The sequence below is a fragment of the Arachis ipaensis genome, chromosome B4, assembly GCF_059453495.1.
Source record: "Arachis ipaensis isolate K30076 ecotype BB chromosome B4, ASM5945349v1, whole genome shotgun sequence".
In the NCBI taxonomy this organism is placed as follows: Eukaryota; Viridiplantae; Streptophyta; class Magnoliopsida; order Fabales; family Fabaceae; genus Arachis; species Arachis ipaensis.
In genome coordinates this window covers 141158512-141302690 of record NC_142439.1, presented here as the reverse complement: position 1 = coordinate 141302690, position 144179 = coordinate 141158512, and the positions used below count along the sequence as shown (strand labels likewise).

The 144179-nt window shown below is 31.9% G+C and overlaps 9 protein-coding genes across 15 annotated transcripts; 2 read left to right on the top strand and 7 right to left on the bottom strand.

The window, feature by feature from the left end:
- Positions 1-32351: 32351 nt before the first annotated feature.
- LOC107635282 (inositol hexakisphosphate and diphosphoinositol-pentakisphosphate kinase VIP2) lies at positions 32352-47176 on the bottom strand. Of its 4 annotated transcripts, none has more exons than XM_016338709.3 (30): positions 46709-47176; positions 46554-46613; positions 46227-46273; positions 45307-45390; positions 44880-44943; positions 43919-44072; positions 43347-43417; positions 42963-43067; positions 42756-42848; positions 41876-41950; positions 41349-41434; positions 40641-40847; positions 40456-40555; positions 40296-40366; positions 39731-39809; positions 38956-39114; positions 38781-38823; positions 38423-38505; positions 38188-38250; positions 38013-38087; positions 37194-37319; positions 36804-37045; positions 36160-36204; positions 35392-35458; positions 34989-35060; positions 34172-34425; positions 34042-34099; positions 33417-33584; positions 33163-33237; positions 32352-32759 (listed from the first exon to the last, which is right to left on the bottom strand). In XM_016338709.3, the coding sequence occupies exons 1-30, from the start codon at positions 46808-46810 to the stop codon at positions 32502-32504; spliced, it is 3186 nt and encodes a 1061-aa protein (XP_016194195.1). In that variant the 5' UTR covers positions 46811-47176; the 3' UTR covers positions 32352-32501. The 4 variants fall into 4 exon arrangements, with proteins under 4 accessions (XP_016194195.1, XP_020977643.1, XP_020977644.1 ...); XM_021121984.2 differs by having other exon boundaries at positions 32352-32762; positions 46709-47084; XM_021121985.2 differs by having other exon boundaries at positions 32352-32762; positions 46727-47084.
- Positions 47177-50612: 3436 nt separating this feature from the next.
- On the bottom strand, positions 50613-61425 carry LOC107638126 (uncharacterized). Of its 2 annotated transcripts, XM_088485658.1 has the most exons (4): positions 61108-61425; positions 60812-60991; positions 60146-60219; positions 50613-51070 (listed from the first exon to the last, which is right to left on the bottom strand). In XM_088485658.1, the coding sequence occupies exons 1-3, from the start codon at positions 61423-61425 to the stop codon at positions 60160-60162; spliced, it is 558 nt and encodes a 185-aa protein (XP_088341784.1). In that variant the 3' UTR covers positions 50613-51070; positions 60146-60159. The 2 variants fall into 2 exon arrangements, with proteins under 2 accessions (XP_088341784.1, XP_016196785.1); XM_016341299.3 differs by lacking the exon at positions 50613-51070 and having other exon boundaries at positions 59584-60219.
- Positions 61426-68763: 7338 nt separating this feature from the next.
- Positions 68764-72551, top strand: LOC107635281 (beta-glucuronosyltransferase GlcAT14A). The gene is made up of 4 exons (XM_016338708.3): positions 68764-69493; positions 70056-70131; positions 70224-70339; positions 71975-72551. The coding sequence occupies exons 1-4, from the start codon at positions 68893-68895 to the stop codon at positions 72493-72495; spliced, it is 1314 nt and encodes a 437-aa protein (XP_016194194.1). The 5' UTR covers positions 68764-68892; the 3' UTR covers positions 72496-72551.
- A 2946-nt stretch (positions 72552-75497) lies between these two features.
- LOC107638125 (GDSL esterase/lipase At5g33370-like) lies at positions 75498-79834 on the bottom strand. The gene is made up of 5 exons (XM_016341297.3): positions 79588-79834; positions 78968-79095; positions 78316-78558; positions 76971-77223; positions 75498-75730 (listed from the first exon to the last, which is right to left on the bottom strand). The coding sequence occupies exons 1-5, from the start codon at positions 79832-79834 to the stop codon at positions 75498-75500; spliced, it is 1104 nt and encodes a 367-aa protein (XP_016196783.1).
- A 16507-nt stretch (positions 79835-96341) lies between these two features.
- LOC107637254 (AAA-ATPase ASD, mitochondrial) lies at positions 96342-99194 on the bottom strand. Its single transcript, XM_016340687.3, has 3 exons — positions 98500-99194; positions 97208-97693; positions 96342-96802 (listed from the first exon to the last, which is right to left on the bottom strand). Exons 1-3 carry the CDS (start codon positions 99059-99061, stop codon positions 96342-96344), a joined length of 1509 nt encoding a protein of 502 aa, XP_016196173.1. The 5' UTR covers positions 99062-99194.
- A 573-nt stretch (positions 99195-99767) lies between these two features.
- LOC107635280 (rRNA processing protein-like protein) lies at positions 99768-104344 on the bottom strand. 2 transcript variants are annotated; one of them, XM_016338706.3, is made up of 14 exons: positions 104206-104344; positions 103706-103797; positions 103422-103600; positions 103215-103287; positions 103054-103128; positions 102854-102964; positions 102587-102629; positions 101626-101719; positions 101321-101423; positions 101145-101240; positions 100996-101028; positions 100755-100854; positions 100524-100608; positions 99768-100413 (listed from the first exon to the last, which is right to left on the bottom strand). In XM_016338706.3, exons 2-14 carry the CDS (start codon positions 103787-103789, stop codon positions 100284-100286), a joined length of 1206 nt encoding a protein of 401 aa, XP_016194192.1. In that variant the 5' UTR covers positions 103790-103797; positions 104206-104344; the 3' UTR covers positions 99768-100283. The 2 variants fall into 2 exon arrangements, with proteins under 2 accessions (XP_016194192.1, XP_016194193.1); XM_016338707.3 differs by having other exon boundaries at positions 103706-103801; positions 104206-104323.
- A 9941-nt stretch (positions 104345-114285) lies between these two features.
- On the bottom strand, positions 114286-114972 carry LOC148569472 (uncharacterized). The gene has a single exon (XM_088485073.1). It carries the CDS (start codon positions 114970-114972, stop codon positions 114286-114288), a length of 687 nt encoding a protein of 228 aa, XP_088341199.1.
- A 43-nt stretch (positions 114973-115015) lies between these two features.
- Positions 115016-116539, bottom strand: LOC107637253 (uncharacterized). The gene is made up of 3 exons (XM_016340685.1): positions 116290-116539; positions 115194-116186; positions 115016-115107 (listed from the first exon to the last, which is right to left on the bottom strand). The coding sequence occupies exons 1-3, from the start codon at positions 116537-116539 to the stop codon at positions 115016-115018; spliced, it is 1335 nt and encodes a 444-aa protein (XP_016196171.1).
- Positions 116540-130605: 14066 nt separating this feature from the next.
- On the top strand, positions 130606-134161 carry LOC107638124 (homeobox-leucine zipper protein HAT2). Of its 2 annotated transcripts, none has more exons than XM_016341296.3 (4): positions 130606-131088; positions 131594-131925; positions 132010-132089; positions 133301-134161. In XM_016341296.3, exons 1-4 carry the CDS (start codon positions 130920-130922, stop codon positions 133641-133643), a joined length of 924 nt encoding a protein of 307 aa, XP_016196782.1. In that variant the 5' UTR covers positions 130606-130919; the 3' UTR covers positions 133644-134161. The 2 variants fall into 2 exon arrangements, with proteins under 2 accessions (XP_016196782.1, XP_016196781.1); XM_016341295.3 differs by having other exon boundaries at positions 131591-131925.
- Positions 134162-144179: the final 10018 nt, after the last annotated feature.

Genomic DNA, 144179 nt, shown 5'->3' with positions numbered 1-144179 from the left:
AATAGATAATAAAAGAAAACAGGTTAGTAACTCCTTACTTTTGGTACGATCACGACGTGCTATAAGTTAGGGTGACTATGTGAATAAATATGCTAGATTGTCACTTGAGCGGATCTATTGGACATCAATTGTCCCTTGATTTTGAAGATCATGAGTGAAGAAGAATTTGGGAGGAATATGCTTTGTTCTATCACCTTTGATATATCCGCCTTTAAGTTGAGCAATACATGTTGTATTATCTTCAAACAGGACAGTTGGAGCTTTCTTATGATCAATCAGTCCACATGATGACAGAATATATTGGATCAAACTCCTGAGCCAAAAACATTCGCGACTAGCTTCATGAATCGCTAGTATTTCGGCATGATTAGAGGATGTTGCAACAATCGTCTGTTTCATGGACCTCCATGATATAGCTGTTCCACCATATGTAAACAGGTATCCTGTTTGAGATCTCCCTTTATGTGGATCAGACAAGTAGCCAGCATCTGCATAGCCAACTAGTTGTGACTTGGATCCATAGGGATAAAACAATCCCATATCAACCGTCCCATGAAGATATCGAAAGATTTGTTTGATTCTGTTCCAATGTCTTCTGGTTGGAGAGGAACTATATCTTGCTAATAAATTCACAGCAAATGATATATCGGGTCGTGTATTGTTAGCAAGATACATTAGCGCATATGGTACTTCAGGACCAAGGATATCTTCATTCTCTTCTTTAGGACGGAATTGATCCTTTTCCACATCCAAAGACCTTACGATCATTGGGGTACTCAATGGGTGTGACTTATCCATATAAAATCTCTTCAAGATCTTTTCTGTGTATGTCGTTTGATGAATAAAGATCCCATTTTTTGTATGCTCGATCTACAGGCCGAGAAAAAATTTAGTCTTTCCAAGATCTTTCATCTCAAACTCTTCTTTTAGAGTTTTTATAATTGTTGGAATCTCTTCAGGAGTTCCAATGATATTTAAATCATCAACGTACACAGCAATTATAATGAATTCAGATGCAGATTTCTTTATGAAAATACACGGACAGATATCATCATTCTTGAATCCATTTTTTGCCAGATAATCAATAAGACGATTATACCACATTCGTCCAGATTGCTTTAGACCATATAAAGATCTTTGCAATTTGACTGAGTATAACCCTTGCGAATATTCATTGGATGGTTTAGATATCTTTAGTCCTTCAGGGACTTTCATATAGATATCCCGATCTAATGAGCCATATAAATAGGTTGTTACCACATCCATTTAATGCATATGCAGTTTATGATATGCAGATAAACTGACCAAATAACGCAATGTTATTGCATCTACTACAGGGGAATACGTTTCTTCATAATCTATACCGGGCCTTTGTGAAAAACCTTGTGCCACAAGTCGGGCTTTGTAGCGCACAACTTTATTTTTCTCATTTCGTTTTCTCACAAATACCCATCGGTATCCAACAGGTTTTACATCTTCTGGTGTACGGACTATAGGTCCAAAGACTTCACGTTTTTCAAGTGAGTCTAACTCAACCTTCATGGCTTCTTTCCATTTTGGCCAATCATTCCTTTGTCGACATTCTTCGACTTATCTTGACTCAAGATCCTTACTTTCATGCATGATATTTAATGCCACATTATATGCAAATATTTCATTGACAATTGTCTTATTTCGGTCCCATTTCTCTCCTGTAAAGATATAATTTATCGAGATCTTGTCATTTTCACAATTTTCAGGTACCTGAACGTCTTCTGGCGTTAAAATTATATCAGAATTTTGGACAACTGCAGGTGTCTTTACTATGTCTTTTTCAACAGGAATAGTATTTACCTCTTTTCTCTTTCGAGGATTTTTGTCTTTGGAACCGACAGGCCTGCCACGCTTCTGGTGTGTATTTGCTTCGGTTGCAATTTGTCCAACTAGGACATCAATTCGAATTAGGGCATTTTTCGCTGGTATATACGACTTGGTTATCCTCTTTGTATCGGAAAATGTATCAGGCAATTCATTTTCTATTCTTTGCAAATGTATAATCTTTTGAACTTCTAGTTCACATTACCCTGATCGAGGATCTAAATACATCAAGGATGATGCATTCCAATTAAGTTCCTTTTCAGGAAGCTTATTCTCTCCCCCTAATGTTGGAAATTTTGATTTATCAAAATGACAATCCGCAAACCGGGCTTTAAATACATCTCCAGTTTGTATCTCAAGATACCTCACTATAGAGGGAGAATCATATCCAACATATATTCCCAATTTTCTTTGGGGTCCCATTTTAGTGCTATTAGGTGGTACAATGGGAACATATATCGCACACCCAAATATTCTTATATGGGAAACATTTGGCTGCTAGCCAAAAGCTAATTGCATAGGAGAGAACTGATGGTAACTCGTTGGCCTCAATCGAATAAGTGCTGCTGCATATAAAATAGCATGCCCCCAAATCGAAGTTAGGAGATTTATTCTCATAAGTAAGGGTCTGGCAATTAATTGGAGGCACTTAATAAGTGATTCTTGACGAATGGGCTTTTGCTATTAAAGAAATTAACAAATAAATCCTCGTTGCAAGTATAGTTTCTAAACCAACAAAAATCTTTTCGTACAAAAGTTTTGTTTGTCACTTAAGCAAACCCAATAAAAATAATAACCGAAGTATTTAAACCTCGGGTTGTCTCTCAAGGAATTGCAGGGAGGTGTAGTTATTATTGGTTATGGAAAAAGTATATTTTGGGTTTTTTTTTAAGATAAGAAGCAAGAATAGTAAATGGCAATGGAAACAACTAACTATAAAACTCTTGGCAAGGTATGAGAACTGAAAATCCCATCCTAGTTATCCTTATCAATTGTGATGAGAATTGTTTATTGCTCCTACTTAGTTAACCCTTACTAAATAAAGGAAAGTCAAGTGGACTAATCAATTTAATTCCTGAAGTCCTAGTTAACTCCTATGGAAAGACTAGCTTTAGAGGAATCCAAATCAACCAGCAAATTCCAATTTTCAATCAACAAAGGAGTTTGATAACTCAAGTGTCACCAATTACTCAACCCAAGTCAAGAGGGAAAAAATCCAAATTATTTATATCATAAATAGAAGAAAGCAATCATAAATCTGAAATACCTCAAATTGCATTAAATAAAGAAATCAAATCTAACATGGAGAGTTCATAAACTAAATTGGAAAAATAAACAATTAAAGTAATAGGATAAATAAAAGTAGAAAAGAAACCACATGGTGGATGAATAGGTCCACATATATCACCTTGAATCCTTTCTAGGAATTCAGGTGACTCAAATCCAATCTTTACTGGTGATGGCCTTAAAATTAACTTCCCTTGAGAACATGCAGCACAACAAAATTCACTAGTTTTAAGAATCTTCTGGTTCTTTAGTGAATGTCCATGAGAGTTTTCAATAATTCTCCTCATCATGGTTGTTCCTGGATGACCCAATCTATCATGCCAAGTTATGAATTCATTTGGGCTAGTAAACTTCTGGTTTACAATGGCATGTGATTCAATTGCACTAATTTTGGTATAATACAACCCAGATGAAAGTGAGGGTAATTTTTCTAATATAACTTTCTTATTTAAATCATGAGTTGTGATACATAAATACTCATGATTTCCCTCATTCATTGTCTCAACATGATATCTATTTCAGCGAATATCTTTGAAACTCAACAAGTTCCTCAGGGACTTGGTAGATAATAGTGCATTATTTATTATAAATTTTGTTCCTCCAGGAAACAAAATTATAGCTCTTCCGGAGCCTTCTATCACATTGCCTGAGCCAATAATAGTATTAACATATTCTTCTTTTGGCACAAGATGGGTAAAATATATATCACTTTTAAGAATAGTGTGCGAACTTGTACTATCCGCAAGGCAAATATCTTCAGAATATGTCCTTGCCATTTTTCTTCAAAGACAGATGATAATAATAATAAAATGAGTAGAAGTACATGCACAGTAAAATTATTCACATGAATACTTAACAAACACATACACATATCAAACTATTCCATCATTGATCAAATAGCCAATATTTCCTTCATAATCCTCAAAGAAATTAGATACTTCATAATGAGTGGTGGAATTTTCATAATTTGAAACAAAATTTGTTTTCTTTCCTTTGTCATCCTTTTTCAAGGATGCTTGATAAAGATCAACTCGGTGCCTTGGGGGTACGACAGGTACGTGACTAATGGCCCTTTCCACCACAACGGAAGTATTTATCCTCAATTGATTTACTTTGCCCATTGTTTCTTTCTTTATCCCACTTTTGGTGAGATCCTTTCTTGTGAACATAATTTATTTTCCTTCCATAATTTTTTTTATCAAAATCTTGCCATTTACCTCTTCCGAGGTTATAAGTTGCCGCATTTGCTTCAGGAAATGGGGCAGCGCCAGCTGGACGCGCTTCATGATTTCTCAAAAGTAACTCATTGTTGCGTTCAGCAACAAAAAGGCAAGAAATTAACTCAGAATATTTTTAAATTCTTTTTCTCGATACTGCTGCTGCAGGAGCACATTCGAGGCATGAAAGGTCGATAAAATTTTCTCTAACATATCGGGCTTGAGGAAGTATCACCGTCTTTTTATGATTATACATTTTTCAAGGTCTTTCCACAGATCTGCAGGATCTTTTAATGTGAGATATTCATTTTTCAATTATACGTCAAGATGACGACGAAGGAAAATTATGGCTTTGGCTATATCCTTTTGGGATGTATTATTTTCAGCCTTAATGGTATCTCCAAGATCCATTGAATCAAGATGGATTTTAGCATATAGTATCCATGATAAATAATTATTTCCAGATATATCAAAAGCATTATATTCAAGATGAAAGAGTTTCGACATAATAAAAATTTGTTACCTGAAGTCTTCCTAAAATATCGTTAGAGCTTCGTGCTGATAACGTGTTGTAAAATAAATAACTAATGAAGATATTAATAAATATAAAGTAAATAAGTATAAATAGAAGACTCTAATTTTGATATTCACCAATATAATTATCTCACTATAATAATAGAAACTTATATATTTACTACTCTTATATATTAACAGTGTATGAAAGAGGAAGGAGAAAAGCTTAATATAAAGAGAGGGAGAAGATTTTATTACTGTGTGTATGTTACGTGAGGATTCATCCTCTATTTATACATACAAATATTCAACCATTCAACATTTCATTAACTTTCAATTTGGCTTGAAAAGCTATTCCTTCAGTATAGAAAAAGTTAGCCGTCCAATCTTATAAATGGGCATTCAATTTATTTTTATCACAATACTATTATCCATTCTTTGAGTTAGTTTAGTGTTTAACTTTTCTATTTGATATGCAAGCAACTTCTCAAACGCCTTAAACGCCAACCTTATGTCATCCCTATAGCCTTCACTTTGGCTTAATTAATTTACTCAAGGTTCACTCTAATTCAATACAAACAAGTTCATAATTATCAACCAATCAAGGTCATAAGAATTATTTAAAAGTAGTTAGAATTTTTTTCATTTAATTGTAATTTAAATTTCAATTCAGCATAATTTAAAAATAGGGTCATAGAGTACTTCACATACACCACCTAGGAGGGAGTCTTCGGACTCTCCTTCCACTCTCATCCTCTCTTTCTCTCTTTCATTTCCTTTCTTACACACTTTTGTAAATATTTAGTTATAAATCTCTACTTTTCAACATTAGAAAAAAGAGATCTATTGCAATTTAATGGATTAATTTGTTTTTATTTTTCATCTTCAATTCTTCTATTATTGTTTCTCTAGAAAGATCTTCGTTCTTAATTCCAAAAATTCAAATGTCTTAAAAAGGAATTTGAATCTCACATGAATTCCATGAGAAATTGAAAGAGGATCATGGAATTAGAGATTGAAGATCTTTCTCCCAATTTTTATGAATTTGGGTTTGAAATTGACATGTGACATATAATCAACTCATAACTTTATTCATGAAATTATGTGGTTCTAAATCAGAGACCAATCTTCATCTCTTCTTATGAGCAATTAGATCAAGACATTATCAAGTGATCAAGCTAAGAGAAATTGAATTGCCAAATATTGGAATTCAATTACTTATGATTTGCCAAGAGATCAATGACTACATGATTGAAGAGGAGATGAAAATTATTGATCCTGAAAATGCAACATCTCTTGATCCTAATGTTCTTTTCATTCTTAATTCTAGTTATTTACTTTCTTACACTTTATTTTCTTATACTTTACTTTCTTTCACTTTACTTTCTTATACTTTACTTTTCTTGCAATTTAAATTCCAAATTATTTACATTTCCGTCAATTTACTTTCTTGTCATTTTATTGCTTCATTTACTTCTTGTTCTTTAATTGCTCATCATTTAAAATTGAACCGTCTAACTAGAATAATTAATTAACCATTGTTTGCTTAATGCATTAATTCTCGTGGGATCGACACTCACTCATCATAAATTTTATTACTTGATACGACGCGGTGCACTTATCGGAGTTCTACGGAATATTGTTTTGTAAATTCTGTATCAATGGAGGAATGAGAAAAGCTGAAAAAATACTTGTGTTGTTTTTGTTGTATCCGAAAAGAAGGAATTTTTGGAGAAGGAGGTATTGTTCTTTGTTATGAAGAAATCAAAATAGATAGAAAGAGACATGGCATGGACCTCAGAGATGGCAGAAGAGAGGGAACGATGCGGAGAAAAAGCAAAAAATAAAGAAATCACGTCGGTGGAGCAGAGGAGCAACAGAGAGAGGTGAAAGCAAAGACAAAGAGGAGAACGCCAAAGTCACGCCAAAGTCAGAAAAGAGAGGTATCGTGCAAAGGTGAAAGAAGACTTTGAGGAGTAATGATACACTCTCTCAAAGATGGGAGAGGTTTGATATTTTACCATTGAATAATGTAGTTAAAAATAGTCATATATCATTAATGTTGCAAATTTTCAGTTGAATTAAATAACATATGTAATGGTAGAACTTTTCAAGAAATGAAAACTTGAATGGGAGGAAGACATGTAGCAGAAAAGAGTGGTCATAGAACCGGAAGTTAAGATATTAAATAAGGATATTTGGAGTTTAGTTTTTAGTCTTAGTGTTTAGAGTTTGAGGTTTAGGTTAGTTTTTAGTGGTGAAAATCTAGGGTTCAATTTTTTTAGATTATGATTTAGAATTTAAGATTTAGGACTTAATATTTATATAGTTTATTTATGAATAATGGTCTAAGATTTATATAATAAAATATATAATTATCTTTTAATAATTTTTTAAATAAATTAGTTAAAATTTAACATTGATAATATTGTTGTGATAAGGATAAAAGATGAGGTGGATGACCATCATTAATATGAGCATTTGATTTTAATACTGAATGGCTTAACTTCTCAAGGCAAACCAAATTAATGAGGTTGAAAAATGTAAAGCTTCCTTGCCTATAAATAGAGAAGCAACTAAAGAACACTACTCACAACAATAAACAATTATCTCTCTTTTCGTTGCAATACTTCTTTCTCTTTATATTTTTTTATTTTATATTTGTTACCTCTTCTTTATTTATTTAGTTATTTTATAACAAATATAAACCTTTTTGTTATTATTATCTCATACTATATATAGTTATTTTTAAATTCGTTATCTATATTTAATTTTAAATTATATTCTATATTTTTAATGTCAGTGTTTTTAATATAAAAATGTTTTTATTATCCATATAAATCAATTTTTCATTACCTTGATTTTTATGCTAATTAGTTTTAAATTTTTATATCATCTATGTTTAAAGACAAAATTAAAACCATAATCAAATATCAAATATTTAAAACTTAAACAAATAAAATTCAATAGCTATATTGAAATAGATTAAAATAGATCGAATTTTTTATGTTAATTTCTCTAATAAATATGGCAAGTTAAATATGTGTAGTTTTTGTGTTATATAATTTTTAAAGTACGCAATAATCTTTAGCAAAGAACACTTTAGGGTTCGCCAGTTAAAAACAAAAATTTTGTATAATTATTCTTTTATTGTCTTGTATATTTGTAATTTTTTTAGTTTTATTATACGACTTTTTATGATGATATGTTTGTCATAAGTTATGACTTTAACTTTTAATTATTTCTATGTTTTTGGTTAGCATTTATAGTGATTAGTTTAGTGATAAAAATTTAAGGGTTCATCAGTTGATAACAATGGTTTGTATAATTCTTTTACTACTTTGTACATTTGTAGTATTTTCAACTTCATTTTACGATTTTTTTGTATGTATATGTGATATATTTCTCATAAGTTACAGTTTAATTAACATTTAGGTATTTCTGAATTCTCAGTTATCATTTACAGTGGTTAGCTTAGTATAATAAAAACTTAAAGGATTATCAGTTGAGATAAAAAAAAATTGTTCCATTTCATATAGTAACTTAGGATATAACCATTAATAACTATTCTCTCTATTTATTAATGTATATAATTTAATATATATTTTACTACAAATTGTATACTTCTAGTTTTAGTTCTTTTGTTAAAAAATTATAGATTCTTTGTTAATTTGTAATACTTTTTAATATTATTATTTGGGTAAAGTACTAAATTAGTCCCCTACGTTTGGGCGTAATCTTGTTTTGGTCCTTAAGCTTTAAAATGTCCTATTTGAATCCAAAAATTTTTTATTTAGTTTCAATTTAGTCCCACCGTGAGGTCAAAGATAAATAATTAACTAAATGTCATACATGACAGCAGTATAAGATTAAGGTCGATAATTTAGAGAATAGGTACAAATTCCAGAGACACAAAATCAACCGTAGATGCATCAATACATGTATTTAACATTTATTTTAGTTTTATAGAAAATATTTTATTTTAATTATAAGAAAAATGATAAATAAATATATTGATGCATCTACGGTTGATTTTGTGCCTCTGGAGCTTGTACTTATTCTCTAGATTATCGACCTTGTTCTTATACTACTGTCATGTAGGATATTTTGTTAATTATTTATCTTTGACCTCCGATAGGACTAAATTGAAGCTAAATGAAACTTTTTTTTATTCAAATAGGACACTTTAAACCTTAAGGACCAAAACAGAATTACGTCCAAATGTAAAGGACCAATTTAGTACTTTACCCTTATTATTTTGTAAATTTCTTAAGTTATACCATTTTTAAAAAATTATTCAATAATTTTTTAGATAAATTATTTATTTTGTTAATATGATTTAGCTAATTTTTTAACTATGTCACTAAATCCAACTTTTATAGTGCAACTAATAATTGTATTTTTTTTACAAATATTATATAAAATATTGTTTACGGTATATTAACTTAAGATATAAGTATAAAGCATTTTTTACAAGTAGGATATACAATCAATAATTAAATATACTAAAAGAAGCAAGTTACATTAGTATTTACGGTGGTTAGCTTAGCAATTAAAATTTTAGGGTTCACCCATTAAAAATAGGTTGTATATTTGTAAGTCTTTCGACTTCATTGAATGACTTCTCGCTGTGATATATTTCTCATACCTTATGACTTTAATTTTTAGTTATTTCTGAATTCTTGGTTAGTGTTTACGATAGTTATCTTAGCAATGAAAATTTAAGAATTCATCAATTGAGAGCAAAAATTTATTTTATTCTTTCATTGATTCGTATAGTAACTTAAAATGTAGCCATAAATATGGTAAATTAAATATGTACAAGTAATAAGTCATGATGTAAATCCTTTTAAATTAGTAAATAATTAGTCAATAAATTAAATTTTAATAAAAAAAATTAGAAATGTGAATTTTACATTAAATTAAGATAGAACTCATTAAAACGAAAATTTTGACACTAATTTTAAAGAATTTGGCACAAGATTGAGCCGAACAGACCGAACTAATCGAACCGGCCCAAAATAGGCCCAAGGACCCAAACCAACCCAATCCTTATATGAAGAACCCTGCTTTCCTTTCCCCTTTTCTTCAATTCACGCTGCAACATTGAAGGGGAGGAAGGGAAGGATCCCAAACCCTTATACCAAATTCAAACCACCACAACTTTTCACTCTGAGCGAGCTCCGATCGCCACACTGTTTATGGTCACGCGACTACCGCAATGAGCTCTACGATTCTATCGGAACAATTTCATAGGTAAGCCACTCTATCACCCCAATTGCTCTATCCCTTCCTATTTTTAAAATTCATTAAGGTGGTGTTGAGATTTCTTTGGCTTTGGTACTTTAGATTCAATCTAGCTTGCGGAACTCATTGAGTTTGGTCCGTTTGATCCGTGGGTACGGTAAGGATCCTCAACCCTAGTTAGTTTTTTGAATTTGGATATTGGGTATTGAATTTGTGTATGGATATGTGAAAAATGTGAACTTAGGTGTTTATGCATATATTAGAACTTGATTTTGGACATTTGAGACTTGGTGGAGGATTAGTGTCAATGCTTTGGTAATTTTTGGACTTGTGGAGCTGTGTTGGCTTTGGTGATTTGCCTTGGACAATACGTGAAAATCGGTCAAGGTATGATTTAGGTTTCTCGTATTTAATATATAATGTTCTGTGAAAACTTAGACTAGAAGACCTTGGATTAGGTTTGATGGTTTCAGTGGCTAAGAGAAGGGGGGTTGAATCTTAGCCCCCCTTTTTTGCTTAGTAACACTTGCTGGCCTTTGAGATAACTTTAGGAGACTTTTTGATTTTTGTCTCGTCCCTATCCATGAGACTTTTATTTTTATCTCGTCACTTGGCACGAGACTTTTCTTTTTGTCTCGTCACTTGGCACGAGATATTTTTCAGTTTGAGCTCCTGTGCAATAGAAACAGAATTGGAGTAGAGAAGAGAGAAAATTACACCCAGATATATCCTGGTTCAGCTGCTAAGTGCAGTGCAGCCTACATCCAGTCTCCATCACAACCATGATGGAATTTCACTATAATCTTCTTGATTACAGACTGTAAAGTGCTAACCCAACTTACAAGGGGATTCCCATAGAATCATGAAACACAACATAGATGAACAAAGGAACTCTAAGGACATCTATGGCTTTTTCTTTTAATTTTGCACTCTCTGCCTTTTTCCGCTCTATGGCTTTTTCATAAAAACCTCACAGTTTGCCTTTTCCATGAGACTCAAGACATGACAAAATTAAACAGAAAAATACTAAACAGAATACATTGAAGGAGAAGAAAATCTGTAAGCTTAGGTAGCTCTGAGAATCCTGTGCCTTGCACTCTCACTGCTTACTTCTAACTCCTTGCTCCAAACAGTGGCTATTCTCTCTTTTTATAGAAGAGGGAAGCCTCCACTTTTGAAGCCAAAACCCAAGCCAACTTCTTCTTCTTCAAGAAACAGAATCGGTTCGGCCACATAGAGAGAGAAGAGATAACCATGCAAAACCCAACATGCAATTACCTCTAGTCCTTCCTTGGTCACCATTCTTCATCAATCCGGGATCTCCATCCTTGGCTTGCTCTCCAAGATGGATTTTTGGCCCTTGATGCTTTATAATGATGATGACTTCATCTGCTTCAATCTCTGCCTCTTCCATCACTTCGCCACTCTAGCTACTTCCTGTGGTGGTTGAGCAGAATCAAAGACAAGTCATGCCTCCAAGAATCTCTTCCTTGCTGGCCGAGATCTTCTTCTTCTTTTTGGGTATGAAGAGCTCGAGATTACCTCACCAAATCTACCCATATTTGGTGAAAATCTCAGCCACAACATACTTTTATTTTGTTATGTTTTCTTGCCATCATTGTGATGGTCTTGTAGCTTGCTCTTTCTTCAATTTGGTAGCTAAGTTTTGCTTTCATGGTTTCCTGTGTAATAACCGAAGAAGAGAAGCAAAGATGAAAAAGAGGAGAGAGAAATTTGAACACTAGCTAATAGGTAATGATAAAGTGAAATTAAAGTCTAACTTCCCTTGCATAAGGTAGCGTGTAGAGTTACTGAACCCATCAAATCAATTTCTCTCTCTCACATTTATGTTTCCAATGCTAGCAAATTAAATTTGAAATCCATCCAAAGTAAAGAAATAGGATCCGTGGGAAAGCATGAGGCAAATGATAACATTTGCTTTCCTGATGGATATTGGATCAAGCATTGGTTCTTGTAGCATCAAAATTAATTTGGGCTTGTAGCAATAATAGCTTCAATTTGGCCCAAATAAAACACAACATTGTTTCAGCCACTATGATCACAATTAGATTAATATCAAGGCTGAGTGTTCATAGGCATATTGGGCTTGCACCAGAATTTTATTTTCGGCCCAATATTAAAAACCTGCAACAAAATTATTAATCAATATATATTAAATGAAAATCAAATTAATAATTTTGTAATTAATTATTTTAATAATATTTAGTCATCACAAATATTAATTTAGAGTTTTCCAAACTCATCAATCTCCCCCTTGATGACAAACATTATTAAAATTGAAATGGAAAGAAATTTAAAGATTGAGTAAAGAACACTCCCTTTGAATTTGAATTTCTCCCCCTTTCAAATTGTCACATGGCTCCCCTTAATATATGCCATTTTTACTAAGGGAAGCACTAACCTGTAACAATTTAATCAAGCTTCAAGTAACAATGTTATTTAGCATTTTTTTTATTACATGATGCTAAATGCTTGATTTATGAGCAGATTTGAATGATATACAAAACTCATTTGTTATCAATAATTTGATTGTCTGCTCAAACTTTTTACACATCAATTGAGTACAAAACAATGTTGTTCAAAAATTTTCAGTCAAGATATCAGAGCAAAATTATTATGGTAAGGAAAATATTTTGAAGCACACATGATCTTGAAGCACACATGATCAAAACATGGCAGTTTTTATACTTTACATAGTTTAAAGGAACTGCCAAAAATATCAAGCATATTAACCAGGATGAAACAGAGTATTCAATATAAGCATGCATATTCATCAATTCATCAAGGTTAATTAACAACCTGTCATCCATGTAATCAAAACAAATGCAGTTTCAATATTATATCAAGCATCAAAATATAACAAGGGTGATCATGAATTTTCAACCGAAAATTTCATCCCCTGTTTTTCTTCAACCAAAAATTGCATCCCCTGTTTTTCTTAATTTCAATTTTCAGCTTTTCTCCCCCTTTTGTCATCAAAGGGGCACCTGCAAAAAATATTTAACATAGAAACATAATATGCAAAATATAATCCAGAACATAATCCAAAAGTGTTAACAGAGTATCACATAGGTATACTATTATCAGTCTGCAACCTAACAAAGCAAAGTAACAAATTGAGCCAAAGTGTGCCAATATCAAACAGTAAACAGAAACTTAATCATCAGAGAGATTAAAGTCAGATCCCTCAGCCCCTGCTTCACTACCAGCTTCATCATCAAGGCTCTCTAGCATTAAACCGACCCTTTCTTGGCATTTCTTCCAGGCCGAAACTCATTTTCATATGCAAGTTTGCGAGCAGACTTATGAAATTGAACCATGAGATCAGACATGTTAGAGAATTCTGTGAGAATGTCTCTTAGGGAATCGGTCGCCTTTGAGGATTCTGGCCGGCTCTCAAAGTCATCATCAGAAGCCATTGATTTCTTTCCCTTTTTAGTAGCGTCACCTCCTTTAATCATAGAAACCTTGTTCTCTACATCCTCATTTGTTAAATCTACCTTAAAGTACTCAAAAATGCATATGAGGAACATTCCATAAGGTAAATTAGCCTTTTTTGTACTCTTTACAGACTCCCACATATGTCTAAGCATGAGGTAACTAAATGAAATGGAAGATGATGTAACAAGAGCAAATATTATGAGACAGTCAGATACAGTTACCCTGTTATGAGAACCACTTTGTGGGGTGAGGATGTGGGTTATGATGCGGTGCAGCAGGGAGTTGGTTGGACCCAAAGCCTTGTGAGTAGGAACGGTTCCATCTAGTCAAGACAGATTTTCACAGATTTGATGAAGAACTTGCTTGTATGTAAACCCAACATGTGAGTCCCATTTATCGCTCATGTAAACCTTCGGCCTTTCATCAATGTAACCAAGGGCAGAAGCAATGGTTTCAGTATTCAGAGTGATGTGCACCCTTTTCACGTAGGAGTGAAGGCTACCATCAATATATCTCAGATTAGCATAAAACTGTCTCACCAACCATGGGTAAACCATTTTATGGATAAGGAGCAAGGGTGACCATTTGAGACCATCAAACAGGGGTTGTAGGTTGATTCCTTTGGAGGCCAGAGACTCGAGATTAACCAGATAGGAGGGGCACAGATGCCGCTTTTCCAAAACCTCTTTGTGGAATTCATAGAAAGCACATGTTGAAAATCTTGAAGGATCAAAATGGGAGTGTGGTTTGTGAAATTTATTCTTGAACTCCATTGAACCAAGGTTCGTGGGTTCTCTGGTTTCATGAAGCACGAATCCTTTTTTCTTCTGTGAACTCTTTCCGGATGCATGTGGAGTGGTTCTTTTCGACGAAGATGGAGGGGGTGATGTATGAGATTCCTCTTCTTCTTCTTCCATGCTTGGCTCCTTGGTCTTCTCGCTTTTTCTTCTTCTAGAGGATTTTTGAGCAATAACTTTGCGCCTCATAGTTTCGGATTTCTTGGTGGGGGGTGAAGGGGAAGACGAAGAAGTAGAGTGAATGTGAATGTGTGTATGTGTTTGAGGCGTAGAGGGCTTTTGAGATAGGCGAATTCTCTCACTCTTCCTTGGTGCTGTTTTCTTTTTCATAATGAGGAAGATCAATGGAAATGGAAGTTGGAGAGGGAGAGGTGGCCGAAAGGTGAGGTGAGTGGAGGGAGGTTAGAGGAGCATTAAATGCTTGATTGGAAAGAGAGAGTGGAGGGAGTTATTAGCCATTAAGAGAGCGGTGATTATCCAAAGGGGTTTCAAAAACTGAAAAGGGGTTTCCTTGAATCAAGGGATTAGTTGGAAGGAAAGATTTGATTTGACAACATGCTTCTTCCAACAAGATTTGATAAGACAACAAAGAGATTTTGTGAGTTTATTTTTCAAACAAAAACGGTAAACTAACAAAACTGTCATGGTGGGGTCAAGAAATTTTGATGGGGCCCATGAAAATTGATTGTGGCGTTGCCTCCCCCTTGATTATAGCTCTTCTAACATGCTCATATTTTTATCTCGTCCAAACCTATGAGATAAAACTGAACAGAGTCAAATATTCATAAGTTATCAATAGTGCTTAAATCAAACATTCCCAAATTTTTTCTTAAGTTGCAGAATCTGTCTTCACAGAGGGGTTTTGTAAAAATATCAGCAATTTGGTCTTCAGATTTTACAAATTGAATATCAATAGTACCCTTTTGTACATGCTCTCTAATAAAATGATATTTTATCTCAATGTGCTTGGTTCTTGAGTGCAGAACAGGATTTTTTGAAATGTTTATAGCACTCATATTATCACAAAATAAGGGTATACTATTGATTTTTAATTTGTAATCTTCCAATTGTGTTTTTAACCAAATTAATTGAGAGCAACAAGCAGATGCGGAATGTATTCTGCTTCAGCTGTGGATAAAGCCACTGTGACTTGCTTCTTGCTTGACCACATGTTGAGTGAGCTTCCAAGGAAGCAACACATGCCGGAAGTGCTTCATCTATCCACTCTATTTCCCGCATAATCTGCATCACAAAACCCTACTGCACAAAAATCATCAGATTTAGGATACCATAACCCATAATTACAAGTTCCCTTAATGTATCTAATGATGCGTTTAACAACCGTAAGATGGGATTCTTTCGGGTGAGATTGAAATCTTGAGCATACACCCACACTTTGAACAATATCCGGTCTAGAGGAGGTAAGGTACATGAGTGAACCTATCATTCCTCTATACCTTGTTTCATCCACATCTTGGCCATCATCATCTTTTTCAAGTTTTGTATTAGGATGCATTGGTGTACCCATTGATTTGGAATTTTCTAGGCTAAACTTTTTGATAAGTTCTTTTGCATACTTTCCTTGGTGAATAAAAGTACCACTAGGAGTTTGTTTGATTTGGAGGCCAAGAAAGAAAGTAAGCTCTCCCATTAAACTCATTTCAAACTCACTAGTCATAAGTTTTCCAAACTCTTCACACAATGATACATTGGCCGATCCAAATACAATGTTATCAACATAAACTTGAACAAGGAGTATATCATCATTAGATGCTTTAATAAATAAAGTAGTGTCCGTGGTACCCCTTTGAAATTGGTTTTCCAACAAGAAGGCATTAAGCCTTTCATACCAAGCTCTTGGAGCTTGTCTAAGACCATAAAGAGCTTTCGATAGTTTGAAAACATGATTTGGAAACTCTTTATGTTCAAAACTGGGGGGTTGTGCCACATACGCTTCTCTATCAATAAAGCCATTAAGGAAAGCACATTTAACATCCATTTGAAATATTTTGAAACCCTTATGGGCAGCATAGGCAAGAAGCAACCTAATTGCTTCCATTCTAGCTACCAGAGCAAAAGACTCATCAAAATCTATACCCTCTTCTTGATCATAACCTTGGGCCACTAATCTAGCCTTGTTACGAACAACTTGTCCATCCTCACCAAGTTTATTTTTAAATACCCATTTAGTACCCGTAACTTTCTTACCATCCGGATGGGGTACTAGTGTCCAAACCTCATTCTTGTCGAATTGAGCAAGCTCTTCTTGCATGGCTTTGACCCATGATGGATCTTCAAGGGCTTGTTTGATATTGTTGGGCTCCATTTGTGACAAGAGAGCGAAATTGCTAGGTTCGGTTTGCCTTTTGGTGGAGGAGCTTGTAGTTACACCTTGAGAGGGATCACCAATGATGAAGTCATGAGGTTAACCCCTCATGGACTTCCATTCTCTAGGCTTTCGGACAGGTGTTGAGCTTTGATAAATTTCTGGTGGTCTCACTGTTTCAGTTTCTCGTGCTTGCTCAGGAGACAAAATGGAAATGTCTCCTTCAATCTGACGAGACAAAACCGGGCTGACAGATTCTTCAGTTTGCACAGATTTGGGATTTTTTTTACTTGTTCCAGCCTCTTCACAATCTAAATCATTATCCTTTACAATACTGGGAAATAAGTTAGAATCACAAAAAGTAACATGTATGGATTCCTCTATGGTTCTATGCTCTTTGAGATAAACTCTATAGGCCTTGCTTGTGGTGGAATATCCAACAAACATTCCTTCATAAGATTTTGGATCAAACTTTCCAAGGTTTTCTTTATTATTAAGTACAAAGCATTTGCATCCAAAAACATGAAAGTACTTAAGATTTGGAGGGGTTCATTTCCATAACTCATAAGGGGTTTTCTTTAACCCTTTTCTAATGATTGTCCTATTCAAAATATAACAAGTTGTATTCACAGCTTCAGCCCATAAAAATTTAGGAATCTCATTCTCACAAAGCATAGCCCTAGTCATTTCTTGAAGGCTTCTATTCCTTCTTTCAACCACCCCATTTTGTTGGGGGGTTCTAGGGCATGAAAAGTTATGAGAAATTCCTAAGTCATCACAGAATTTTTCAAAATCTTGGTTTTCAAATTCTCTTCCGTGATCACTTCTTAAATGAGCAATTTTTAAATCCTTTTCATTTTGAATTTTCTTGCAAAGAGTGGAAAAGGCATGGAAAGCATCATTTTTATGAGCAAGGAAAAGTATCCAACCAAATCTAGAGTAATCATCTACCACCACAAGACCATAGTGTTTACCTCCTAAGCTTTGAGTTCTTGTTGGTCCAAAAGATCAATATGTAACATCTCTAATGGCCTTTTGGTTGAGATTCCATCTTTAGGTTTAAAAGAGGATTTTACTTGTTTGCCCAATTGACAAGCATCACAAGTAAGATCCTTATCAAATTTTATATTTGGAATTCCTCTAACCATATTTTTCTTAACTAGCTTAGAAATTTGGTACATGCTTGCATGACCCAACTTTCTATGCCATAGCCATTTTTCAGAATCAAGAGATGTAAAGCATGTCACATTTTGTTCTTTTAGGTCCTCAAGAGTCAATCCATACACATTATTGCATCTTTTAGCTTCAAATAAAATATTCCCAATTTTTTCACAAACAACCAAACATACAAACTTCCTAAAAATAACTTCAAAACCCAAATCACACAGTTGACTAACACTAAGCAAATTATGTTTCAAACCATTTACAAGAAGGACATCATTTATACAAGATGAGAAGTTTTTACCAACTTTTCCAACAGCAACTATTTTTCCTTTTGCATCATCACCAAAAGTGACAAGTCCTCCATCATATTCATCAAGCTTTATGAAGAAGGTTGTCTTTCCGGTCATATGCCTAGAGCATCTGCTATCCATATACCACATATTTTCCTTCCTTTTGGATGCTAGGCACACCTACAAAACAAGCTCAAGTGACCTTAGGTATCCAAATTTTCTTGGATATTTTCACGTTAAACCATCTCTTATGTCCTAAGCCATTATAATCGAAGACAACTTTACAAACTTTATCACCAATCATTCTTTCACCAAAAAAATATTGAATCGGAAAGTGTCCATTTCGATTGCATAGTCTACAAAATCTTGGAGTTGCTGTTTTGTTAAAGTAGGTGGGATCTTGAAATCTTGTATCATTAAAAGATGAAGCAATGTTTTCAAAATGAGCTTTTTCTGCAGATTTATAAAACTCCAACCCAGCTTTATCGTATAGAGGTTTTTGACTAGCCAAGATTTGATTCAGATTTTCAGAACTTTGGGTGAACTTGGCTAAGTCTTCCTTAAGCCTCTTAACCTCTTTAAGCAACTCTTCATTTCTTTTAAAACAGTTTACATATGCAAGAACGGAATGATCACTTTCACAGCTCTTAATTTGGGCTTTTAACTGCTTATTTTCTTCAACAAGATCACAAGCAGTTTCGGCCTCCCTTACTTTTTCTTTAAGAAAACTATTTTCAGCTTTAAGAATGGTGATTTGTTGTTCAAGTTCTTGATTTTCCAGCAGGAAGCATCTTATTTTTTCAGAAAGGTGGTCTATCATAAGATGAAGATCTTCAGTGTTAGGGTTATGAAAGACTACCTGATCAATGTGATCTGCCATGAGGCATGGTTGTGACTTGGTCTCGGTTTCTTCATCATCATCATCAGAGTCATTTTCTAAGTCTTTCCACGAAGCCATCAGTCCCTTCTTCTTTGCTCTTTTTGGCTTCTCCTCCTTCTTTAACTTGGGACAATCAGATTTGAAATGCCCCATTTTCTTGCAGTTGTAACAAGTTACTTTGCTAAGGTCTTTCTTCATTCTCCTTGAGCTGCTGTCTTTGCCTTTGAGCTTCATCATTTTCCTGAATTTTTTGGCAAATAACACAAATTCATGTTCAGAGGAGTTATCACTGGATTCTTCATCCAGAGGGTTAGTCATAGAAGAAAAAGCAATTCCTTTCCTTTTTGAATCTTTTTTCAAATAGGTGTTTTCAAAAGCAAGAAGATTTCCTCTCAAATCATCACAAGTCATGGAGTCTAAGCTACTGCTCTCAGAAATAATTAAAGCTTTTGTTTCCCACTCTTTTATGAGACATCTCAGCACTCTCCTCACAAGCACAGAATCAGGATATGTAATTCCCAGAGCATCTAAGCCAACAATGATGATGTTGAATCGTTCAAACAACTCATCAATAGACTCTCCTTCCTTCATTGCAAACATTTTATACTCTCTGTTCAACATATCTGTCCGAGTCTTTTTTATAATGGTGGTTCCTTCATGAGTGATTTGCAATTTATCCCAGATTTCCTTTGCCGTTGTGTAACGTGATACCCGTCGGTACTCCTCGAAGCTGATAGCACAGTTGAGCAGGTTTACTACCTTGGCATTTAACTCCACCTTCTTCCTATCTTCCTCGGTCCAGCTTGCTTCTGGTTTGAGAGTGACTATTCCTTCAGCACTTGTGTTAGTTGAAAATTGAGGGCCTTCCAAGATGATCTTCCAAAGTCTGTAGTCTACTGCTTGCACAAAGATCTTCATTCTCTCTTTCCAATAGGTATAGTTTTTCCCATTGAAAAGAGGCGGTCTGTTGCTTGACTGTCCTTCTGTAAGATTGTAGGACACCAGATTAGAGCCACTGCTTTCTGCCATTTGGATCTTTTCTCCAAGCTGCAAAGCTTGATCTCTTTGAGACCAAGCTCTGATACCAATTGATGGTTTCAGTGGCTAAGAGAAGGGGGGTTGAATCTTAGCCCCCCTTTTTTGCTTAGTAACACTTGCTGGCCTTTGAGATAACTTCAAGAGACTTTTTGATTTTTGTCTCGTCCCTAGCCACGAGACTTTTATTTTATCTCGTCACTTGGCACGAGACTTTTCTTTTTGTCTCGTCACTTGGCACGAGATATTTTTCAGTTTGAACTCCTGTGCAATAGAAATAGAATTGGAGTAGAGAAGAGAGAAAATTACACCCAGATATATCCTGGTTCAGCTGCTAAGTGCAGTGCAGCCTACATCCAGTCTCCATCACAACCATGATAGAATTTCACTATAATCTTCTTGATTACAGACTGTAAAGTGCTAACCCAACTTACAAGGGGATTCTCACAGAATCATGAAACACAACATAGATGAACAAAGGAACTCTAAGGACATCTATGGCTTTTTCTTTTAATTTTGCACTCTCTGCCTTTTTCCGCTCTATGGCTTTTTTATACAAACCTCACAGTTTGCCTTTTCCATGAGACTCAAGACATGAAAAAATTAAACAGAAAAATACTAAATAGAATACATTGAAGGAGAAGAAAATCTGTAAGCTTAGGTAGCTCTGAGAATCATGTGCCTTGCACTCTCACTGCTTTCTTCTAACTCCTTGCTCCAAACAGTGGTTGTTCTCTCTTTTTATAGAAGAGGGAAGCCTCCACTTTTGAAGCCAAAACCCAAGCCAACTTCTTCTTCTTCAAGAAACAGAATCGGTTCGGCCACATAGAGAGAGAAGAGATAACCATGCAAAACCCAACATGCAATTACCTCTAGTCCTTCCTTTGTAACACCTTAATACTTTTAAACCGAGTTAAGCTTTATTTGGATTATATTTAGTAGCTGATATTCAAAACCTTGCGAAATTTTTCTTTTAAAACAAATATGAAATATTTATATAAAATAATTTATAGATAAAAATATTGAATAATTAGTTTTTATTCGAATAGTTACTAGTTGAAAAATATAAGTGGATTTGAAAATACTAACATGAAAAACCGGTGTGCTAAACTATGAAGGCACAACAATGACAAGCTTTACTCATACCAAATAAAAAGAAAACATAATAGTTACAATTGCAATCAGTCAATAAGGATAAAACAAGACACATAGGAAATCCTAATTCTCTTAATTTGTTTAACTATGGCTAAAACAATCGCATATTCTTTCTTCTTAAGGTAAACGTTTAATGTTTTGTATCTACGTCCTCGATAGCTTGCTCCCACTAGTGCACCTGTCTTTTTCCCTCAACTGTATTGCTTCGTACTGCATCGTTCCTGAAGATGGTACAGAGAGAGGGGTGAGAAACAAAAATTTCTCAGTAGTTTATCTATATGGTGTCATCGTATCCATCCTCAGCCACTCCGAGTTTTAAAATAAAAGCAGTGATAATGCAATGTTGTTCAATTATTATTTCAAAAGTCTTTGTTAGTCGGAGTGGTATGACTTTTAGATGCTTCTCATTTACTTATGTTATGACATGTGTGATGCATACAAAATGCTTATAGCATTAAAACATATAAAGGTAAACTCATAAACCTTGGTATGATGTTCTCATAGGCCATAAAGCCAGACAAAATAAATAATAAATAAGAGAAGAATAGTAACATTGCCATAAATAAGTCAAACAGAGTAAATCTGAATAAAATAAAAATCTTAAACAATATCATGCATCATACAAAAAGGAACTTTGGATAAAAGAAAGATGTTTGAATGCAATAATAAACATAATCATAAATCAAAAAAAGATAAAAGAAGAACAATCATGATCACACTTTTCATTGCACTTTTCATTACTTTTTCTCGTAGCTTTTATGGAAGGTATTGAGCTCAAACCGGTATAAAAGGTGGGAGTCCCCTTCCCTTACCGAAGGTTATCATCCCAAATGTTTTGGCGATCACCTTCCCTTAGCGAAGGATCATCTCGATCGATCACCTTCCCTTACCAAAGGATCATATCGATATCTTGTCTTTGGGGGTCACCTTCCCTTACCGAAGGATCATTCCCTCAGTTCAATTTACAATCAAGGTTATTTAGACATACACAAGAAAAGAGTTATATCAACAAAGATATCTTATTATATAAAATTGATGGGAGTCTCCTTCCCTTACTGAAGGTTCCCAAAATTTTCCCAATCACCTTCCCTTACCGAAGGATCATCTCGATTATCTTGTCTTTAGGGGTCACATTCCTTTACCGAAGGATCATTCCATCGGTTCTTTAATGCACATAAGATTGCTATTATAATGCATAATGCGTATGACGAAAAGAGACATTATATCATGACATATGCAATGCTAACATCCATATAAAAAAATATTTAAGATATGACATATAAAAATTAGCATAAAATCCCCTACCTCGGGTGAAGTTCCGCTAGGTATTCCGATGTAAATAGATATGGTTTGTTAGTGAAGAGAGACTTGTTTTATGGCTAGACTTTGTGTATACTAGAATGTTTTGTATAGAAAAAGGGAATAAAATGAGAAAGGAAGGATCAAATAGCTCTCAGGTATGTGTAGATTATGTTATGAGGCATTTAGGTGAAATCTTCAATCTGGATCGTCATTTTGTGAGCCTATAACTTTTTTTACGTTTTGAATTTGGAATTAGCTATTAGAGAAAAATTTATAGAGAATTGAATTATCTTTAAAACGAATCTTAAACGAAGTCAATCAGATAACAACAGCTTGAGATATTCCCGAAATACTGTTAGTATATTAGGTTGGCTGATAAGAGCGCGATTTTCTACTCTGAACTTGTAACTGATTTATCTACCTAATTTAATTTGAATTTGATTTTATACTAAACTTAAGGAATAGAGCTAGTATTCTTATCTTTTCATATAACTAAATATCATTCAAATCTAATAAATGTAGAATTAATTATGACTATATTTTTAACAAGGTTGTTTATTGTCGGTTAGAGATTTACTACCACTAGTACTCTCATATGTTTAAATTTAAAATTCAAATCTTAAATCATTACCATTTTAATTAATTAATTAGTTATTAAATAATAATTTGATTCAAAAAGTTGGTATGTTACATCCTTGGTCACCATTCTTCATCAATCCGGGCTCTCCATCCTTGGCTTGCTCTCCAAGATGGATTTCTAGCCCTTGATGCTTCATAATGATGATGACTTCATCTGCTTCAATCTCTGCCTCTTCCATCACTTCGCCACTCTAGCTACTTCCTGTGGTGGTTGAGCAGAATCAAAGACAAGTCATACCTCCAAGAATCTCTTCCTTGCTGGCCGAGATCTTCTTCTTTTTTTTGGGTATGAAGAGCTCGAGATTACCTCACCAAATCTACCCATATTTGGTGAAAATCTCAGCCACAGCATACTTTTATTTTGTTATGTTTTCTTGCTATCATTGTGATGGTCTTGTAGCTTGCTCTTTCTTCAATTTGGTAGCTAAGTTTTGCTTTCATGGTTTTCTGTGTAATAACCGAAGAAGAAAAGCAAAGATGAGAAAGAGGAGAGAGAAATTTGAACACTAGCTAATGGATAATGATAAAGTGAAATTAAAGTCCAACTTCCCTTGCATAAGGTAGCGTGTAGAGTTACTGAACCAATCAAATCAATTTCTCTCTCTCACATTTATGTTTCCAATGCTAGCAAATTAAATTTGAAATCCATCCAAAGTAAAGAAATGGGATCCGTGGGAAAGCATGAGGCAAATGATAACATTTGCTTTCCTGATGGATATTGAATCAAGCATTGGTTCTTGTAGCATCAAAATTAATTTGGGCTTGTAGCAATAATAGCTTCAATTTGGCCCAAATAAAACACAACATTGTTTCAGCCACTATGATCACAATTAGATTAATATCAAGGCTGAGTGTTCATAGGCATATTGGGCTTGCACCAGAATTTCATTTTCGGTCCAATATTAAAAACCTGAAACAAAATTATTAATCAATATATATTAAATGAAAATCAAATTAATAATTTTGTAATTAATTATTTTAATAATGTTTAGTCATCACAAATATTAATTTAGAGTTTTTCCAAACTCATCAAGGCTGGAATGATTAAGCATGTTGAATGTATAGTGCTTGTGATAATGATTGTTGATATGAGTTGAATATATGCTGATGACCATAGTTATAGTAGAAATATAATGCTATACGGTGTACTGATAAGTGGTTGACAAGTTGGTGATATTGACCATGTATATATGAATGTTAATAACATTGTTGGTTAAGATGAGACATTTAAGTGTGAATGTGCGTAACATTAAAGTATGATTGATGTGTAGAGATTTTAGTGTTATTTTGGTATGGTATGGTATGTTGTTGTGTTGATGGATATAGATATGGTAAGTTGAATTGAGTTTAGGTTTTAATGAAAATTGAGGTTTTGAGGTTTTATGAAAAAATTAGTTTTTGGCCGAATTTCGACGAGTCATAACTTGGCTTCCGGACCCCCAAATGATTTCAAACTTATTTTATATGAAAATTGGATCCGTGAAGTTTATGTCGTTCAAAGAATGGATGAAAAATATTTTAAAACGAAAAAGTTATGCGCGTCGAAAGTTTGAGGTTTTAAATTGAAATTCTGCAGATTTCAGACTTAGCCAAATTTTTGCCTAAAAAGCCTTGCATGTATATGCATACACCCTTATACCCATTAATTACATTCTGTTTGGTACCTATGTGTACGCGTAGCACCAAAAAAAAAGAGTGTTTCGCGTACGCATACAGGAGCCATACGCATGCGTTCAATTCTGTCTAGCGTACATGCGTACACGGACAAGTGCATGCGTACGTGTCTTGGCCAAAAAGAGGTCAATGCGTACGTATACATGTGTATGCGTACACATACCCCTGTTTTCAGCAAATCATTATTTTGTGTTTTCGAAACCAATTTGACCTCCTAAACCCCTATTTTCATATTGTTAATTCTAAACTTGGTTAGAAAGCTTAGTAACGAGATGGAGTTAGGAAATTAAGGTAACTTGGAGAAGAAGTAAAGGTTAAAAATGGTGAATCATATAAGAATGAGGTGTATGCTTAAATGATTTATGATGTCAAGGCTTGAATGATTAATTTCTACAATTACTCTAAAATGTATGAGGCTTACACATTTAATTTATCTGAGATACGAATTTTTCTGGGTAAAGTGTCGTGGCTTACCACCACATGTTTCAGATTGAGACTCAATACTCTATTGATCCTGCGACGTAAGATATGACCGGACACTTTAAATTTTCGGAAAGGTTGACCCCCATTGAGCAATTTATAATATGAGAAAAAGCTATGCATAGACTCTTGAGGATGCGCGTCGGGGGACAGTCCAAAGGTTTAGCAGCCGGACTTGTCGGGTTGACTTGATAACTGAAAGATGAGACTCATCAGCCGTAGGACAGGCATGCATCATGTACATATTGCTTGAATTACTTGTTTGTGCATTAACTGGGTGTGCCTAAATGTACTTGCTATGTTAGTTGTATAATTGTTATCTGCAGTACTTGCACTCTACTTGTGTTTGTCTTTATCTGCTTGAGTGTCTATGATATGTTATTGGAGATGGAGGAACGGAGGAAAGGCGAAAAGATTTAGAGTTAAGGTTAAGTTTAAGTTAGACTTAGATTTCCTTAGAATACCACCTTTTATGGTTTCTGTTTTATACTTTTAAGCATTTTAATCTGAGTGTCGGCATTTTAGGATTGCCTTTGGCATTTCCAAGACCTTATATATTATGTGCGTGGCATCTTTACCATGCTAAGAACCTCTGGTTCTCACCTCATACTGTGTTCTTGTTTTCCAGATGTAGGTTGAGAGGCACCTCGCTAGGCGTCTAGACTTCTGAAGCGGAGTGGTTTCTAAGTTCCTTTTTGCTGTATAGTTCATAAGTATATATACTTAGCTTTCTCTTCGAATGACTTGTTTATTTTGATTTTCTTAGAGGTTTATGGAGAGTTAGGGTTTTATCTATATATTTTGGGTTTTTGGGATATGTATATATATATGTATATATTCTCTAGCCAGCCTTGGCTTCGCAGGCTGAGTTAGGAGCTAGTTATTCTGTATCCTTGACTCTCTATTCTCACTTTTGTTTATTTATACCTATGATCCTTAGGTTTCTTTGCACGCAAGTAATCCCGTTTTCTGAGCATTGCGCTTTTATTTTCGCGATTTTTGTTTCACCTGTTTTTCAAGGCTCCTATATATATATATATATATATATATAATTGTTTTAGAGACCGTAATACCACATCACCTCTATTTTATGGCTTAAGTGTAAAATTCTGTGTGATAGGGTGTTACACGTGAACTCAATCATTGTCATTTTTTTTTATTCTATACAAATTGAATTGTCAAAATTTTCTATTGAAGCAATTTTCTGTTATTTTTGGATCCTCTTTTTATTTTAATTTAGTGTGAAATTTCTAATGATATAAATTTTTGTTCATTGTGATACGGGAATATGCTGAGTTTCTAGATGATCTGCTATTCATCTTTTATTGTTGAAATAAATTTTTATTTTGTTAAAATGATCCATTGTTCACTTCAAGATTTTCTAGTTCTTTAAAAGTTTTGTTTCATTCATTCATTTTTTTAAAGGAACTCAACTACAAATAGAATGAAAAACATAACCCCAAAAAAAAAAAAAAGAGCAGATTTGAGTGTTTAACTAATCACTATATATAATTTAGAGTTTAAGATTTAGAATTTAGTGTTTAATTTTTTTTTTTTTTGTTTAGGTCTTAGGATTTACAGGTTAGGGTTTATATTTTATGTTTACGGCTTCATGTTTAGATTTTATAGTTTGGAATTTAGAATTAATTTTTATCTACGAGAATTTGAAGTTTTGTTTTCTCGAAGTTAGGATTTAGGATTTAGGATTTAGGACTTATTGTTTATTGTTTATAATTTAGGATTTACGATCTACGAATTTATATAATAAAATATATAATTATCTTTCTATAAGTGTCTAATTTAGCAATTATATTTTTGTGTTTAAATTTAAGATTTAGGGTTAAGTGATTTTTTTATTGTTTATGATTTATAATTTAGGGCGTAAGAATTTTGGTTTATGTTTGATAGTTTCATTGTTATAGTTGAGTTAATTTTTTAGGGTATATGGTTTTGGATTTATTGTGTATTTTATGTGTTTATCTTTTATTACTATAACTTTGTTTTCTCTAATTTTGTTCTTATTAATAAAACTCAACTGGTTTATATTGTTAAAAGTGACATATGTTATCCTTTAATTATTCTTTAATTAATATTTTCAAATTATGTAATAATATTTAGCTTATTTTGAAATATGTAGTTATTTTTTTATTGTATAAAATAATTATTTTTTACATTAAAATTATGATTATATGAAAAATATTATTATTCATCCAAAATATAATTTTTAGCGACTCAGTATTATTTTATAATGTTATTAATATTTGTATTTTATAATTTTTTTAGGCTTATTTAAATTTGGTGTACAAATGTTTAATTCTTCCAATTTTTTTGAGTTAAGGTTTACGGTTTATTGTTTGTATTTTAAGTGTTATATTATTATGCTGTTATTTATAATTTATTAATAATGAATTACTCAATTGATATTTATTTTATATATATATATATATATAAAACAGTTTTTTATATAGTTTAAAACAATTTTTTATATGTATATTCTATTTTGATTTTGTTATTGAATTGATTTACATTGAACTTTTTTAATTTCTTATGAAACACGTGTTTGTCAATTATTTAAAAGCTTAGCTTTTCAGTTATGTTTTTGTTAAGAATATTTTTTTAAACTGATTATCCAAATTAGTTTTCAAAGGTTTTAAAAACGAATATTTTAGTTTTTAGAAAATATTTATACACAAGAATATCTCAATATTTTACTTTGACAGATAAATTAATCTTCAGTTTATTTTTTGACACAGTTACTCAAATCAGTTCCAAAAATTTTAAAAGTAAACATTTTAGTTATTCCTAAATCCTTGATTAGCGTTTACTTTGATTAGCTTAGCGATTGAAATTCAAAGATTTATCATTTGAAAATAAGAATTTGTATCTTTTTTTATTACTTTTTATATAATTTAGGATATAACTTTAAATAATTAGTCTTTTTATTTATTAAGATATATGATTTAATATGCTAATAAGCATTGCTCAAAAATATTTATTATTATATAATTGTACACTTCCAATTTTAATTTTTACGTTTGAAAAGTTATACATAATTTTTATTAATTTATAATATTTTTATTATTTTAATAATTTTGTAGATAAATCATTTGTGTTGTCAATATGATTTAGTTAATTCACTAAATCTAATTTTCATAGTGTAAATATTATTCATTCAATATTCTTTAGAAAAATTATTTATATCACCGAATTCAGTTTTTATGGTACACTTAATATTTATATTTTTTTTACAAACATTATATAAATTAGTGTTTATGGTATATTAATTTAATATATAAGTATATAATGTTAATTTTTTACTATTAGAATATATAAATAATAATTAAATATACTAAGAAATAAGTCTTATTATTATTTATGGTGGTTAGCTTAGCCATATAAATTTTAAAATTCACTCGTTAAGAGCAAGGATTTGTATAATTATTTATTATTTCATATATTTTTAGTTTTTTTAAGCTCATACGATTTCTAATTGTAATATATTTTTCACAAGTAGTTATTACGACTTAGTTTTTAGTTATTCTTAAATTCTTGGTTAGGGTTTATAGTGGTTAGCTCGCTTAGCAATAAAAACTCAAGGATTCACCATTTGAAACCAATAATTTGTATCATTTTTTATTACTTTCTATATAATTTAGGATATAACTATAAATAATTAGTCTTTTATTTATTAGTATATATATTTTTATATACTAGGAAGCATCACTCAAAAATATTTAGTATTACATAGTTGTACAATTTAAATTTTAATTGTTCAGTTTAAAAAGTTATAGATAATTTTATTAATTTATAATATTTTTATTATATTAATAATTTTGTAGATAAATCATTTGTGTTGTTAATATGATTTACTTAATTTTTTTAACTAAATCACTAAATTCAATTTTCATAGTATAAATGTTATTTGTATTTTTTTCAAACATTATATACATTAGTATTTACGGTATATTAACTTAAAATATAAATATAAAATGTTAATTTTTTTTTATCAATAGGGTATCTGGGTATGTAATTAAAAATTAAATATAATAAGAAGCATGTCTTACTAGCAATAGCATTACGTAGCTTAACGATAAAAGTTTTGTATTCATCAATTAAGAATAAAGGTTTGTATAATTCTTTTATTGCTTTGTATACGTATGTTTTTTCAACTTTATTATTTCTCACAAATTACGTCTTTAATTTTTAGTTATTTTGTGATAATTGTTTTTATTTTTTAATTAGCATTGTACTTTTAAATTATTATTATTAGTTGTCAAGCATGAATTTTTTCCCTTATTTATTTAGTTTTATGTTAAAGGATTAAAAATATATTTTCCTATTATTTTATATATTTTTAACTAATCTAACTCTTAGAATATTTAATAGTATTTGAACTTTTTAACTCTTATCATCTGTTTTATATTTTGTTATCATTGAATATAATTGTTCTGGTGGTCAAAATCAATCTTTATTTTGATTTTCTATTAAAGTATTTGTCCCTTAAACTTTATTCTTTTTTTTATGTCATTTCTTAATTTATTCTAAATATCTTAACCAAGTATATATATATATATATATATATAAAATCTTTGTGACGAAATTTTTTTCTTAATAATTAAAATGCATTATTTTCTGTTTATTTTTTGTTTTTTTCATTTTGGATTATGATATCTATAATATTTTAGTTTTCGTTTAAATAAAAACTTGAAAATATTAGCTTTCCAGTTATGCTTTTAAATTTTTTTTTTTAATATTCTGATGGATGGCTTTGTCTAAATACATTTTTTATTACTTAATTTATTAATGTCATTTTTTTTTATTTAAGAATTTTGACTTAATTTCAACCCATTATTTTTTCCATTTTTCTTTAGTTTTGCATTCTTCAGTTTATCATATTAGTCTTTACCTTCCGTCAATAGTTGATAAAAAGTGTGACTATCTCCAACTATTTTACTTTATTTTTTGCAAATGATCAAAATGGTCTTAGCTTTATTTTTTTAAACATTAAATAATATTCATTAAAATAAATTATAGCTTTGAATTAGTATGTGATTTGAATTACAGGATTAAACTAGTATTTCTTAGTCACCAAAAAAAACTAGTATTTCTTAGGCTCTGTTTGGTTAATGAGTGAAAGTAAATAAGATATAAATATAGATACACAAATAGAAGTAGACATAACTATAGACAATTTTTTTTATTTATTTGATAAATAATATACAATACAATACACAAATCACAATTATATTAAAATGTTAATATTATTCTTCTCTTTCACTTCAATTTGTTATTTTTTTTAAGATTAGCGCAGTTCAAGTAACAAAACCTAGATATAGATTATTATTAAAAAAAATTAAAAATAAAAATAAAAGAAAAGAGAAAAATTATGGAAGCAACTTCTACAAAGAAATGATGGTGGTGATGTCTTCTTTTTTAGAGAAAGACTAGATTTGTAAGAAGATGACATGAAAAACACCGTAAATAGCTTAAATACTGGAGGGGGGAGAAGGAGGGAGGAAGAGAGAGTTGTCATGGGAGAGAAGCAAAAGACACCAGTGAAGGAGAAGGGAACAGTTGGAGGAAGAAAGATAGATTTGGAAAATTCACAAAATATTAAATATAAAAATGAATAAAAAATTTGTGTCTAATATAAAAAATTTTTGTCTCAACTTTTCAAAGGAATTTTTTAATAATAAAATAAAAAAAATTATATTTCTCCAAATATAATTTTTGGATTTTAATTTTTAAAATATGATTTTTTTTTTGGCATTTAAGCAACTTTGCCGGACTCGGCGAACTCTATAAAAATTGGTAAGTTCGTCTAACATCTGGCGAACCCTCGGCGAATTTCCTTTATAGAGTTCGCCTAACTCCCGGCAAACTCCCTTTTAAGTTTTTTGAATTCCACATTTTTAATCCATTATCATCATCTCCAAATAGTATATAGATCTACAAACAATATATAGGAGTACACAAAAATACACGGAGAACAAGCATGACTTCTTCAAGAATTTTTTAACAACGACAAACATTGTTATCGTCTCTAAAAATTACACCGGAATAAACCATATTTGACAAAAAAAAAATTTTAATTATAAATTAAAAAAAATAATTATTTTCCAAAAATAATCTATAGTTAACAATTTAACAATCCTTGTTATTTTTGGAAAATAGTTTTTTTTTTAAATTTATAATTAAAAAAATTCTTGTTAAATATGGCTTATTTCGGTGTACCTATGTATTTTTAGAGACAATAACAATGATTGCCATTGTTAAATATGACTTATTTTTTTAATTTATAATTAAAAAAAATTCTTGAAAAAACTGTGCTTATTATCCGTGTATTTTTGTATATTCCTATGTACTGTTTATAGATCTATATACTGTTTGGAGATGATGATAATAGATTAAAAATACAAAATTCAAAAAACTTAAAAAGAGTTTGCCGGAATTAGACGAACTCTATAAAATTTAAAAAGTTCGTCGGGAGGTTAAGTGAACTTGTCAATTTTTATAGTGAACTTGTTTAAATTAAAAAAAAAATCGTATTTTAGAAGTTAAAGTCCAAAAATAATTTTTAAAGAAAGGATTTTTTTAATTTTATTATTGAAAAAAATATCTACTTTCTAAAGAGACACAAAATATACGTCTATTATGTGCAACCGTATATCACCGTGTCCTTTAAAAAATGGCGTGTTTTCAACGTAGATGTGTGCCACCATATTTATATATTAAATAGACAAACTCACTAACCAAACACGATATTATACTGAGGCTTCAAATTGGTGATAATTAAAATAACACTTCATAAAGAAAACAGTAATCGATTTGACATAATCACACATCGTACAATTTTGAAAGACGGTCGTATTCTAGTTTTCCCTCTATACTTGCTTCAGAAGAATTGGGTAAATTATTAGTTAGTGCTTGGATAAATTTGTTCTCCTTACGCTAGTTGCTTCCTATTTTGTCGAGAAGAAAGTAATAGAACCTTGGGTGGAAAAAAGAAAAGGACACCATGCGTGCTTTCTACCAACATTCGTTAAAGGGATGTGATATGCTCCAAAATTTTTTCCAGGCAAGGCAAAGCTTGCTTCGTTTTTTCCAGAAGTTTTATATTTACAAGAAACACAAGGCAGGAAGACCCTAACTTGTAGAAATGGAAGTCTGAATTAACTATTTCCCATTAGTATTGGCATGCTTATGGAAAGGCCAAAGATTTACCAGACGCTCGAGCACACTTTTCGAGAAATAGCCAGAGAATCCGGCAGGTGTTGTTGGCGGAGGAAAGTCTTCTGCAGGCATAGCAAATGGATGAATCATCATTTCCATCTTTTCAAATGTGAGGTATGATCCTATTTCTTGAAGCCTTTCAGGACCCATAATAGGCAGTGTGTGCTCCTGGTGCAACGAAGCAGCCTCACTATCGTTCTTCTGCTGACCATGCATGTAGCATGACACAAATTAGCAAAAGAGGAAAAGAAATTCAACGTTCAAAATCAGCAGCATATTCAATGGTATTCCTCATGAAAAGTTGTTAATAGACCTTATAATATGAACAAATCTAACTACTTCCAACAAGTGAATTAATTGCAAATTCCTACATGTTACTGGCAGCAAGTCAAAAAACAATTATATTTGGTATTTTACTTGATTAAGGAAAATAATTAAACAGTTGACTTCGTCGAAGGTTCAAGCTAATGTAACACTACAATATTCTGAAGCCTAATGGATATTGAGCTGAATTTCAATTTCATACCAAGAAATGCAAAGTGAGTAGAACTAGAACCCCAGTTTGGATTTCTTACGGAAAACTATATAAATTGGATATCATTACCTCCAACGGCGATAAATCAGCACCCCGGCTGAAGGTCAGCTCTATGCGGAACCTTTTTGGATCTTCTAGATCGACCTGCATTTAAAAGTCAAAAGTGGATCAACTACTTTCTTAATTAGACAGACAGGGTTTTCTCCAAGACCACCTTTTTGAACAAATGGAAAAAAGAATAAAGAAACCCGTATGATGTAGAACACTTGGGAACCCTATAACATGCTAAAGATGTTGATTGGGAAATGGCAAAAATAACTGACCTCTGTGTTCTCAAACATTCTCAGCACAATGTAACTCATGTAGTCCAGCTCCTTTGTTTTATATAGGCGGTCTAGAGCATTATGACAAACAAGGCTCTCTTCTTCTTGAAGAGATTCATCCAAATTACAATATCGAAGAACATTCATGAGAGAATGGATATGTGATTCCTGTCAAAAAAGGGGGAGGTGGAAATTATTAAGGATGTGTGTGGTTCAAGCATTACTTTGTTACAAAGATTCCATTCCCATGGGAATTAAATATACCCAAGGGGAAGGTGGGAATTGAAATGATGGTATTTTGATTCTCTGGAATCAAATTTGCTTGGGAATAGCTTTTCAAACTTTGAACCAAACATGAGCATATGATATTCCCATCTTAAAATTCCTAAGAATTATTTATAATTCCCCCAACCACACACACCCTAAGAGAAACAAATGTCAACAATTTTTTTTTAAACTTTCTGTTTAATGCATCTTATTTATACTTTAGTGTTCAATACAAGTTGACTAGTTAAATTTAAAATTTGTTTTCACGTATGAGGTCTGTGTAGATACAATACAATTAACCACTCCAAAGGACTTTTTGGTTATATTAACAGATTGGAAAATGAGATGTGATACTCACAGAAGTGAAGTATAGGCGTGTTCGCACATGGCGTTCAGGAGTCTTCACATTTGCATACCTAATGGAAAATAAAAGATTATTAGAATACAACTTAAAAATTTACCAAATCAAATGAAGACCAGATACTTACTTTGGATCTAAACGATATTTGGTCTCCTTATCATCATCGTCGTCTTGATCCATTGATATATCACTGAAAGTGCTTGATTTTCTGGCCATTTCACCATTCTTATGATGTTTTGACTTGGCCTCTGTATCTTCCTTCTCAGTTTTCATCGCCGATGTATCATTGTCTTGGTTACTCTTTAATTCAGCAACACTGATAGCTTCCTCCCGAGTATTCCTCATATCAATTAAAATTTTACCCAATAATCGACGAGCAATCTGAGTTAAGACAGCGTAAACAATTGAAACAAGGTAATCAGGAGGCTACAGTTACAAGAACATAGGGGTAATGCATTGGATTACAGTACTGCATGTTCAATATGAAACTCCAATATAAAGATGTATAAATAGTTTTAATCTGTCGTACAGTTTATTATGTTTGGTTATTGCCTTATATGTAATATAGCTATTGCCCAAAAGGCCAAAATGATACTTTATTTTTCCTAAAAGTGAGCATGTTTTATGACTGTTCTTATCAAATGTAGAGTGTTATATAACTGAGCATCTAATGTCACATTGAAAACTGAGTTGCTGTATCCACAAGGCTTGTTTTGGTTGTTGCATGTTTATATATGTCTGTCATGAACTATCAACAGACGATGAATTATTCATGACATCTGTAAATCTCATGTTTATTATAGTCGGTCAAATCTTCTATCACTGTTTAAGAATAGAATGTTAAATAACTGAATCAAAACTTTGGTATAGGCACGGCAGGGAAAATGTTCACATATATTTAACATGAGAAGAAATTTGCAAGATTCCTTAAAGCAGGAATTTACCTCTGAACCGATCTTCAGCTTCTGCTTTGGATTAATTCCATATTCATTTGGAATTACACCATCAGCAAGTGCCTGCAAATAAGATGTCAGAGCGATCAGGAAAGTTAACAGACCGAGTTCAAAGTTGATTAATATATGAACAACGGAGCAATATAAAATGTAAGGGCTTTATTTCTGCAGAGGAATACTTGACTCTTAAGTTTTTTAACATATAGAGTTTCTCCCAACGTTAAAAAGGAAAACACTGTACTCTGTTCTATGAAAAATTTTTGCTGAGTGAAAGTCACGCACTATGCTGCCTTTTACATGTAAGACTATCAGCGACGCTACCAGCATGCAATTTATACAAAAACCAGTGATATGTAAACATGAGCAGAGGTTACCCAAACATTATACTGCATACCTGAGCAACTCTAAATAGCTCGTCCAGTCCCTCTAGATTAAGATGCGCATTGTGCAATAGATCATATCTGCAATGTGGAAGCCAGCATTAACTTCTTAGAGAATAAATGAAGCTATATAATTTATGATATTGCCAATTTTTCATTTTAAATTCATATTTGACTCCTATGCATATTTGATGTGCACACTTATGAAATAGGGTTGGAATTGCTTGTCCAATGATAAATTAATAGTCAACAATTAAATCAGCCTCAACAAACTGTAGGAGGGTCTTCTAAAGGTTGCAGTCTAATCACAACTCAGAGATCAAAATATACACACAAAAACTTGAAACACAAACATAAAACTGGATGGACGATCACTAGAACAGATCAGACATGAAAAACAGAACAGTTGGGATTGGAAGAAGGAAAGTGACAGAGAGGAACAAAGAGAACAGGAAAAAAAATAAGGAAGCCTATGGTTTATGGTAACCATCACATTGAAAATAATATTATGGCCAATGAGAACCCTTTACATTATAGAAAATAGTTCAGGTGAAGGGGTGAATGAAACAGAAAATTAAACTACAGATATAACATTTTTACAGCCATCAGGAGAGGAAAGACTCTGCATTTCATGATCTTTAACAAGATCTCCATAATTGTTACCATAAAAAGAAAAGAAACAAAACAAAACAAAAACTCCATAATTGTTTTCTGCATAAAGATATGTAGCGATTGAAAAGATCAATCGAGTTATAATACAAACATAAGATAAGATAACTTACTTGCATGAATCATAGACATCAGGAATTTGGGTGATGTCAAAGCGCCTGTGCAATTAACAGGCCATTAGTGTACAACATTCAACATAAGGCAAAACAGTTCAACTAGGGAGACAACATTTTTTAGCCAATAAACTACAAGTACACAGAAGAGACCAATACACCGTACACGTAATGCATACAAAATTCATGATAGTTTTGAGAGTGAAATCATCACTGGAAAATGCTAAATCGAAACAAATAATAGCATTTAAAATCATTTTAATTAGAATAAAGGAATTTACATATTCTTAAAACCTGAAGCATGTTTTTGCTTGTTTAACATATAAAGCAAACCATATTACTATCATTAAGAGACAAAAATTGGATTGGATGAGATGGGTTAACGGGAACAATTCCACCTATAGATTAAGGAAAGATAAAAACAGCATCCATATCACATTACAGAGGTAGGAAATGATTTTCACTCCACAAATAACTTTATCGTTTGAAGCATCTGATTGCCTTTACTCATTATCATTGAATGCATGTAATTAAACCAGTCAAATGTACTATTAACGGTACTTGCAAAAAAAATTTGCATTTCTAAATATATAGAAAAAAAAAAGTACAGAAAACATTAAACCAAAAAAATTCTAAGCACTTACTCCTTCCGTTCATTGTACAAGTCTCTTTCAAGTTTTTTCCACCGAGCATACATTAATAGAAACCCTTCACTACCACATGGTAATCCAGCTGCTATACGATCAACATCAATATTTGTCTTCCCAAGTGCTTTTGCTTGGTCATAAGGAGGAATTACATCGTACGAGCCTGCTTCTGTAAGTTTCTCATCTTCATCCTTAGCAAGTAGTCGTACTTGCTCGGTAACCTTCTTAGTCAATTCTACCTATTGAAGACAGATGCCGGGGAAATCAAGAAACTAAAAATGGCTGCATTTCGTAAGAAAAGTTTCACGTTCTATAAACAGCGAACAAAAAAGGAAGGAAAAAAAAAAAAGAAAGACGTTAAGGACAATGAAAGATAACAAATATTACCAACTTGGGAAGTAATTCTGAAGCATTGGGTGGCAATCCAGCTCCATCAGCCATCCAGGGAAATTCAGGTGATCCGTTGCTATGAATGGCCTTCGAACTAGAAGTAATGATTTCATTCAGACGGGCCTACCAAATATCCAATCATGATAATACGTGAAATAAAATGTATTAGTATAATAGAGTTCCTGATATTCTGTCATACCCAAATCTTAACTCGAATTTGTTAGTTATGGAGTATAGAAGCAAATGTATGAATTATGAACTGTACAGTTACCCTAATCCTCAACCTATAAAAAATTTAAAAGGATAAATCAATGATCCATCTGTCATTAACATCATATGCATACCACACAATATAGGAAACAAAACACTGCAGTCTGCTCCAAATGTCATTCCACTACATCTAAAAACGTATCATCTCCTTCAACAAATTCTACTGGCTATTGAAGAAAAAGGACTAGGCCAGTCTCAGTATTGGTTGCTAATGGTTAGAGCCCAGTGCTACTACTTTTCTCTTCCTCGCACATCATACAGGAAATAAGTTATAATGACCCTCTCTCCAAAAAAAAAAAAAATAACTTCCTGGATTTATCCGTACTCATTTGGCCTAATTATTATCATTTTTACTATTCCTTTACAAGTTGTCTATAGCTTTTGTTTTTTCAAAGCTCGATTGTTCTTGATTGAGGGTTATGCCAGTAAGATATATATATATATATATATAAAACAAAAAAAACAAAAAAAAAAAAAAACAAACATCGCAATGCCTGTAAGCGTCATAAAAGATAGAACAACAAAATAAATCACTGTATTACAAACCTTGGCTTCTTTCATTTCAATACTAGCATTGTCAAGCCCATCCAGCATGGAAGAGTCCTTGCTAACAAGGGAAACCTTTAAGATAACCATTTCAGTTAAATATATCTGACACAGAAAACTGTTCAACTGTTCTCTTTAAGGCTTTTTAAAAGAAAAAATGAAATAAGAAACAAACCAGGATTGGTGTTAGCTGTCCTTCTAGATCAAGAAGACCTTTTGCAAAAGCGGCTGCAGACATCTGTTAACACAGATCCAGTACATAATAACTCAAATTGTAGTATTTTAAGACGAATTATGCAAGTTAGCAACCACATAGAGACATCAAACATGAATAACAAGTGAAGAAGCTGCTCTTAAACGACTTAAGCATACTTTGGACTGGGGAAAGATGACTGCATCATTACCCATACCTGTACACGACCTTCATCAGAGCTATAAATCTTAAGATCATGGCGATATGTACTATGGAGGCGAAGCAGCCCTGTACCTTCTCCTGCCAATTTGAATTAAAAAATAAAATAAATAAATGAAAAACTTGATTTGCCTATTATACATGGTCCTGTCTATTGTGATAGACTCATAATGTCACAAGAAGAATGAAAGACCATGTTTGAAACATATTAACCTAAGTAAACCTAAGAAGCACCGATAGACCATTTGTTCCAATATAACAATTTTATTTGTGTGTGATATGCACATTTACAATCAATAGCTACAATTATTAGAGTATAAATTCCAGTATAATTGCCGAGTGGCAATATAATTTACCTGGATACATATTATTTCGAAAATATCTTCCTAGTTCTTCAGCCTGCAAAGAGGGCAAAAGTAAGAATAGATAATCAAGAAAACTTCATGGAAGATTAAACATGTCACATTGTTTGTAAATAATAGTGCTCCATTCAAACTTGAATGAGATTCTTTTTGTTTTATTAATCTGAACCTGCTTTCTTCCAGCATGTGTAAGAACACCGCCATATTTAAGAACCATTAGAGCTTCAACTGGTCGTTCTTCTTCACCTTCACCATTTCCTTTTGTGACTTTGACCCACTTTAGTGGCTTTAACTGAACTTTCCTATATATCCCAGAGAAATGTCCTCCCTGATATTGAGGAGCAAAACAAGAGGTGGGCAAATTTAGTATATGAAATAAGACATTTTGGTTAACAAGAAGAAGAAACCAAGATCACAACTGCAGTTATTCATGCTCTCAGAGTAGATTCAAGAGCATTATCTTTTTCCTGTGTTAGCAGTATGTTTGACACATCATAGCCAACAGAAGAGATCCCATATCATAAGCAACAAACTAAAATCATTCCATTTTCTCTGGGTCAACACACAGCGATATAATTTTGCAGATCATTAGCTCATGCAGGCAGGTTTTTATAGATCTCCATACCATATTCCTTGTGTACATCAATCATTAGCACAGCTAGGAAATTTACCCATGGTTCCCCATACTTATATGTGCGACTTAAATCAACAGCGCACAGGGATGGCTAGGGATTAGAAAGGATTACAAGGAAGTAGAGCAATGTATAAAAATTCATGCCGAACTAACTTCAATAAAAATCTCCCAAACTCAATCAATAGGAGGTACAAGTCAATGCAGCGTAGAATGAAAAGCTAAATTTAGGCTCAACAAAATTTGAAATTTAATTTTCAAGAATATAAATTTCAAATATTAGTCACTAGCAAAACTCAAGTTAGTTAACAACCTCCTCAAGAACTGCTTTAACTTGACGGAGCTTTTCAGCATGCTCAACTTCAGCCTCACTATCACTTTCCCGATCAGGCCTGAATGATAGTAACAGCCATAGTTATTTAAAAGTTAAAACCCTTGGTTATCTAAAATAATAAGCATATACTGATTATAAACCTAGAGTCTACAACTAACAAATTCCAAATAGAAATGACAAAGCACACATTCAACGAAAAAGAATTGGCCTGACAACTTTACTACTTTAGCAAGGTAAACTTTAGGAATCTGGGAATTTTTTCCTTGGGATGCAAAATGAAAAAGGAAATGCAGCTATCATCCCTTGTGAAGGAAACAAGAAAATCAATAAAAGCAAGTGAGTTTTATTTAAAACAAGCTATTCCAGTCCTTTTTTCATATTGAGGCCAATGGCACTTCCTATACAACATAAGGCAAATAACTACTTCCCCTAGCTGTCATGCATGTGTGCGAGAATGGTTTATACTGATATTTGATTAATTTTTGGTGTGAATGTGATATGGAGGTGCATGTCAATCAATGCTTAGGCCTATGCATGTGAGTACCTAACGCGAGGCACAAGAATGCGTGTGGCATCTAATAGATCTTGCAGCTGAACGGCACTTTTAAGTTTGGTCTGCAAACAAATACCATTAGATTGAAACAAAATTGATAACTTTCCCTCAATTAGAAAAACATTACAAAAGTATCAGAAAATAGTATTACTTCAGCTCTAGGTCGGCCTCCATTGTATTTCAACATCAAGTTCAGCAGCCTTTCCTCGGTAACTTTTAGCTTCACCTTCTGTTTAGGGGTTCTATCACCACTGCCAAGGGGCCAAAAGAGTACATAACAATACATGTGGTGCTTAACTAATTTAATAAAGGAGGGCGGAGGGTGTTAGAACATACTGGCGAATAACAGCAATTACACAACGTAATTCTTCAGATTGTCCAAAAGTCCCAATAATACCACTTCCCTGACGAGTAAGTCCCTCCGTCGGTTGGACCGGTTCATTTACTTTCCATGGCAAGGTTGGTGGAATTGCTGAAGAAAGATGAGGTGCTTTTGCATCTAAGAACATCTTTCGCAGAACACAGGCAGCATCATCATAATACCTTAATAAGCATCAAATGGAAACCGTATGACTGAAACAAGCAGTGCATGCTATTTTGAATATTGAAAGAAAAAATAGTTCGGCACGAAATTGACATAGCTTTCATAATTGGTAATGTTTTCCTTATTTATAAGCATCTCATTGAAGCAATGATTTCCATCAAACCCAAATTGACGAGAATTTTGCTTCACTGAAGCAATTCTACCATGTAGCAACTAAAGCATGAACAAGGCAAGTAATGCTATATCTAGTTAGAAAGAGTATTTATTTCATCTATGTAAGTTATTGCATGCCATCCATAGGGAAACTTCATTTTTCAAATAGCATCACAACCAGTCTATATCTTCAATAAAATTCCCAGCTCGGATATATAGTTCTTAGAGGAAAAGAGCTGGGCTACGATTTTCTGATTACTAGAAGCAAGTGTAAAGCTATTGGGAAAATTGAACCATGCTCCCATATTACAAGAATAATTGCGAAAAATCTAATTAGGGACCCATACTTGTATGAGTTTTTAACGAAGCTCCATCCATTGACATCACAAACATAGGAGCGTCCCTCACATCTCAAGAGGTCAAACCCGCAAACCTACAAGCAACAAGAATAATTTACAGCAGCAAACAAGGAGAAACAGACAAAAAAATATTTTCTTTTAAGCACAAAGACAGTCATTTCTTAAAACATTTGGATCTAGAACTTTTTTAGCTCATCAATAGTCGCCAAAAGAATTTAGAGGATATTTTTCAAGCTATTGATCAAACTTTCAACCAGAAAACAAATTAACTGCAAAATTGAAGAATTATAAAACACATATAACCATACAAACATATGCAACATTTACTAGCAGCTCTAGGATACAAAACATCAAAGCTTGAATACAATCAACACTTGCTAGGACCAACAATTCTACGAACTTTACCATCTAGAAACCAGAAATCCAATTCCAGTGAAAATTTCAGAAAAGAACCATACATGACAAGAACCACTTCCTCATTTTTAATAGTATGTTGCCACATTAAAAGAACATACCGCTTGCCTGAATGCAATGCAAACCTCTCTTGCCATTTGTTTCTCAGTAGGGGTTAATAACACTGGATACCTGACCTGCCAAGTGTAATAATAGACATAATTTAACAGCCTCTCATTGCATTGTATATGTTTGTTTCTTTTATTGATCAACCCAAATCCTATAACTAAGAAATCTTAATGTTCAGAAAATAAAAAAAAAAATATTATACATAACCTACAAAAAACAAGCAATTTAGGTAACCTTAAAATACGCATTAAGACTAAACAAGAGGTTGTCACACTTTGAAAGAGATGTGATAAAAGGATGTAGTAGAATACATAACATGCAGGAAGACAAGTTAAAAGAACAGAGCAATGAGAGAATAAACAAGAGAAAACAATAAAATGCATTCAATGTATCTACTCTAGAACATGATATAAGGGCTGCAATGCTGCAGAGAGGAGTTACAAACCTAATATGAAAGTAACATCCAAGAAATAACAAATGAGAATGGCTTTGCATTTTCAAAGGAACCTAAAAGTTAACCAAAAACATGAAATATGTAGGAATTACTAACCTTCTAACCTATTTATCTTAATTAGGGTTTACTCCTGTCTCAACTATATGTGTCATAGGGTTATAACATCAAGAAAGTATAGGATTCAATATCATATGTATCATCTTCTTGGCACTGGGTTTACACGTTGGGACCAATTGTGTTATTCCATAACATTACCACAAGGTACCCAACATGGACAGATCCACACTGCTTCGAAAGGAAAGATTAAACTATCTGGATTAACAAGCAACAAACCAGCGAAGACTCCAAGTTATAGCAAAATCATAAAAACAAAACAAATAGCTGGAAGAGGAGAGTAAGATGTTTAGCATGCTACTTACTTCCTTCCCATCAGGATTTCTCATAACGACACCATCAACAACTGGAGACTTCCTGGCTTCAGCATGAGCATACTCAGGGCCTACTGTATACACCTACAATCAATCATCAAAATTCTTGAAAGCCATAAGAATATAGACAAACACATGTCATAAACATCAAAATATGTTAATTTTCTTAAGAAAAAGGAAAACTAAAGCACTTCAAACCTTAACATCTGTCCCTCCAGTTGGCATGAATTCCTCATAAATATAGGAGCCTTCACGCCTCACTCTTCTCACCTCCGGCTGGAACTCACTAGAACGGTTGCCAACCTTAGATCATAGTATACCAGAAAAACAGAAACTAAGATGAGTAATATATTCAATCAAAAGGACATAAAAGTGGGTCGGATAAAGGTAGACATAGGTATAAGAAGACCCAAGTAAACTTCAGAAAATTATTATCAGAGATATAAATATAAAACACAGATATGATTTATTATACAAATGGCAGAGGTGGCAGTTTCAACATGTCCCTTGGAAAAAGAATGTCTTATACAATTATTTAATGTTTCTTAACTGGGAAGAGTAGCATCTCAGCGTAAAGCTTACCTTCCGAAATAATTTCTTCATGCCTCCACCAGCTGAACTGGGATAGTATATCATTATACTATGATTATCACCTTAACAAAAAAAAAGAGCGTTATAAAATTCAAGAAAAATTGTTTGCAACTTGTATATCAAGGAAAACAAACAGTAAGAGAGGACATTATGAGAACTGGGAAGCTTCATTACTTATCAGGAAGATTAATACTAATTAATTTTTCTTTTTTGATAAAAGAAAAAGATTAATACAATACCATTAGAAAGAACAGTCACAGGAATAACAATAGCATTGTAAAAGCATTATTGAGAATATAACTTCCACGATTTCCAAATATACGGCACAAAAAGAATAGTGGATTAGATAAATAGGCAATACATCATTAAATTTCAACTTCTGTGATCAGGTAACAGATTTTTATCCAGCCGCAACCAATTGAAAATATGGTACAACTAATGATGGTTTTATTTTATTTTATTTTTAAACAAAAAGGTTAAACCATAGAACACATTTATGTAAAGTCTGCGATTTTGGAAAAACATGAATAGTGAAGAATGAACAGTTTCAATTAATGGCTCACCATCAATAGGCTTCTCCACAAATGGCTTCCAAAATCGCATGCCATGAACTTCAACAAAATCCTCTTCCTCAACAAAGTAATCCAACTCTTGGTATGGCACTTCCCTATTAACAAGGGCATATCTTGGAACAGGGATTCCAAACATTTCAAGACGCTTGAACCAAAAGTTGAACATATTAATATCATCATAAAAAAAAAGAAACATAAATGATAAAGTTCTTTACTGTTGCACTGTAAATAACACAGTAACCAGACTCAAATTCCTTTTTTTTCCTTCTTTTTTTGTTTCCCTTTTCTTTATATACATCTTCAATGATAGATTTTGGAACAAACAACTTCTGTGGTATAAAATAAAGTACGTACTAACATCTTTTTTTTCCCAAAGGGAATTTCCCTCTCATAAGTTCAGAGACTACAATTCCCTGCGATAGTGTTTTCTATTGTTTGTTTTCATGCTCACAAAAAGGATCTCTTATCTTCTCATTTTCTTATGACTATCATCTTCATAAAAAAAAAAAGGCCAATGTCCACTCAGGCTCTTGGTGAACAAGTCAAAGAGTACAGCTTGTATATTTCAGAACCAATTTTCCTAAAAAAGCAATTCATAGGCCAATTTCACTTGTGCCAAGATTCAAATATTGCAAGTTTAATAGAAACATTATAAACAACAATCCCTGCCCAGTGCATGATTCGAAGAGGGGGGGAAAAAATAAATCAAACATATAGCTAAGTGATGTATATCTCTGGATTTTGATTGAACCAGCAAGAGCTATCAGTTCAAATCCAGTCATCCAGATAGCACATACCAAGATGTTCAAAGCTTACAGGAAATGAAGCTTCTTATATTTATTTTTTTTAATGTATATCCAAGAAGGCTCAATATACATGGAAATCTCATGGAACTTGAAAATAAAGCAAAAAGTACATAACTAGAAGAAATTAAGTAACTAATCCCTCCTACCTCGTATACTTTTCTTCGATCATGAAGAAGGTGTTGGGGCTCCAGTTCATTTACTAGAAAAGGTCTGGATCACAATGCACAAGTAGTTTTAAATCTGTAAACATTCTCCACCAACATTTGAAAAGAATAAAGAAAAAGGAGAATAACAAGAGAAGAAAAAAAATAGATTGATATGAAAAAGATTATTATACTGTGTGTGTACATCTTCAAGTTAGTAACCAATGTCTGAGAAGAAAACGATACAGCAATCTTATAACTATAACCAAACATGCAACAGAGAATAAGAAGACAAGAAATTGATAAAGAATTTCATAATCTACTGTGCTTATGCCCATGAAAAAAAAAAGTGAAAAAAAAATAATATGCGAAGCAACATGGACTAATTACTCAAGACTAAAAAATATATTTGGTAAATAAACAAGCTTACTTTCTTAAAGCAGCATACGCCTCAGCCTTTTCGAGGGGATATCCAGAGGAATGGAAAGCAATCAAACAATCACATATTGGCCAACTGAAATAAGTCAAACAACGCAATATTTAAACTTAGTATGCAATCAGTGCAATTCAAAAAACAACAAATATTTCAGCAATAACTCACATGTCCCAAGTACAAATATGATTCACACATCGAAAAACATTTTTTTAGGTAGGGTGTCGATGACTATGCATTCTTTTCTTGATCTTTATTCCCTCCAACAGTATATACACAGCAAAAATGAAATGTAAAGGTATTTAATGAAAGTGCATTCACTTCCAAATTGGCCACTGCCAATGGAAAGGAATCTCATAAAAATAATAGTTTAAATGATAACTCCATATACTTTTCTTGATAGCCTTCCCTTTACTTTCTACTGTATTCCCTGATATACATATCTTCTAATATTCTTTCTTTTCTTCTTTTTTGTCCCCCTATTTTCCATCCTTAGGATGATCATCATTCAACATGGTTAGCATTTTCTTGTGCTCCATCCATGCATACAACTATTAAATCTTGTTAAAATCAGCCATAAATGCAGCATTAGGAAACATCAAGTACAAAATCCCTTCAATTAATTTTTTTCCTCCTCGGCATGACAGTTAGACATTTCCTGTACTTGAAAGATATTTCATGCCAGTGCCTATGTATATGTGTCCTGAAATAAGTTAAAATAACCAAGTGTCTACTGACAGATCACGAGCATCACAAAAAGAAATTGATTCCATATATTCATTGATTATTCAATGTACCGAAAAGATAAAAAAAAGTGACTTATACTCTGTGCAAAGGACGGCAAATCGTCCAATCACTATTTAGTTCTTCATACTGTAGATTCCAAAAACAAATCTAATTCGCGGTGTCAGTTATACCTCTCTATTGGATCTTCGAGGATGACCTTGTCTCCAAAATATATGACCTACGAATAATAAAAATAACAAAGTGAAAATAATAATAATTATAATAAAACAGAGACAGCAAAACAAATATAAGAGAAAATACAAAAAAAAGGGAGAAAACACAAAAATGACGGCGAAAAATGAAGGAAAAGGAAAACACGGGGCACATTATAATTTGAATAAGTAACAGAAGAAAGAACATGAACTCAGCTACTACCAGTAGATTCATGAACATTTCAAATCGAAATCAATGAGGATAACGCGACGTGAAGAAACGAAACATTTCAGTGATTCAACTACCTCAAATTCACCAAAGGCTCGTAATCTCTGAAGAATCTGCTCCATAGGCGCAGAGAAAACCTGCAATAGAAGAACAAAGCGGGAATCATTACATAGACTAGAGTCTCGTAGCTACTGAAGAAGAGTGGATCCAGCGTGAAAAAGAGAGAGTGAACCTCTGAGTCACATTTCACCTTCTTTTCCATCACGCAGACTCCAATCGTAATCTTCTTCTGCGGAACAACTACTTCATCGTCCTTCTCATCTGCCAACGCCATCGTCACCACTGCAAAACTCCGAAGAATAAGTAGACGCAGCAGCAGCTACTACTCGCAGCGGTTCAGTGACGGTTACAACCTTGACTCTACGGCGAAACCGTTAGAACTAACGAGATCGACGTCGTTACCGTTGAAGCTGCTGAGAGAGAGAGAGAGAGAGAGAGAGAGAGAGAGAGAAATGCGTAACAGATATTAGAGAACGTGAGAAACGGGTAGAAGCTCACGAGAACGATGTGAGAGAGAAGCAAAAGAAGAAGAAAAAATTGCGAAAAGTATTTAGCCGACTCGGATTGTGTTATTTATAGGTGAGTGAATTATGGAGAGAAGAAGATAAGCAGGTAACCGAAGCTAGCAGTCACAGCTCACAGGAAATGAAAATTATATTCATAATTAATGTGATAATTATTGCAACAATTATGTATACCAAAATAGTCAACAAAAATTAGTTATTAACTTATTATTAAAAAATATATATTAAAATATTAAATATATATTAAAAATAAATTAATAATACATATATTTATATATAATTACATAATAATTGATTTTAATATATAAATAATATTTTTGTTATTATAAGTTATATAATAATTTAATTATATTTATTTATAAATAAATATATGTGTAAAATTATTCATACCGTAATGCATTAAAATTAAATTTATTATAGAGTAAAGTATCGTTTTTTTCCCTAATGTTTGGGTAAGTCTTATTTGTGTCCCTAACATTTAAATCGTCCTATTTGTATCCTTAACGTTTATAAAAGTGATTCAATGTTATCCTACTATCAATTATACTAACAAATCAGATTATATTTTTTAATTATTCTTACGTGGATGTATTCATTCTCAATTAGGTCTTACTTGAATGTGTTCGATTTTAATATTATACCCACTATTTGTGTTTAAATTCAATTATGTCCTTAGAAAAATGAATTATGTAAATGTTGTAGGAATTAATTTCAACAGTTGATGAGCTATTTTTCGGAGTAGATCATCGATTCTATCTCAGACACTTATATTCTAACTTCAAAAAGAGATTTTAGATTTTTAAAACTCAAACTAAAGCACTCATGATGTGTAATTGACGGCGGATAACATTGAATCACTTTTACAAACGTTAGGGATACAAATAGAACGATTTAAACGTTAGGGATACAAATAAGATTTATCCTAAACGTTAGAGACAAAAATGATACTTTACTCTTTATTATATTATTGTAATTAGTGATATATTAATTGCATTGTATAATTACTTTAATTTGATTCGTTTACCATATATTGTATCTTTTATAAATGATAAATATATTTGACTATTTTTGTTCATATTGAATTAAAGTTATAATTTTTAAAATTATTCGATATTTCATTAATGATATAGGCAAGGTGTTATATTTTTACAGTTAAAGTGATGATACTTTCTGTCTTCTTGGATATTTACCCCTAACCGCAACATTCCTGATTATTAATATTAACGTTTTCAAAAAAGTAACATGTACAATAATCCTTAAATAATAATCAATATAATGTTTATTTAAAATTTTATAGTAGTATCTTAATTATAATTCACTAAATAATAATATTATTCTTATTTTGATAATATCCATTTTTTAAAAAAAAGGATAAGACTAATGTGAACCAAACATTATCTTTTTCCCAAACATATACATGACGTTTGGTAATAAAAATGAAATTAAAATAACATTGAGTGTGTATGCGGCTTGATGTGAAAAATGGACATTTTGGAGGGATTCTGGAATATACAACGGAAATTAAAAAGTGGGGTTCAAACTTTTATCTTGGGAGAAGAGAGGTGGGAAAAAAGGTTCCAAGTTGAACTTGGATTTGGTGTTTTTCGTAAGAAATTCTCTCTGAGGAAGAATCCAAGTGGTACCAACTTTAGGGTATTTGTGTTGTTACTTTCCGAGTCACTATCATGCTAACGTGACACTGTTGATAATATATTATGAGGTTATGGTCCTGTGCATCATCACCCCTTTGAGCCTTATAAGATTAGTTATATTGCTGTAATTGGACAAGTGGAATGTGGTATGTTGGCTACAAAATTGTTGATAACATGAGGACCCCACCTGTAAGATCATTTGACTAAGGTCTATGTGTTTTTTCCTCTTATTTTTTCTCTCAATCTTAGATCTACATAATATGTTTATTAGCACATTGGAATCGTGAGGATTGTATTATTCTATTGTAAATTGTGATAGAAGTTTAATATGTTATTACTGATATTCTTTTCTCTTTCTTTGTCTTTTCCTGATTAGTGGATCTTTGTATGAGTTTTAACTTTTAAAAAATGTTTAATTATTCTGCAAATTCCTATAATTTTATTAAATTTTTAATTAGGTCTTTATATTTTTTTAATTAAATTTTAAATATTAAATTTTTTTTAATTTAGTCTCTATCATAACAAAACTGTTTGAGATAACAGAATATTTCATTCAAAAATAGAATATTCTCTTAATTAGATTAGAATTGCTAATTAAATCCACCCCCATTTTTTTAAAATACTACCAAAACTAGCTCTTAACATTTTGTCCCAAAAGTGAAGAACTCAGCACTACTTCTCTGAAGTCAGTGGCATTTCTCCTCCGTTCGTTGGTGCCGTCGTCGTCCGTTGTCCTTGGTTTGTGCTGCACTGCTCTGCTCCACGCTGGTGGTGTGTCGCTTCCCTCGTCATAGATTGCCACGCCGCACCACACCTCGTCTGACCGCACCTCGCCTTGCTGCTCTGCTCTTCGGATATCGATGCTAATGGTAGAATCTTCAAGAAATGCCTTATTCAAATCTCAGGTTCAGTGGGGAGCTATGGAGCTTATTTGGCTTATGGTTTAGAGAACAGGTGAGATCTTCAAATGACTAATATCAAGTATTTAGGAATTAGTTATAATTGCTGTTTACTTGTGGTGTTTGTTATATTTTCTTGTCTTTTGTGTAGCCAGTTAATTGATCAACATAGTTAATGATATTCTAGATATGATGATATTCCAACTTTGCTTCTTCATCTTGGCGTCCCATTTTAATCTCTTGGTTTTTGAAAGGGGACAGTGGTGCGGAATTTATAACCACAAACTAACCGGCAAGTGCACCGGGTCGTACCAAATAATATCTCAGGTGAGTGAGGGTCGATCCCATGAGGATTGATGGATTAAGCAACAATGGTTGATTAATTTACTTAGTTAGACAAACAGAAAAGAGTTTTTTGGTATTCAAAAGCATTAAACAATAATTCAGAAATTTAATAAAGCAAGCAGTAAACAGGTTGTGAAATATGTATGGAGAAACAGTTAAGGTTTCAGAGTTATCTATTTTTTGGATTAACTTTTCTTATTAATTTATTTTAATCATGCAAGATTTAATTCATGACAAACTATATGTGACTAAACCCTAATTTCTTAGACATTTCTAGTCTCCTCTAACTTTCATCAATTGCCAATTCCTTGGTCAATTAATTTCAATTAGGGGGTGAAGTTTAATTCTAGTTATTATGCCACAAAAATTCTAATTATCCAAATATAAGAAGATTATATGTCACGTATCCTGTTAAGTCCAGATAATTAGAATTTAGGAGAAATTGTTTTCAAACTGTTGTTCAAGTAAAGAGCTTTTCCAAGTTATACAAGAACTCAATTAGAAAGAGAGTCATACTTCCGTTCCACCCAAATTCATAAGATAAAGAACGAAAACAATTCTTAAATTATAAATCAGTGCATGAATTAAAATAGAAAAACAATAGAATCAATCCATACAATAGACAGAGCTCCTAACCTTTAACAGTGGAGGTTTAGTTGCTCATAGTTCAGAGAGAAAATAAGGATTCTGGTAAAGTGTAAATTGGGCTGAGGTGGAATAAAAAGTGGAATAATGTTCGAATCGAATTCCCCCAGAAGAGAAGTTTCTTTTCTCTTTTATATCTAATCCTAATTAATTTAAAATATATTTTCTAAAACTAAAATAATATCTTTTCATATTTTAAAATAAAAAATAAAGTTTAAATTAGAATTAATTAAATAATCAGCGTTTTCTGCACTTGGCGCGTGTCACGCGTACGCGTCGATGGTCTTCTTGGCATGTCACGCGTACGCGTCAGGTACGCGCACGCGTCGCTTCTCGCTGATCATCTCCCTTAATTCTTGTGCTGATTCCATTTGTGCAAGCTTCCTCTCCATCCTCTAAATCATTCCTGCTCTATATAACCTTCTTCTCTTTTTCTGCAGAAGCTTCATCAAATCCAACCGAATGCTACCTAAAATAAACAGAATTGCACAAGACTCAAAGTAGCATTCATAGTGGCTACAAGATAATTAATTCTTGATTAAACTCAACAAATTAAATGCAAATTCACTAAAAAAAGATAAAAAAGATACTCACGTATCAGACAGTTGTGAGGTTGTGCAAAATGAATTTATATTTCAATTTTGCTTACATATATTATATATAGTTTTGAGCTTTTTCTGCATATTACAAATATTGAAGTTTGTTATATTTTCATGGTAATTAATCTCAGCAATATTTTCATATTTTGTTCCTAACAGTGGGGATTATGATGACGCTATAACCTTGAAATGTCTCAAAGATTTTCATCGGAGAAGAGTTCAAATTTTAGCAGATTCGGGTGCTGATCTCCTCGCATTTGTAACAGTGCCAAATAAGCTTGAAGCTAAGGCATTTAAATGGTTTAGTCATTCTTATTGCTAAAATCTTATTATTATTCATGATAAGTGAAAGAGTTTCTCTGTTACGTTAGTTTAACTCAACTTTGCTGATTTGTTTTTATTTAATGTTACCTTGAGTTACCAATACCATTGATATATGAACAAAAGAATTGAAATTGTTTGTATAGAATTTTTGCTATATGTTCAAATGTTTAGATCAGCACTCTAAATCCTGTAGAGATTTGTTGCAGCTTCCTCATAATCAAGGCTTTTGTTCTTTCATTTCTCTCTTCTCAGTTGATATGATCTTTCTGTTCCTTAACTACCTTTCCCAACTTAATTTGGCCTTCAAACATACATTCTTAAAGAAGGAAGCATTACATTTCTATCCTACTGTTTCTATTCCCATTTTGAATGAGTAAATTGCTGGTCAATTAACTTCATATGATGAAGAAAATACTACGACATAATGAATACTTGAACAATGAAAATTGAATTTTATATATACTTATTATTATTATTTTTGTTTTATTTTATCCGTTATTTTTTTTATATGTTCTTAAAATAAGATATTTTAAAAGTAAAAAAAAAATATATTTTTGGTACAATTTGTATATAAATAAATAAAAAAATGATAGTGACAAAATAAAAGGGATTATAGGAATATCTTTCATGTTGTAGAATCATTGAATAAGGATTATAGGAATATCTTTTATTGAATATTTATAGTTTCACCGAATTTTTAATTAGGCCTCTATATTTTTTTTTCTTTTCAATTGGGTCCCTAAGGGTATACAAGTAATTTCACAATTCACTAATAATTTTTTGACATTTAACGTTAACAGGGACTAAATTGAAAAAAAAAATGTATAAGGACCCAATTGAAAAGAAAAAAAGTATAGAAACCTAATTGAAAATTCGATAAAACTATAGGGACCTACAAAATAATTAAACCTTTAGAAAATTAGCACTTAATTTAATCTTTCGGTGTTTATTTTGTTGAATTTAATTTTGATGCATTTGAAAAATATTTTATATAGTTATGCAATTATATTTATTTTTTATATGATTATTTATGTGATTATTTACATAATTAAATATATATGTAAAACTATTTTATATTGATTAGACATCAAAACTAAATTCTATTTTCTTAAAAAAAATACTAAAGAATCATCAAAATTTATTATTTTTAGTCATTAATATTTAAAATTATGAAATAAAATATATTGTTAAATTATTAAACTAAAAAAAATTAAATTTCAATAATCTTTTAACATTTCTCTTTCTTACAAATAAAAACTTGCCATAAAACTTATTGCATATAAGTTTTAAGAATAGGATTTGGAACATGAAGTTAATAATAAATAAGAGTGAACACCCAACCCGGTCCCTGTCCTTTTTCTTGATGGACATCACGGACCTTGTCCAAAAAAAAGGGACATATCGGTCCCTGTCCCATACTTTTATGAGACTTCCCGATCCTTCCGTCATCTCCCCTGACCAAAACAGACGAAATTTGCCTACGTGTCAGTTAACGTTGCTGAGTTGGAGGTTAATAGTCTGTTAAGTTCCACGTGGCTATTAGGAAATGAACAGGGGTCGATTTGTCCCCTTTTGGTGACCTAAAACTACGTCGTTTTAGTGGTCTGAGACGTTGCTATTAGAAAATGGACAGGGATCAATTTGTCCCCCTTTGTTAAATTTATGTCATGACATATATGCCATTATCTATCAATATAGGGATGAGATTTAACATATTTATCACAGGCCATGGTTCAAATTTTACAAATTCAACACAATAATTCCTGCTTCATTCATCATCAAAAGTGATGTTCACAACTCAACTCAGTGAAATAACAAAATTCAGCTATCAAATTCCTACACACTTGTTCTAAACAAGCTTGCAATTACAACCCCACCCAGAAATGCTAACAAATTAAACCCATACCTAATACATCTACTTTCACCCATTTTCAGTTTGCAGTAATCTAACTGATCCTCCAAACCAATTAATCTTTCCTCCAACTCATTAACTTTGTTATCCACCACATAACCATGGCCTTCCAATCGATTCTGTTTCTGCTTTGATGCCCCAAATGAGACAGCCTTGTTAGCATCCTCACCACATGAAGATACATAATCATCTAGCCATGCAAAGAAGTTGCAATGCCATTTTCCAGTCTACAAAAAAGTTTAACATTTGTTATCATCTGTGGAATAGAAATTGAAAACAAAAAATTAGCTAAACCCTCAAAAACTACCTTGAATTTTGGGCAGCAAAAGAATAATCTGTCTGGATTCTTCACCGTCCCTGACATGAACAATATTGCATGAGAACCACAATAACAAATTGGGGCAACCTATTTCTTCTTCCTTGGAGCTCCAGCACTCCCACCAGAATTTAGGCCCCAGCCTGAATCGTCTCTGCTTCGTGGGTTTGATGATGAACAACGCTCTCCATTACCAATCATGGTCTCCTAGGGTTTGTATTTGGGTTGGGAGAAGAGTGAGAGATTAGCAGCGTCGAATCACTTTCAAACCATTGTGTTTCAGTGAAGACTAAAAATGAAGTCGTTTTTGGTTTCTAGAATGGGACAGAATGACCCCTTACCATTTCCTAATAGCAACGTCTCAGACCACTAAAACGACGTAGTTTTAGGTCACCAAAGGGGGACAAATCGAACCTTGTCCATTTTCTAATAGCCACGTGGAACTTAACAGACTATTAACCTCCAACTCAGCAACGTTAACTGACACGTAGGCAAGTTTCGTCTGTTTTGGTCAGGAAAGATGACGGAAGGACCGGAAAGTCTCACAAAAGTATGGGACAGGGACCGATATGTCCCTTTTTTTTGGACAAGGTCCGTGATGTCCATCGAGAAAAAGGACAGGGACCGGGTTGGGTGTTCACTCTAATAAATAACCCAAAATTCTAAACTAGTGGTCCTTAGTTTCGCTCCGTCAAAGCTCGCCAAAATTATATGGACCGAACTTGCTACTTCGCCTTATCAAAAGACGAAGTGGCGGGTTGGCAGGCTGGCCTACCTTCTCTCTCTCTTTTTTTTTTTAAATAATTTATATTAAATATAACACAATCCAGTATCCAATATCAAAAAAATTTAGAGGATAAACAAAATAAAAAACAATGAATTATAATGGAATCAAAAGAATTAGGGATAAGCAAAAAATTAGAGACAAATTAGCACCTATAATGAAATCAAACGTTTCACAACAGAACTAGTTTAGTAACATTTTAACAATAAAAGATAAAAAAAAGCTTCAACCGGATAAATCTAAAAAAATTGCTTGAGTGAGGGGTTGGCCAGCTGGGGGAGCGTTGTCGCGGCTGGGTCATGATTGATGGCTGAGCTGAGACACAGAGGTTGCTGGTACATGTTGACGACGAAGGAGAGAGACAATTGGACGGAGGGGGAGGTTGGCTGCTGAGCGTCCTGGACGGAGGGGAATCGTCGTCATTGATGCTTGCTAGACTGAGAGAGAGAGCCTTTGGCTTCGCGGTTGTCACTTGGGGAGAGAGAGAGAGAGAGAGAGAGAGAGAGAGAGAGACAGAGAGAGAGAGAGAGGCAATGACGTTGGTGGCCTACGAGACAGAGAACCGAGTCATCATTGCCACAGTGATTCCGGTGCATTCTGGGCTCCGGGCGACTTCAATCCGAGAGGGAGAGAGAGATATGTGAAGGGGAGAGAGGGAATGTCGCTGAGTATGTCGCCGGTGCTTTATATGCTACTGTGGCTCTGCAGCGCTGCGTTGCTACCTATGACTGCAAGAAAGAGAGGGAAGGTAGCCGACTCGCAGGCTAGAAGATTGAAGAGAGCAAGAGGAGGGAAGCTCTAGCTTTACGTGTGTTGTTCGTGTGAAAATGGTGTAAAGAGAAACCCTAATCCTATAATGTGATATTTATGAATGAATAAAAGTTCAAAATATCCTTAAGAAAAGATTATCAGCCGCGGCCCAATCTGCCCCTCTCTACGAAAGTCCGCCAGTTTGGGGGTGCGGGTTTGGCGAATTTTCAAAAATTAGCGGATTCAAAATTTCGTCCTAGTCTACCTTTTTTGGCAGTTTGATATGGCGGGTTTGGCCCGTTTTGTCACCGCTACTATTAACAGAATCTTAAAGATTTAATTTTGGAAAGTCGTACTTTATACTTTATCCATCTTGTTTATGTTTTCCAAGTTACAGTGCAATAGATGTTATAATATTATGGTGATACTATATGTACAAATATTTTTGTAATTAAGTTTAACTAAATTGATATAAGTCTAATAAAAAATACACATATATATATATATATATATATATATTTTTTTTTTCTTTACATCTTTTTAGCATAGAAATTTTAGATAGTATAAAAATTTATTGATATAACATTGAAATTTTTATATATAACATAAAATATTTTGCTGTGAATATATTTTGTTGATTGAATAAATCAATGTTTTGGATATGTGGTCATTTAAAAATTTATGTGCTGTGCATAAAAAATTTTGTGTTGTGTATAAACATTTTTTTATATTGTGCACTAAAATTTTTGTATTATATGTATTTTATTAATTGGATGCTAATATTTTGAACATGTAATCTTTTAAAAATTTATGTGTCGTGCACTAAAATTTTTGTTGAGTTGCGTATCAAAATTGTTGTACTATAAATCAACATTTTTGTATTATAATTTTCTGAACATATATATAAAAGAAGAAAATAATGAAAAAAAAAATGACGACAACAACAATAATAACAAAGAAAAAGAAAGAAGAAGAAAAAGAAAAATCGACTTAATTGCACTATAATTATTTTAATATTATAAAAAAATTGTGCCAAAAAAAAATGCGGACTTGGTTGCACTATAGTTACTTTTAATATTAGAGTAAAGTATCATTTTTATTCCCAATGTTTGGGTAAGTTTTAAAGTTGTCCCTAACGTTTCATTCGTCCTATTTAAGTCCCTAACGTTTTAAAATTAACTCAATGTTGTCCTACCGTTAGAGATCCATTAACAGGATTGACGGTAGGACAAAATTGAGACGATTTTCAAACGTTAGGGACTTAAATAGGACGAAAACGTTGGGGACAAAAACGATACATAGAAATAAATGTTAATTTTATCCTTCAATAATATCAATTTTTTACTATACACAGTATTCAATTATTTTTTAATCACATCTAAGTAAATTACACTTAATCATATTACTTTCATTCTAAATAAATTAATTTTTTTATAATTTTACTCTTAAAAATTTTTAGTTATCATGAAATATTTGTAGAATGATTAGTATATAAACTTGCGAAAAAGAAAAAAATAATATATATACAATAAAATATAAATTATATCTTTTGTCTCTAATGTATCAAAATTCTTTAAAATTATAAAAAAGTAATTTTATTTAAAATAAAAATAATGTGATTAAGTGTAATTTACTTAGATGTAATTTAAAAATAATTGAATACTATATACAGTAAAAAATTGATATTATTGAAAGACAAAATTGAATTAAAAATTATTTTTATGTATCATTTTTGTCTCCAACGTTTTCGTCATATTTAAGTCCCTAACATTTTAAAATTGTTTCAATTTTGTCCTACCGTCAATTCTGTTAACGGATCTCTAACGGCAGGACAACATTAAATCAATTTTGAAACGTTAAAGACTTAAATAGGACGATTGAAACGTTTGGGACAAAAATAATACTTTACTCTTAATATTGTAAAGAGATTGTGCACAAGAATGCTGTACAAAAAGACAGTATATATAACATTAAAAAAATTTGTCAAGTAGTGATAAATTTATTCTTGATCATATTTCATTTTGTAGTTGTTAATTTAACATGATGACTATGAGATATAACTATATTCTTGGATATTGGGCAATGGGAACACCCAAAATTAAATTGGACATTCCCCTGAATTTGATTTACAGATTCAAGTATAATACTGTATTTAATTTAATTTTAGTATAAAAATGGTATAAAATTTCTATGAATTAATTTTATAAAAAGACTTTATAAGAAATTGGTCCATGATATTTCTTTTTTTTTTTTTTTAAATCTCCATTATACTCCAAACCAAACTGATGCAGAATCTTTGGTCAAGTTTGTTTTCCCTCGTGTTGCATACAATACCTCGAAGGAAAAAAAAAGGACTTATCCCTTTTATTGACCTGGAATTTTTTAATAAAAAAAAATAACTTGTAAATTATTCAACGAATATTCGTAATTTAATTCAATTCAGTGACTACTTCAGGATTATGAATTGTCCACTAGGCTATTTATAGTTGGATTCAAATAAGATTGTACAATTCAAACAATACGATTGGCTGATGAGCAAACATTGAATTAAGAACATCGAGAACACAAGACTTTGATCCAAGTTATGTGTCCATCTTCCACACCTAATATATTTGAAAATGTCTATATACACTATATAATGAAATAAATTAGCTAAAAATAATACAAGTGGATTAGTTTTAAAATTAAGTTCTGGCTCTTGATTTCTATTTGTTGCACCTAGTGTGTTGAGTTTTTTAATTCCAAAAAAAAAAAAGTTCTGGCTAAATGAAAAGTGGGGACAATAATTTCCCACAATGATTAAAAACTAAAGTGGTTAGTACTATTAGTTACTGCAATAGTAAATTTTTTCAAAAGCAAAGCAATTCAAAGTTCAAAACGGTGATGGAGGAGCTCGAAAATGTCATTCGTACATTAAAATTAGTTGCTAAAATTAATAAATAATGTATTTATGTATAAATACATATATAATTTAATTTATTTTTAATATATATTTATATTTCAATATATATATTTTATATTAATAATTAATTTTGGTAACTAATTTTAATGTACACGTAATATAATTAAAAAGAGGTAGCTGACAAAATTATTATTCAAGAAGAAGGTCTTAGTTTATTTTCAGTTTTTCATGCCAGATTATTTTTCAAGAGGACTCAACATCAACAAGAAAAAGTTTAATTAAAACTTTTTTATTTGATTGATTTTCCAGAAAAATATTTTTGAGGGAATTTGACACATTATGCTATTGATAATCTAAATTCCTTTATTAAACCTAAAATAAGAAACACTTCCCTTGCTTCTTTTTAACTTTTGTTAATACATTGATTAAGAAACTTTTTGTTAGTTGTCTAGTAGGAATGACGTTTGGGTATATTTTAATGCAAAAGAGTGTTGAAGAGAATAATGCATTGAATTTATTAATAATTTAAATATTTTGTGTATATGTTTAATTATATCATTTTCAAAAATTATTATAACACATATTCTAAAGAATAAATATATCAATTCATAAACGTATAAAAAGATCAAAACAACAGTTAAGTATTAACAGACCATACAAATAGAAGAAGACTTCCATTCTCTTCCAAAATTAGGTGGTGTGTTTCAGAGACATAACATTAAATTAAGCATGTGTATGTGGCTCAGTTAAATTTTGTCAGATCAAAACATTAGTAGGTACATATGTAAACCATTAGTGGTCTAACTACTATAATTAAGGTAGACGAACATAGATTCTTTGTTAACAATTTAAATTAGTATATGTTCGTTCATCTTCACTTTATAGAAAATTAAAGTGGTAGTGTTATCTGACAAGGATTTTATTATGATTGCTACTTGATAAGGATTAACCTTTTTTTAAGAGTTAATTAATGATACATCATTACATCTTGATGATGATATTAATGAATGCTACCCTCTCAATGTTGGATTGACGCAATTGGTTGGATTATATTGTCTTTCAGAGAAATTTCTTATGAATTTTCTAATTAACGTTGTGGTGTGTAAGTTTTACATAAGTGAAGTCCACGCTTGCCATTCATAAATTTCCTTACATTAAAATATTGAAGTAGTTCTTCATCAAAAGATCGTAATATTAACAAATCAACAAGCAAGATCACCTCAAAAATGAAATAAAATGACCAAGGAAGACAATATACACTAATTTTCCTATTAATTACATTATTTTTTTCTGAATCATGTACATTACAATTTAGTGAATTTACATTAGTTTTTGGTCGTTAACTTATATTTTACATTACTCAACAAAAGAGCATATATAACGAAGCCCATGTATATACCAAGATGGAAAACTAAGCCCAAAATACAAGCCTCATGGTTGTGTCTTCTTATGTGGTCAAAACATCCAAATCCAATTAAAAAAATAATTATTTTATTAATTTTTATAATTTTATTAAATTTATAATTAAATTTTTATATATTTTTTTAATTGAATCTCTAAATAATTTTAAAATTTATAATTATATTCCTACCTTAACAAAAATATTTGAGTTAGTAGAATATTTTATTTCCAAATGAAGATACCATTACTACTTCCACATTTAGAGGATCACAATAGGCTCCTCCATTGTGTTTTTATATTAAGTTCTTTCAAGCTAGGCGATAATTATCACCATAGAAATCTAATTATAAAATTTAAATGATTTAGAGACCCAATTAAAAAATATATATAAATTAATAATACTATAAAAATTAAGAGAGTAATTTAAAACCTAAAAGAAACCCAAAACTATGTTCCTGCGTTCCTTTTCTTTTCTTTAGCATCTCCTCAAATTCTAACACTTTTTCCTGAATATTTCTTTGTCCGATGAATTTTTCAGAGTGTATATGATTGTTACCTTGTTTTTTCTGGTCATAAAATATAATTCTTCCATCTTTTTTCTGGTGATCTATTTTTATCTAATTCTCTGTGCTGCATAGAAAAAAAAATAATATTGTTAAAATATATACACACACTAACAAGTAATAACTCAATTTTATTATGCACTCAATAAGTTCTTGCCTCTTAATTTTCATTGACTACTTATATTTTGATTATTTTCTCTTGTCTTTAAATTATAAACCCCAGTGAATTATGCCATGCATATTAGGGTTTTCATAATTTTAGTAAGGAATTTGGAAGTTTATTAACGAATGTTAATACTCAATAAAGATATAAAAGAAAAAGCATTTGTAACATTTTTTTGCATTTGATGATGTTATTAAAATCTTGAAACTTTTGTGTTTCTTTTTTCAAGAAAGAGCTTCCAACTTTATATCTTTGATAAACCTATGTTCTAAAACACTCTTTAACAAGATTGTAATAATAATTATAGGTAATTATTCGTACAAAGTTGACTTCGTATAAAGAGAATAATAAAAATTATTAAATAATTTAATATATTTGATTAAATCGTTATTTAATAATTTTTAATAAAAAAAAATCTTTACACGCGCGAAAATAACTTCATGAGAATAACCACCTGAGTTTCCACCATTATATATTATGTAAGTAGGAAGCGAACCTCAATTGGTTTATCATCGGATTCTTGTTCTCTTGACTCCACAATTTCCACGTCCCAAAGAATCCAATTTGCTGTTGCAGTTCTATGAGGGTTGTCGTGTGTGACCGAGTTCTTCCACGGCCGTAGCCGGAAATCGTTGGCTCGCAAGAATCCGCCGCCGTCACGTGTCTTGAGTTTCACCTACAAAAGAATACAACATACATTATTGTTTAATTTCTCCATACTTGTTTGACATTAATTAATAATCATAAGATACAATAAAAAATGTTGTCCAAAATATCATATATCATATATACCAGCATCCCATCTCTTATGGGTTCCCATTCAAATGATGAAGAATTCAACAAATTTGAAGGAAGTGGTTGTTGCATGACTTTCTTGCCGGCAGATCCTAATAGGAATGGGATATTGGTGGCTGTTAAATAATTCCCAAAAAAACTCTTCAATCGGATCAAGTTGTTATCATCATGATTCAAAATCTCGACCGTCCATTTGGCATTGTCATAACATCCTTGGAGGTCTTGATAAATGGTCTCTCCATCACCGTTTGCCATTAAGTACTTGTCATGGTAGCTCTTTAGGCGCACAACTTTGGCATTTTGGAAGAATTCCATTGATTACACAACACTCAAAACTATAAAAAAAAAAAAAAAGTTTTGAGATTGGTGATTGATTGATGATTGTTTAATTTGGGTTTATCATCATCAAGAAATTGTGGATTCATGGATTATATATTTATTGCAATTGAATATAATGGGGGAGTTGTTAATTAATTACAATAATAATGAGTTGTTATTATTGGTATATTTAGTATGAAAAGAAACAAATTAAGAATAATTAGGATGGAAATTTTTATTATTTGACTTGTTAATTACAATAATGAGTTGTTATAGCTTAACAAAGGTATCAGCTAGTTGATGATGCATGCATGCATGTTGTTTTTTCCAAATAAGTTAGTTTGTTTTTTCATTTATAAATCTTGTATTTGGAAACAAGTATGTGATTTCTTTTATCGTCATAAAATTGTTCTGGAAGTTAAAAACGATGATGAATTTGAACAATATTATGAATGCGATATTGCATTGGAAAGGCTAAAAAATTTGGATATAGAAATAGAATGACTGTCCTTAGCGTGGTAATTTTTGGTATTTTTTAAAACCATAGAAGATATACAAATAGTAACTTTCTATTTGTGTTTAAAAAATTTTAAAAGTTTAGAGTACACAAATCAGTGGTCCGATTTGTGTACCTAAAAATCGAACGGTCTGATTTCTGTACTTTTTAAAAATTGGACGGTCCGATTTATACTCCGTACATTAAATCATCCCACATTTTAAAAAAATACCACATTAGATTACAATTTAAAAAAACACTATTATTAATCCAATATTAAAAATAAAAAAGTGCATTGAAAATATATAGGAAAGTCTATTATATATTGTGAAACATATATTATTGTCGTCTACTATATAACCACATAAATATTTAATTAAATAGGAAATTAAAGAGAACCATTAGAAATTAAAGGATACACAAATAACTTAAGAGAAATGTTTAGGACTACCAATAAAATTTATTTTTTTTGTTATTATTTTTAATTAGTTATTACTTTATTTTTTTAATTTAGTAATTCAATAATATATTTTTAATCCATATTTTTAACATTGATAGTTAATTGCTAACAAAAAAAATAAATTCTGCTATTTCTCTAATGTTTTTCATAACTTAAATATGAAAAAAGAAACCCATTCATATATATTGAAACAATAAAAAATTTGATAACACTAACTAAAGATCCAATACATATCAAAATGAATAAACACTTAAAATTGATTTTTAAAAAAATTCAGATTCAACAATTTAGTCTTTATAAATTTTTGTTTTTTAAAAGCCTTCAAAAATTATTCTCATCAGACTAGTTGGTCATTTTGTCATTTAAAAAAAAAACTAATTTATTTTATAATAATACTTTATAAAATTTAATTGTCTTATAATAAATTTTTTAATAATTTATTTGTCTCATACGTTTAATACAAATTTAATTAAAAACAACAGAAAAATCGATTTATTTGACGAAAGAAATTATCAAAAATAATTTTTTTTAAAAGTAAATTTGTTAAAACTAAAATATTTATTTTAAAATTCTTTATACTAATTTAAATTTACTCTATATTAAACATGAACACATGAAATCTCTCCCTTTGGAGCATGATTGATACTTCAAAAAAGAAATATTATCTGCATGGACAGCTTGATATTTTTTTTCCTAAAAATAGTAGATTATATTTTATTAATTATTGAAAAAAAAAATAAAGATGTTTAAAAGTAGGATAGCATAATAAAAGATGGAGATTTCTTAAAATAATACATTAAAAGCATTCATCTAACGATGATCGAAAAATGAAAAAAAAATTAAAAAAAAAAAAATAATAAGTCAAATTGAATAAAACACTAAGAGTTTGCCTCACGGAGATGATGATCTAAATTGAAAGTTCTTTGAATTTTACAGAACAACTTGACAGAATTTGCTAGAATGACAGATAACATTGAAGTAATACCTTCAAAAATTAACTGATTGCGAACTTTCCAGCAATTCCAGCAAATAATGGCAAGCAAGTGAGGATTACGCCAGTCAGCATTCTTCAACTAACAGATTAAGTATCTATGTTGATGCAGTCCACCATATCCAAAAATCGTTAGAACTCTGAGGGGGAAGACAGTCATGAAGGTAACTCTGAGATTATACTTCTTTAATTTCAGAGCAATAGATCAAACAATGAGTGATTGTTTCTGTTGCTTCATGACAGTAGGAGCATAGTGGCGATATATATAAATAGAATGCGATGGTAAATCTGAACAAATACTGGAAGTCGACCATATAAAAAACTTTTTAGATAAATAACTTAATTTTGTGAGGTAAATTCAATTTCTATAGATTAATTTACAACTTTTTTTTGCTGCATTTAATTAGTGTAAAATTTCAGAAACAAATAATAAAATAAATAGTCAATTTTATAACCTAAAATTATATTATTTTATTTAGAATTGTTCAAATTTTATTATAATTTATTTTTATTCTGCTAAATTTTAACGGATAAAATTTTGTCTATAATATTTTAAGAAAATAATTCTTAAATAAAATTTTTATTTTTATTTTTAGTAATTAAATCTTTAACTCTTACAACCAATTTAAAAATAACCTGCCTGTTTGGTATGTTAGGAAATTACACACAAGCTATTAATTATACTATATATGATATCTGTTCCGAAATCTGAATGGTGTGAATATATTTGCATTATTAATGATGCCATATTTCAGATTCAAGCAACCTCCGGCAAACCATAATTAAATCTAAAAGGGTATTAGGTGCGTTGCAAGTAATAAACAAAGGGAAACAAAATTTTATTAGGTGTATAGATCGAAATTTAGGAGGAATAGATATTAATCAATTTGAGTTGAATTAATAATTAGTTTATTAAATAAATATCAAAAATTTAAATTTTATTTATTATATAAAATAATTTATTGACTAACAGTAATAATATATTTTTAAATAGAATTTAAATCTATAACAAATTATTTTAGTATATTAAATTTAAAAATATCTTTTAAAAAAAAGAGAGAAATAGATATAATGATGTGCTGAATTAATATTTTATTTTCTAATTACTTGTGTTTTACATATATTAAAAGTGATTTAATGTGTTATCTTACCTTTGATTATCTAAAAAAATATTATCAAAAGATTAAATATCTTTTTAAATCCTAAATTTTTCTTTAATTTAGTAAAAAAGGGAATGCCATTTTACATAGATACAAGAACATGATTGAAATATATAGAAAGTGGGAAAAATATCATAATAACCTCAGAGCTTTTATTGTTTTTCTATATATATATATATATAATATATTTTCTTACTTTTGGAAATTTTTCTTATATTTCATAGTTTTCTACTTACATTTTAAATTCACTATATATGTACCGCCATTGTTAATAAGTTTTTGACGGAATTAAATTGATTCACTTTTAAAATATTTGAATATAATTTTAAAAAAGTGGTTAAGAACAATGTTAAATCTTATAAAAAAACATTTGAGTACACTTTACTCATAAATTAAGAAAGTGAAAAAAACAAGAAGGAAATAAAGCATGGTTGGTGGATTTATAAATAAAATTCTGAAATGTTCTTAGCTTAAAAAATATTTAAATAATCATTTTATTATTATTATTATTATTATTATTATTATTATTATTAAATTTTTCTAAATATATAACATGTTATTTTATAGGAAACGTTTTAGGTGAGGCAAGCATGAAAATGGTATTTCAGTGCTTCAGGTACGAATACTAGGGCTGGAAGTGAGTCGAGTTGAGCCGAGCTAGACCAAATTCAAGTTCGGCTCATGAAAATTGAGCTTGGCTCACGGCTCGACTCATTAACAATCGAGCTTATTTCTTAAGCTCAAACTCGGCTCACCAAAAGCTCACGAGTTGGCTCGAGCTCACGAGCTGACTCAAATAAGAGAAACATAAATACATAATCTATAATTTTATATCAATAAATTATAACTTATATATTTTTAAAAATATTTCAAAAGATCAATTTTATATATTGTTTATCTATCAATAAATTATAAATTTTTTATTTATGTCCTATATTAAAATTATATGTAAAAAATAAATATAAATATTAAATAATTAAGATTGTTATAATATATATATATAATCGAGCCAGCTCACGAGCTAATGAACTGAGCTTATCCAAGCTCAAGTTTGGCTCATTTAATTTATGAGCTCAATTTCAGTCTCAAACTTGGCTCACCAGTTCACGAGCTTAGCTTATCGAGCTGTTAACGAGTCGAACTCGAGCTGGCTCATGAGCTAGCTTGACTCACTTTCAGCCCTAAGTACGACTAAGTGCCAGGTATTAGTTTGTCATGTAGCTCGGGTTAGAATGATCATTATACCCCATTTGCAACGTGTAAAGACTGAAATGGATAGCTTCAAAATGAGAGAAAGAAGTGGACAGCAACTTACTGAAAGATGGACTAAAAAAAGAGCTCGACTCTGATGGTGAGATATATGTATTACTTAAAAAAAATTATGCTTAAAATAATATTTATGGTATGATTTAGATCGATTTATAAAATAAAAAACGATACAGTTTATTATTATTTAAATCAAATTAAATAAATTTACAAGTAAAATATAAATATAATATAAATTTAATTAAAAAAATTAATTATAAATTGATATTGTTGCAATTTATCAGACCTAGTTTAAGTCATTAATAACTACTCCTCTTATTTTATTTTTATATATTTTCTATTTTCCAATATTGTAAAATTACATGATCCTAAATAGTTAATCACTTTTAAAAACTTATAAATTTTTTATTTTTTTGACATTCTCAATATGATAAATGACCATGCAATAAACGAAATTTAAAATATATATAATTTAAATTTAAAAATTAATACTCAAGAGAATGCATAAAAAATTAAAAAATTTAGAAATATTAGATAAAAAATTAATACTCCTTTTAAAAGAATACATAAAAATTAAAAAAAGTAATATTTAAAAGAATACATAAAAAATTAAAAAATTTTGACCAAAGTATAAGGTTTGTATATATAAAAATTTAAAAATTTTGACCAAAATTTTTTATGTACTCGTATGAATACTAATTTTTAAATTTAAATTAAAAATGTTAGAAAAAATAAAAGGTTTATAGATTTGTGGGAGAGATTAATCGTTTATTTAATTTTGTTAAAAAAGTTAACTATTTAAATATAAAAAATATGTTATAACGGTATCGAATTGCTTACTTCTACTTTTGTGCAGGAGTATCATTAACCATAGTAAAAATATTTACGAATAGAACCCATTTTTTTTTGAAAGAACTAAAACTAAAACATTTACCCCTTCATATTTTTAGTTTTTCAAAATTCTTCCTTTCTTTTTAACCATTCTTTTGAAGAAGAAAGTCTCTGCTAGAGTTTTCTCCTACACTCAGCATCATCACAATTGGCTCTGCTAGAAATCTTTTCTTTGATGTCCTCATGTCAGCTACTACCCTTATTACGTCGCACTACACTTTCAGTTCGGTCTGTGTTTTTGTTCTTCGCTATCGCTAATCTACTAGGTTTTTCGAGTACCGTCGTCGATACTGTAGTGAAAATACTGTAGGAATAGAGTCCCTCCCCGCCGTTGAATTCAACGCGCCGCAGTTTCGCGTTGTCTTCTGACACCGTAAGCTCAAAAAAAGATTGAGAATTTATGTGATTTTTAGTGTTAGAGGTTCTACTTCAAACGAAATCTACCTCCTTTCGATGTTGAATTTCAGTATTCCTAATTGTTGTTCTTTTTAACTGTGACTGTGAATGAACTATATACTTTGCATTATTCACTATCACTCTGTAGATTCTGAATCTGAGACAATTTTTGACTTTGTACAGTATATCTTAGATTCTTAGTTGACTTGGGCCTGCTATATGTTAATCTTTTCCTAATTAATGTGTAATGCAATGGTTATGTGATATGGTTGTGTGCAAAGAACAAATTATTGTGCTTTTTTAAATGGGGAATACAATTGATGTGAATCTTTATCTCAATAATTAGAATTGTTTATCCATTTAGAGGCTCTAATATGTGGTGGTTTGAGTTGTGGATGTCTTACTCTTTTCATCCTGCATTTTCTGAATGCTACTTAAAAATGTTTTGCAGAATGTGAAATAGAGAAAAAAATGAGAAAAAAATACTACAGAATTAAGCATATATTCTGAATTGTTTGCTCATGCTTATATTTTTTTAAGGTGATTGCTGTGGTCAGAAAATTCTATTTTTGTTAATGATTTTCTTAGTCTACAGACTTAAGAGAGATTTGCTGTCATAGGCAAATGAATTTCTTGATTATACTAACATTTATATGATCGGTCCTCTTGAACCTTTTGATGGCTATTGCGAATGCGGCTTAGATTCAGAATTTGCACTTAATTAGAGTATGTTTGAAAATTTTAATGAGATGGAATTGAATTAAATTTTAGAAAGAATTGATTTGTAATTCAATTTTCACCCCACTTCTTAAATTTGGATTAAAAAGAATTAAATAAAAAAGAAATGATTAAAATATATATAATATTATTATATTATCCTCGTATTCGTATTGAGAGAAGGAAAAAAGAAAAAGAGAAATGAGAAAAAAAAAGCAAGAAGGAAATAAAGCATGCTTGGTTGATTTATAAATAAGATTCTGAAATGTTGTTAGCTTAAAAAATATTTAAATAATCATTTTATTATTTATATATATATATATAATCATATTAATAAATTTTTTTAAATATATAACATGTTTTTTATAGGTATATAAAATTTTTAATAGAATATTTTTAGCTAGATATTATTTAATTATTTCCTTAACATTAAATAATAAATTATCCGTCACAGCTAATGTACTTATACATATATAGATATGTAGGTAATTGAATGACTGTCTAAAGGTATTTGTCTTCATAATTAACATTTAGTACATTATTCTATGTAAAATAATTTACAGAAAATATTATTGGATTTAATTTTATCCAAAGGGAGAAATTTTATATAGTTATACAACCATACATTGTTATAATATTGTGAAATCTTATATATATAATTATGTGATAATATTAACAACTTAATATTCTCTCAGTTTCACATCACAGTATCAAAATTAATCACTTAATAATTACAGAAATAAAGGCTAAAAAAGCTTTAAAACTAGTCAATTATTATTCTAGATATGTTTATCAAAATGAATTTAATATTTATAATTTTTAAAAGTATGCCTTTCTATAAATATAAATATCCTTTCTTATTTTTAAGATTTGAATCCAAAACTTTTTAATTCAAGTATAAGAAGATCTTTCTTGTATTAATTAAATAACTAAACCCTTACACAAATAACGCAATCTTCCAAACTCAAAAGTCAAAACATTCCCATCACGTCCATTGCTCTTAAAACAAGCATCAAACTATTATTACCAATTATTATTATTATTACAGTGTCAGATTCTGAAAACGCAAAACAGAAGAACAGAGAAAATGAAGAAACCAAAGCACCACCTGGCACAGCCACCGTCACCACGGCAACAACGAAGACGCATCGTCGTTTTCAGACTCGGCATTGCCACGCTTCTCTTCCTTCTCACCCTCGTCCTCTTCGCCGCAACAACACTAACCTCTCCCATTCTCTCTTCCTACCTTCTTCCGACATCAATAACCGTCTCCATCACGCGCTCCCTCTTCGTCGAATCCAAGCTCCACGCTCTCCCCATTCCACCGCTCTCCGATTCCGTTCCTCCGCGTCTCGCATACCTCATCTCTGGCTCCAAAGGCGACGCACACGCGCTCACGCGCACTCTCCTCGCGCTCTACCACCCGCGCAACCGCTACATTCTCCACCTTGACCGCGAGGCTTCCGAAACGGAGCGCGGGGAGTTAAAGAGGTACGTGTTTGGACACGCGCTGTTCATGAGGTTTGGGAATGTGAGGTTGATTTCAAAGGCCAACCTCATCACGTACCGTGGGCCAACGATGGTGGCGAACACGCTCCACGCGGCGGCAATTGCGCTTAGAGAGTGGAGCGATTGGGATTGGTTCATCAACCTCAGCGCGTCGGATTATCCACTCGTTACTCAAGATGGTTCGTTACTTTCCCGCCACTTTTCTGATTCATTTATTCGTTCAATAATGTACTGGATGCAAATGCAAGTGTAGGAGTATATATCAAAGCACTTAGGAATGTTTTAGTGATTCCTTTAATGAGTTCAACATATTTGTCCTTATAAGTTTTGATGGTTTGGGAGTGCAGACTAAAATGTCATCTTTGCAAGTTTAAGGATTGATGTGTCATTTGAAAGTTTAGGGACTAACATCTAATAAACAAATACCATGGACTAAAATGGTCATTTAGAATAAGTTTGGGGGCCAATTTGGGATTTAGTATTCAGTAATTTGTATAATTTGTGGTGAAAGTGATAATAATTGGAAATTATAACATGGAATTGATCGAGTTGGGTTGTTTGTATTCACATTTTCTTTGACATTGAGCTGTTTCACTAGTCTGGCTCATGAATTCGATAGGTGGCAAAGAAGAAAAAAAGAGTACAAGGAATCATTTCTTGATATTGATGTTGGTATTCGAGTGGTTTCATACTTGTTTTAGTTGGTGACGGATGATTTGTTTGTGGGTTTTGGTTGGCTAGATATCCTTCACGTGTTCTCAACCTTGTCTCGCAATGTTAGTTTCGTCGATCATACTGGTGACCTGGGGTGGAAAGAGTAAGTGAACTATACCATGTCGTTTGCTGTTGTTCTTTTGTTTGTTTTCCTTATCAACTGGATTTTGTGGCGTGTGTTATTATGTTGTGTAGTCAGTATCGTGCAAGGCCACTAATGGTCGATCCAGGATTGTACCTGGCACAGAAAAAAGATCTTTTCTGGATTACTCAGAAGAGGAGTAGGCCAACACAATTCAAGCTTTTCACAGGTGCCAATCGATTCCTTCTTTTTGTACTGCTTTTGGGTTTCTTTCTTTTGAGTTCTTCATTCTAGCTTATCTTAGGATGTTTATGGTTAGCTAATCCTGTGCCACTTTGAGGATTTTGTTAACTCAATAAAAATGACAGCTCTTTGAAAGTTATTTTGACAAGGAATAGGTTTTAGCTTGGTCTGGAATCTGGACTCTCTTTGTGCCAACAATGCAATCTTTTTTAACATCACGATGAAATTCAGTTATGGAAAAGTCTAGGAGGCCAGCAATTTTATCAAATTCTGGCCAGCATGTAACCATCAAAGAAGAGTGAGCCATTGGATGAAATCTCACATTAATCTCACACCATTAAAAGCCTCATTGATGGCTATTTGATGGCTATAAATCCCAAATGTTGCTGGCCCCCTAGCATTCCTCTTCAGTTATTATGCTTAATTAAGAATCAATTCAAATATTTGTTTTGATAGCATTGTCATTCAGTTTGGGTTCTATAATGTTACCTGCATTCTGAATACCGCTAATCATATCAGCTTTTGAATTTCTTATGAGTAGAGTGGGACTTTTGTTTGTGAAGTTGTAATTTTTAAAACTGCTATGTCTTTTATAGATGCTATACCTCCTCAGCTGAATTGTTTCTGAAATAAATTTGCTTTTCAATGGAAATGAAAAATTAAGAAAGTAACCCAAAGCTATTATTTTATGAAGACTTTACACTTCTAATGACTAGTTTGGAAAGATTTGTAGTCACAGGGCATTGTATATTCTGATTTTTAGCATGAGCTTTTCCCAGTTTACTTTCTATCTTAAGGAATTTGAAAAACTGCTTCAAATACAGTATCTGACTATCTGGTAATACTGCTTGTGGAACCTTAATATCTTTTGAATGAAGGTTATCGTGACCTGTTAGCTACTTTGATTTGCACTGAAAGTTAAAACAAATTAATCAGTTAGTTGAATTATTTGATCTAAGTGAGAGTGATTAGAACATCAAATCATGCCTTGACATCTTACCTTATTGCAATTAAAGATTGCACCTTCCTGAAAGCTACTGGTTATTTCACCATGAAGGGGATTTAGAAAGATGGACCAATTCGTAAGCTGCTAGGGTCAAGCTCCATGATTAGAGTCTCAAATTTGAATTTATCTATCTAGTTTGGAGTGATATGATAGAAATTAGTCATCTTAAATTCTGTGATCATTTAAGTGTTTATTTTTTAGGCATCTTGATGAATGATGACCTAAAAAAAATTTTCCAGGCTTCCTCATTTGGACTGGATCAACTACTCTGGTCTTCTATTTTTGGATATACACAAGGCACAAAGCTGCTTTAGATTTTGCCGTCACTTAGTTTATTTTGCAACATGTTTTACTTGCCAGCATAATGCAGGAAAGAACTTAGCATGTGGATTGCATGCTGCTTGATTATATATACCTTTGATATTGTAATATATTTATTAGGTCTTCTACTCGGAAATAATTGCACTTTGTTTCAAAAACACATAGCATTTAGCCTTGATAAACTTTTTTTTTTCCAACTACACAACCCTCAAATTTGAAACAATGTTTTAGGCTTTGTGTCTGACCTTGACAGCATATTCATATTTTGATTACCTCCCTGTCTCTTTCTTTCAGGTTCCGCGTGGATGGTGCTGTCAAGATCGTTTGTCGATTACATGATATGGGGATGGGACACCCTACCTCGGACCCTCCTCATGTACTACACGAATTTCGTATCTTCCCCTGAAGGATACTTCCACACTCTCATATGCAATGCCAAAGAGTTCAGGAACTCAACTGTTAACAGTGACCTACATTTCATTTCTTGGGACAATCCTCCTAAGCAACACCCTCTCTACCTCATGCCAGCTGATTACGAAAAGATAGTTGGCAGCAATGCCCCTTTTGCCAGGAAGTTCCCCAGAAACGATTCGGTTTTGTTGGACAAAATCGATAAGGAACTATTGTCCAAAGTTGGTGCTGAAAGGGCTGTTCCTGGAGGGTGGTGCATAGGAAGCAGGGAGAATGGGACTGATCCCTGTTCTGTAGTTGGTAATACTACTACTCTTAGACCTGGCCCCGGTTCAGAAAGGCTTCAAACTTTAATTAATTCATTGTTATCACCAGAAAATTTTAAGCCAAAACAATGTGTATAACAAGAATCAACCAGTACTACAATTCTAATTGAGATTTTTTTATTTGTTGCCTGCCACTTGCTTTTGTCTCTATAACACACACGAACTAGTTGAAACTAAAACGAATAGACGTTTATTCTCAATGAACCCAAAAAGTGAAGGCGACAGTTATTTTGAAACGAAAAGAGTATTGATGTGTTAAAAACTCATTCTACTTGAGACTAATGTCGGCCTCTCAAGAGGTTCACTGGTTTAGGAATTCTTCTGTAACAGATGGATTCTTGGTTTAAGTTAATAAGAATGTACCAAAATGATTCTCAAGTGACACATTGGTTTAAGAATTCCTCGGTTATTGATGGATTCTTATTCAAAATAGGTGGGAATTTAAATGCATCCAATTGTCTCTATATGAAACTAATAATTAAAAACTGTTCTCTGACGATTTATATGAATTGATGATTTAATAAGTTAGTTATGTACATTTGTTTTCAGTCAATATATAACAAAGACCTATAAGTAGGAAAAGTCGCTTATTATTATACTTGGTCACTTCATCTAGGAATTAGGATACACGCTAGGAATTTTTTATTTTATCTTGCAACCTTTTTTTTTGGCATGATGCTGATGCAAAAAAGAACTTGTTATCATATTGATTGGATAATGCTGCTTATTGATCGATTAATATACTTTTTAGTAGTTACATGAACATTTTTTCTTATGAGATTTGGTTATTAAAAATCATTGTGACTCTCTCTATTTATATATTCATGTGAAATTGACTTTTCCTTAGGAGAGGTTTGTAATCTGTTTGCATAAGAATATTGAGCGAATGAGTGTAATAAAACAGAGTCTGTAAAATTTTAGAAATAGAGAGAGGAAAATGAGTTTAATACTTTAATTATTGCATGCACTTTATTTCAAAGAATACGTAATATAACGTTTAACCTTAACGCAATCCTCAAATTTTATACGGAATGCATGCTATCTCATGCAAAACCTTTAATAAGGTGAAAAATAAATATATTTAAATAGTTGACAAATATACTTAGCTCTCAGCTTCTAACCATGTACGCTTTTGATGAATAATGATCTGTAAGACACAATTTTGATACTTGTGGCACCTCCAAAAATTAAAATACATATATTGTTATGAAGTGGTTGTAAGATACCTTGTCGCAGAAGAATGACATTAGTTATACGACGAAAACTCAAGTACAGTTAATTTCATGTGAAATTAATATAGTTGAGCGTTATTAAATAATTTAACAAGTTTGACTAAATTATCATATAACGATTCTTAACTATCAACTTTATATAAAATTAACTGCATTTGAATTTCTACCTAGTTATATATGTCATATATACTATCCAATGTCATCTCTCCTGCGACAAGGATTCTTTAACCACTTTGAGCTCTTTCGCTCATATTTTTTCTGCCTTTCATGCACTTATATCATTGAAATATATATAGGCAATACCACAATACGCATGGTTCCAATAACCCTTCTCAATGCTAGCTACATTATTAATTAATTATCTACCAAAGTTGACATTTATTTTGTGGGGCTGTGTGGTCCTAAGAAATAAGTAGACGTACTAAATCAAGTTCTCAGCATTGTAAATAGGGGTGGAACTTGATAAAATATTAGATCAAAGTTAAAAATATTTTTACAATAAAATAAAATTAAAATAAAAATTTTAAAAAAATTAAACTAAAATTTATATATAAAAAATATTAAAATTTAGGGAGATCATTGTCCTCCTTTCTCTCTGAGGCTCCGTCCCTAATTGTAAAATGCATGTATAATAATTTAATGAAATCACCTTTAAACATTAGTACCAATTATGATGCTAGTACAATGCAATGACCGTTGTTACTAGTAAGTCAATGAAAGGTGAAACTGAAAGACACAAAATATCCCTCTAAAATATGACAAAAAATACTAGGTCGTCGTCCATGTAATTTCAGTCAATAATGTAAGACCTACAAACTGAAAGTCGCTTAGTCACTCATTATTTTCAAATATTATTATTATTATTATTATTATTATTATTATTATTATTATTATTATTATTATTATTATTTCACGTTCTCATGCAACAATAGATACAATTATTTTAACGATCATACTATACATGTACACAAATTAAAAAAAATCAATTATTAATTTGCTATTATACATAATGTACGTGTATAGAAATACATATTTTGTGTTTATAAGAAAATTAAATATTTTATTATAATAGATTTGATATTATATTATTATTGATTTGATTATTTTAATCGTTGATTACGTTGTTAAAAAAATATAAAATAATATGTAAAATATAAATATACACAAATTATAGTAGTTTATTTTTAGTGTTTATAGAATATTTTTTTAATTTTAAATAAAGCCCATATCCTCTCTCACTTTCTATATATATAGAATTATTCTAGTATAATTATGTTACAATGATTATAGTATTTTAAAAAGTGTTGTTAAAATTAAAATAATATTTTTTATTGTTAAATAACATTTTTTAAAAAGAAAATATAACTTTAATTTTAATAATATTTATATAATCACTGTAACCACTTCAACATAGTCATCCTATATATATATATATATATATATATATATATATATATATATGTCACATGCATTCCTGATTCCTACTAAAGCCGCAGATAATGAAAGTGGTCAAAATAGACAGGGAACGGAATGTGTTGGGTCAATAGTAGTTATCGGTTCTATCCATCGTTGTGGACATTGAAACATTCAAAATCATTAGAAGTAGTAGACATTTCTCTTCCAACCCCAACCACATATACATCAAATTAACAAGTGACATAACAAGAGAACGAGTCAAATAAAACCGCCACAATAATGATAATAAGACAAGGGGGGCGTCATGGATGTAACATTATTGCCATTTGCCACCTTTCATTGTATAATAACAACTTGTAATATTACAAACAAATAAATAAAAATAACTGAATGTAAATAAATAAATAATATATATCTTCAATTGGTTGCTCATCACGTGGTAGAATCTAATTCCAAAATGGTGCTGAGGTTCATTGGGTTCATGTATATTGTAGAACCTGACATGATTCTTTCGACAATAATTCTATTAGCCCTTTCAGTTGGATGAAATGGATCCCAAAATACAAACGTACTTCGGTCAGGGCACAAGTTGGAGCTTGGTGAACACACACCAAGTCCATTGTAAGGTCCTTGCCCACAACAAGCTACTTTTGATGTTGTGAATCCTGATCAATTCATTGGAATAGCTTCTCATCAAACTTTAATTTCAATGAATAAATGATAAGAGAAGATACAATCAAAGGTTGAAAAGTCTGAGGAGCGAATATTAATTCAGGCAATTAATTTTAAAAAACAGCTAACAATTAAAAAGAAATGGACAATAAAAATAAATATCCCAAATTTAAAACAACGAAACATTCAAAACTTTAGTAGAAAAGATATTTAAAAGTCAAACAAATTAAAATCAATTTACAATATAAAATTTAGGAATTATAATTTAAATAAAAATATAGAATAATTTAAAATTTATATTAGTTATGATTCGGAATTTAAAATTTAATATTTAAATTTTAGGGTGATTGAAAGTGGCGGAGATGGTCGACAACAACAGAAAATAAAGGTGAAACAGTAATCGTGAATAAAATTATGGTGTGAGAGAAAAAATCAAATGAGTAAAAGAATTGGATTATTGTAAAAAATTATTGAATTAAATAATATATTTTGATTCAAAATCCTAAATTAATAATAAATTCTATGAATTATACCATTTTTTTAAATTTAAATCAACTTAATAATGCTTTTTATGTTTGAAATTCCCATTTTTTTACACTAATGAAAGAAAAATAAGTCCTTGTAAAAGTAAGAAAAAAGTTAACATTATGAAATATTTAAAACTTTCATATTATTTAGTAATTGTATTAAAAATAATGTAATAATTAATCATACAAGAAAGTATATAATAAGAACAAGTCAAGTTAATTTCTAGAATAGTTTAGATAATGGAGACCACTTTAATAAAGATACTAAAAATGTTTTTTTTAAGATGTTTATATGTGTCATGTTATTATTGGACATCTTTATTAAATCGGTTAATAATTTATTTTTTAATAAATCAGAACAAAATTGATTTATTATACCAACAATAATAAACCTAATTGTCTGCGTTATAATTATTAGACCTGATTTGATGCGATCGAATTACACAATCTAAATCGAATATCGTTAATTTTTTTGATAAAAAGACAAATATATCTCTAACTTTTTTTTTTTGCACCCTAAAAATTTAAAAATACAATGAGATCCCTAAAAAAAAGTGGATTTATTATTATAGTTATAAAAAAATCAATTTTATTTTAATTTGTTAAGAAATTTAAAAATAACCGGTTCATTAATACGTCCAATAATAATACGACAAGTAAACGTCTCTACAAAAGACTTTTATGGAACATCTCCTTAGATAATTACCAAATGAAGTTGGATTACTGATGAAGTCATTGTGCATTAGTGCAGTGTTAGCAGCGATGAAAACGTGTTTGCGAAGTCTGTTATTGAGGTTTGTAAGCATGCGTTGAAGTTGAGGGTTGTAGAGTGAAGCAGCTCTTTGGAGCTCACGTGAGCATTCACCATCTCTGCTTCTCATTGCCATTTCAGCCGGAGCACAACCCAGTGGACCCGTCCCTGTCACAATTACTCTCCTTCCTCCCATATCATATACTTTCTGCAATAATATAATTCATCAAATTTGTTCATTTTTTCATCAACAAATTTTCATTGCTCTAGACAGGTAAGGGGAACTAATAATAATAATAATAGGAAAAGGAATTTTAAAATTCTCTAGACGAATTAAATTTGTTGCTCTAAATATAAGACTATAGTACTCGTACAATTAAGTTGTATTTTTTTTTTCTTTAATCATAGTAGGCCTACATGAAAATTAGTTACTAGTATAAATATAAAATACACATTAAAAATATATATTTATATATAAATATATAATATATAACTATTTTTAGTGGCTGATTTTTTATTTGTAATATTTTTTATTTTTAGAATTTTATTAAGAAGAAAAAGAAAACCCTAACAACAATAAAATTTTGTATCTATTTTTATATATAATATTTTTTCTATTTCACAAAATTTTAAAAACAAAAAATACTTAAAAAATATATTAAAAAAATACAAATTAAACACCTTTAAATTTTTTGGCCTAATATGAATATAAAATATAAATTAGAGAATGAATCAAGTTTTCTTTTTAAACAAGAGAGTGCAACGATGAAAGATATAAATACGAACAGGAGTTTAATTTTAATGTATTGATAATACAAAACATTTTATATATTCGTACAATCACAATCATTTTCTTAGATGATCATTCACATGATTAATGTAAAAAATAATTATTTTTACTAATATAGCATTGTTGATTAAATACACGTATAAAATAATTTTACCCTAACAATACGTCAAAATTAAATTCATAAATACATACACAAAGAAAATGACAAAAGCCCATTGCATTTTATCCCAAAAAAATGGTTTATTTCAAACTTTTTCCATAAAGAATTATAGCATTTAATCCTTTGTTTGGCTTTTGAGAGATATCAAACTTAATTTTGATATAGAATAAATAACTTACAACTTCACATAAACAGAAGTAATGTGAACCAATAATCAAGCAATTCATATATACAATTCAATAATATTTCAGTAGTTTTGTACTTTCAATATATCTAATATATGTTAAGTAGTAAATGAAAACCATAACATTATTAGCAACAACACCTTGATGCGAGAATCGAATAATTACCTTCAAAATTTTTCGGTACTCAAAGATGAGAAGCTTGACATACTGTGGTAATCTATATTGACGAGACCTTGCTGAAGGAGAAACTAGATAGTAGTTGTTGACAAAATCATTGCCACCCACAGTTATGAGTATCAATGCACGTTTCACCAATCTTTTTGTCTTTGAAATTCCGATTAGTGCACTTAATCGCCTTTGATACTCTTCGAAATACTCTAGCTGTCTGTACATTCTTGTTATGTTCAACTGCAAATGTTAAATTAAGCTTATTGAAAAACTATTTTTTTTTACCATAATTTTTATGATAAAAAGAATTATATTTTAATTCTTGTTAAATATAAAATAATAAGGTAAACTGTATATTTTTTTCGTAGCTCAAGAAAAATAATTTTTTAATAATTTAAGTTGAATTAGTTTTTCAACCAAATCTACTAAAAAATTATATATTAAAGAAATAAAATTCTTAGTTTATTTTTTTATGGTATAGCATTATTACTCAATTAGATTACTTCAATGCCAAGTCAACAATTCAACATATATTGTTGGTTGTGTGTCAATGTCACATTCAATAGAATATCTGCACTTTAATTTTAATCGTAAGCAATGAGTAATCATTAATTAATTAATTAATTAATTAATTAATTAATTAACTTACAAACTGAACTCCAGTATCATTAAGGATTCCAACTCCAGCTGAAGCAAAATTGGCACCAACTAGGAGCTTCTCTCCTTTAAATTCCGGACTCAAATATGGCAATGTAGATTCGGCACCAAGTCTCATACCTGAACCAAGCTTGTTATAGATACATCACGAGTACTAAGATGATGAAAATAATAATAATGATAATAATTAACATGAATTTAATTTTTACGTCTTGTTAGTATAAAATAGTTTTACACAAATAATTAATTATATATATAATATTACATCAATAATTAAAAACTGTTAGATAATAATTTTTTTTAGTTGCCTATGATATCCTCAACTCGAAGGATAAAAAACGTCGTGAATTTGAGTTCCATTTAAGACTGATCAATGAGTTGCTGCAATTCGAACTTTTGACATTTATTTAAGTAGACGAATGAACTGACCGCTCGACCAATCCAAATTACTTCGTTAGATAATAATTTAATTAATCAAATATATCAAATCACTTCTTCAAAATAAGATAACCATGTGTAAGTCTAAATAAATAAATTTAATTAAATAAACATGTAAAATTCTTTACATTATCAAAAATGAAACTCTAATTAACATGTATATTATTACTTAACTGATGAAATCAGGAATGTTGTAGCCATTAGAGAAACGACCAGTTGGTGTGCGAGTTGGAAAATCAATACCATAAGGAGGTGAATCAGCACGAGCAGTTGTAAACAAATAGTTGTTGTTTCCATTATCAACAAGTGAATCTCCAAACACAAAGAATGCCCTTGGCCTAGCTTCAACACTAATAATAACATTTATAAGTACCAAAAATACCATACCAAAATCAACCAATAATAACATTTTTGTTGACATTGCAATGAAAGGATATGTAGTTTTGTCTTGGATGATTCAAGTATTCCTATATCAATATATATACCCTAATTTCTCCCATATTTAGACACATACGTTTTTTTGTTAGCATTGGACCCCACTTTTTGGTGCACTTCAATTTTATTTAACGTTTCTAAAGTTCTACTTCTAAAAATTGTGGCAATTTAACTAGCATAAATGAGATAATTGATTGGTATTAACATGGATACGTAGTTATTAGGAGTATGTGACAACAATGTGTGTATGTATTAATATATGCATACTACTTTGACTTCGTACCGACCAATAATTTGGATGAATTAAAGATTAAAAAGCTAAAAATGATGAGTTTTTATATTTGGGCCTTGTTTTGAATTTTGATGCTAAAAGAACTTTAAATACAGGAGCTAAGACTGCGGTGCAATTTGTTTTCATAATCAATTGTGAATTGTCCATTATACCTCCCTCTTTTCCCACTTCTGAGGCGATTAAAATTCTTCTATTAATGGCATAAAGTTTAAACTCTTAGAGTAGTGAACTATGTTTTGAAAAAGAGAAAGTATAGAAAATTAATTTTTAGTTAGTTATATTAATTCATTATTTTTAATTTTAAAAATTTTTTATTTTTAAAAAATTTAAAATTTATAATTTAAAGTTTAGAGTTAAAAATTTATTAGTTAGAATTTAATATTTAATTAAATAAAATATTTTTTTTTAAAAAATAGATAATGCTAGCCGAAAAAAATTGGCTTCTTAACATTATTCTTTGAAAAATCACTAATTAATAATTTTTTTTTCACCGAAGATATGGAGACTCAAACCCGCAACCTCTTAATTGAGTATGGGAAGATTATGTCATTTGAGCTATTACTTCTTGGCTCACTAATTAATAAATTTACAAAGGAATAAATGAAAGTTAAAATTGTTCATTCTCTTTTAGAAAATATTAAAAATTAAGCAGGTTTAATTTATTCTAAAGTTAATTTAAAATATCATAATTATTTTTTTTAGATTACGTGAGACTTTATAGAAAAAATTCTTTAATTGAAGACTCTTAACCTTCTCATGCAAATTCAAATTAAGGTATATTAAAATTGCAATAGTAAAACTTAAATATCGATACTTTTATAGAAATAAAAGAAAAAATAATGCATGAAATTGATATATACAAATCGATCTGAAAGGTACCATGCCTGAGTGAAAAAGAAAAAAGAAAGAAGAGTAGAGAGAGAATTTTGTGATTAAATCTGATATGAATATTATTGCTCAAGATTAATTACAATGTTGCAGTGCTCTGCTATATATATAAACACAGAATAGAAATGGAAATAGAAGGTTGTAACTAACTGAAGAGCCAGCCTGGCACTCTTAGCAGACTTCTCTAACTGTCTAACAGACTTCTAGTTGTTTTAACTGAATTCCAACTCCTTTGAGTAGCTAGATTCAATCACTATTCTATCATGCTCCATGCTTTCAAGTTCCTTTGATTCTTCCACCTGGTTTGAGTGTTTGTTGCTGCAACTTAAGTTCTTTGCATACCTCCCACTTTCTAACTATTTTGTCTTCTGTCTTCCTCCTTCACTACTCGGCCCATTCTCTTCTACATTCAGCAATGATCGAAATTGCAGAAAGGCAGCACTAGGTAGTGCTTTTGTGAGCACATTTGCTATTTGCATTGAACCAGGAATATGACTAACAGCTACTACTTTCTTTGTTACATAATCTCGGACAAAGTGGAGGTCAGTCTCAAAATACTTTGATTTTGAGTGCAGGATGGAATTTGCAGCTAGCAGGACTGCACTGAGATTGTCACAATACATCAGGGGAGGAGCTCGGGGATCTACTTTTAGTTCAACCATCAAGTTTTTGAGCCATATTAATTCAGCTACCAAGTCTGCTAAAACTCTATATTCAACCTCAGTATTGGATCTTGCCACAACTGTCTGCTTCTTTGCACTCCAAGAGATGAGATTTTTGACTAAGAAAACATAAAAATTCCCTGTAGATTTTCAATCATCTGGATCACCACCCCAGTCTGAGTCATTGTATGCAGTGATTTGCATGGACTTGCTCCTATGCAGATGCAACCCATAGTTACAAGTCCCACTAATATACCTCAAGATTCTTTTCACCAGCTTTCAATGTTCAAGCAGAGGGTCATGGAGGAACTGTGAAACTTTGTTACAGCATAGGCTAGTTCAGGTCTTGTAATAGTCAGATATTGAAGACTTCCAACTACTAACCGGTACAGTTTGAAATCTTGAAAGTTTTCTCCTCCAAATTTAGAGATCCTGACGATGAGGGAAAGGGGTTTTGGCAAGGCTTGCATCCATCCATTCCAGCCTTAAGAAGTAGGTCCTTTGCATACTTTTCTTGAGTAAGTAGCAGCCCACCATTGCTCGTTTTAGAGACTTGTATTCCTAAAAAATAATGCAGGTCACACAAATCTTTGAGTGCAAACTTGCTGTTTAATTGCTGAATCACCTGATTGATATCAGTTTTTGAGTTTTCAGTGATGATGATGTCATCGACATACACCAAAACAAAGAGGCTAGTTCCTTTGGTGAATCTTGAGAAAACTAAAACATCTGATTTGGTAGCATTGAATCCTAAGTGGTTAAGTTCTATGCAAAGCTTGTGGTACCAAACCCTGGGTGCTTGTTTAAGACCGTATAGTTCTTTTTGTAAGCTTACAAACCAGGCTACTGTCTCCAACTGCATACCCTTGAGGCTGCCTCATGTAAACATCTTCACTCAAGTCACCATGGAGAAAGGCATTGTTGACATCAAACTACTTAATGCTCCAGTCATTTGCCAATGCCACTGTTAGGATTACTCTTATCGAAGTTGGCTTCACTACTGGACTAAAGGTTTCAATAAAGTCAAAACCAGGTTTTTGGGAGAACCCCTGTGCAACTAATCTGGCCTTATGTTTCTGCAACGAGCCATCAGCATTGTACTTAGCTCTAAATATCCACTTACTTCCAATAGCTTCTCCCCCTTGTGGCAGTGGTACCAGCTTCCATGTTGAATTCCTCATTAGTTCTTCATATTCATTATCTATGGCTCTCTTCCATTCAGGGTGAGATAATGCCTCTTTGACACTTCTAGGTTCAACTGTGGCTTGTAGTGCTTTGGGCTTGAAAATTCCATGTTTACTCCTTGTGATCATAGGATGTATATTGCTGGTGCTTGGTTGAGCAGTATCATCTGTAAGTGGTGGTAGGACAACCTCCAAGTCAGAGATAGGAATTGAAATTGGAAACTAGATAGAGCTACAGGTTGTGACATAGGTTGATGTATTTGGTTTTCAGGTTGTGGTATATGAGGTATTGGTGATGTTGACTGGCTGAGTGAGTTTTGGATGAATTAGGTGGGTTGCAGGGTTGTGTTGTTAGGTGATATAATTGGGCTGGTATCTGATGTGGTTATGTGGGGAGGAGTTTGTTGCTGCAAATGTGTTGAGAGATAGGGTCCTTGAGACATGAATTTTGGTAAAAGAGGTATTCTTGGTAAGGCATGAATTGTGAATTCTGAGCTGTCCTTATCTGAGTTGCTGCTAAAGAAGTTTCCTTCTTTAAAGGGAACTTTGCTTTCATAAAAAACTACATCTCTTGTCACTATTATCTTGCCACTTTGTGTGAGGCATTTATAGCCCTTGTGAATCAAACTGTATCCTATGAAAACTGATGGAGCAGAACGAAAGTCCAGTTTATGTTTGTTGTAAGGTCTTAGATGAGAAAAACAAAGACAGCCAAAGACTCTTAAAGTGTCATAATTTGGCTTCTTTCCAAAAAGCTTCTCCATAGGCGAGTAGTTGTCAAGAGTTGGTGTAGGGAGTTGGTTGATTAAGTTTACTACTGTTGAGAAGGCTTCCCCCTAATATGTTGTGGACATGCCAGCTCCAGCAAGCATTGCAAGTCCTTTCTCCACTACATGTCTATTCTTTCTCTCAACATTGCCGTTTTGTTGATGTACATAGGGGCATGAAAACCTGTGCATAATTCCCTGTGCCTACAGTTCTTTAGATAAACTAGTGTATTCAGTAGCATTATCAGTTTGTAACATTTTTAGCTTAGTATTTAATTTCAACTCAACCATACGTTGGAAAGAAATAAACACTAATTTGAGCTGAGACCTTGCTTTAATGAGGTACAACCAAGAGAATTTGGAAAATTCATCAGTGAACAAAATAACATAGAAGTTTCCATTAGTATCAGGAGTGGGGGCAGGACCCCAAATGTCAAAATATACTAGTTCAAGAGGTGCTGTGTATACAGATTTAGAAACAGAAAAAGGCAATTGGTGAGACTTGTGACAACCTAAACAATTTTAAACAAATCTAGCTATCCATTCTTCACTTTTTCATACACTCATGTATTCTCTTTTTGATCACCACACATATGCATTGAATTTATTGAACTTTAAACCTTGGGACATTTTGTTTCCTTTTTATTGCATTTTTTTACTATAATATATACAAGAATATCAATGCATATGGTTTACACATGATTAATATATATGAGTGTGTACCCAATTCCTAAAATTTTTAATAAAAACACACACATATTTTTATCTCTTCCCAATATTCCCAACTTTTTCAAAATCAAATGATAAACACTCTCACTAGCCTAAGCTAATCAAAGATCCAAACAAGGGACATTTATTATTTTTCACTTAGGCTTGTAATGTGCTACAATTAAGAACAAATGGGTTAAGCATAGACTCAAGATTGGTTAACAATGGAAGATAAAAGGTTAGCTATTTGGGTAAGTGAGCTATTTGAATAATGGCCTCAATCATACAATTGCATGTATACACAAAATAATGGACATAAAGAATCAAACAAATTAAAGATTACACTTATAGAAAGAGAATAATGCACACAAGAATGAAAGTAAGTGGTCATATGATGTAACCACACAATTAGGCTCAAAACTCTCATGCTTGTGTTCTTAAACTCAAAACATGATCCACAAAGTGTATAATTCAAGCAAGTTCTAAAAAAAAAATTCAACCAATTGGGGTGGTACCCGAGAAATAGATTTCTTGAAAATTTTCATCACATTGACTAAGCTTATTCTAATGCAATGTTGTGATTTAGAAAATTTTAAAATTTTTCCTAGTTTACCCCCTTTTCAATCAAAACACAATTCTTATACAAAAAGGGTCAACTAAGTTTTAACAATCCAAAATATTTTCTAATCACAATCAAAAGCCAAAATGCAACAATATATATATATATATATATATATATATATATATATATATATATATATATATATATATATATATATATATATATATATATAAAAGTGTGCATCAACCAAAATAAGGGTATCCACAATAACAAATATGTACAGTAATCCCAAAATGATCTCAAAGATAAAGTACAAAATAAAATAAAGTAGCAGAAACTAAAGATAGATGTCTGAAAGTTCACCACATAAATGTAATACACCGGTCACGAACGGTGACCTCCCCACACTTTAGGATGAAGCATCGTCCTCGATGCTACTGCTGAAGCTCGGGATGGGGGTCAACAGTCGCGCCGGGTTATGGCTCAGGCTTAGGCTGTGGCTCAGGCTATGGATCCTCAGGAGGCTGCTGGACCTCATTGGTGGCCTGTGTCTCTGGTGGTTCCTCCTGCTGAATTGGCTCCTCAACATGCTCCTGCTCGTCGGAGGCGGGAGAGTCTTCGAGCAGAGGTAGCTCGATGCCCTGTGATACGAACACCTGGTCTATGCGGTCGAGACGTCGCATGAGACGACGCTCGCTGTGATCCATGAAGTGAAACAGGCGTTGCACCAATAGGTATGTCGGCTCAAGTGTAGGTGGTGGTGGTAAGGATGCTGTGGCTGCTGAAGTAGAGGGGGTCCTGCTGCTGCTACTGCTGATGATGAGGGCTGAGCTACCTCCACCACTACTCTGGCTCGAGAACGGTGCTTGAGTGGAGGCTTCTCGTGCACCCACCCACCCTATGGAATGGTAACCTCCTTGTCGTCGTCATCTAGGGGTGGTGGTGTCACATCATCGTCCTCCCACGGGACATCAGCTATCTCAATCATACTGGTGACCAAGGTAGGAAATGGCAGGAGGCCACGGATATGTGCACGCCACATACTCTGCCTAATCAGCCGGGGGAAGTCTACCTCCTTCCCCTCCATCACACACCCAATCAGAACCAGCATATCCATCGAAATCTCTGAGAAGTGAGTGGTGGGCAAGACATAATGGGCGAATATATGCTGCCAAGTTCTAGCCTCTCTCGATAGATAAGCGAATAGCATCCCCTTGGGCTTCTTGTTACTAGAATTCATCACCTAAGGGGCATCAGGTGTGGCAATCATGCGCTTCAGCACCTCATAATCGAATGTCATGCAGTGGATGGCTACCTCTGCCTGCTGATAAGCGCATGTGCCATCAGTGCGAGGTCGGCAAAGCAATGCCTCCCCAATGGCAGCCTCAGTGATCAGAATCTCTCTACCCCTCAGCTGGACTGAATCAAGAGTGGCACGGAAGAAGTTGCAGTAGAATTTTCTCACCCATGAAATGTTTATCCTTCCCAAATCTCTATCAACAAAGTCCAATCCCAACTCCAGAATATGGCTATTGATGGCGCGTCTCACATCATTAGGAAGGACTAGCTTCTTCTCAATGTTCAGGTTCGTCTTCCGGAATTTAGGGAAGCAAAGCTCACAGTAGAGGTTGGGGAATTTGATTGGATCAGTGGATGGGAGTAGCTGATTTTCTTTGTCCACTTCATTTAGGGGATTTTTAGCATAATTTGCATAGGGTGAAGGGGTAGAGGTTTTAGAGCGCTTTCTCTTCTTTGAAGTAGTGGCTATAGCTTTTCCTTTGTCTGACATCCTAAAAAACATTTATGATATGATATAAGCAACTAGCCAAGTAGATATAAAGTACTCAAAGTAAAACATATTCATGAATTGAGTGAAGAGAAGAGAATTCTTGAAATGCAAGTAACAGAATTCAGAATTCAAACTAAGTCACAAACCAAGAATTCAAACCATAATTGCAAAAAAAACTTGTTCATTGAGCCTAAGAAATTCCATACTAAAAAAGAATGATTAAGGAGTCATGTTCAAAACAAAAAGAAGAAATCAGTTGGTTAATCAAGTTAGAATTAGAAATTAGTTAAAAAATCAGTGATATGACAATTATCGGTTCAATTAAAAGTAGTGTACAAAGTATGGATGCAAGCATACTCACAATCATGAAATGCATCAAGTCATTGATGATGAAATATGATATTGCCAAAAAGCAACCAATATGGGAACAAGTTATCAATCAATGTGAAGATCACTAGTGGTGTTAGTGAAATCAAAACCTTGAGAAACAAGTAAATCAAGCAACATTTAACACCAATTCCAACAATGCATAAAAGTCATAAGTTCAAATAAGAATGGAAAACCTCATGATCCATGTGACTTAATGAAATTAGGTATGAATATAATGAATCAATTAGTCACATAGATTGAAAACTTTCAAACTTGTGTGTTTATACAAAAGAGGCACAAAATTTCAAGAGAGTCTGAAGTTATGGTCAATCTGAAAACTTAATCGAACTATTCAATGCATATAAGCAAATTAGTATTGCAAATAGGCAAAAAGTACTATAAGCATGACCAAAACCTGCAAACATGTCCTTGAGGAGTTTCCCAAAACCATTTAGCAAACAAAACCTTATTGACACAGAAATCGTCAAATAGAAGCTTGTTGCATCAATTAAACAGTGTTATTTCATGAAACATGGTTAGGAAAAATCCGGCAGCATTTCAGTAGCAAATTGGCCATTTCCCAAATTCAAATAAGCAATTTTAATCCATATGAATTCATTAACAATTAAAAGCACGAAAATCATATATGAGTTCATATGAATTGAACAATTAAGCCAATCTTTCAGCAGCAAAACATTAAAAAGCAAATTAAACTAAACTAGCCAGCAACAATTAACATTCTTTCTTTTAACGATGAACAAAAATACTGGCTTAAAATACAGCACCAAATCTACCCAATTGAATAAAGATAATGAATTCAGGTAGCATGCTATTCACTGAAGTTCATACCCAACCACAAGTGTTCAACACGAACTTAAACAAATACGCATGTTGGGTTAAGAGATTGAGTTTAAATTGGAACAAGACAGCAGCAAAAACAACTTGAATTCATTAAGAAAAATAACCACTGCACAAGCAATTATTAAAAATATTTAGCAGCTGGTTCACTTCACACAGCCATAATAAAAAACACAGCATCATCAATTCAAACAAGCCTAAATTGGCATAGGAGCAAACCATACAGCACAAACAAAGCAAGAGAATCAATAAAACAGCAACACTTTCAGTCATCATCATTATTCAGAACAAACCTAAATCCACTACTCAGCCCAGATTCTCTAACCACCTAATTAACTAACATGCATTTCTAACTAACTAAGCTAATTAACAGAATTAACACAAAGCAGTAAAGGAAACAGAACAGGGGAAGGCAGAGACCTGGAAGACAGAAAAGAAGCAGAAATGGGGAAGGAGACAGAAAGGGCAGCAAGGTGGTGCTGCTAGCGGCGGTGCACTGGAGCTCGTGGTAGCTCTCGGGTGGCGTCGAAACAGAGAAGGGAGATAGAGCAGGGGCGAGGTCAGAGAGGAAGGGTTAGGAAGGAAGAGGAAAAGAGAGAAAGGGAAGAAGAGAGAGAGAGTTGGTGGTCACGGTGGAGGCTTACCGGCGACAATGGAGTCGCGGCTGTCGATGGCGATGGAGCAGGGAGTGAGAATGGTTGAGAGAGAGAGGGGAAAGAGAAGTGAGAATGGTGAGAGGGAAGAAAGAGAGGTGAGACAGAGAGGAAGGGAGAGGGATGAGGGCGCTGGTTAGGGAGAAAAGAAGAAGGAGAGATGTTAGAGAAGGGGAGTGGAGGGCTGCGTGAATGCGCTAGGGCTTTGCGTCCCTGGGGTAAGTGGAAATTTGAATCCACGCAGGCGCGCACCATGCGCGTCCGCGTGGGTGAGAGGATAAAGGAGTGGCGCGGAAGCGTTACATGCGCTTGTGCGTAGATGAGGGAATCGAGAATGAGCGCAGACGCGTACGGTGCGCGTCCGCGTGGGTGAGCTGGGCCAGAGGCACAAAAGGGGCCCAAAGTTGGCATAACTCTCGGGTCTTTTGGCTTGGGTGATGCAAAAATGCATCGACGCGTGCGCGCGCTGTGCGCTTGCACGTGGATGGGTTGATTGATGATAGGGTGCGGAGGCGCCAGGTGTGCCAACGCGTAGGTAAGGAAACACAAAGGGATGCGGATGCGTACAGCGTGCGTCCGCGTGGTTAAAGCACAGAGTTGGCCCATAGGTGGCACAACTCTCTGGTCCTTGGCCCAGAAAGCTTAGATGCGCAGCCGACGTGCGCGCACTATGCACTTGCGCGTGGCTGGTGCTTTTTTTTTTTTTCAAAATCCTCCCAATCTCTTTTAAGACTCTAAAACTAGCTAAGATGCAAGATTAAACATATTTTTGAATTTTTGGGAATTTTTCAAACAAATTGAGGAAACTTGCAATTCAAGCAAAAACTCAAATTCAAGGAATCATCCCTAATTAAGACCTAGAATCTATAAACTCCTTAGCAAGCAAAGCAAAATATATTGAGACGTAAAGAAACTATATACAATGGAACCCGTTTCATTCATTCATTATATATACAAGAGAATGGAAAGAGTTTACCATGGTGGGGTGTCTCTCACTAAGCACTTTTGGTTTAAGTCCTTAAGTTGGACATTTGGAAGGTTCCTTGTCAAGGTGGTTTATGCTTGTATCCATCCTTGAACCTCCAAGAGTGCTTGTCCTTCAATTGGTTGTCAGAAGTTCCAACCATTTTCACCAAGCTTTGGTGAGGTTCTCTCCAAGATATGAGGTCCCAAAATTGGTTTTCATGGTGTGATCCAGGATCCCATATCTTATCTTTGTACCCATCTTCTAATTAATCGCCTTGATTCTGTCCGGGTGACAAGAAAGTTGAATTCTCATGAAAGCACCAAACTATCCTCCTAGACCCACTTAATTGAGCATTACACCAATCCATGCTCTTCAATTTTGAGCTTCCAACCATAATGAGTCTAGATTTACAACGCCAACCACTAAACATCCTCCTTTTTCGCTTAATTCCACAAAGCGCCCTAAGTTGGCCATCCGTCTCAAGCAAACTATACTCAAGTGAAATAATAAAGCTAAGAGTTAGAAGTTTTACCCACTCAAATGAAAGATTGGATGACAACCTAGATGGAAGAGTTCCCAATGATCTTGATAAAGCACGCTCTACTCCCGTCCACCATCTTCTAGAGGCTTCCACCACTTGGCAAGGTTCTTCGAGCTTTACCTCTTGCCAAGCTTCTTCAAGTTCACACTCTTCTTCACCAATTTCTTCTAGCTCTTCTCCATCACTCTCATCATAGATAGGAAGTTTAGTGAAGTCTACCTCGTCATCAATTTCAAGCACAGTGGGGAGGGATTCTTCAAACTCGAAAGGATCATATGTTGATGCGGAATCATCGTAGATAGGAGGGCTTGTTGCTTGGGACACTTCTTCCAATTCGTCATTCACCAATTGCCTTGGAAAGTTGCACGTCCTCCTCAACATTGCTTTCTAATTCACTGGAAGTAGGCTCAACAAGATCATCGAGAGGGTTGATCAATGTGGACAAAAAATCACTAATGATGGAATCCACTTCTTGATCAAATTCCTTCGACTCTCCATCCACTTCCTCAACATCACTCTCCTCTTTAACATCCCTTCCAAACTTCGTGGGAGAGGGCTCTGCGACTGGAGATTCCTTTACGTGCTCAACATATCCTAAACATCCAACTACTACTTCCTTTTGTTCACTAATTTCTACCTCCTCCTCTTGTTGCATTTCTTGTCTTGACTCATCCTCCTCTTCATGGAGCTTTAAGTTCACTCCTTCACTAAGCTCTTTGGTTGCTTCTCCACATTCAACAATGGGAGCGCCTTAATCACATAGGCTTAGGCGGGATGAGACCATGTCACTAATGGCTTCTACCATGATAGCCATTTTTGTTCTTAACTCTGCAAACTTCCTTTCATCCTCCTCTTGTCGCCTTAAGACATGAGATTCAAGATCTCTCAATTTCAACATGGGGCTTCATCGGGAGATGATAGTGGAAGAGAAGGTTCATTGTTTGAGGAAAGGTTGTTGTAATTGGAAGGTGGTTCATATTGGTGGAATCCTTGAGGTGGTGTGTATGAATTTTGTGGTTCATGGGAGTATTGGTATTGGAAAGGTGGTAGTTCTAAATATGGTTCATATGGTGGTTGGTATGGTGGGTATGAGTTGGGGTCATATGGAGGTAAATGGTGGTAGAAAGCTTGTGAGTGAGGTAGTTTAAAATTATGTCGCGGAGGGGGTTCATATGCATGTGGTGGTTGTGGTTGACAATCACAGTAAGGGTCATCACACACATTGGGTTGGTATGCATTAGGATTAGGATTATACCCATAAGAGTTCGGAGGAGGTTGTCCATAAGCTTGGGGTTCTTCCCATCTTTGATTTCCAAATCCTTGATGCACATCCTCATTAAAGCTTCCATTTCCTACAACATAGTTTGAACTACACTCATAGCTAAAAGGATGAGAATTCATAGTGATGAAAGAAGACAAAAATAAAACTAACAAGAAACAAAGAAAACAAAGTCCTACAACTAGCAAAAGCCAACAAACAAACCAAAAATCAAGCTATTCACAATATGTACAATAGCCAATAAAATAGCACAATTGATATCCCTGGCAACGGCGCCATTAATTTGATCGAACGAGGTCTTTGCTCGATGGTTTAGAATTTCTCTAGTAGAAATAAGAACTTCGTTGTGAGCATAGCTCCAAACCAACAGACAACTCTCGCATCAAATTAAATTTTTTGTTGTCACAAAGAATAAACCCCAATAAATTTATAACCGAAGTATTCAGACTCTGGGTCATCTCACGAGGATAGCAATGAAGTGATCAATTATTGGCTATGAGAAAACAAGGGGGGTTTGATTAACAAGAGGGCAATAAAATAAATGGCAAGAAAAGTAAATCAAACAAGCAATTAAAAGAAGCTAGATAAGAGACTCTTGGCTAAGATTTAGGTAATTGAGATCACCATCCTTGTCATAATTCAAGCATTGATAATCATGCGGAACCGAGCTCATTAGGTCTACTCACCAAAGCCTTAAGTACGTAATGTCTACTCCTAGGCTTGGAGTACTTCAAATTGCTTGATCAACATCAATCCATAAGTCCCAACCTAGCTACTAATTGACTTAGTAGTAGGCTAGAGTCAATGGTTATCAAATTGATCCACAAGGGTTCTAAAATTACCAATTCAACAAAGTCCAAGGACTCAAGATCACTCAATCCCCTTAGCCTAGGCCAAGGGTCAAGAGAACTACTCAAAAACTATAGGAAGCATTATATCAAACACCTAATGTGCAATAAAAGTAAACATCACAAAATTCTAAAATTAAGGAAACCCATAACTTCATAAGCAAGAAATCAATAATAGCAAGTAAGATCAACATGAAAGAGACATTAACACCAAATTACATTAATTGTAAACCAAATCCAACATGAGTTCATCATCACAAACAAGATAGCAAAATGAGAAATTAACATTACAACTAAGAAAATCAAGATGTAGACATGAGAGATTATAAAAGAAACAAGATGAAAGCAAGGAATTAAACATGGATCCATGACAATTTGACCTAATCCTAACCTAATTCTAGAGAGAAGAGGGAGATTCTCTCTCTAGAAAACTAACTAAAGGCTCATGTTGACTAACTAATTGCTCCCCCTTTGCTTGGACTTTAATTCTGCATGAAATACACTCAGAAACAAGTTGGATTTGGGCCTGGGCAGCTCAGAAACCGCCCCAGCGTTTTGCCTTTAAGTGGGCCATATGTTGGTATCGGCGCGTACGCACCATGTGCGCGTGCGCGTCGATTGGCTGTTTTCTTCATCCGCGCGGATGCGGTAAATACGCGTGCGCGTCCTTATATGAAATCACTTCTGCGCGTGCGCCCCTTGTACGCGTGCGTGCCCATCGATGAATTCTCAATTCTTGTTTCTTCATGCATTCTCCACTTTGTATACTTTTCTCCTCATTTCTTCCATCCAATACTTGCCTTATGAAGCTGAAATCACTCAACAAACACATCAAGGCATCGAATAGAATTAAAGTGAATCAAAATCACCAAGTTAAGGGCCTAAAAAATATGTTTTTACACTTAAGCACAATTCAAGAGAGAATTACAAAACCATGCTATTTCATTGAATAAATGTGGGAAAAGGTGGTAAAATCCTCTAAAATAAGCACAAGATAAATCACGAAATCGGAGTTTATCAACTTGCCTACACAACAAGCTTCACATATGGAATTAAAATTTACATTACAAGACTTAAGGACAGTGGACAGTACACTATTAGAGGCATGCCCCAACCTATTATGCCAGAGCAAGAAGCTGTCCTTGCTGCACAATGTTGAGACACAAGCAGACTTGGTTGATGGTTTGAAGTGAAGAAATTTGTACATTCCATTTTCGACTACTCCCTGGATAACTACTTCGCTGGTTCCCTGAGATTTTACACAGCATTTGTCAGAATGAAACTCAAAATAGACAGAATTGTCACAGCAAAATTGGTATACACTCAACAGATTTTTGGTAATCTCAGGAACATGCAGTAATTTTTGTAAAATGAATTCTCTATTGCTCAAATCAGATTTAAAGAGATATTTTCCAACAAGATTGATTCGCAAACTGAACCATTCCCTACGATCACTTGGTATGATCCTTCATAGGCTTGTCCTTCCATCAGATTTTGTTGATCTGAGGTCATATGGTGGGTTGCTCCAGAGTCCAAATACCAGTTTGAACCATGAATAGTTGCTGGAGTTGCAAGTAGTGCATGAGGTGGTTGAGAAGAAGATTGGCTAGCTTGTGAATCTTGTGAGTTGTGCATTTCAGGCCTCAAGTCAGCTCCATAGTTGTTGTCCCTTTCTTATCTATAATAACAATTCTTGGTAGTGTGGCCAATCTTATCACAGACTTAGCACACATGTCGCTCACCATTCTGCATGAATCTTGGATTTTCATTGTGGCCTCTTTGAGTGAATCTTGAATTGTCATTGTACTGTGAAGTAGATCTTGAGTTATTCTGAAAAATTTGAAAATTGCCACCATTCTGGAAATTATTGTTTTGGAAATTACTGTTCTGGAAGTTGTTCTTCTGGAAATAGCTGTTCTGAAATTGTCTTCCTTGCTCAAATCTGTTGTTGTCATTGTATGAAGGTCTTCCTCCTCTGCCTAATCTTCCTCCTCAAAATCCACCTCTTGTGTGAGCAAGATTAGCCTGGACTAATGCTTCTGGTCTTCTGAACCTTTCAAGCATGCTTTCGTGTGTTAGTAGAAGTGCTTCAAGTTCACCAACTGTGATGCTAACCGGTCTTGCAACTACTGATGTGATTACGGATCCATACTCTTCTGTTAGGCCATTTAGAATTGCATTCACATGATCGCTTTCTCTCATCGGTTCTCCAACGGACGCCAATGCATCTATGGTGCTTTTCAATGCAAGTACGTATTTATTGACAGAACTTCTAATCTTGACGGTGCTCAATTTGTGCTTTAATTGTATAATTTTTGCTCTGATTTGAGAAGTAAAGTGATCATCAAGACGTCTCCATACCTCGTACGCATATACTATTCTGGTGGTGAAGGGCTTTGTCATTGAGGCTAGGAGCCATGACTTTAACAGAGCATCATGTCTCTTCTACGCTGAGAATTCTGGATTCACTTCACTATTTTCTTTGAATCTTATTGGTATTCCTTCTCTTCTTATGTGATTCAGCAGGTTATGTCCTTCAATTGTGAACTCAGCCTGATCTTTCCATTGTAGGAAATTGTCCTCGTCAAGCTTCATCGAGATTGGAGAGGATGTGAAGCTTGCTTTCAGCGCAACTTGTTCTTCAGCCATGATTACGGGTTCAAGCTCTGATACTATGAAAGGTACCAGGCCTGAGTAGAGAAGAAGAAAGAAAGAAGAGTAGAAAGAGAGTTTTGTGATTGAATCTGATATGAATATTATTGCTCAAAATTAATCACAATATTGCAGTGCTCTGCTATATATACAAACACAGAACATAAATAAAAATGGAGGGTTGTAACTAACTGAAGAGCCAGCCTGACACTTAACAGACTTTTCTAACTAACTCTAACTGACAGCTAAGCATTACTGACTTCTAACTGTTTTAACTGAATTCCAACTTCTTTGAGTAGATAGATTCAATCACTACTCTATCATACTCCCTGCTTTCAAGTTCCTTTGATTCTTTCACTTGGTTTGAGTGTTTGTTGCTGCAACTTAAATTCTCTACACGATCAAGAGTGCAATTTGTTCTGTGTGCTATAATAGTAGCGCTCCTTTTATAAGTATCAATATATATTGAGTTAATTATTTATTTAGGTGCATACGAAAGGAAAAATATAAAGAAAATGATTTTTTTTATAAATAGTTAGATATTTATCTAAAAAAATATTTCATTCTATTTTTATATTTTTTTAAGATAGATTATACTTTTTTTTTTCACTATCTCCGTACAAAAGTCTTTTCATGGTTGAATTGGCAATTTATTTATGCTTGTTGAAAAACAAAAAGGCAGCTATAACAACTAACAACTAGCAAATAAAATCATTATTAATATATAAGATACAATACAATACATACATATACATGCCCATTGAACGCCTATATGCAATATTTACAAACCATATATATCCTATATTATAATTTATAAAATAAATAATTAAATTAATCTCCAAAAAATTACTTATTTTTTAAATTAATTTTTAAATTTTTTTCAATTAAATTGTCCTTCAAAAATTTTAAATTAGTGATTTTAATCTTTTTGTCATTTTTGTTACTAACAACGTCAAAATTTGTTGATGTGACACGTTAAGTGACACTACAACACATACCTAGTAGTCCTAATTGGTGACTAACATGATAAATTTATGAAACTAGATCAAATCAATCCTAAATTAAGGGATTCCAATGCCTTAAGTTCTTCCCTTAATTAAGTTTTGATTTGATTTAATTTCGTAAACTTATCATGCTAATAGTCAATTAAAGTTCCTATGTGTATGTTGTAATATCACTTAATGTATTACATTAACAAATTTTGGCGCAGTTAACAAAAAAAATATAATAAAGACTAATGTAATTAATTTAAAATTTTTAAAGAATAAATTTAATTAAAAAAACCTTTTAAAGACTAATTTAAAAAATGAATAATTTTTGAAGACGAATGTGACCATTTACCCATAATTTATACTACTATTCCAGTAACTCAAAGCATGCATACACCATTTCATGTATCATTGGAATAATGATATCATGTACAAAACAAAACTACATTTGGATCTCTATTTGTTTTATTTAACTTATTCCAAAATCAGTGGATGAAACCATTCTCTTTCACTCCATTATTCTTCAACTCTCCATGTTCCCTCTCTTTCTCCTCCTTCAACCTTGATTCTTCTTCATCCTCCTCCTCCTCCTTCTTCTTGGCACTCTCAAGAAACTCAATCAAGTTCTTCAAACATATCTCGGAATCATCAGAGTTCGATTTCGGCATGATCTTCTCAGCAACATCAGCAGGTGTAACATTCACTTCACCCAACAACCTCTCAACAATGGAAAACAAGTGATGGTGATGATGATCATCAATGTCCAAGTAGTTTGTTGCAAGAACCTTAAAAGCCTCAAAGCAACAATAAGACAACTCAATGTGTTTGTCCATTCTTCCACTCCTAATGAGTGCTGGATCAAGCTTGTCCACAAAATTTGTGGTGAAAACTATGATCCTCTCTCCAGCACAAGCTGACCAAATACCATCAATGCAATTCAATAGCCCTATATATAATAATAGTGACACAGATCAAGAAAATTTCACCACCTCAAAATTAAATTATAGATTAAATTATTCTGTTAATTTTTATAATTTTCTCAAATTTGTAATTAAATTTTTATATTTTAAAAATTTTTAGTTAAATTCTTACACAAGTTTTTAATTTGTAATTAGATCTTTTTCATTCATCTCATACCACTAGCGAATATGTGTCAGTATATTCTGTTAAGTTGAATGTTTTTAAATCACAAAGATATAATTATAAATTGTCAACGAATTATAACTCAAATGGCATAGTATTCTCATATTCACTTAAAAGATTGCGGGTTCGAATCTTACTTCTAAATTATTTCTATATAAATATATAATTGAAGCAAAGAAAAATATATAGTGGGGGCATAAGTTCCTACCTGATAATGTTACCTTACTATCCTTATTGTCTTCTTCTTCAGCATTTTTAACAGGATCTTTATTAGATTCATCATTATCTTGATTCCCTTTCCCATTTCTCTTGTTTCTCCTTTTTCCGGTGAGATCAAGGGAACAATCAATGTCCTCAATCACCAAGATAGACTTGCTTGATGTCTCAATCAATAGGGTCCTCAATTGTGTGTTGTCCTTCACTGATGTTAACTCAAGATCATAGACATCATAGTATAGGAAATTCGCCATTGCGGCTATCATGGTAGATTTTCCAGTACCTGGAGGACCATATAGCAAATACCCTCTTTTCCATGCCTTGCCAATTTTGGCATAGTACTCTTTTCCCTTCTTGAACTTAGTAAGATCATTTATTATCTCTTCCTTCTTATTTGGCTCCATGGCTAATGTCTCAAACCTTGCAGGGTGCTCAAATGTCACATTGCTCCACTTTGCTCTGTTCCATCCATACCAACCTTTGTTGCACAGATATAGGTAAAAGTATTCAACAAGATTCAATACATAAATATAACAATTCCATAGCTAGTGATTTGATTGGATAATGCATTGAAGAGTTTAAGGGTGTCTATTGAGATGTTAATATGTTATATCTTAAACATAGTTTAGTTACTACCTACTACAACAGAAAATTTACTAATACTTTGTTTTCCTTGGTTGTTTATTTTTATTATTTCTTATAGAATAAATATAGGAACTAACTTTTAATTAGTTAATTTTTTTATAATAAAATTATTTTTTAAAATTTTTATTTTTTTTTGAAGATTTAGAATTAAGAATTTAAGATATAAGATTTAAAATTTAAAATAAAAGATAATTTTAAAAAAATTAACTGATATTGGTACAAAAAAAATTACTTTTCAAAATTGAATTCTTTTTAATAATATCTAGTTCTGAGACTAATAAGTATATAAAAATGAGAATATAATGATAAAAAATATTATTCTTTATATACAAAGTTTAATTTTTTTTTAACATATAATTTAATTTTAATGCACTGACAGTATAAAAGAACTTTACACATGTATCAAATTAAGTATTACTAGGTGGATAAAATAATTACTTTCAACAATCAACGCGTGAATGATCATGTAAACAAATGAACGTGATCAAATGATTGTGTAAAATAGTTATGGTACATCAAAATTAACCTTTATAACATAAACATAACTTTAGAAATAGTATATAGTAAAGCCTTAAAGTATGTGCAGAAGTTCTATGAAAATTTTGAAGTATTCATGCATGGAAGGTAGATAATACCAACCAGTGCTGCAATTGTTGGTGTAGAGCTTCAATTGTCTGTTCTTGATCTTGATTGCTTTCCCTTCTTCCAAGACATGAGGGATGTAAGAGTGAGCAATGAGGTCCCTATAACGCTTGTGAAAGCTTAAAATGTAGTATCTCTTCTCATCAGAAGCTGGATAGAACGAAAACGACTGCGTTTTAAGTGTGGTTTTGTTTGAGAGCCACCAAACCTTAACACCTTTGAACTCATCACTCACTTCTTCACTGTCATCCATGCTCAGTACTACCTGGGTTTGGCTGTCCTTGACCACTTCCGCCTTCAGCCTTTTCGCGCTGAGGGAAGAGGTGGCGCTCAGGTATGTTTGGATGGCCGTGAAGGCCTCGCTTCGCTTGAGGCGCTCGCCGGCGAACTCAGGGAAAGTTATTTGGATGTATGGAGACAAGAAGGATGCTAGTTTGTGTGTGTACTTTTGGACATGCATACGGAGGTGAGGAGGGAAGAATTTCTCAAACATGGCATACATGAACATTATGGTAGCCATTATTGATCCTATTTTTGACCACATTTCCTCAAACCCCATTTTTTCCCTTCCTAAGTGTTAATTACACTAAGATTTGTTTGTCATGCAGCATATATAATAAAGGATTTAGCAAGTAAGAATCTCTAGTTTTCTGTGGGCGATCAATTTCTTAGGTCTTAACTTGGTACTTGGCCATCAGATTAAATGGCCTAATATTCATAGTGCCTCACTTCCAAATATATAATACTTGATGAATACAAATAGCACATTACTTGGTTATAATGGGCCAATAAAAAATGAGATTAAACAGATATATCACTAGTATAAGTGATGATTGCACAAACAACGTATAGAACCACTCATGGTTATTCACATTTAATGGGCAGTAACGGGTTTTATTTTGAGCAGTTGCTGGTTCCAAATAGTGGAAATCATGCATGCATATGAATGGGTATGTGTGTGTCATTCTTTCATACTAAATGAATAAATTGTCAAATTTGTCTCTCAAAAATTACTAATTCTCTAAATTGGTTTTCAATTCGTGTTAGTAACTAATTATGATGTTGTGGTCAATATGATGTCACTTAACGTACTACATCAATAAATTTTGATGTCGTTAATAACAAAAAAACAAAAAGAATAATATGACTAATTTAAAATTTTTAAAAGACAAATTTAATTTTAAAAAAAAGACTTTCAAAAACCAATTTAAAAAACAAATAATTTTTCATGAACGAACTTGACTACACTGATTATCACTTTTGTCTGTTCTTCCAACTAGTTGTATCATTTTTAAAAGAAAAATGTCAATTAGCTTGTGTCACACAAAAAAAAATTGTCAACCATTATTTGTTCACATTTACATTGAATAATATATTTCATTGTAGATAGCATTCTCTCCACTAGTGAAAATCGTTGCATACTTTTGACCTTTCTATGGTTGAAGAGATAATGCCAAAAGCCCAAAAGTGATTTGGCTTCTCCTAAAAGTGAAAATCCTTGCATACTTTAATCTTTCTTTGGCTGAAGAGATAATATAAAGAAGATGTGGCAACATATTCTAGTTAGATTTCTATGGCTGTGTAATGTTGTTCCTTCTTAAATGTGTGGACACCGAAAACAACATAAGCTAGCTTAAATTAATCAAAATCTCTTAGGCACATCTATCCTGAATAGATATGGAGTACACAGAGCAAAATTTTGGCTTGCACGGGCAAGAAATTAAATTTCCTTTGGTAGTGTTAGAAAATTGATACAACATATGTCTGTCTACCAACCATGATTATGAGGCTGCAGCAGATGATCTTTGAGTCTTCAATCCGAACAGATTCTCAAATAACTTTGGAGCCATAGGAGGAAGATTCATCGGTTGAGGGGCCATAAAGTTTACTATCTTTTCATGAACATTATACCTTCAACATCAAATCATTCAAAAGCTTGTTCAGTTAATATGATGAAAGAAACACACCGTACAAACACACCCACGGAAAGAAACTCAAAAGTATTGGCAGTCTCTTGATACCTTATCTTGCGGCTTTTTGAGGCACGGCGATCAACAATTTTTCGTTTCTTTTTTTGCATTCTCTTCAACGCATAAAATGCTGTCTCTATAAAAGAGAAATAACAGAAAATGAGGTATTTGACTTACACTATTAAAGAACAGAGTTTAAGGGCATAATATTCAGCCAGGAAATTAAAAACACTGGCAAAAAAAGAGCTATATGTGAAGATTTTCAGCCACAAAGTGTTTTACCAGATGAATTAGGATCAACTGTCTCAAAAAATTCTTTCAGTAATTGCTGATAAAATTCAGAATCATCCAGAAGTTCAGGATCACCATCAGTTTGCGCTTCCTGAGCAGAGTGAATTATAAAACAATGTCATGTAAGAAACTACAATGACGAGAGAGAACATTACTTGCTAATCATCACTTACTAGGCACACAATTGCTGACAAATCAATACTAAAATTAACCAGTAATGTATAATTCTTACCTCGTCTTTCATGTTATCCTTAACCTCGTGAACCTGGACAGTGGAGATATATGCCAGTGAGTAGACATGATGGTTAAAAAGTAAAGCCTAGCATACTCTGAAATCCACAGAACGCTTCTATAACAACTAAGATTAAGCGACCAACTTACAGATCCAAATACACTAACAGCAGATTTTCTCAACCGCATCTGTTTGATCATTCTACTGGGGTCCCTCATATAAGAAGCGACTTGATTAGTTATATCCTGTTATGAAACAACATATTATGAGTAAAATAACATGCCTCTCACATTGCAAAATCCTCAGCCCACTTTCAGAACCTGACCTGATTAAACGCATGCAATTTGCCTTTAATGGCAGCAGCACCAGTTGTCACTTGTGTCATCCTCTGCCATTTGTTGATTGACTTGTCTCTGAAAGATGCTATTCTACAAGATACAATACAATAATGAACAGAATCAGCCAGATAAACATGCATGAAGATTGTATCACAATGTTGTAAGAAAAATTCAAAATACTAAAATTTGTCAATTATACATGAAAAGAAGAGCTAAGAATCTTAATGATGCACCGAATTGAAAAAATTCATGCTGCACACAATTAGTACGCACTTAAAAATTACAATAATACCTCTTATGTGTCTGAGAAATCTGTGACCATTCTTGATCAAAATTGTCATCCAAATTCTTAGAGACTTCCAAATCTTTTGATGACCTCTCTAGACCTTCAAGAGAAAGGAAAAACTCTCTTTATAAAGGACAAGAAAAAAAATGAAAAAGCGCCTAAAAATTGAAATATTAAGGACCGAAAAAAAATTGAATTATCTTTAAAATGGAAAGGAGTAACCAGCCACCAAGAACTCTTCTTGTTAAGCTATATTTTTTTGTTTGATTCAATCATAGCAGAACAAATTATTTTGGCTAAAAGAGAGGAATCACCCAAAAATATTTGTACATGACCCGTGCCACCCATTCCTATGACTGTATATTAAGCACAAAATAGATTCACCAGATAGTTAGGTAATTCTTCCATGCATACACTTTTTCTTCCCTCTCAAAACTTATGATTTTCAACTTCAAACAGTGTCATTTTCCCAACTTTTGTTCTCTCCATTCATGCAACTATTTTGCATAAATGTTTTATGCCTTGATTGACTAATGTGATTAGAACCTCACTTCAATGATCAAGTAGATGAATGATAATGATAGGTCAGTCATACTCTGGACAGAAACCCTTGTAACATTCAACTTCAAACAATGTCATTTTCCCAACTTTTGTTCTCTCCATAACTCCATTCATGCAACTATTTTGCATAAATGTTTTATTCCTTGATTGACTAATGTGATTAGAACCTCACTTCAATGATCAAGTAGATGAATGATTATGATAGGTCAGTCATACTCTGTGGACAGAAACCCTTGCAACAAAATCCATACACCTAAAGCAGTTATAATGCTTGTATTATCTCCAATTCTTACAAGCATCAAATAAACAAGACCTTAACATAGCATGAAATGATAGCAAGCGAATGAGGATAAAATCATATAAGAAACTAGAAAGGAAAAAAAGTATTATTAAAGAAATCAATTACCGCTTGTGGCTTGGGTAATAGATGGGTTCTTTTCAAATAGAGCCTGCAATGAGGAAAGTAGTGTCAGTATTATTGAAACTAGGGAAGCTTAAACATAATGTTGTACATATGATAATCTAATATCTTCATAATCTTCAAATAAGACAACTAACATATTATGTATTAGATATGAAACAATAAAGTTACTAAAACACATACATGAAACAAGCATAAAAAACTTGTATTTTTTTTATCTTTCATATATAAGTTCCAAGTCAAGAAACACACCTCTTGGAGTTCCAATATAGAATCTAAAGTCTCCTTGGAAGAAGTAATCAAATCTGAGTATGCTACTCTAACATTTTCATCTGCTTCACAAAATGAAGACTTGACTGGATCCTGCAGACAATATGTTATCATCAGTCATGAAACTCAAATATGGTGAATAGCAAATTGCATTAAATCTTAAAATTGGGATAGGAAAAGACCTGAGGTAACCTATTTGAACTTGAAAATGGCTTCTGAAGCAAGAACCTAAGCTCAAGAATTTTGTACCAGAGGGCCTTGAAGACAGAAGTCAGTGATGTTAATATAAAACCAAAACAGAAAGAAAAAATGTTCGTTAACTATATCTAAATAAAATTATCACCTTTTGGCTTTTTACAGCTTGTCCTTTAAGGAGATCTTCATCCTTATGATGCTTCAAATTCTTAAAATTAAATCTAGAGAATGGAGACAGAATGTTATTTTTCCATAATTCATAATCCACACAATCATATGGATTGAAAAGGGAACATAATAGGTTCATCATAACTTAAGTGCTACAGAATAACACTATAAGGTTAAGAATTCTTACAGCTCCTGGTGATGAAGATCCCTATACTCTTTCTCAAGTTGTTCCATCTCATCATTGTTCCATCCACTTTGGTCTTCCTCGTCTGTTCCCTCCTCTCCATCTCCTTCCTCTTCTCCTTGTTCCTCCTCATCCTCCTCACCATAATCATCGTCGTCAAAATCATCTTTTTCCTGCTCCATCTGCATCACAAAAATAACCCCTCCATCAAAAAATAAAAAATAATGAACCTCTCTCTATACTTGCACAACATTCTAGAAACCTTGCATCACCAACACTTGACTTACCTCTTCAAACTCCATATCATTGTAGTCATCCGAATCGCTGTCACTTTTTCGCATCTTCTTAGATTTCTTTGCGGATAATCCCATTATCAAGCCTAACTTTCAAAAAAAGAGAGAAAAATAAAGTTTTCCATCAAACTCAAAATACAATAAAACCCTGGTTAGGAAACTACAATTACAGGGAGAGTAAATGAGTATGCAAACAGGTAAAGTATCCCTTAATCCATGTGAACCTTAGCACTAAAAGTAACACCAAAAAGCAAATGACAGAAGCTCTATCTCTATTCACTTAGTAACTACGAATAGTTCAATGTTCCAAATGGTGCTCATAAAAGATACTGTTCTCTACGCTCTAAATTGTTTCAGATTTCAAATTCATTAACATACCAATCGAAAAAAAGTAAAAGGAAACATCTTATTAGAAAGAATAAAAAAGGAAGCTTCAAAATACAGTGAAAATTTATTAATAAAAACAAATAAGAAAATAAGAGAAAAGGAATTACAGGAAGGAGCAGATGAAACGATGATAGAGGACGGTTGTGGTGGGCTGGTGGAAGTGACGGCGGAGGTGGCGGTGGCGGGACTTCGTGTCAGCTCTGTTATTTTATATCGAAGTGTTCCGATCTGTGTGCTTCGTGGTTTTAGAATGATATAGGTTACGGACTCGGGTATCATAACTAAGGCCCAATGTGAACCTTGATGCAGTTAATTGGGCCGTCATCAGCCGAATACAAAAGTCAATTGGGCTGGGCTGGGCTAGGCTGGGCTAGGGAAGTCAATATTATACTTTGCTAATTCTGTCCAAAAAAAAATACATTGCTAATTTATACTTTAATTTATTTGTAACTTTTATTTTAGTAAATCTTATATTCCAAACATTAGTTATTACGTTAAAGTATATTTAATATTAAATCATTTTTGTATAGTTCATCTCATGCATCGGGTAGGTGTATGCAAGATAGTAAATTCGTAATTTTTACTTTAACTTAGTCTATTATAATAAATTATAATTCGTAAAATTGTAAAACGAAACGTAAATATAATTCGTAAATTATAAAAAAATATAAAAGAATGTAAAAAATATTAACAAATAAAATAAATTTTATAATTAATTCTCAAATTAATTTTAACAAAAAAAAAAAACAATTTAGTAGTTCATAATTATATCATATGTATATGCCATAAGTCCAAGGCACCACTTGAACAAAAACAATGGACTAAACTCAATTTAACTAAAAGCAATAAAACAAATAATAAATAAAGGATATAAATTTTACCAACAAAAATATATAAAAAAACAATCAATAAGAGATATTCATAAAAAAGCAACCGAGTTCAAAAAGAAAAGAACAAAAAAAAGTTTAAAGTTTTCAAAAGAAAAGTAAAATAAAATAAAATAAGTCAATTTTATTAATCATTTCAATTTCATCCCACTCTCTTTTTGCATATCCTCTTTTATCTTTATTTTTCCTCAAAATTTTCATTTTTCACAGCATTATTTTAACTCTGTACTTTTTCTTATTATTTTTGTTTAAAATAATAATTTTTTTCGGACATATCCTTATCCCTCTTCTAATAGAATAATACCTATCCAAGTGATGAAATAGAAAAAAAGACATGATGGGTTACACATATCAGAAGCATAGAGAATGAGAGGGAAAAATGGAGAAAAATCGAAAATTCTAACACCTTTACTGCAGATTATGCTTGGGATTCAAGTTGGGGTTCTGCATTGCACAGCAAAACTAAGCTTAAGCTTTGGGCCAATTTTTTCTCAAAACGTAGGTTACTTGCAGAATCGCGATTCCGACGATTCTATGACTTTTTTCGGTGTTTCTGTGTATAAACAATTTCAGTGACTCGAGTAGTAGACGCATGACGAAGAGAGAGAATAGAAACGTAAATTCATATGTTTTCGTGAGCCAACTCGTGATTTTGTCTACCTTAGATATATGTACAAACCACTATTAATTAATATAATCTAGATTACTTGATAGACTAATTTAGTCTTTAGGATATAACAAATACTTTTTAATACCAATATTAAAAGTTTGGGGTAAATAATACTAAGTATTCTTAGGTTATGTTTAAAAGGGAGTTTGAGACGGAGAAACAGAAACGGAAAAATAAAGATTGGGAGAGAGACTAAATTAAGTTTTTGGATTGTGTTTGGGATAAAATATACTAGACTGAGTTATGTTTCAGTATTATGTTTGATTTAAGATAAATATAGAGATTAAGAAATAAATTTAAAATTTAAAATAATGAGAGTATTTTAAAAAAAATGTTATTAAAGTTTTAGTTTCTATTCCTAAAAATTTTAGTCCATTATGTTTCCACCTTTTTAAAGCGTTTATTTTGAGATACTGAGACAGAGACTGAGAGACTGAGACTCAGTATCATGTTTGTTGGTTCAGAGACTGGTACTAAAATTTCTGTCTCTGTCCCTAAAATTTCAGTATTTTAGTACCTCCAAAAAGTAGAGACACAGGGGACTAAAATTTTTAGAGATGGAGATTGAAACTTTAATAACATTTGATACCTAAAATATTCTCATTTCAATTAATTAATTCCAATTTTACTCTTTGTACAAATTAAATTAGAGTTTCATTCTTGTTTCAATTTCTGTCTCCCACTTTACACCAAACAGAATACTGAGATTTATTTCAATCTCTGTCTCTTAGTTTCTGTCTCTCAATCTCAGTCTTTTCGTCTCTATCTCTCCACCAAACACTACCTAAGGTATTAAAGAGACTGAAATTTTGTGTTCCAAAATTAAAATTTTAATTATAATCTCTAATCATCAGGTACAATCCTCAATCTCAATATTTTGGCCTCAATCTCAATTCCATTCCTAAGAAACAAACAAAGCTAAAAATTTTAATATATCACAATTTATCATGTTCTCATGAAAAATAAACATTCCATCAAATACTGTAAAATACATTCAACATGGAAAGAGAACACATGACCTCTTACTTTTACTATTAGTCATAAGTGAAAGTTCGTCCGAGATGTTCATTTAAGAGTAAAATATCGTTTTGTCTTTAATGTTTAGATTAAGTATTAAAGTTGTCGCTAATATTTAAATCGTCTCATTTAAGTTTTTAACGTTTCAAAATCGTTTCAATATTATCTTGCCGTTGGTGATCTGTTAACATAATTGACGGTAGGACAAAATCGAAACGATTTTAAAATGTTAAAAACTTTAATAAAGCAAAAACGTTGGAGACAAAAATGATATATTACTCTTAAAAAAATTACCAAATTAAGTAAAATAAAAATAAAATTTTAACGAAATAAATTGCATTATAAATTTAAAATTTATACTCATATTTATAGAATGGCTAGTATATAAACTTTTGAAAAAAAAATATGGTACATATATAATAAAATATAAATTATACTTTTTATTCCGTAGTATATAATATATTGAATTTTTTAATATTTAATTTAATTTAATTTAATTTAATTTTTATTTTTTAAATAAATTTTAATGTTTTAATAATTTCTAATAAAAATTTCAAAAATATTTGGATAGGTTTATAAGTGATTTTTTTTAACTTTTAACTTATGAAAATGTGTAGTATTAATGTCTGGTACAATTTTCAAAACAAAATTGCAGCTTTCTAAAAAGCTATTTTGGTGCTTAAGGAGAAGTTAAAAAAAATGACTTCTTTCATAATAAAAAGTTTTTTATCAACTTTCTCTTAAAATAAGTACTTTTATAACTAAAAAATAAAACACAAAATAACTTATTTATAAGCTACTTTTAATATAAGCATTTATTGTTTAAGCTATTTCTTCAAAAGTAACTTAATTAAGTTGTTTACCCAAATTAGAGCTTATGTCATGGCTTGTTAACTATAGACAAATATATTTATTAAAGTATTGGATAAAATAAATTTTTTATCTTTATCATTGATTAGTCCATTTTTTTCAATTTAATAAACAATTAGTCATTTTTTTAATCCAATTATTCTATCTTTTAAAATAATAAAAGTCAATGTCTTGAATATTTTAAAATGAGCTTCATTCTATGCAAATTCCAAGTTGGTGAAAAATTCTCATTCTTGAAAACACACACTTGAACCATACTGCTAGTTGGCTAGGAGGTGGGAAGTGGAAGTGACGCGCGGATGGGGCGCGCGTGAAATGATATAGTGAGGGTAGAGAGTATCCAATGATTGTGGAGAGGAGGTGTCTGGTTACAAAGGGACAAAGTGGAGACGCACGAGTGCAAAGTGGGACCACGTGCCACAACACATGCACGTGAACTCCAACGTGTTCCCCACGTGACTCCCTCCCCCTCTTTGTCCCCAACAACGAACAACCTCAAATCCTTTCAACGCTTTCCCTTCTCACACACCACCCACTTATAACATTCTCTCTCTTTTATTTTTTCATGTATATATTCCTTACAAAATCTATTAAATTAAATCCCTCTGTTTAATTTTTTTCCTTCGAAGTATTTTGTATATATTCTATTTCTCCTTCTAATAATTTTGAGTTATTATATTCTTCTTCTTAACTTTTAGTTAGTAGTACTGAAATAATTGTCTTCTGACTAATAGAGTATAATTAGAGTACCATTATTATTTTATATTATAAATGCTTTACTTGTACTTTTCCAAAAATTATTGGACAAACTTTTGATTGTTACGTTGGGACGGTCAGTTGCAACTTGCAAACCCTATGGCTTTTCTTTTTCAAAGATAAATTAATTTGTGACGTTAATTATTGGTGACTATGTATGATTAAATTATTTTGGTAATTAAATTTAATTAAATTAATATAAAAAAAAGAAAAATAACATAGTTAAATATAATAATTATAAAAAAAATTTGTTTACCTAACATATTTTTTAAGTTAATTGGATTGGGTCGCGTCGATCGGTAATATATTTTCTTCGGCATATTCAAAGCGAATTAAATTGATTTAATTAATCAACATAAGCTTTGTTTAATTTTCTTTTATATCCTTTTCAAGTTCATTTAATTTTTTTCCTATATATAATGTTTGGCGAAAATTTAATATAATTTCTCCATTATATATAAATAAAAAAACTTTGCAACCTTGTACCAATACCAACTAAACCATCGCATGCACATCCTTAATTATTAGAGGAACAAAAGCTACATTTGAGTGGATGAAAAGCAATGGAATATTTTGTAAGAACTAAATCATTCACCACCTTGAAGGAACGGCAACTATTATGTCTAAGTGGATAGAAAGTTGTAGAATATTATTGCACGTGGAATAATAAGATAAAAAATACTTAAAAAGTTATTATTGAGATATTTTGGAATGATGTGATTGGGTATAGAACTTATTCCAATATTCTACTCTTTCTTTTAATCTAATTTAGGTGGAAATAAAATGAGTTAGAATTACCTAGTGTAAGTATTTATGCGATAGATACATGAAAAAATGTCTATTTCTTTATCTTTATGTTTTAAATTTTTTAAATAATTTTTTAAATAATTTTTTTATTGATATATTTAACTTATGTAAAGTAATCTTATATATTTCTGTTCCCATTTAAAGAATACTGAAAAATAACATTAAAAAAAATAAAAAAATAGATTAAAAAAGCAAATATCCAGTATATATAATAAATAAATATCTCAATATTTTGAAAAAAAAATGTATGTGTACAATTTTCTATAAGTAACTAACACTTGAATTTATACAAATCTTTAATTACATACAGCACATTTCATATATATATATATATATATATATATATATATATATATATATATATATATATATATATATATTGTATTTTTTGGTCTCGTATCTAAATAGATTTTAATGTTATTTATATTAATATTTTTATTCAACCAAAAACAAAAATAAAAAATAATAAAATTATTAACAAAACACTAAAGAATTAAATAAATACCTAATTATCTCAACTTATCCAAAACTTTTCTGTGTATATATTGAATTCTCATATGTACTACCTTATCCTAAATTCCTAAACTTCCAAGCTCTCAATTAATTAAAAATGTGTTCCATTCATTCACATTTAAAACCCTTATTATTCCTAAAAAAATCATTAGTAAAACATAAATGTTTGGTGATCAAATAATTTTTTAACTAAATTTAATCAAGTTATCACGCTTTTTTTTTTATACATGTAGTGTCCTTATTTTTTTTTTGCTGCAACCACCCTTTATTTTAGATTTTTTTGTTATAGTCGTTAAGAAAGGGAATATAATATTGTGTGTAAAGACAACGTTGTCATCGTGTATTTTTTGTTTAAATGATTTTTGAGTTGAAGAGATAACGATGAAGGTGAAAAAAAAAAGTTAAAAGACTTTTGTCTTTGCTAGTGAATCATGTCAAAAAATAAACTGAAAATTGTTATGATTAAAGAAAAAAATACTAGAAATTAATTTTTGTATTAATTTTCTTAAAAAACTAAATATCTGTTTTTAAAATTTTTAAAACATAATTTAGATAATTACTCAAATTTTAAAAATAAAAAAATATATTGTACCCTAAAAAAGTTTTAAGGTCAACAATATATAGGTGAGTTTTTTTATTTTTAATATTAGGATAGATTGTGGATAATATCCATAAATGAGGTTCCGAATGTGTTATGCACCGATATGAATTTGATAATTGGCATATTTAGAAATCGTTAATAACGATTTTAAACAAATTGTGAATAGCGTTTTCTATTAGGAGAGAGAATGTGAAAAGAAAAGCTGGAGATGTTGGATCAAGTGAGAATGACTAGGATCAATAAATAAAATGAGGGTACCGATTCATGGGGGGTAAGCAGAGAGATAGCGGATAGCAACCGCAAGATGGGCGATCTACGTTCGGGAAGCATGAATCAAATCGGTACTTCCAATTTGATGCTGTGTCCACGTGGCTCGCATGTGGTGAGCCCCTGTGTGGTCCGTGACTCCTCTCTCCCCAGAAGCTCTCACTTATCATTGAGAAGACCAAAACATCAAAACACAAAGTGTGTGTTAACTCTCTGCTCTCTGTTTCGGTTCCTTTCTTTTTAAGTGCCATTGTTTTTATATGAAGGTTGCATGTTTTGTGGAACTTCAGATTTATCTTTTTTAAGATGGGGAAGAAAAAAATCTCAATGGATAAACATATTGTGAAATATCTTGATCATCTTTTATATGTAAGTAATTTTTTTGTCTATAAAATTATTTATAATGTTAACATCAATTATAAGTTGGTTAAATGAACTTAGTACTGTTATAGAATAAAAGTTAGCTATAATAATAAATTTGAGTATAATAAGTTAATGTGAACATGATAGTTAATCTAAATAAACCCATAAGTACTCTGTTTTTAAGAGTTTAGTGGCTTTTTTATTTTTTTAATCGTTATTATCAATATCGATATAGTTATTATATGTTTACATGATAGTGTTATTATGGAGTAAAAGTTAGTTATAATTATAAATTTGACTGTAATAAGTTAATGTTAATATGAACATGATAGTTAATCCAAATAAACACGTTAGTATCCTATTTTTAAGAGTTTAATGGCTATTTTATTTTTTTAGTTATTATTATTATTATTATTATTATTATTATTATTATTATTATAGACTAAAAATGAAGTTAGTTATCATAATTGATTTGAGTGTACAAAATTAATATATATAAACATGGTAGTTAGTCCAAATAAATATGTGAGTATCCTGATTTTAAGAGTTTAGTGGCTATTTTATTTTTTAATTATTATTATTATTATTATTATTATTATTATTATTATTATTATTATTATTATTATTATTATTATTGAGATAATTATAGGTTTATTGATAGTGTTATTAAGTTTTAATAGTTATTGTGATTACAGTTGTTATAATTCATTTTTAATAGTTTCATTTCCTAGTGCATTTCCATACTTATTAACATTGATATTGTTATTGTTGTTATTATCATTATTATTTTAACAGTTATAATTATGTGTTGATTATTTTTGTTAGGGTTCTAAAGTAATTGGACTGAGACACTTATATGCTCCAGAACCATATGATCGGAGAATAGAACCCTATCTAAGAGCCGCTGGCTTTTACAATGGGTCTCAGATTCGAAAAATTTCAGGACAAATAGTCCTGATAAATGCCTTGGTAGAACGGTGGAATCCAGTGACTCATACGTTCCATCTTCCTATAGGTGAATGTACTATCACTTTAGAAGATGTAGCTTTGATACTTGGGCTTCAAGGAACTGGGCTACCAGTTACAGGGCCAACCAACAGTAATCACGGATCCATGGTGCAAGAATGTCTGATGAACTTTGGAGTTGCCCCAACAGCGAGTGAATGCAGAAGTAGCTTTATCAAGCTAACATGGTTGCGTAATGTTAAGCATGGAATAATTTTGACTACTCATGAGGCTATGGAGCGTTATACCAGGTACCACATTATTATGTCGCTGTTTGGTACCACGTTATTTGCTGACAAATCCGGTGTAGGGGTGCATTGAAAATTTCTACCCTTGCTCCGTGATATTCCTAGAATCAGGACATATAGTTGGGGATTAGCTTGTCTTGCCCACTTGTATAGGTCTCTGTGTAGGGCCACGCAATATGATTGCAAAGATTTGGATGGGCCTTTAGCACTGTTGCATGTATGGACAGGTGGAATGAGTGGGATGCCTCTTCGAGTGAGTTTACACGGTGGACACCTGCACATTTTAGGCAAATGCTTGATAACATTACAAATGCTAATGTATGTCATTATTATTGCTTATGTTTCATTCATCCTCTAATTTTATACCATGCGTTATTTTCATTGTTAAGAGGTTTGCCTAATCTAGTGTTTTTCTGTTGACATGGTTTTTGTGGGACCCATATAGTGCGCGACATCTCGGACCCGATTTCATGCTGCATGACATGTATGAGGATGCACGCATGTGGCTTGCACCGTCTCCACTCATTTCCTTCGAGTGCATTGAGTGGTGCCCAACCGATAGGGTTAAGAGACAATTCGGGAGACGACAAGACCCACCGGAGAGTCCAAAGGTTCTTGGAGATGCACACAACATGTTGTTGACGGGTCCAAAAAATTATAACTGGTCCAGCAGTGGAGTGAATGGATCACTTTGTGGCAAGGCAGACAATGGGATGTGCTTGGTTCAGAGATAGTTGATAATTTTGACCCGTCAGATGTTTACACAGATTGGCACCATAGAGAATTTGCTGAACAGATACAGTTGTCTGCTCGTGTAGACCAACCACAGCCGCATCCATCACCCTAGGCACGTCCACGGTCACCATCGCCACAGCGACAACCATGTCCACCACCGCCGACACACCCACCACAGTCACAGCCACCATCGCATCCTAGTGAAGCTGGATGGATTCCAACTCAGGGTGAAATGGCTATACAAAACATGGAAATAGAACATCTATATGTCCCATAATTTGATGCACCACATACTCATTACAGCCCACAATTGACAGAGGCAATGGTAGAAACTACCTGGGATCAGATCATCGGGTTCATGCAAGATCCAAGTACGCCCCAAATGTCTAATGTGCTGGATCCGACCCAACATCCCATATACCAGCAGGAGTTATATCCGGAAGAGGTGCCACAACCACCTCAAGTGGTGCCTGATAGATTGTCTTTCGATTCACAAGTACATTGACCTACCAGTTCCTCTTATTCAGCCGCTAGAGTGTCACTTGACTCCAGCAGAAGCGATTGGGGTCGAGGTATTGGTCACGAATACAACTCTAGAACTAGTGCATATATTCCAAGAATTGATCATAATCTCATTGATTCATCAATCCAGGAGACACATGAAGAAGACCAGTTTGCACAATGCAGATACAGTCCATACCGTGATAAGATGGACTCAAGTGACGACGATAATGAGGAAGAAGATTCGGATGAAAGTGAGGATGATGATGACGACGAAGATAACAATGGGCAGCCTAGGCCGACCAGAGGTAATTCATTTTTAATTATTACAATGTGATGGTATTGTAGCGTCTGTCTGTATTATTATCACTCTGAAATAAATGTGATTTATGTTATAATTATTACATACATGTACATTGAGATATGATGTTAATGTTGGCAGGTGTGACTGGAACAGCAACAAAATAAGAACGGGATAAAGGCTACAATTTAAGGGTAGATCCACCCTGTCGTAGCCAAAAGAGATATACCCCATCAGCGATAAAGAAAGCAATGTCGAACAAGTACAAAAAAGTGGTGAACACAGTAAAAAAAAAATTTACAAAATATGTGTAGCAAATTGGTTTGTCATTCCACGATGTATTTTGTGAATTCAAAATTCTAGTTTGATGTGCTAGTTAAATTTATTTATGTACATGCTATGACAAACTACTAGATTCTACTTTGATGTGCTAGTTAATGGCAAAGTCCGTGATGTTAATTTTATTTATGTACTACTAGAATCTATAACCATGCTATGAGAAACTACTATATTCACTAAAAATATAAATGCTTAACCTGGATACATACTTTTTCTTCATTACTAGTAGATTGTAATTGGCAATAATATACTCAACGTCGTTTTAAAATATGTAATGTACGCCCTTAGCCTTTCCTATATTATACACTTACGGTGGGTCTGCCTCGCGTGCACTAAATCCGGCGTGCTGGGGGCACCTACTACGACTATGTCCTTCTACACAGCATAGCCTACAACGTCTTGGACCTCGCATTGATCGTGTGTCCATCTCATTCAAGAAGCGAGTTTGTTTGGAAAGACCTTTGGTAACTCTCTTAAATGAAGGATTAGGTATCATCCGTGGCCCTCCATACACGGGCCATGTTGTTGGGTTGCCCAATGGCTTAAATCTAGCTCTGTACACCTTTCGGATCTCATCCATCCGATACACCTCATGAACGTAAACTTGCCAATCAAGACATTGGTTTGCATAACATGCAAAAACGTGACGACATGGAAAGCGATCTACCTGAAAATAACCACAGTCACAGTGCCTACGTCGCAAGTCTACCGCATATTCAACACCGCTGGGCATCTCCCTCACCTCGAAAACCTCATTCTGCCTATCGAAGCAACTAACCATGATGTTTCCAGCCGCAATTAAATTTTGCTGAATTTTTTCGGTCATTATTTCGGAGAATAAGTGTCCGGCTCGAAGATGAGTCTCAGCGTCATCCCTTTTCCTTGTGAACAACTCATTCAGTCTGTAAAAAGTCGCCTTTACAAGTGCTGTGATGGGAAGATTGCGTGCACCCTTCAACACCCCATTGATGCACTTCACTAGATTTTTCGTCATATGACCCCATCGATGACCACCATCATATGCCAAAGAGTGTTGCTCATGGGGAATCTAGCCAGCAAGTGTATGCCTCACCCCAACTGCGCAACCTCTGGTAACGGATTTCGTATTCATCCACCGTCTTAGAATAGCCTGGACAAAAAGATACAACGATAACCACCATTGGAAACATAACCACAAGATGCATAAAATATTATATAGAACACATTGTTAATTACCTATGTTCACCACAAGCTTTTGCATGAACGGTGCCTTGAACTTCCTCAAGAAGTTGGATGCTATGTGCCTCATGCAAAACATGTGTCTGGCCCTTGGCGGCTCCCATGCTCCATCACAACGTGAAACTGCTGACCTAATAGACTTGTGTCGATCAGAGATAAGTCCCATCACATCCTTTGTCACCACATGGGTTCGCAAATGACGAAGAAAAAAGAACCATGCATCTGATGTCTCCCCCTCTACAAGCGCAAACGCAATTAGCACAATATTGTTGTTGCCATCTTGAGAAACTGCGACCAACAACGCTCCTTTATATTTTCCATACAAGTGTGTGCCATCTACCTGTACAACCGGCTTGCAATTCCTAAATGCTCTTATACATGGGTAGAAACTCCAGAAAATTCGGTTTAGAACCCTGACATCCTGAACCAATTCATCCCCATGGTAGCAAGGTAACGTTTCATATTCGACGGCTACTGATGGCTCTTTCTTCACCATTGCCTCAAACCATATGGGCAATGCTTCATAAGAGGCTTCCCACCCTCCAAAAATTTTTTCAACTACCTTCTGCTTAGCCAACCATGCTTTGCGATAACTAATCATGTAGTTAAACTTCGATTGGACATCTGCAATCACTGATCGCACCTTTATGGATGGATCGGCCTCTATCAATGGCTTAATTGCTTCTGCAATAGTGTTTGAGTCCAACTTCGAATGATCCTGAGAAATAGTGGCTCTAGTACAAGTATGGTTGCCATTGTATCGTCTAATCTCCCAATAATACTTTCTTCGCATCATGCTAACCCTGATAAGCCAATCACAGCTTTGCCCATATTGCACACATTTCGCGTAAAATGTCGTCGGCTCAGACTTAAAAACCCGATAATCAACACCTCTGTGAATGGTATAATCTTTAACTGCCTTGATCACAGCCTCTCTAGAATTAAATTTCATCCCTATGACAAATTCACCATCTTTGACCATAGGTGGATCTGCAATAACGCCGCCAACCCATATTTACACAGTGCATAATATTAATACACAAACATAATATTTAAAGTACTAATCCAAATACAGTGTGATGCAACTACAAACCTGCATTGGCATACTCCGAAAATTCTGGAGTATTCATGGCATCGAGATCCAAAGCGCGCATGAAAGACGGTTCTTCGAATGGATGCTCACTCGCTAGTGCATTTGCGACGTCTTCGACGTCCGACTCAATGGTGCAGTCCTCTTGTTCCTCGTCTGCATTCGGATCAACGAAATAGTAATTTCCTTCATATTCCTCTTCGCTGTCACCGTTATAACTTTCCCAATCAAAATCATGATCATATTGTTCCATCGTATTTGGTAATTGGTCAAACTCCACATACAGCTCAATAATAGACACTTGTGATTGGGCTTGATAGTAGATTGAGAACATCTCTTGCAGACTTGTGTCATCATTGATGCACGTCGCATGAAATTGAACGAATCTACCGAATACTAATATAGGTCGTCTGTATAAAATATTTGTCACCCTCTTTGGCATATGAGGATCTATATTTTGACAACTATAACTCTTAAATTCTTCGAACGACACCATAAAAAAAAAGAACAAATATACAAGGATTATTACACATAAATATCACACCTTCAGCTGTTTCAAATAAAGTTTGACTATTATAATAAATTTTAAAACTAATATTATTATTCATTTTTGTTATCACAAAAATTATATTTCTATTATAATTTCTAACACGAATTAACGAAATATCATAGTATCAAAATGAAATATTTATATAACTAAAATAAACAAAAAAAATTTACCTAATAACAAACAACAAAAAAATTACTTGCACACAGGAAAGAAGAGAAACAATAAAAAGAATAAGAAGTATAAGAAGAGTATTAGAAAGAGAAAAGGAAATCGAGAATTGCAAGACATTACATTCACGCACGCACTCTATATATAGAGAAGTTAATAAACAAATCGTTACTCACGTTTACGAATTAAATAATTTCAAAATTAATAAAAAAGGAAATCGACACTAACGATTTCATGTTCCTATAGATTCAGAACTTATTTTTGTCCTACTTGAAATCGTAAGTCCCATTTTCTATATTTTTTGTCCTATTCAAAAATCGTTAGTCTCATTTTTATAGTTTTTTTATCTTTTCTGAAATCGTCAATAACGATTTCTTGTTATATTTTCTCAATCTCTATATCAATGTATTACACTAAACTAACATAATATCTCCCTGTTACACCTATGTTTTGATAATATCTAAAAAAATTAGCCACAATAGGTGTAGTATTATTATTTTATGTACGGATAGTAATTTTTCTCTGTAAAAAAAAAAAAGAGTGACGCGATCGTGATGATTGAGGGTTCAAGGCGGTGATAAATTATGACATGAGTGAATATGGTAAGTGACAAGCTAAGGACAAATGTGTTAGCAAGTAGGGGTGGAAAAAGGCCAGGCGGCCTGTCAGGGGCCTGCAGCCTGACCTGTGTTTGGCCTGGCCCTGGCCTGGCCTGTTATAAAATAGGTACAGGCCCAAGCTCTTTTAAAAGCCTTAATACATTAATAAGCCAGGCTTAGGCTCACTAATTAGCCTTATAGGCCTGTCAGGCCTACCTGGACCTGTTAAAATATAATTAAATATATAAATAATTATTTATTATTAATAAAATTATGAGATATTTTAAATTTATTATATTTTATTATAAATATTTTTGTATATTTTAAATATGTTAAAAGTTTAAAATTTTTTACAAATATTAAATATATGACATATTACATATAACTATTTTTATTAAAAAATAATTTTTTAAATAATATTTTTATTTTTGTAAAAAAAAATTAGCAGGCCTTTTAACAGGCTTCAGGCCAGGTCAGGCTGAATAACAGGCCAGGCCTAGTACTTTATAAAGAGCCTATAACAGGCTGCAGGCCAGGCTCAGGCCAATCAACTGTATGACAGGCCAGGCCTGTTAAGAACAAAGCCTGGCCTGGCCTGACCTGTTTCCACCCCTATTAGCAAGTAGCAACTGTTTCTCTCTTCCTAAATCGTAGTAGCACTGCTTGATTTATGAGTTTCTTAAATATTCTAAAAGAAAGAGAAAATAGATATAAAATAAAAAATATAAATAGATAATTTTAATATTAATATTTATTAATATAATTATGTTAATATAATAAAGATGTTTTATATATATCTATTAATATATATAATAATTTATTTGTAAAAGAGAGATAAAAAAGAACAGTATATGAAAAAGGAGAGAAGTGATTTTATTGTTTTAATTGTATGTAGCTTTGGCATGAATTTATGCCTATTTATATACCTACAATAGTATTGTCTTTTTGTTTCATTAATTTCAATCTGTATTGATAAAATGAATTCTCATTCTGAAAAGAGTGAACTACCCATTAAATGGACATCCACATGCTTATCACAACACTCCCCCTTGGATAACCATTTAAGATTATGCCTCATTAAAATTTTACTAAAGAAAAATTCAATGAAAAAAAACTTTAATAAATGAAAAAGAGTACAAAATCCTTTTGTGATGGGGACTGTCTCATTAAAAATCTTGTCAAGAAAAATCCAATGGAAAAAAACCTGACCAAAGAAAAAAGAGTACAGTCTCTCCCTCTCGTCGACATTATTTAATATCTCAAAATCGGTGTATCCCAATCTGATGTACCAATTTTTCAAAGGAGGATTTTGGGAGTGACTTTGTAAACAAATCTGCCAGATTATCGCTTGAGAGGATCTGTTGGACATCAAGTGTTCCTTGATTTTAAAGATCATGAGTGAAGAAAAATTTGGGAGAAATATGCCTTGTTCTATTGCCTTTGATGTATCCACCCTTGAGTTGAGCAATGCATGCTATATGCCTGTATTATCTTAAAACAAGACAGTTGGAGCTATCTTATGACCAATCAGTCCACATGATGACATAATATATTGGATCAAACTCTTGAGCCAAAACATTTGTGACTAGTTTCATATATCGCTAGTATTTCAGCATGATTAGAAGATGTTGCTGTAATCGTCTGTTTCGTGGATCTCCATGATATAGCTGTTCCACCATATGTGAACAGGTATCCTATTTGAGATCTCCCTTTGTGTGGACCAGACAAGTATCTTGCATCTGCATAGCCTACTAGTTATGACTTGGATCCATATGGATAAAACAATCCCAAGTCAACCGTTCTATGAAAATATCGAAAGATTTGTTTGATTCCACTCTAATGCTTTCTGGATGGAGAGGAACTATACCTTGCTAGTAACTTCAAAACAAATGATATATCGGGTCGTGTGTTATTAGCAAGATATATTAGCGCTCCAATAGCACTAAGATATGGTACTTCAGGACCAAGGATATCTTCATTTTCTTCTTTAGGACGAATTTGATCATTTTTCACATCCAAAGACCTTACGATCATTGGGGTACTTAATGGATGTGAATTATCCATATAAAATCTCTTCAAAATTTTTTCTGTGTATGTTGTCTGATGAATAAAGATCCCATTTTTTTATGCTTGATCTGCAGGCCGAGAAGAAATTTAGTCTTTTCAAGATCTTTCATCTCAAACTCTTCTTTTAGAACTTTTATAATTGTTGGAATCCCTTCATGAGTTCCAATGATATTTAAATTATCAACGTACACATCAATTATAATGAATCAAGATGCAGATTTCTTTATGAAAACACATGGACAGATATCATCATTATTGAATCCGTTTTTGGCCAGATACTCAGTAAGACGATTATACCACATTCGTCCAGATTGCTTTAGACCATATAAAGATCTTTGCAACTTAACTGAGTATAACCCCTGCGAATATTCATTGGATGGTTTAGACATCTTTAGTCCCTCAGGGACATTCATATAAATATCACAATCTAATGATTCGTATAAATAGGTTGTTACCACATCCATGAAATGTATATGTAGTTTATGGTATGCAGATAAACTGACCAAATAATGCAATGTTATTGTATCCACTACAGGAGAATATGTTTCTTCATAATCTATATCGGGCCTTTGTGAAAAACCTTGTGCTACAAGTTGAGCTTTGTAGCGCACAACTTCATTTTCTCATTTCGTTTTCTCACAAATACTCATCTGTATCCAACAGGTTTTACATCTCCTGATGTACGGACTACAGGTCAAAAGACTTCACGTTTTGCAAGTGAGTCTAACTCAGCCTTCATAGCTTCTTCTCATTTTGGCCAATCATTCCTTTATCGACATTCTTCGACTGTTCTTGGCTCAAGATCCTTACTTTCATGCATGATATTTAATGCCACATTATATGTAAATATTTCATTGGCAATTGTCTTATTTCGGTCCCATTTTTCTACTGTAAAGACATAATTTATCGAGATCTCGTCATTTTTCCAATTTTTAGGTACCTGAACGTCTTTTGGCGTCAAAATTATATCAAAATTTTGGACAATTGCAAGTATCTTTACTATGTATTTTTCAACAGGAATAGTATTTATCTCTTTTCTTTTTCGAGGACTTTTGTCTTTGAAACCAACCGGTCTACCACGCTTCTGGCGTGAATTTGTTTCAGTTGCCACTTATCCTATTGAGACATCAATTCAAATTGGGGCATTTTTCACTGGTATATAAGATTTGGTTATCCTCTTTGAATAAGAAAATGCATCAGGTAATTCATTTGCTATTCTTTGCAGATGTATAATATTTTGAACTTCTAGTTCATATTGCCTTGATCGAGGATCTAAATGCATCAATGATGATGCATTCCAATTAAGTTCCTTTTTCAAGAAGCTTATTCAATCACCTTAATATTGAAAATTTTGATTCATGAAAATGACAATTTGCAAATCGGGCTTTAAATACATCTCCAGTTTGTATCTCACTATACCTCACTATAGAGGGAGAATCATTTCCAACATATATCCCCAATTTTCTTTGGGGTCCTATTTTGGTGCGAAAAGGTGGTACAATGGGAACATATATCGCACACCCGAATATTCTTAAATGAAAAATATTTAACTGTTGGCCAAAAGCTAATTACATAGGAGAGAACTGATGATAATTTGTTGGCCTCAAATGAATAAGTGTTGCGACATGTAAAATAGCATGCCCCCAAGTTGAGGTTGGGAGATTTGTTCTCATAAGTAAGGGTCTAGCAATTAATTGAGGTGTTTAATAAGTGATTCTGCTAACCCAATTTGTGTGTGAACATGAGCTACTGGATGTTCAACCATTATTCCGTTAGCCATACAATAAGCATAAAAAGCTTGGGAAGTAAATTCACTAGCATTATCAAGATGATTTATTTTGATTGGATTTCTGGAAACTGTGATTTTAATCGAATAATTTGAGCAAGCAATCTCCAAATGCCAAGTTGCGAGAAGACAATAAGTACACATGTGACCATCTCGAAGATACGTCTATTAGGACCATAAAATATCTAAATGATCCACTTGGTGGATGAATAGGTTCACATATATCGCCTTGAATCCTTTCTAAGAATTCAGGGGACTCAAATCCAATCTTTACTGGTGATGACCTTAAAATTAGCTTTCCTTGAGAACATGTAGCATAACAAAATTCACTAGATTTAAGAATCTTCTAGTTTTTTAGTGAATATCCATGGGAGTTTTCAATAATTCTCCGCATCATGGTTGTTCCCGGATGACCCAATCGATAATGCCAAGTTATGAATTCATTTGGGTTAGTAAACTTCTGGTTTACAACGGCATGTGATTCAATTGCACTAATTTTGATATAATATAACCCAAATGAAATGGAGAGTAACTTTTCTAATATAATCTTTTTATTTGAATCATGAGTTGTGATATACAAGTACTCATGATTTTCCTCATTCATTGCTTCAATATGACATCCATTTCGGTGAATATATTTAAAACTCAATAAGTTTTGTAGAGACTTAGCAGACAATAATGTATTATTTATTATGAATTTTGTTCTTTCGAAAAATAAAATTATAGCTCTTCCGGAGCCTTCTATCATATTGTCTAAGCCAATAATATTATTAACATATTCTTCTCTTGGCACAAGATGAGTAAAATATATATTAGTTTTGAGAATAGTATGCGAACTTGTACTATTCGCAAGGCAAACATCTTCACTATATGTCTTTGACATTTTTTTTAAAGACAAATAATAATAATATTAAAATGAGTAGAAATATATGTGCAGTAAAATTATTTTCTTGATTGTTTTTCTAAAAAATACTGTACATGGTATCATATACTGCAAATTTTATTATTATTTTAGAACTTGGCACATTTAGTAATCTTAAAATTCATAAACATAAATATTTTATCAAACATTATTTATATACATCACACTTGAAATTCAAATGCATAGAAAATAAAACTTAACAAGAAGTTTCTTATATTATTTATTTACATGAATACTTAACAATCCCACATATTAAACTATTCCATCATTGATCAAATGACCAATATTTCCTTCAAGATCCTCAAAAAAATCAAATGCTTCATAATGAGTGGTGTAATTTTCAACATCATTTGAAACAAAATTCGTCTAATTTCCTTTGTCGTCCTTTTTCAAAGATGCTTGACAAAGATCGACTAGATGCCTTGGGGTACGACAGGTACGCGACCAATGGCCCTTTCCACTACAACAGAGATATTTATCCTCTGTTGATTAATTTTCCATTGTTTCTTTCTTTATCCCACTTCTAGTGAGATCCTTTCTTGTGAATATAATTTTTTTTCCTTCCATATTTTTTCTTGTTATTAAAACCTTGCCATTTACCTCTTATGGGGTAATGATTTGCCACATTTGCTTTAGAAAATGGGGCGGCGCCAGCTGGGTGCGCTTCATAATTTTTTAAAAGTAACTCATTATTGCGTTCAGCAACAAGAAGACAATACAAGCAATTAACTCAGAATATTTTTTAAATCTTTTTTCTCGATACTGCTGCTGCAGGAGCACATTTGAGGCATGGAAGGTCGAGAAAGTTTTCTCTAACATTCATTGTCAGTTATCTTTTTTCCACATAATTTCATTCGTGAGGTGATTCGAAACATTGCTGAATTATATTCATTTATGGATTTAAAATCCTGTAGACGCAAGTGCGTCCATTCATATCGGGCTTGAGGAAGTATCACTGTCTTTTGATGATTATACCTTTCTTCAAGATTTTTCCACAAATCTGTAGGATCTTTTAATTTGAGATATTCATTTTTTAATCCTTCGTCAAGATGACGACGAAGGAAGATCATGACTTTGGTTTTATCCTTCCGAGATGCATTATTTTCAGGCTTAGTGGTATCTCCAAGATCCATTGAATCAAGATGAATTTCAGCATCTAGTATCCATGATAAATAGTTGTTTCTAGATATATCAAGAGCATTAAATTCAAGATGAGAGAGTTTTGACATAATAAAAATTTGTTACTTGAGTCTTCCTAAAATTTGATCAGAGTCTCGTATTGATAATGTGTTATAGAATAAATAAATAAGGAAGAAAAAATAGATATAAAATAAAGAAGCATAAATAAATAACTTTAATATTAATATTGACCAATATAATTATCTCAATATAATAGAGATGATTTATATATATCTACTAATATATGTAGCTAGCAACTTATTTATAAAAGAGAAAAAGAGAAGAACGGTATATGAAGAATGAGAGAAGTGGTTTTATTGTTTCGATTGTACGTAGTTTTGGTATCAATTTATGCCTATTTATATACGTACAATAGTATTACTTTTTTGTTTCATTAATTTCAATCTGTATTAAGAAAATGAATTCTCATTCTAAAAAGAGTGAACCGTCCATTAAATAAACATCCACATACTTATCTCAACAGCAGAGGATTTATATTTAGCATGGATTTAGAGTTAAGCGTTCAAAAGTGATTATTGAATTTTCACTTTAGTCTTGAATTAGTTTTTAAAAGTAGTGGTTAGGAATATAATTGTTTTGAAATTATATCAATTTTGTCGTTCTGAAATTGTAGATTATGATAAAAGAATTATAGAGTTAAAAAATTATAAAGAGGATAAAAATTTCTACCGGTTAAAGAACTAATATCTATAAAAAAAATTAAATAAAAAAAATAAAGTGGGTGAAAAAAATATCATGTTGTATATTTTAGTTGTCACTAATTAGTTATTAAATTATATAAAAGAGATTGAATAGATAAAGAAAAAAGAAAAATAAAAAAAGAAAAAATATCCTTTAAATACAATGAGAAAATAATATTACTATTTTAGTAATAAAATTAATAAATAATAAATTTTAATTATCTTAATTTAAATGTGAATAATTTTTTGTTTTCTAACCCATATAACTAACATGCTATCTTATGCTAATATTATATCATAAAATTATTCCTCCAAAAAATTATAACGTATGTCAATAAAATTGGACACAATTTAATATATATGCTAAAGTTTGTCAATTCTTTTCCAATTTTCCATAGATGTGCTATCAAACGCAAACAAATTCAAAGGATTTTTTTTTTTTTTTACCGCATTTGGATTTTGAATCCTTTTAAGTTTTAATATGTACGTAGTTTGTGTTTTTATGCTCAAAAATTAAAAGAATTGAAACCAAGCTGAACACAGCCATCAACCTCATATATACGCCTTTTTCTTTTTCCTTTTTGGGTGTACAAGCAAGCAGTAGATGAGACTCATAAGTCATAACTATGTGATTAATAATGTTTTTTTCTTAAAATGTATATATACATATACAGGGTTGTTCTTATCCATATCCATATCCAAATCCAAATATCCAGATATAAACCTGAAGTGGAATACTTTCTACTTAGTAACCATGGACCTCGTTCATGGGTACAATCTCTATAGACTTGCATCACTTTCACTCTTATATAAATTAGTTTAGTAGTCACTAATTTATTAAATAAATATCAAACATTTAAATTCTGTATTTTATATAAATAATAATTTATTGACTAATAATAAATTTTATCGTACCCAAAAATATCGTGTGGAATCACAAGATATATACATCACTTTCTCTCCTATAATTTTTCACCTTTATTTTATTGACTTAATGCAAAATAGGAAAAAATTGCTACGGATTATTCGGGTCCAATAATTATTTAATGGAGTTGAATTAGGAGTAGTTCACATCATGCATGATGAAGAGGCAATGATTGGGACTTTGCATATTAACTTTTTATTATATACAAGAGAGAGTTATTTTATTTTTCTCTTTTGCCATAAGGTCCTCTCACTCTCATGTCTCTTACCCACCAAATCTTTCACAGATCTTTTGAAAGTGTTTATTCACGTGCTTCTGGCCACGCCCATCTTTTCAATCTACATGCTTTTTTTTTTTTTTTATTTATAATAATATTATAATTATCGAAATCCTGAGATTTCTTTTGCCTGTCCCTTTCCTTATCTCCAACTTCTGGCAATCTTTTTCTTGTTTTTCAACATTTTTTTAAATTAAATTTCAAGCAAATTCTAAAACGGGTTGAAACTTGAAAGTGCACAGTGCTATCCCTGTTATATATTAATAAAAAAAAAAAAAACAGGTATTTTTATATTCCTACGCGTACAGTTATGATGTCGTGTATGGAATTAGTCAAAATAAAATTTATTTTAAAATAAAAAATTTAGTTAATATCTATTGACATATTAAAATTACAATTAATAAAAATTGTTGTTTCTGTCGACTTGAATAATTATAGTCTAAAAAAATAATCATTAAAATAGAGCAAAACATTTAATTTTTTATATTATTAATATAATATAGTTTTATACATATATTTAATTATATATATTTTTATATTAATTGTATAAATAATAATTATTTAATAATTGAATGAATATATACAATATTTTATATTATCAATATATAATAATTATTTTTTTAAGAAAAAAAGACAAAATACATTTAACAAGCATGTTTGAGAGATTATATAAGTGACTACCGTAAGAATAAGCCATGTTAGAGGAATGAATCTTTTGCTTAAGATAAAGGAGAAAAAAGTTGCTAAAATCAACATATGCATCTTTTTAAAAGGTCAAAATAATCCTTTTTAATTTGTACTACTAAAAGATAAGATGCTATCTAATATACTTCATTCCCATCTCAAATCTCTAGTAACCAAACATGCATGTTCCAAGTATGCATTTAATACTTTCAGACAATTGTTATTTTGCATGTTATGCATTCTTAAATTGTAATAAAATCAGACCGTTATCACTGACTCTATTTATGAAATTAGATTTCTATTGACTTCAATCACAAAGTTAAAACAGTAGTAACGTTTACCTATCATCCACCTAAACCACATCGTAAGATTATTATTAGTAAAAATTTTTAAATATTTTTTAATAAATATATTAAAAATTTAATTTATTTGTATTTTTAATTAAAAATTTTAATTTATAATTTTATCATATGTATTTTAACTGCACAGGTTAATTAAATCATAATAAAAGTAGAAATAATTATTAAAATAATATTCAAAAAATTTATATTACTGACAAAAATAATTTCAAAATATATTAATAATAAATAAATTCTCAAAAAAATAAAAAATGCGATAAAATAAATCACATAAAAAATAGATATTCTAAAAAAATTTGAAAATCTGATTTTAATGTAATTTTTAACAAATATTATTAGAAAATATAATATTTTTATTATTAAAATTTAGTAATTTATGACAAATAAATTTTATTTTTTTTTGTGAATGACTAATTTTTTTTAAAATAAAAAATTAGAGATTAAATTTTATTATGAATTTTTGTGTACTTTTTAAATATTTATTCAAATATTACCACAAAAATTCGAATCAAATAAATAAATTGTTTGTTAGATATTTTTTATTTATAAAAAATATAATATTTATTAATTATTTTTATTATATTTTTAAATAATTTAAAAATTATTTTGTTGATAATATCTTTTAAGAATCTCTTAATTTAGTAACTAAATTTTTTTATTGTCGAATTATTAGTGTGTAAAAAATGTTAAACATTTACCGCTTAACCAATCAACCTCATTGAGAGTTGGTTTTGAAATTTTGACCCTCATCATTTAATTTCGAAGAATTTAGATTCATTGAGGATAATGATAACAGAAAACTTTAACATCTCGAAAATTTCAAAATATTAATAAGTCATGGTGGCACAAAACCAGCATTGAATTGTGGACAATTGACATCAATTAATCGTCGTTAGCTACTTGTAACTTGATAAACATGTTTTCATTTTCAATAACAGTAGAAAAAGAGTTAAGGTAATCAAATCATTTTATCTCGATCACTAATATGTATGCAAAATGCGAGACATTTATTAATTTTTGTGTGCATAAGGTATAAGACCAATAAACAGCGTTGAATAATTAAGTTACTCAATAAAAATGGTGAATTTTAAATAAAAATTATTAGAATCAATTATTTGAAGAATTGAAAGACGACAATGCAACCAAGGGAGAATAATTTTAATTTTAATAAACACATAATAAATATATTAAAATATCAATTTTATATCTTTTTTATAACTTTTAAATTAATAATTTTATTTTATATTCTTAGAACACATATTAGTTAAATCCAAAAAAAAAAAAAAAAGATTGTCATATAAAGGATTGATATTTTATGAGAAACATTTCAACTTTATGTGATGTGTATTTATCAAAATTAAATTACAACTATTTTTATAATTAATTATGAATATAATCATATTTTTCCAATTGATTGACTAATCAATTTTTATGTTTGAGTGAATTACTCGAGTTATTTAAAAGTACTACACAAAAAAATTTAAATAATAAAGTACAAACATCTAATTTTTCATAGAAAAATTTGTACAATAATAATAGCATATTTAACAAGTCATATTTATAAATATTTTTCTATATATAGAAAATGCCTTAAATCTAAAGAAGGTAAGCAAAGTTAAATATATGTATGTGTTTATCTATATAATTTGAGCTATTTTTATCACGAAAAGTCTTACCTTCTAATAAATATTTAAAGTTTTGAGCGAAAATTAGTGTGTGATTTATAAATATAATAACAAGTATATTTTATTGTTATGATGATCTAAGTTTATATTGTTGAACATGATAATTAATTTTTTTGACGAAGTAAATATAAATATAAATATATTGCATAAAACAAATAAAGCTAACTTGTAACTTATTAGACTATCTAAAAATAAAATGTAAAATTGTTTATATAAAACTAATATGAGAATAGTTGATGGTCCATGAGAGAGTGAAGCACACGCGCTGCCTAACACCATTGATATGGAGTTCTTAAGGGTCTGGTTGAATCCATACAAAAGAGAGCCCCACAGCTTCGCAAAATCAGGTATCTTACAACTTTTCCATAATAATAATATGCCACCCCATTGTCTATCTTTCAACTCAATTGTCTCCTTCCAATTCTATTGCATATAATTCTTAAATTTGGAGTGCTACAAGACTATGCTAAAGGAATAAGGATATATACAATTATTCTAGTCATCGTTTATATAAACTACAAAATTAACCATTATCAACAATAATAAGATATATTCAATAATTATAAAAATGAGACATATTGTTGTATTTTGATTCTTGATGGGAATACTGAAGATTAGGTATATATGATGTTGAGTAATTAAACCATGAAAGTATGCTGATTTCGCCTATTATTTTGTGGATTGAGCAATGAACAAAAATTTTTGAAAAAAAAAAAAAAAAACCTCAATTATTGTCTCCTGTAAATCCCTTCTCATACATTTTATAAATTTTATTATTTTCTTTTATATAATCAAACATTAATTTATAGAAATTGATATTAATAGTTGAAGTAATGGTATTCATGTAATATTATTTTTGAATGTAAGATATAAATCAAATGTATTTTTAATCTTAAAAATATAAAAATATATCTGTTTTATTTTTAGAGAAAAAGACAAATAAATTATTGACCTTTTGGGCACGGACATTTAAGTCGTCGACTTTCTGAAAATCTGGACATATCCCTAAATCTAATTTCTCTCATTTTAAAATTCTCCCACTTGTGTATCCGTATATCGGCCACGTCAGTACAATGGAAGTTATGTTTAATTTTTTCGTTGGGTCTGACAGATCTAAGTGAACAAAAGAATCGATGTGTCAAGATTTTAAAAATATCAAAAACTTAAATGTATTTTCAAATCCATAAACTAAAAAGTCAAAGACCTATTTATCCGTTCTTCTTATTTTTAATTAAAAGGTTAAGAATATTCTTTCGAGGGTGAATTTTCTATTTTATAAACAAATTATTGAAATAAAACAAGAAATATCCTACACTTATGTCATCCATGACATCCAAATTCCTACACTTCGTCTTTAGCAATCCAGTTACTTATAAAACCTAAGTTATGAGAAACTTATAAATATGAATTAGCTAGGATCACTTACAAAAAAAAAAAATTAATGGTATTTGCTTTTTTTATTATCTTTTTTTATTTAAATTGTTATTCTGATGATGAGTTAATGTTTACTCGTACATGGTATTATTATTATTAAAAATAATAATACAAGAGAGACAATAACTCAAAATAATTTTATTTAATTTAATATATATAATTTTATGTATGTAATATATAATTACATATTTCTTATATCTCATAATTTTATTTGATTATTTTAGTGATAATTAAAAAATATAAAATAAGATAACTTTTATTATTCTGGCCAATTTTTATTATATTCAAATATGTTTGCATTGAAAAGGTGTTAATATGATAGTAATACTCAATTTATTTTTATCCCCAAAAAATAATCTTAAAATTTAAATAAATTACCAAATCATCTTTGATATAAATCCTTATTTAGCTATAAACAATAAAACAAGTATATATAAAAAACTATTAGTCATAAACACTGATAATTTATCTTTCAAAAAGAATTGATAATTTATAATTAAGTGTAAGAGGAAATATATATTTATCTAAATTTTAATAACAGACATGTCATATTTATTTCATGATTGAGAAATTAAAGTCATTTTCTAAATGATGATTTTATTATTATTGTGGGAGTAAACTAGAATCCAAAAAATGTTGTCCCTCGTCATAACCATGATAAGGTGATGATGATGATTCCAAGCATGTCGTGTCATATCTCGTGACACAAACGTGACTATATAAACATATATTTTTCCTTTTTCCTTAATTTTCTGGTCAAAATTCCACTACCGAAAATGCAGCTGCTTTATATGCAACAAGTCCAACAGAACTAGTTAGTAAAAGCCAATTAAGCTCCGTTACAATCTATCAATTTTCACATCATATAATATAACTATAACTATTTCTATTAACTTAACCATGGTTAAAATTGGACTAGAGTGGTAGTGAAAAGAAAGAATCCAAAAGCATATATAGAGCTCAAAAGCCTAGGATAACCATTTAAGTCATCATTGAACCAATTTGTCACTCTGACCAAAGTCATACATAACTCTTATACCCCTCTTAATTATTTTTTCATTTTCTTCTTCTCTTTTCTCATGTATATATACATATAGTACAACCCATCATCTATCCTTCAATTCACTGCAAAAAAAATTGGAAAAAAGAAAAAGAAAAAAATCACAACCACCACCCATTTTGTTCCATTTTGCTCTTTCCCCAAACAAAGAATCCAGTAACCAAAACTCTTTCAAGCAGAAAACCACACATTGGTTAATTAATTTTCTTTGTTTCTTTTTTCTTTCTCATATAAAAAATGGGTGAGAAAGATATTGGTAATGAAGATGTGGGGTTGAGTTTGAGTTTGAGTTTGGGAAGAGGATGTTCTTCATCTCCGCCACCTTTGAAGCCACAAAGATCGGTTCCTATGAATAACATCAACGAGAAGAGTTCATGGAATGAGTTGTTTCAGTTATTACCACAAGGTACGAGGTTCTTGTGTTGTTTCTCATCTTTTCTAAATTTTTTTATTATTATTTTTTGGTTTCTAGATTCCTCCGGAACTCTCTTTTCTATTTTTAAAAAGAATTTAAAGCTCTTTTTTTTAGAAGAAATTTAACTTGATTTTTCTTCCTTTAAGTCCAATTTTTTTTAAAACACTATTATATATGTTTCTTCTTTTCATGAGTAAAGATACCACTTTTATTTGGTGAGTATGCAAATCATGCAGTCCAGAACTAAAGATATTCTATTTAATTTTCTCTGTGCTTTTATTTCTTAATTTTTTGCTTCACAAAATAACAAATAATCCATGCATTAGAAATAATATTATTTTATTTAGTTGAATTTATTTAATTATTTTTCTCTATAGATTTATTCATGTATTCAATTTCCACACAAAACAATATATAATATATAAATGCCATCTGTTATTCATTTTAATTACACCAATGCCACTGACTGAAAAACTAAACATGCAAAACGCAGTAGATAGGAGCACAGATATGAGGCCGTTATTTGGTGGAGGAATCAACATGAATTCGATGCCGTCAATGGCGGAGACTCCGCCGGATTGCAACCAGGACAACCATGATTCATCGCCAAACAACAGTAGTTTATCAAGTGGCAGTGGCTGCAAGCGAAGCGAGAGAGAAGAGGACAATGGCACGGCGGTTGCCGGCATCGAATTGGTGTCGTGCTCGCGGGGAAGTGATGACGAGGATGGCGGCGGCGGAGAGGCGGCGAGGAAGAAGCTGAGGCTGACGAAGGAGCAGTCAATGTTATTGGAAGAAACGTTCAAGCAGCATAACACGCTGAACCCGGTTAGTGTCCAGTGGCATATATTTGAGGGTAGTTTTGGGATTTCCTGAAATTAATTAATTACTTTTTTTTGTTTCAATTTTCAGAAACAAAAGCAGACATTGGCAAAGGAATTGAATCTGAGAGCCAGACAGGTGGAGGTGTGGTTCCAGAATAGGAGAGCAAGGTAAGGTTATCACTTAATGCTTTTTGGGGGCATTCTTGGTATTTCATATATGATGAATTGATGATCATAATTTCTATTTTAAAAATGCAACTTGACTTTTAAAATTCAGTTTTTGGTCCACTTTTTAAAATTTTATTATTATTTAATTAATTTAAATATTATTTTTACGTATGAGTTGTTTAAAAAATAAAAAAAATTGTTTGCTTTTTATTTTCTCTCTTCTCTGTAAGCCATCTAGTTGGATTGTTTTCATTTCATACACTAAGTTGAAATAAAAAATACAAAATATAATTAGTGTTCAAATAAGGTGTGGTGTTATATTATTTTTATTGACATAATATTATCTATAATTAAATATTTTTATTTTTAACTAATAAATGGTACCGTTTGAATTGGCAAATGTGTTTTAATATGCTGAAATCAAATTGATGTGTATATATATATGGTATAATGATAAATATGATGAGTAATGTCAACCAATCTATACTATATAGTATACACGATGATTTTTAATGAAATTTTTTTGTGAACTAAATACTTTTAGATTTACATACCAATATAGTGATATAGAATTCGATCACATAAAAAAGATTACACTAATAACACATTTAAGTCCTAATAACATATATATTATTTCATTATTAGTACTAAGAACATGACAATATATCATCTGAAAATAAAAGAAAAAAGCACTGATAACGCATTTAAATTAAGTCCTAACATATATTTCATTATGTGTACTAAAGGAACTGTTATCTTTTTTTTTCCCCACTAATTCCGCGTGTGAAGTTTTAATGAGATACACATAGACTCGGAGAAATGTTTTGTTCTTCCTCTTTAATTTGTAATTACACTTTTAACTGTCGATTGTAATCAAAGCAACTTTGAGTATATATAACTTAAAAATTAATAATGGGTTTTGACTTTTGACTCGCATCTTTGGTGAGAGTGATCAATGACGCAATTATTATTGACATAAAGCTAAACTTATAGTTGATTATGTGACATTTAAAAAAAAAAAACAGCATTGTCAAATATGGAACACATGTAATGAAAATATGATTAATGAGGCGAATTGTACAATGATTGACATGTTAGTATTGTGGATTTGTGTTTTTTTTTTATATTCAATTTATTTGGGTATAATTTGTATCTATATTAGAAAAAAGAGTAACAAACAAACTCAAATTATTTTGATCCAATAAATACAGGACCAAGTTGAAGCAAACCGAAGTGGATTGTGAATACTTGAAGAGATATTGTGAGAATCTAAGTGAAGAGAATAGGAGGTTGCAAAAAGAAGTGCAAGAGCTTAGGACATTGAAGCTATCTCCACAGCTCTACATGCATATGAACCCTCCAACAACTCTTACAATGTGTCCTTCTTGCGAGCGTGTCGCCGTCTCATCCGCCTCGTCCTCTAACTCTGCCGCCGCCTCCACCACTCACGTGCCGGCACTACAAAGTAATTGCAACAACTCGTTGGGTCCACACATCCAGCGGCCGGTGCGCGTCAACACTTGGCCATTTGACAGCCCAATTTCGCGGCCGTAGTGATCAATCTTCATCACTTCTCTTAAGATTCAGCATTGTGTCAAGGAAAATTTTAGTTGCTAGACAGAAATGCATCAAATGTGAAGTAAGAGAAAGATAGCACACTTAATTATTGTGGTTATTAGGATCAAGAATGGTTCTATTTTGGCATTGACATAAGTTTTAGTTAACTTTTCAGGATCACACTAGTGGTTTCATATGCTGATGAATAGTGATTTTTAGCTTTTATTAGTTTGAACCTGTTTTGTTGAAAAAAATATTGAGGAAAACAATTACAATATACGGTGCTTTTCTCATCATAGTATTTTGTTGTTCCTAGCACTTGCTAAAGAAAAAAAAAGGTGGGGATTATGTGAATATTGGAGAGGGTGGAATGGTTGGTAAAGTATTTTAACATGATAATCAATAATTTTAATATCTCAATTAGAAATCATTATTTTCTAGTTTTGCTTAGCTAGCACTGCAATTATATTGTAGTTTAAGATTTTTATTCTTTTAAATTTTTGTGTTATGTTTCCCTTTCTTATTGTATGGAGGCAGGGTGAGACATACTGTGATATTTTTATTGGCTACTTTTGGTGATTGATTCTGTTATTAGAGTTGGAATTATGATTAAACAAGAATTGATGATGAAGGGTATGTGGTTACCCACTAATAACAATGGTTACATGACATGTGAATCTGAAAATTCCAAGTTTCCGTTGGAAGCTAAACAAAGCAGAGTAGAAAGGTACCATGTGCTAAGGTTGCAGATTTTGGATCAATTGTTACTTTTTATAATTGATTGATTTCTTAACGGTGAAAATTCAGGTGCAGTTGACTTCACGTGAAGTTGATAGTTGAGAGCCGTTAGAAGAAAATTTAGTCAAATTAGTCAAATAATCTAACGGCTCTCAGTTATCAACTTCACGTGAAGTCGACTGCACCCGAGTTTTCACCTTTCTTAACACTAAGGATAAAAGAGTGCAGAATCTAATGGAGAACTAGTAATAATAAGCTAAAAAAAGAAAAATAAAAGAGAGTACCATTTCTAACCTTAAGTTAATAAATTAATGGATCTCTCATTTTATACTCTTCACTCTTTTTTGTTTTCTTTGATGTGGTACTAATTTCATACACTCTTCACACTTACAAGTTACAACATTATCATAATACACAGAAAATTTTAGATTGTATCCATAACAAGCATATTGATGAATGATTTCCAAGTTGACACCTCAAAATTTTAGATTGTATCCCCCATAACAAGTAACAAAAATGTTTCAATTTCGACATTAAAAAAAAAAGGGTTTCAATTTATTGCCATACTTCTCTTAGATCTCAATAATGAATCGAAAACCATACATATTATTGCTGAAGCATCCACATATTTCAACTATTTCTATGATCACTAAGAGAGGGACAAGTCTTTTGATGAGACTGTGACAGTGGTTGCTTTTCTGTAAATACTTGGACTTGGCCAGTTGGACATGATCAATTGTTGCCAGTACATTATTTTTGTTTGGTAAGACATCATTATTTTCCTCTCCACATGTTTGTATCTGTTGTTGTTAGATGATGCATCAAACCCTTTTACTTAGTCATTATCGGTAGTGACTATGTCTCCAGTGGTTGGTAACTTTCATGTGGTTTTTGTCTTCTTAGTGTATAGCCACTTTGTGGTACTAAAATTCATAGAATAAATAGACAAAAATATATATGAAAAAATTTGCAGTGGAGAAAAGTATACATAAAATATCATAAATATTAAATTATATTCAAAAGATTATTTTTGATAGACAAAAGTGTCATGCCATTAACATGTTTATAAGATTTGAGGTGTATTTTTGTCTGTCGAAATGAAGCTTTCGACTGTACTTTTATCCACCACAAATATTTTTATGTGTATTTTTGTTTATTTATTCAAATTCATATGTATACTATAACACTCATTATTTTGAGACAACATCTATTCTCAAAAATTAATTTGGGTTGAAATTTAGAATTTGAGTGAAATTTATGTAATTTCCTTCATTTATCCAATTTATACTCTGTATATTTTTATTTTCAATCATGTTATAGGTTCATGTATAGAAAATTAGTTGTTAAATTAGTTATTTATATAAAATATATGTTAAGTATAAAATACAGATTAAAAATAAGTTAAACAATATATATATTTATAGACAATAATATAGTAGCTGATTTTTAAAGTACATATAGTATTTTTGTATTTTTTGCATATATTATTAATAAAGAACAGATAATTATCATGGTTATTTATGACAATAGAACATGATAGTTTACGGGAAATTACTAATCTAATTAATTATTAATAACATATTTTGTTTGGTTAATTAATTAACAAATAAAAATTCCATACATAGTTATTATTGCATTATTTGAGAGCTACATGTCATGCCAACTGTGATCTATAGGATACCCTGCTGGATCATCAATTCAATTTGTCTTAGTTCTCTTTTGCTTTGGTGATATTCGATATGCAAAGTTCCTATACCAAAATTATTGTACCTTTGGGGAGATTAATGATATGAGATGTGCTTCTATGTTCCTAGATATGTCTCCATCCTAAAATTCACAGCATTACTTCTATGATAAGTGCAGCCATAATGTTATGCCTCTTATGGTCTGGGCTTACAATGGCCCAAGTTCTATAAACTTCTTAAAGTTTCAAAGAATAATGCAAAGTACCAAAACCTATAGTATAATAAAGCCCAAACCCAAATAAAGGAAAGCAGAGCTAATGTTGGTCCAAAAAATACTTTGAGGCTTTGAGGCTTTGAGCCTTGAGGTGAAGGACATAAAAACCTTTATAAAGTGTGCTTCTAATCCATGATGTTACATTAAGAAAAATCATACTATTTCAGCTTTTTCCATAAAATAGAAATTAACTAAAAATAACACAAACTTTTTTAAAAAAAAGCGAAGGTAATTACTAAAGAATGCAGCAAGAAGCTATGTAGCAAGTGTTGGTTTCTTGACAGAGAAAATTGAAAGTAGAAATAAAGGGTAATGGAAAGATATTTGTTATTACTTTTTCCCACACCAAAATCAAATACACGCATCACATATATATACATACTAACTCTACACTAGAAATGCTAACTAACTAAATTATGTTATCCCTTGAATATTTACATATTTATCCTGACTCCAACTCACTCTTCTCACTCTTATCCCTTATACCCCTCCTCAAACTGAGGTATGGACATAAGAATACCCTCAGTTTGTGTCTGAATCTGTCAAATAAGTGCTGGGATAATGGCTTAGTCAGGCAATCGGCAACTTGATCAGGGGATGGAATATGTGCCACAAAAAGAGATTTCTGATTGACTAGATCTCTAAGAAAATGAAGATCCAACTCTAGGTGCTTGCATCTACTATGCAGTATGGGATTAGCAGCTAGAAGATAAGCACTTTGATTATCACAGTAGATGGTAGGCGGTGTAGGCTGTGGTATATGTAATTCACTCAAGAGTTGCTGGACTGAGATGATTTCAGTTTGGGCTGCACACATAGCTCAGTATTCGGCTTCTGTACTACTTCTACTGACCTTTGTCTGCTTGCTACTCTTCCATGATATCAGGTTATTGTCCAAGTAAACACAAAATCCAGTGATGGACTTTCGATCCTCCAAGTCACCTCCCCAATCAGAATCTGCAAATGCAAGAATCCTGAAATTAGTGGATTTGGTAAAAACAATTCCATGTTCTACTGTACCTTGCACATAACGAAGTATCCTCTTCACACTTTTCCAATGTTTAAGGGTTGGTTCATGAGCAAACTGAGATACCCGGTTCACTGCAAAAGTAATATCTGGTCTGGTCATTGTTAAGTACTGTAAGGCTCCAACTATAGATCTGTACTTTGTTGGATTTTCAAATGGTTCTGAATCAGAGGAGTAGAGTTTCAAATCTGTCGACATTGGCGTTGGCAAAGGCTTTGAATTATTCATTCCAGCCTTGAGTAATAGTTCCTTGGCATACTTCATTTGAGATATCAAAAGATCTCCATGGGGAAGATAGGTAGCTTCAAGACCTAAAAAATAGTTGAATCTGCCAAGATCTTTTAAAGAAAATTTTTCATGTAATTGAGATATTAAAGTTTCAATTTCCTGTGAATTGTTCCCTGTGACTATAATGTCATCCACATACACTAACAAATAAGTCACATTAGAAGAATTGTGTCTAACAAATAATGACACATCTGATTTAGTACTTTTAAACCCAAACTTGTAGAGAGTATCTGCTAAGGTCTTGAACCAAGCTCTAGGTGCTTGTTTCAAGCCATATATAGCTTTATTTAGCTTACAAACTAATGAACTATTATGATGAACATACCCTTGAGGCTGAACCATGTAGACATTCTCTTCTAGTGTGCCATTTAAGAAGGCATTGTCAAAATCAAATTGCCTTAATGGCCACCCCAGAGAAACTGCAATGGTTAACACAACTCTTACTGTGGTTGGTCGAATTACTGGTGAGTAGATCTATTCATAGTCCACACCTTCCTTTTGATGAAAACCCTTGCCTACCAGCCTAGCTTTATACCTAAGAATCTCTCCATTTTGATTTTTCTTGATTGCAAAAACCCATTTGCTTCCTATTACTGTTGCATTAGCTGGTGGTTCTGTAAGAGTCCAGGTATTACACCTCTCTAAAGCCTGAATTTCTGCGTCCATTGCTCTCTTCCAATGACGGCAGTTAAGGGCCTGTTTAACTGTAAGTGGTATACTGTAAACAAGATCAACCACTTGTGTGTTGAAGGTTTTTGGCTTGTGTATTCCAGATTTGGCCCTTGTCATCATGGAATGGGTGTTTGTAGGTGTAATGGAGGGTAAACCTCTCTTTAAGCCACTAACAGGGATAGGTGAATGGGGTTGAGGCAGAGGTAGGGGGTCTGATATTTGTGAAATTGGAGGTCTGATGTGAATAGGAGAATCATTAGAGGTGGTGTTTGGTGGTTCTGGCAGAACAAAGGATGCTGGGAGAGAGGGATTTTCTGTAGAAGAGGGTGAGGATGACGGTATGTGTATTTCAAACTTAGTGGATTCAGGAATATAATCTTGTGTATCTACAGTAGACTTGATTGCAGAATTAGAAAACATAGAATGATAGGGGAATAAAGTTTCAATAAACCTAACATGCCTTGCAAGGTAAACCTTACCATTCTTTGTCATGCACTTATAACCTTTATGATTAGGATCATAGCCAAGAAAAAGACAAATCTCAAATTTATAGTCAAATTTAACATTCTTATATGGTCTTAAGAAAGGAAAGCATGCACATCCAAATACTTTAAAGAAAGTGAAATCTGGTGTATGGTGAAATAGAGTTTCATAAGGACTTTTATTTTGCAACACACTAGTGGGTAATCGATTAATGATGTAAATAGATGTAATAAACGCATCTTCCCAAAATTCCATAGGAAGAGATGCTGTAGCTAATAGGGAAAGCCCCATTTCTGTAATATGTCTATGCTTCCTTTCGACACTACCTTGTTGGTGATGTGTGTAAGGGCATGACATTCTATGTTGAATACCCTCAGTAACAAGAAAGCTAGTAAAGGGTTTAGAAAGAAACTCACCTCCCTTGTCAGTTTGTAGGGATTTAATGTTGTGACCAGTTTGTTTTTCCATCAGTTTCTTGTAATTTTGAAAGGCTAATAAAGTTTGAGATTTATTCTGTAAAAGAAAAATAACAGTAAATTTTGAAAAACCATCTACAAAGCAAGCATAATATTTATAACCATTTCGGGAAGTCACAGGAGATGGTCCCCATAGATCAGCAAAAATACACTGCAATGGTGCACTATACACAGTTTCAGTTTGATCAAAATGCAATCTATGCATCTTTGCCAGAGGACAAATTTCACACTTATATTGTAAAGAAGATGCAGAATTTGTAATAGGAATGGAGCATTTATTCATGATGGTAAGCACAGTTTTCATGGCACAATGGCCAAGTCTTTTGTGCCATAGAACAATATTACTATTCACATTACATTGAGTATTGAAAGCAGTGAAATTAGAATTGTTGATGACATTAGAATTACAAAGAGCTGAATTGAAGTTGTCTAAACCAGGAACAACATCATGATGAAAATTAGAATTACAGCTTAAAGCAGTGTCCTGAGTATTAGGCTTAGGAACTCTGAGAGTGTCAAAGGAGTAAACTCCATTTCTAACTATGCCCTGTAAGAGAAAGTCCCTGGTAGCCTGATCACGGATAACACAAAAATCAGGCCAAAATTCAAAGAAAACCCCATTTTCAGCTGCAAACTTGGACACACTTAGCAAATTCTGGGTAATTTGAGGGACATGAAGCAAATTCTTTAAACAGAAAGAGATATTAGCATATTTATCATAAAGGATAGAGGAGCCAAAATTCTTGATGGCAATACCTGTACCATTACCTACAAAGACTTGATTTGCGTCTGTGTTGCTCACAGAAGAAGAAAGAAGATTTGAAGGGTCTGGTGTGAGATGGTGGCTGGCACCAGAATCTACAAGCCAGGATGCATCACTCAATGATGAGGATGGGGCAGTAAGAAAGGCTGTTGGTTGGTGAAAATTCGCGGGGGGAGGTGGTGGGTGTGCATTGATGTATGGAATTTGAGGTGTCGTAGAGGGATTTCCAGAATTGGGATTGAACGAATGGTCGAATCTGTGGTAGCAGTTCCACACCACATGCCCTAATCTTCCACATAGTTGACACTGCACTCTTGAATTATTGTTATTGAAGCCAAAACGTCCACCACCACGGCCATTTCTGCCTCCACGGCCGCGTCGATTGGCGGTGGCACGGTTGTAATCAAAGCCTGATGGAGAATTTTGAACATAATGAGCAGTTGGCATACCAATGTCAGGTTTTTTGAAGCGCTCGAGCATCTCTTCATGCGAAAGGAGAAATGCTTCAGCCTCAACAACTCGGAAAGATCCTCTCTTTGCTGTGACGGAAGAGATGTATACGGCATAATCTTCAGAAAGCCTATCAATGATAGCTTGAAGGTGATCATCCTCTGGTACTTCATATCTCACAGCAAACAAGGAATCCACAATTTTGCGAATTTTGGCAAGGTACTCAGTTGCTGGACCAGTCTTCTTGCAGGATCGTAGTTGACTCTTGAGGCTTTGTACACGCGCAGAGGAGGCAGCTTGGAAGTATTCATCTATTTGATTCCAAACATCAGAAAATTTGAATAGATGAATGATTTTATTCTTGAAGGGGTTTGTCATCGAAGCTACCAGCCAGGTTGTGAGGGTTCTATCACGCTTTCGCCAATTCTTGAACTCTTCTGATTCAGTGAGTGTTTTCTTGGTGGCATCTGATGTGAATTGTTCTGGAGCCTTTGATGGATCAAGGTGGGTTTCGAGACCCAAACTTTCAATGGTAAGAAGTGCAAGATATCTCCAAGTTGAGTAATTGTCTTCATTGAGTTTTTCAGCAATGGGTGAGAAGGTCTTTTTTGTTGAATCTGATAGCGTGATTTCCATTGTGGATCTAATGATGAAATGGTGGCTCTTGATACCATAAAGAATGCAGCAAGAAGCTATGTAGCAAGTGTTGGTTTCTTGACAGAGAAAATTGAAAGTAGAAATAAAGGGTAATGGAAAGATATTTGTTATTACTTTTTCCCACACCAAAATCAAATACACGCATCACATATATATACATACTAACTCTACACTAGAAATGCTAACTAACTAAATTATGTTATTCCTTGAATATTTACATATTTATCCTGACTCCAACTCACTCTTCTCACTCTTATCCCTTATAATTACATCAATAAAAGTTAAATCTAAGATAACAGCTGAATAGAAAAATTTAAAAATTTACATGAAATTGGAATAATAAATCAAATCCTTAAACCATGAAATTTAGCATAATTTAAATATTGAAATCTTATAATTTAGTAGAATTTTGAGTTGTTAGGAAGGTTTTAGAAAATAAGTTAAATAAGCTACGTAATAATTTATGATTATGTTCGGTGTACGTCAAAATCAGTTATTAAAATCAGTTATTAGTATAAAATATATATTAAAATAAATTAAATAAATATATAATGACTGATTTTAGTTATTAATTTTGATATAAAAATAGTATTTTTAAATAATTTATGTGGACTTTATAATGTCCTTCTAGAATGCGTCTTTTGTAGAATTTTTTTCAGAAATAAAATAAAAAAAATTCATATTTCTCTAAATATTATTTTTGAATTTTAGTTTCTCAAATACAATTTTTTTTTTGTTTAGAGAGTTTGAAAATTATAGAGTTTGCCTTATCCGACGAACTCTTTTCAAATATTTTAAATCCCACGTTTTTTAATTCATTTTAATCCATTATCATCATCTTCAAATAGTATATAGATCTACAAACAGTATATAGGAGTACACAAAAATATTGGAGACAATGATAATGGTTGCCATTGTTAAATATGGCTTATTTTTTTAATTTATAATTAAAAAAGAGTAAGCTAGGAAGACAATGGACTATTGAGTTACAAAATGAACATCCCTTGTACTATCTAAAATAACCATCCGAGTACTAGGGATAATAAACATCTTCCGAAAAAATTAAACTAATTTTTGGATTCACCAAAATTATACTTGTTGTCCGTGTATTTTTGTGTATTTCTATGGACTGTTTGTAGATCTATATACTATTTGGAGATGATGATAATGAATTAAAAATGAATTAAAAAACTTAGGATTTAAAATATTTGAAAAGACTTCGCCAGATAAGGCAAACTCTATAATTTTTATAGAGTTTGCTGGGTGCGGCAAACTTGCTCTAAAAAAAAATTGTATTTAAAGAATTAAAATTCAAAAATGGCGTTTGAAGAAATATAAATTTTTTTATTTTATTTTTGAAAAAAATCGGTCTTTTGTATTTCGGTTCCGTTACGTTACCAACAGCATATCTGCTAACTTCTGCCAACTCTTATTTATAATTGTGTTTCATGGAAGTGTGTTCGTGGATGTGTCTAATAAAAATATCTTTTTTATAGCTATATTTAATAGAAGTGTCTTTATAGATATATTTTCTGAATGTGTCTCTTTATATATGTATTTAAAATATATTAATTATTAGACACATTCACGAACACACTTCCATGAAATACAATTATAAATAAGAGTTGGCAGAAGTTGGCAAATAATATATAGAAAATTATATGGTACAGATCTAAATCTGTACAGATTTAAAGATTTGCTTACTTAAACCACACTTTTTAAAGCCACACTTTTCACTTAAAACCGTAGCTCTTCACAAAGAAAAGCGTCACCTAATGGAAAAAAGTAAATTAGAAGATTTAAGAGAAGAAATAATTAAGTTATCAAAATTAATAGATCAAAAATTAATGATTTTAACTAATGTTAACTGTAATGACACCGAATTCTTAAAATCAATACAAAATGATTTTTCTCAAAATCTTTATTTTACTATAAGCTTTATTGAAGGACTTCAAAAACCTGAAAAAACTTATTTTTCACACGGAATTTCCAAGAAATGTTATCATGGAAATGATTCCCCACATCTTTATCATACTTTTAACCCACAATTAAATTCTATAGTAGATATGCTTGAAGAAATACTAGTATCCATAAAATTTCAAAGAAATAAGGAAAAAGAAAATCCAAAAGAAGAAAAATTTCAAAATATAATCAACATAACAGATTTAAAAGTAAAACCACCACTAAAATTATGAATATTGAAGAAAAATTAGAAGAAGTTACAATGCTTTTTAAACAATTAAAAATGGCTCAAGAAAATAATATTATGGAACAGGGATTTCAGATAGAAGAAGAAATAGTAAATTCTGAAAATATAGAAAATGAAGAACACATCCTAGATTATTCAAGTGACGAAGAACCAGCAATTCCAATACAAGTAAAAAATGAAGCTGGAACATCTAGGGATAATCAATCTCAATTTAAATGGGAAACATGTTTTGATAATTATGCTTTTAAAAAGGGGTTTATAAATAAAGATTCAAAATATACAAAAATACCATCAAAATACGTTCCTAAAATCCAGGAAATGGAAGGAGAAAGAATGCTCGATTTAGACTGTAAAACGAATGAAAAAGAAATTTTCGAAAACTGGTTGAATTCCTTCTTATTAGAAGCCTTTACTAATCCAAAACTTAATGAATTATCTGGAAGAGACATTTGGAATTACATAGGGTTTCATACTAAAGGAGCTATAAGAGATTATATGACATCAATAGAAAACCAAATAATAGAAGAATTAGCAATAAAAATAACAGCTTATGATAAGATATTATATATAATGATGATTCTATATAAAGAATTTTTTGGAAAAAATATTATAGATCATAAACAAGAAGTCTATAATAAAGAATATCAAGAAGCAAAAAATCATTTAGCTAACATTCACATATATGATCTATGTAATGTGGAGTCTTATATATGTGAATATAGAATACATTATTACAAATTAAAAGAAGAAGATAAAAATCATTATCTTAATATGTATATAACAAAACTTCCATATCCTGCTAACGAATTTA

Bases quoted from the DNA above. Each gene is read 5' to 3' on its own strand.
- LOC107635281 (XM_016338708.3), top strand. From the start codon at position 68,893: ATGAAGAAACCAAAGCACCACCTGGCACAGCCACCGTCACCACGGCAA. The intron at 69,494-70,055 runs GTTCGTTACTTT...TTGGTTGGCTAG, and splicing joins TCCACTCGTTACTCAAGATG to ATATCCTTCACGTGTTCTCA. The intron at 70,132-70,223 runs GTAAGTGAACTA...TATGTTGTGTAG, and splicing joins GGTGACCTGGGGTGGAAAGA to TCAGTATCGTGCAAGGCCAC.
- LOC107635282 (XM_021121984.2), bottom strand. From the start codon at position 46,810: ATGGCGTTGGCAGATGAGAAGGACGATGAAGTAGTTGTTCCGCAGAAG. The intron at 34,426-34,988 runs GTAAATTCCTGC...GTCTTAACTCAG, and splicing joins AGCTGAAGATCGGTTCAGAG to ATTGCTCGTCGATTATTGGG. The intron at 34,100-34,171 runs GTAAGTATCTGG...ATTTTCCATTAG, and splicing joins AAATATCGTTTAGATCCAAA to GTATGCAAATGTGAAGACTC.
- LOC148569472 (XM_088485073.1), bottom strand. From the start codon at position 114,972: ATGACGAAAAATCTAGTGAAGTGCATCAATGGGGTGTTGAAGGGTGCA.
- LOC107638126 (XM_088485658.1), bottom strand. From the start codon at position 61,425: ATGGAATTCTTCCAAAATGCCAAAGTTGTGCGCCTAAAGAGCTACCAT. The intron at 60,992-61,107 runs GTATATATGATA...ATTCTTTTGTAG, and splicing joins CCATAAGAGATGGGATGCTG to GTGAAACTCAAGACACGTGA. The intron at 60,220-60,811 runs GTTCGCTTCCTA...TTTTCTATGCAG, and splicing joins CCGATGATAAACCAATTGAG to CACAGAGAATTAGATAAAAA.
- LOC107637254 (XM_016340687.3), bottom strand. From the start codon at position 99,061: ATGGGGTTTGAGGAAATGTGGTCAAAAATAGGATCAATAATGGCTACC. The intron at 97,694-98,499 runs GTTGGTATTATC...TGTGCAACAAAG, and splicing joins CACCAACAATTGCAGCACTG to GTTGGTATGGATGGAACAGA. The intron at 96,803-97,207 runs GTAGGAACTTAT...TATTATATATAG, and splicing joins TAGTAAGGTAACATTATCAG to GGCTATTGAATTGCATTGAT.
- LOC107638124 (XM_016341295.3), top strand. From the start codon at position 130,920: ATGGGTGAGAAAGATATTGGTAATGAAGATGTGGGGTTGAGTTTGAGT. The intron at 131,089-131,590 runs GTACGAGGTTCT...TGCAAAACGCAG, and splicing joins GTTTCAGTTATTACCACAAG to TAGATAGGAGCACAGATATG. The intron at 131,926-132,009 runs GTTAGTGTCCAG...TTCAATTTTCAG, and splicing joins AGCATAACACGCTGAACCCG to AAACAAAAGCAGACATTGGC.
- LOC107638125 (XM_016341297.3), bottom strand. From the start codon at position 79,834: ATGTCAACAAAAATGTTATTATTGGTTGATTTTGGTATGGTATTTTTG. The intron at 79,096-79,587 runs GTTAAGTAATAA...AGCTTGGTTCAG, and splicing joins CAACATTCCTGATTTCATCA to GTATGAGACTTGGTGCCGAA. The intron at 78,559-78,967 runs GTAAGTTAATTA...TAACATTTGCAG, and splicing joins ATGATACTGGAGTTCAGTTT to TTGAACATAACAAGAATGTA.
- LOC107637253 (XM_016340685.1), bottom strand. From the start codon at position 116,539: ATGGAACAATATGATCATGATTTTGATTGGGAAAGTTATAACGGTGAC. The intron at 116,187-116,289 runs GTTTGTAGTTGC...GCGTTATTGCAG, and splicing joins TTCGGAGTATGCCAATGCAG to ATCCACCTATGGTCAAAGAT. The intron at 115,108-115,193 runs GTAATTAACAAT...CTTTTTGTCCAG, and splicing joins AAAGCTTGTGGTGAACATAG to GCTATTCTAAGACGGTGGAT.
- LOC107635280 (XM_016338706.3), bottom strand. From the start codon at position 103,789: ATGGGATTATCCGCAAAGAAATCTAAGAAGATGCGAAAAAGTGACAGC. The intron at 102,965-103,053 runs GTCTTTTCCTAT...TATTGTCTGCAG, and splicing joins GTTCAAATAGGTTACCTCAG to GATCCAGTCAAGTCTTCATT. The intron at 100,414-100,523 runs GTATCAAGAGAC...TTGATGTTGAAG, and splicing joins TCAAAAAGCCGCAAGATAAG to GTATAATGTTCATGAAAAGA.